This window comes from Hyperoodon ampullatus (genome assembly GCF_949752795.1).
Source record: "Hyperoodon ampullatus genome assembly, chromosome: 8".
Classification (NCBI taxonomy): domain Eukaryota; kingdom Metazoa; phylum Chordata; class Mammalia; order Artiodactyla; family Ziphiidae; genus Hyperoodon; species Hyperoodon ampullatus.
Window position 1 is genome coordinate 226,175 of NC_136921.1, and position 143,315 is coordinate 369,489.

The 143,315-nt window shown below is 51.9% G+C and overlaps 1 protein-coding gene, 1 long non-coding RNA gene and 2 pseudogenes across 5 annotated transcripts in view; 2 read left to right on the forward strand and 2 right to left on the reverse strand.

The window, feature by feature from the left end:
• Positions 1-5,782: 5,782 nt before the first annotated feature.
• On the reverse strand, positions 5,783-7,425 carry LOC307056955 (putative ATP-dependent RNA helicase DDX28; annotated as a pseudogene). Its single transcript has one exon. The product of its transcript is annotated as a putative ATP-dependent RNA helicase DDX28 (transcript).
• A 48-nt stretch (positions 7,426-7,473) lies between these two features.
• LOC307057389 lies at positions 7,474-11,415 on the forward strand. Of its 2 annotated transcripts, none has more exons than XR_013811057.1 (4): positions 7,474-7,573; positions 9,446-9,522; positions 9,932-10,175; positions 10,899-11,415. It is a non-coding gene; the product is annotated as an uncharacterized lncRNA (long non-coding RNA). The 2 variants fall into 2 exon arrangements; XR_013811058.1 differs by lacking the exon at positions 7,474-7,573 and adding an exon at positions 7,800-7,847.
• A 15,469-nt stretch (positions 11,416-26,884) lies between these two features.
• LOC307056956 (phosphoethanolamine/phosphocholine phosphatase-like) lies at positions 26,885-107,349 on the reverse strand (annotated as a pseudogene). Its single transcript has 3 exons — positions 107,331-107,349; positions 27,708-28,450; positions 26,885-26,902 (listed from the first exon to the last, which is right to left on the reverse strand). The product of its transcript is annotated as a phosphoethanolamine/phosphocholine phosphatase-like (transcript).
• Positions 107,350-139,299: 31,950 nt separating this feature from the next.
• PDCD1 (programmed cell death 1) overlaps positions 139,300-143,315 on the forward strand; it is a gene marked incomplete at both ends in the record, with an annotated part of 8,487 nt that continues 4,471 nt past the window's right edge. Inside the window, one exon of the mRNA XM_079710594.1 lies at positions 139,300-139,375. Coding sequence (XP_079566720.1) covers positions 139,300-139,375 — 76 coding nt within the window. The remainder of the gene's footprint in view (positions 139,376-143,315) is intronic.

The window sequence follows — 143,315 nt, forward strand, 5'->3', positions numbered from 1 at the left end:
ACCATTCTCTGGGGACTTGAACCAGCACCTGGGCACTATCAGGAGCCTCCCCCACTTCTGTCAGCCAGCCTCAGGAGAGCGCCCTCAGGAGTTGCTACACCTCCCCAGGGCCTGAATAGAGGGACTTTTGGGATGTGAACTGAACAACCTTCTGGGGAGAGTCAACGACCCTTTTACTCAACAGAGCAGGAACCCAGTCAGGCTATTTGTGTGGAAGGAAATGAAGTCGCTTCCATGGCAGAAGAGCCCCCGCCGCAGCAACCTTCGTCCCAAAGCTGCTGGCTGACCTTCTGGCCAGGATCCCTCCTACCTCAGCGTGGAAGGCCCGGCCTCGTGGAGAAGTGTAGGTTCTGAAGAAAGACCTGGCACCTGGGTTCTGCTGCTACACTTGCCTTATCTCGTGGCCCTTGTGGCTCTAGCTTTCCCAGAAACCTCAAGGGCTAAGTGCCTGTGCTTGCTCAGAGGCCGCACGCCATTCCCCATTTCTAGCCTCAGGCCCTCCCGCTAGCTGCCTCCTCTAGGGACCCCCTCCCCCCAACACACACACACACACACACACACACACACACACACGCACACTGGGGATGTGCCTTCTCACAGCAGCTCAACCACTGAGATGATTTAGGGACTGTGCCCAAACTCCTGCATCTCCAGCCTCTCAAGTTTTTGCTCTGATCCCTGGCACCCCCTGGAGCTGTTCCACCTTTGGAATCTTTCCCAGGTGGCAGGAGTGCCTAGCACAGGGGTAGTGACCTAAGTCTGCGCACTGGCGACCCTAGAAATCTGTTACAGAAAAGCATTTCATTGAGCAGTAAGGGACGCCACTGGGGACGGAAAGGGCTGGCAATAAAGGAGCATGTGAACCTCGGGGCGGGGTGCGTGCTGCTTGACTCTCCATCCTGTTCTTGCTTCAGGGAGCAGGGCTTCCTGGGCCTCTCTCTCCTGCCTCCTGAGACCCCAGGCAGGAGGCTCTTTAGGAAGCCACAGATTGCTGCTTTCAGTTTCAAAAAGCCCAGCTCCCCACTGGTTTGTGGTGGTGGCCGCTGACAATGGCTCAGGGCAGGAGCCCATGTGGTAGACTGCTAAGGCTTCTCTGCACCCTGTCTCTGCTCCTGCATCCTCCTCGGCTCGCAGAGTGCAGACTTCACTTTCTCCAGCTCACAAAGGGGCCCGTGAGGATTGAGCAGAGGAATGCCAGGTTTTCTTCCAGGCCAGCTTCCGCCCTGGGATGTTCAGGGCAGACTCTCATTTCAAACCTCACTTTCTGAGGCTCCTGGCTTATGGCCATTGAGTGTGCAGGGAGGCTCCTGGCTGAGGAAGCCTCAGACAGAACGACGCAGGTTCTAATCTGTGGCAGTGGGCAGTGGGGGGGAGGGGGGCGGGAGGGGTCACTGCAGGAAGAGGCATTCGCTGTCTTAGGCAGTTAAACCATTGCCCTGTCTTCAGAATGGTTCAGCCAGCAAGATTCTGTGGAGCCCGCCTCCTGGCACCATGCTACAATCGCCGGATTTTGGGTCTGGAGCAACCGAGATCTTCGTCCGACTCTTCTGGAGCGTGCTATCTCTCGGGAGCACATCTGGGGACTGGCTTCTCGGCTTCCGCCTTTGCTGGCGTGGCCAAAGGAGCACCCCCGTAGGCCCGGTAGCCACCAACCAGGCAGTATGTCTCCCCATGCCGGCCCAACTGCGTTTCTCCACACCCTTGGTTGAGGACATGGTAGTGACCAGGTTTAGGAGGAGAAATGGGAGCCACAGCTGCTGCAAAGAAAATCAGAACTGATCAGTCACTTCTGCTGTACACAGTCTCCTGCCAGAATTTCCCTCTCTCATGTCTCTCCCAGTTTCTGGCTGAAGACCTTTAATCTACTTGACATCCGAAACACAGACTTGGCCCATCACCTCTATGAGTCCCTAGAAAAGGGACACTGGCTGCAAAAGCAATTCCTAGAGCCTACGGCTGCATCAGGTGAGGTAGTCTCTTCACCGTTGCCAGGGAAAACAGTAGAATCCGAAAGAAATTGCAATCATGATCCTCTCCATCTCTGCCTTCCACAACAGAGAAAACATTTCTTGCAGTGTGTCACTTCTGAGGCTTTAATGGAAACGTCTTTCAAGTTTTGGAAAAAGATAATCTAATATAAATTGGTTAAGGACCCCTCCCACTTTGGCAACCCCTCTTGGGCCCCATTTATAATGCCTGTTACAACCACACTGAACTCTAGCCCTCTGATACTTTTATCTAGATTAGAACAAGGCCAAATACTGAGGCAGAGTGATCAGGAGACTCAGAACCGGGTTCTGGGTACCAAGTGTAGGCTTACATCCACCCAGCCTCCTGGGACACCATCTGCTCAGCCCTCCAGTCTCACTAGCACTTCATCACCCCCCTTGGTTCTTCTGGTATTCCCATGAATATGGCACCACCCTCTCCCCTAGTACTCAGCAGCTCAGTATGGGATGTGTCTGAGGGGACCGATATAGATGTGTACATGACAGCTCAGAGGTGCCTGGGTTTGAAGGTGCGGTTCAAGAGTGGCCCTCTTCCTCAAACTGCTCCGTTTACCATCTGCCAACAAAAATGCACTTGCCTTTTGCTAAGAGGCCAATCAGGAAAGGGTCTGAATGGAAGCATCCTGTAGCCCAAAGCAGAAGGCAACATTTATAAAGATCAGAAGCTTCCTGAACACTAGTTCAGGGATGACCTTTCACTTGTCCTCAGCAGTGAGCACTGTGGGACCCTGAAGGTGTCCCAGGTCACTGGTATTACTTACAGCTGGGAAAGTGCTGAGGTTTACGTAGTGGGCAAGCCCCACAGGAACATGTGGCAGCCAGGTGAGGCTGTGTGTACACCATGCCTCTTCTACAGATGCCCAGTCTCGGTGTACCTGCTGCACTGCCCAGCCAGGGAACAGAGCACAGGTTTGAGTAAATATAGACGATCCGGTCAGACATTCTCTCTCAGACAACCAAAGAGGTTGGTATCTGGTGGAGAACTGGTACGGAAGTTTCTCTGAGGGCAGCACATTTCCATAGTTACGCTGCCATGGAAACTGTGAGAAAGCCTGTGAGGTCATCACTACCCAGTGACGTCATAATAAGGACCCTGTGGCTTGCGGGTCAGGCTTCAGGAGGAGGGGCAGTTTTGTGGAGGAGAGCAGGGTGGAGGCAGAGGTACTCTGCCTGGCCCCTCACACCTGGGCTTCCCCACCCATGCCCTAGTCTAGTAGACACCCCACGTGGGGCGTGCAGGTGGGCTGGTACAGCCCCAGGGGCCCCAGGAGGGCAAGAGACACCCACATTCTGAAATTGGCTTGAGAGGCAAGATTAACGTTAAGAGACAGCTAGGTTGTATGGCACTGACCCTAAGAGGCAGAGAATTGTGTGGACTGGGGAATCGGGGAAGGCTCCTTGGCAGTGGGCCTGAAGGACAAGTGAGATTTGGACCCATGGGGAAGAGAGGGAAGACATTCCAGTTTGGAAGAATATAAGCAAAGACACACTCTTCTCGACCTTGTCCTGCCCCAAATATAAATTCATAGAACCCTCACATTTTTACACCTGAGGGCTTAGAAAAACCAAGATGTTAAGGAGCCTACCCAGTGTTACACAGCTAGTGGAGAGGGGTTCTGCTCAATGGTTACGTTCATGTCGGGGCTCCGGATTTACAGCTGATAGGAATGTGAGGACAAGCTCATGCCGTTTCAAACATTTCCAAGTGATACTGAGAGAGATGTTAAAGGTGCAAAATGAGGGTGCTGAATGACCTCACAAAGTGGGAATGGTGGGCCCATTTTCATATGAAATTCAAAACAAATTCATGACAAAAGGACACAATACAAAATGACAACGTAATCATTCCACTCCCCTCTCCCCTAGAAGTAAAAATCATTACAATCCTCTTTCTCTCCACCATGAAAGGATAAGATAAAGGCTCAGCAGCAGCCCCCGTGAAAATCATGGTCAACACTGTGAAGAGGGGTTAGTAAGACAACTTGGTCCGACTCAGAGAAGGAAAGAGACAACTCTGCCCTTAGGCTGATCAGGCCCACAGGAAGGAACCACATTTGGGGCAGCTTTTGATAGTGTGGCAATGAGAGAGAACCTTCTTTAGGAGGGGACTCCCTGTTGCCGACCTTGAAAAAGCAAAGATGGGACCTTCGTTTACTGGGGCTGTTGCAGAGGGGATGTGCCCATGAGATGTAGAGACTGCTTGGACTACCCTTTTAGAGGTTGGGCCACCCTGGTTGAGAACCACAGCACCTTCTATCCCTAAACTGCTTGAATCTGGGTGCCCGTTAGGACAGACGAAGTCAGGCCTCATTGGAGCAGACTGCCTTTGGGAGTGGTAGAAGGTAAATGTGAAGGGGAATGCTCTGGCGGAGGTTTGTCACGGCAGGTGGGCCAGCATGAGACCATTCAGAATCTCCAAGGCTCCAGAGATTACCTGGCTGGGAGCATCCCTCTGATGTGGTGTGGGGACTCCTACCTTAACAGGACCTGGCTGGGCATCCGGGGGAGGCAGAATAAACGGTTTATGAACTTAAGAGAGCGAGCGAATCACCTGGGGGGCTCCTCCAAACCACTTAAAAGGCCTTGCACCTGGAGTCTTGAGCCAACCCTCAGAAAACTTATCTAGACCTGGAGTAGGGCTCAGGAAGCTGCACTTTTCATAAGCTTCCTGGGCAGTCCCACCACAGTGGTCCATGGATAGAGAGACCAAATTATTGTGTATTCTCGGTTGCTTTTGGGAGTCAAAGTGGGCAATATTAAAAACTGCAGCAGGCATATGTATAAACGGGATATTCAAGGCAAGCAGAGGTGTATAGTTATTCTATGCATGAATCAGATTTGAGAAAAGCTAGCCTGGTGGTTAAAGAACACAACCCTGAAGACAGACAAACCAGATTCTTTCCTACTGACTTGTGTGATTTTGACCAAGTTCTTTTATCCTTCTGACTGTTTCTTCATATGGAATAGAGCTATGACTGTACATTTAGCACAATATTCTCTTTCGGCAAAGGTTGCTCTGGGTCCATCTGTGTTCTCTGCAACTTAACCCTTTCCAGTGCGCAAGCATTTTTAAGTTGTTTGGTGAAGTATTACATTTGACTTTCAACAGTTCATTACTTTGGGCAAAGCTTATATAATGCTGCAGAGACTAGAACTTATGCAGAGATAGTGAGAGGATGTTATAAGCTTATTCTGCTGGTTTATAAAAAAGTTTAACCTTTTCTTCTCTTCCTCCACCTGCCACCAAGAGATGAGAAAGAAGGCAGAGCCTGGAAATGCACACCAAGCAATATTTCTGTGTCAGTTTGCCTTTTATTCCTCTGCCAGTACTTCCCAGAGAGATTTCACCAAAAGTGCCTAAGCTTGCCATGGCCATTGTTGTGAAGAAAATTTCTCTTTATTGCGAAACAAAATTTAAACTAAAACATCAATTGAAAGAGCCTTCGTCCTAAGTGTGGTAGTTTGGAGTGTGAATCTTCTCAGGGTCTACTGAATTCTGCCCCAGTGGACACTGTTATTAAGGGGCACCCATAGAAACATGGCTTATTGTTAGAAACCATGACATAATACAGAGCCAAGATCGACATTATTCTTTACATGAAAGACTACAGAGAACCAAGCTCAGTAGTTCACCCTCAAGTGTTGGCCAGCAACTTACCTTTTGAAGCCAGACAGCAGCCCGGGTCTTCAGAAGGTGACTAGGCAGCCCAGAGCACCCTACTGACAAGTGTGCTCACCCATCCAGCACAGAGGGAAAGGTCCCTGTTATGGCATCATATATAAGCCTGCTGCAATAAGGTTTGCTGGTGCAAAGGCTCTCTCACTGAGGACCCCAGTCCTGGAAGGCTTCTCCTCTGGCGAGCTGCCAGTTCAATCTTCTGAGCCAGGCTCATGTCCCAGGGATGGGTCACAAAGCTGATGACAGTGCCTGGCACCTCGATCCCCACCCGGCCCACCCTCCCTGCTCTGTGGATGTAGTCTTGCAGGGTGAGAGGGAAATCATAATTGATGACTAGCTCCACCTGGGTGCTGTCCAGGCCCTGAGAGGCGATGTCTGTGCAGAGAAGAATGTCTCCGGAGCCCTTCTGGAAGGACTGGAAGATGCCTGCTCTCATTGAGGCTGGGATTTGTCCCTGCAGTCTTAAGTGTTGGATTTTGTGGTCATCCAGAATATATACCCCAGCCAGTTCACAGTGCTGTAGCAATTACAGAACACCAGAACAGTTCCTGCGGCGCCAGTCCTATATGCTCTGTCATGCTGCCTAAGGATCTGTACCAACCCAGTCACCTTCTCTGTTCCCTTCGGCCTCATGAATGTCTGTCTGACATGAGGCATGATGCAGTGGAGCTTGTCACTGGTAACGGGGGTTAGAGAGTCTAAGCTGGCAACTTTACTCAGCAGCTGGCCTACACCTTCGGGAAATGTGGCACCCACCAGCACTAACTGAGCTTTGGGATTGAAGGGGTCTTTTAAGTCAGCTGGGCCTTCTGCTATATGGCTCCCCTCCAAGATGTAATCCACCAGTTCCAGGAAGATTTCATTCAACAGCGTGTCTGCATCATCCAACACCAAGAAAGAGAGCTGCTCCAGGCTGATCAGTTGAGTTTTCAGGGTCTTCCACAGAGCCCCCGGAGTGGCCACCAGAATATCTGCTGGAGGTTGTTTGGACAGTTGCAGCCTGATCCTCCTCATGCCATGGCCTCCCCCTAACTCCCGCACCTGGAGGTCCAAGGAGCTGCCCAAGGCCTGGGCCACGGCACGCACCAGTTCGGCTAATTCTAGAGAAGGCACAAGAACCAGGCCTCGAGGAGCAGGGATACGACAGGGGTCCAGGCTTGGCTGGCCCAACAGCCGCTGAAGGAGAGGTAGCATGTAGCTGAGAGTTTTGCCACTGCCGGTTTCTGCGGCGCAGAGAATGTGGCGGCCGCGAAGTGGGGGAATGGTACTCGACTGCACGTTTGTGGGCTGAACAACTTCGGGAGCAGCCTCTTGTAGTGCGCTCAGAACGGGGAGCTCCAGACACACTTCAGTGCAGCTGCCCTTGGGCGAAAGGTTCCGAGGCGCTGGAGCCTCATGTTGCGTGCACTCGATGGAGAAATGGTCCGCGTGGGTGCGCCGATTCCTCCAGCCGCGCAAAGAGAGTGGCGCGGGTTCCAAGAGCCCAGCGTGAGGTGAGCCGGCTGGTTCAACTCGGGTCGCCGCGCTGACATCAGCGGCAGCCCAGGACGCGCCAGCATCGGCCGCGGGGGGGGTACGCCGGCCGCTATGCCGCTCTTCCTGACGCCGCTGTAGAGCCCGTGGGATGCGCACCACGGGCAGCGGCTCGTTGGGACCGCGGACCGTCAGGTCCCGGCGAGACGCCAGAAGCAACCGAGCCGCGAGCGACAACAACCGCAGCCGCCGTGCGAGAGCCATACACCCCTTGTTGCGGGAGAGGCGCACGACAGTGACGTCACAGGCGCGCCAAGGCCTCGCGGACGGTGGCTGGCGCGGCTCAGTAAGGCCCGCGGAATCGGCGAACTGTGTGGAAGGAGCGGGATCTGTAGAGCTCAGCAGCGGCGAGGTCTGTAGGTCCAAACCGGGGATGGTGACTCCAGACCCCGGCCAACCTTGGGGAAGGGTGCGCGACGGAGGCAGGACCGGGGTCCGGCGATACGCGGCGATGGGGCCCTGGCATTACGAACCAGGAGGGCGGAGGGCTTCTGGCGACCCGATGTCCGATCCCTGCCGTGCTCTTTTGTCGCCCTCACAGCTCCTGTCATGGCTTGGCCAGTTCGGGTCTCCCCCTGTGACTTATGATGAGGGTGCGGCGATGTTTTCCCAGATATGGTCCCCGTGTAAGGTCTTTGAATACAAGTATTTATTGAGAGTCTGAGTGAATGGTCAGGCCTGGGGGCCGAGACCAGGAGTCCGGAGTCGTAGGTCCAGGCTCACCCTTCCCTTAGAGCTCCCCAGAGAGCTGAGGGCCCCGAGGGCAAGCTGATGGCTTTCAGCGTATCTTCTCTTCAGTCAAGAGAACTCATCTCTTGGTACTTTTCCCCTTTCTTTTCAGCTGAGGTTCATTCTCCCCTCCCTTGTCACCCTTTCCAAATTCTCATCCTGAACCCACTGCTTTTTTGGGTAGTTCACCTCCAACGGCTTTCCAGTCAGATACCTCAATTCCGTAAATAGCAGAGAGGAGGGTCCTGCTACAGGTTTCTGTCTTGTCTCACAAAGCCAAGGTCAGGCAGAATATTTTACTTTAATTCAGTTGATCAGGTTGCCAAAAAGCCTTAGACAACAGGTCTTCCTGAACGATTCCCGAAAATGGGTGTCCGATCATTTCTAATTTCCAGTGTCTTGGGTAGGAGATAAGGTAAACATGGATTAATCACCTGGGAGGTTCTTAACATCTGGTGAAAGGGTTTTACTTTCATCAGATACCGTTATAGAGATAAATACTATCAAATTTCAAATAGCATTTTGATACACGATAGACGTTCTGGAGAGTTGAATGCTAAGCCAGCAGAGGAGAGGGTTTTGAGTCCTCATGGGTGAACAGAGTCATTGGATAGAGCAGTGGCTCCTGAGTGAGGGTGATTTTGCCCTCACCCGTCCTCCAGAACGTTTGACAATGGCTGGAGACATTTTTCTTTGTCACATCCGGGGTGTGGGGGGGCGGTGCTGCAGACATCTAGTGGGTAGTGGCCAGGATGCTACTACATACTGTACAAGGCATAGGACAGCCCTCCCCACCACCCCAAAAGAATTATCTGGCCCAAAATGTCAATAGTGTGCTATGGAGAAACCTTGGATAGAGGCTGAGGACTGAAGAGAGGCTGAGGTTGGCACATGTACCCTCACTTCAGGTTGTCAGTCACATTTGCCAGACCCTTGTGTGGCCCTGCCCCTTTCCCAGAATCTGTAGCAGGCACACTGATGCCATTGCTTGTCATGGCCTTGGGATGAGAAAACCTTGGGGGCTCCTCAAAGTCATAAACACAGGAAGGAAGGAGTGATTTAGGAGGGTGACGTGGGAGAAGAGAGCTTTAGGCAGAACAAAATTGTCCTCATGTGTTTGGGAAATGTGCCAGATGGAAAAGAGATGAGGTGTGCCATGGGGTGTACCATTGCAGAAGGCAGACTGGGACTGATGCGTGACAGGGAGTCAGATTCTGAATTTGATATAGACTGCTGTAGCAACTGGAAGTGCCTAGATCTGTCTAGAGAGTGCTGGGTTTTCTGTCACTGCAAAGTTCATGTATAGGCTGATGACCACTGATTGGTGATATGATAGAGGGGAGTTGATATAAAGGATGCTCTAAGATATTGTGATTCTACACTACTTTTATGATTCTTTCCCAGAACTCGGAGCTCCTCGTTCGATAGCTGAAGTGCTCGTTGGATGTCTGCTCTGACATGTTTCATCCATTTACATGTGCCACTCATTTTTCAGGTACAAAACAAAGAATCGCTTTGCACAAAGCCAGAAGGGCTACACTGAAAGAATGATCAGAAAAGAATAATACATAGGTATGTATTTGCATTGACTTTCTCCAAATATTTGAGACAGGGTAGCTGGTTAGTGGCTGCTTTCTCGTGCTCGAGCTCTTACAACGTGATCTCCTCAGAATGTCATAGTGATAGGAGCCTGACTGAGCCTGTCTCTGCCCGTGGACCCTAGTTTCTTCTTGTCATTGCTTTAGGTACTGTGTAAGGCCCCTCTGTTTTCCTCCCACTCACAGCAGACACTGAGTAACCTCTAGTTGTGACTGAGATGCATATTTCACAGTATAGTAGTTTAGAAATGAGAAAGGTTTACTTATTGTGGAAACAAATGTAGGCTCCTGGGAGTGTTAGTGTCACTTGGTAATGTTTTTCCCAGGGCTGCCATGGTAACTGACTTTGCCTGGTTACTCCCTACGTTTTCCATTCGATGCAGCAGGCCCACCGCTAGCCCTCTCACCTGAGAAGTCCAGAATCGGGAAGACACAGGCTGTATCAGTTGCACCTACGGCCTTATTCACAATAGCCAAGATGGTGAAGCAACCAAAATGTCCATCAACAGGTGAATGGATAAAGAAGAAGAGGTCCATGTACACAATGGAATATTCACCATGGAGAACAATGAATTACTGCACTTTGAGGCACCACTGATGAGCCTAGAGATAATCATGGAACATGAGGTAAGTTGGAAATCAAAAGACCTATATCCTATGATATTACTTATAGGCGTTATCTAATAACTGACCCACAGGAAAATATTTCCACAGAGAAAGACACTCACAGATGTAGGAAAAAACTATACTTATCTAAAAGGAAAGGTGGGAGGAATGGATAAATTAAGATCAGTGTTACATATACCAACACATATTATATATATGTGTCACAAAGACCGACCATATAGCAAGGGAGGTCTACAGAACACTGTGTAATATTTTGCATGGTAAGAGGATCTGTATATGAATAGACATATATAATGTACAAATGAGCCAGATTGTTTACAGCTAGGGCAAACAATATTCTAATCATTACACCGATTAGAAAAATTAAGACAACCAACAAGAAGTAATGAGACATAAACGTATGGGGGTTTCTCCTGGCACATTCCATTCTAATTTACAACTTAGGAACACGACTTCCAGAAAGGCTCTCCTGCCCTAGTACCCAGATTGGGGAATGGAGAAATGCTGCCTCCTTGTGACCGTTTCACACAACAGCAGCTTTAAACCCACTGCTAATGGTCACTAACTATTCACCAAATGTGCAGTTCTGTAATGGCACCTGTCCACCAAAAAATTCCTGGGGTCGAAAACCGAATAAGAAATTCAAAAGAGGGCAACCTTCCAGGAAGACAATTTCAAGAGGTGTATCGTATGCACACTTTTTTCTCCTTTTTTTTAAAACAGAAACAAAAACGGCTTGGAAAAATGCTGAATTTTAGGTATTTGTAAAGACACGCAAACCCAAATTACAAAAACCTATCAGCTAAAAAAAAAAAAAAAAAAAAAAAAAAAACCTATCAGCTCACAGCAGTCAGAATGGCCATTAGCAAAAATGCTGCAAGCAATAAATGCTGAAGCGATTGTGGAGAAGTGTGTACCCTCCGTTCTAAGGGGGACGTGGTAAGGGCCACTAATGAAAACACAATGGAGGTGCTTTGAAAAGGGAAACATTGCGCTACCAGGCAATCAGTCATACCCACTGCTGGACCTGTCACCTGAGAAAATGAGAATCAAAACCTCACAGACTGGCAATTCTGCACTCCAGCAATACTTACCATAGCCAACACTTGGAAGCAACGAAAATGTCCATCAACAGAGGAGTGCACCAAGAAGCAGTGGTCCATGTACACAATGGAATATTACTCCAATAAAAAGTATAAATTAAATTTAAAAACAAACATAAGTAAGGAGACGTAAGCATTTGGGGGTTTATCTGGGCACATTCCTCTCTAATTTATAACCGAGGAACACCACTGGCAGGAAGGTCTGTTTCCCTAGTACCAGCGTGGGGAACTTAGAAAGGCTGCCACCCTCTGGCCGTTACCTGCAAAAGCAGCTTTAAAGCCTGTGCTAATGGTCACTTCATGTGAACAAGTACTGCAGGGCTGTAAATGAAACCTGCCCTCAAAATGTCTTGAGGGAGGTAATGGCCAAAAAATTTCAAAATGTGACACATACTTTAAGAAAACACTTTGAAGAGCTAAGCTGTAATCACAGTTTGAAAAATAAGAAGGACATGCCTTAAAGCTTAATGCCAAGGGATTATGAGACACGCGGAAATTCAACCACAAAGAGGTATCAGTTCACACCCCTCAGAATAACCTTCAGCACGAAACCCATAATCAATAAATGCTGGGGCTTCCCTGGTGGTGCAGTGGTTGAGAGTCCACCTGCGATGCAGGGGACGTGGGTTCGTACTCCGTTTTGGGAAGATCCCACATGCTGCGGGTGCCTGTGCTCCGCAACGGGAGAGGCCACAACAGTGAGAGGCCCGCGTACTGCAAAACAAACAAACAAAAATAAACAAACAAATAAATAAATGCTGAAGGTGTTGTGGAGAAATGCATACCCTCAACTTTCAGTGGGATGTACCCTGGAAAGAGCCACTAATGAGAACAGAATGGAGATACCTTTAAAAGGTAAACATTGAGCTACAATATAAACCAGCAGGCCCATTCCTGGACCTATAAGCAAAGAAGACAGAATTGGAAAGGCACAGGAAGGCAAATGTGCACTGCACAGTATTACAATAGCCAAGATATGGAAGTAACCAAAAAGTCCGGCAACAGATGGGTGGACAAAGAAGAACTGCTACATGTAGAGATGGAATATTAGCTGGGGAAACAATGCCACTTGCAGCACCATCGATGAGTCTAGAAGTAATCACCCGAGTTGTGGTAAGTGAGAAAGCAAAAGACACATATCCTATCATATCACTTATAGGTGTGAGCTAAAAGTTGATACCAATGAAGATATTTCCACAGAGAAAGGCAATTACAGATTCATTAAACCAACTTAGGGTCCACCATAAGGAAAGGTGTTGAGGATTGGATACATTACATTATTGGGGTTAACAGAGATATACAAACGCATGTGAAATATATAATCACCAAAGACCTATGGCATACCAAGAGAAGACTACTCAACATTGTGTCATAACCTACATGGGAAAAGGATCTGAAGAAGACTACATATATGTATATGTGCAAAACATCCCCATCTTGCACACCTAGAACAAAGAAAACATTGTAATCAAATTGGCTGTGATCAAAAATAATAATTAAATTAAAAAACGAACAGGATGGAATGAGACGTAATCTTAAGGGGATTTTCCTGGCACTTTCCGTTCTAATTTACAACCTACAGCACAACTTCCATTATGGCTGTCTTGCCCTAGTAACCAGATTTGGTATGGAGAAATGCTTCTGTCTTCTGGCCGTTTCACACAGCAGCAGCTTTGAACCCAGCGCTAGTGGTCACTTAATATTCAAAATAATTGCAGGCCTGTAATAGACACCTACCATCAAAGAAAAAAATCCTGGGGTCGTAAATCGACCAGAAAATTCAAAAGACGTCAACATTTCAAAAACAGAATCAAGAGGCATATTTTAAGCACATTTTGTGTTTTCTTGCTTTTTTTTTTTTCTTTAAAAAAGGAATGGGAATGCTCAACGTCAGCAATTAATAAAGACTGCAAATCCAATCTACAGAAACATTTACCACACAGCCATCAGAATGATCACCAGGAGAATAGTGTACAAAGGTATAAATGCTGAAAAGGTTTTAGAGAACTATGTACCCTCTAGCCGCTGCGGGTAGATAAACTGGTAAGAGACAGTAGGGAGAAGCGAGTGGCGGTGCGTTTAAAGGTAAAAATTGAGCTGCCATGTGATCTGGTAGGTCCTTTCATGCGCCTACCACCTGAGCAGACCAGAATGAAAATGATACCGGCTGGCAATCCTGCACTGCAGGAATGTTTACCATCGCCAAGACTTGGAAGGACCCAAAATGTCCATCAACAGAAAAATGTACAAGGAAGAAGTGGTCCATGTACATAATGGAATATTAGCCATGGAATAGAATAAAAGTGTGCCGTGTGCACCACCATAGAAGGACCTAATAAAGATCATCACCCAACTTGAAGTATGAAAAAAAATGGAAAGACAGACATCCTATGACATCACTTATAGGTGTTAGCTAAAAATTGATACCCACGAACTTATTTCCAAGAGAAGGAAAAGCATGGATTAAGAAAATAAAAGTACGTTTAACCTGATGGAAAGTTGTAAGGAATGGATGAATTAGGATATGGGGGTTAAGAGACATGTACTAATACATATGAAATATTTAATCACAAAATACCTATGGAATACCAAGAAAGGTCTACTCAACACTCTGTAATAACCTACACAGGAAGGGCTCCAAAGATGAGTAGACAGATACATTGATATAATGAACCAGATTCTGTACACCTAGGAGAAACGAAATATTTTTTATCGAATTTGCTCTGATAATTAATAAAAACTGAATTTAAAAACAATCAAGAAGAAAGGAGATATAAGCTCTTGGGGGTTTTCCCTGGCACATTCTACTCTAATCTGCAGCCTACTAACACGATTTCCTGGAAGGCTGTACTGCCCAAAAACAGAGTGGGAAATGTACAAATGCTGCCGGCTTGTGGACGTTTCCCACAAGCGCGGCTTTAAGCCCACAGCTAATGGTCACTTAACATTCACAAGGACTCAGCGCTGTAAAGGACACCTGCCCTAAAAAAATTGTGCTGCGGAAGGGAATGGACAAAAAATTTCAGAACAGGCAAATGTTTCAAGAATATATTAAGACGTAAGTTTGACTCACTCTCTTTTAAAAAAAAAAAAGGAAAATGAATAAAAGCTCAACCTCAGGAATTATTAGATTCACGCAACTCTAATCTACAAAAAGTTTACAACTCACACCTGTCCACTGACGATCAGCAAAAAGTCTACAAACAGTAAACACTGAAGGAGTTTTAGAGAACTGTGTACCCTCTAGCTGCTGGTGAGATGTAAAGTGGTAACAGCCAATAATGAGAACAGAAAGGAGCTGCGTTAGCAAAGTAAAAATTGAGGTACCATTCGACGCAGCAGGCCCACCTGAGAAGTCCAGAATCGGGAAGACACAGGCTGCAACAGCTGCACTGCGGCCTTATTCACAATAGCCAAGATGGTGAAGCAACCAAAATGTCCATCAACAGGTGAATGGATAATGAAGTAGAGGTCCATGTACACAATGGATCGTTCCCCATTTAAAAGAATGAAACACTGCTCTTTGAGGCACCACAAATGAGCTTAGAGATAATCATGGAACATGAGGTAATTTGCAAAGCAAAAGACCTATATCCTATGATATTACTTATAGGTGTTATCTAATAGCTGACCCAAATATACATATTTCCACAGAGAAAGACAATAACAAATGTAGGAAAAAAATATACTTATCTAAAAGGAAAGGTGGGAGGAATGGATAAATGAAGATCAGTGTTATGTATACCAATACATATTATATACCTGTGTCAAAAAGACCGACCATATAGCAAGGAAGGTCTACAGAACACTGTGTAATATTTTGCATGGGAAGAGGATCTGTATATGAATAGACATATAAAATGTACAAATGAACCAGATTGTGTACACCTAGGACAAACAATATTCTAATCATTACACCGATTACAAAAATTAAGACAACCAACAAGAAGTAATGAGACATAAATTATGGGGGTTTCTCCTGGCACATTCCATTCTAATTTACAACCTAGGAACACGACTTCCAGAAAGGCTCTGCTGCCCTACTACCCAGATTGGGGAATGGAGAAATGCTGCCTCCTAGTGGCCGTTTCACACAACAGCAGCTTTAAACCCACTGCTAATGGTCACTAACTATTCACCAATCTTGCAGTTCTGTAATGACACCTGTCCACCAAAATAATCCTGGGGTCGAAAATTGAATAAGAAATTGAAAAGAGGGCAACCTTCCAAGAGGACAATTTGAAAAGGTTTACTGTATGCATACTTTTTTCTCCTTTTTTTAAAAACACAAAAAAAGCTTGGAAAAATTATGAGTTTTAGGAATTTATAAAGACATGCAAACCCAAATTACAAAAACCTATCAGCTCACAGCAGTCAGAATGGCCATTAGCAAAAATGCTGCAAGCAATAAATGCTGAAGCGATTGTGGAGAAGTGCGTACCCTCCATTCTAAAGGGGACGTGGTAAGAGCCACTAATGAAAACACAATGGAGGTGCTTTGAAAAGGGAAACATTGCGCTACCAGGCAATCAGTCATACCCACTGCTGGACCTGTCACCTGAGAAAATGAGAATCAAAACCTCACAGACTGGCAATTCTGCACTCCAGCAATACTTACCATAGCCAACATTTGGAAGCAACGAAAATGTCCATCAACAGAGGAGTGCACCAAGAAGCAGTGGTCCATGTACACAATAGAATATTACTCCAATAAAAAGTATAATTTAAATTTAAAATGAAATATAAGTAAGGAGACAGAAGCATTTGGGGGTTTATCTGGGCACATTCCTCTCTAATTTATAACCGAGGAACACCAGTGGCAGGAAAGTCTGTTTCCCTAGTACCAGCATGGGGAACGTAGAAAGGCTGCCACACTCTGGCCGTTACCTGCAAAAGCAGCTTAAAACCTGTGCTAATGGTCACTTCATGTGAACAAGTACTGCATGGCTGTAAATGAGACCTGCCCACAAAATGCCTTGAGGGAGGTAATGGCCAATAAATTTCAAAATGTGACACATACTTTAAGAAAACACTTTGAAGAGCTAAGCTGTAATCACAGTTTGAAAAATAAAATGGACATGCCTTAAAGCTTAATTTCAACGGATTATGAGACACACGCAAATTCAGCTACAAAGAGGTTTCAGCTGGTACACCTCAGAATAACCATCAGCAAGAAACCTATAAACAATAAATGCTGAAGTGTTTGTGGCGAAATGCATAACCTCAACTTTCAGTTGGACGTACCCTTGAAAGATCCACTAATGAGAACAGAATGGAGGTGCCTTTATAAGGTAAACATTTTGCTACCATATGATTCAGCAGGCCCACCCCTGGGCCTATAACCTAAGAAGACAGAATTGGAAAGACACAGGCAGGCATATGTGCATTGCTGCAGCATTACAATAGCCAAGGCATGGAAGCAACCAAAAAGTCCATCAACAGATGAGTGGAAAAAGACTAACTGGTACATGTACAGACGGAATATTAGCCAAGGAAAAAAAGGACACTGCCATTTGCAGCACCGTAGATGAGTCTAGAGGTAATCACACAACATGAAGTAAATCAGAAAGGGAAATACACATATCGTATGATATCACTTATAGGTGTTACCTATAAATTGATACCAGTGAAGATATCTCCACAGAGTAGGGCAATCACAGATTCATTAAACAAACTTACGTTTCACCAATGGAAATTTGTGTGGATTGGATACATTAGGATATTGGGGTTAACAGACGTATACAAACACAGGTGAAATATATAATCACCAAAGACCTACAGAATACCAAGAGAAGACTACTCAACATTCTGTCGTAACGTACATGGGAAACGATCCCAGGAAGAATACACATATGTTTATGTGTACAAGAACGACATCTTGCACACCTAGAACAAGCCAAATATTGAAATCAAACTTGCTGTGATAAAAAATAAAAATTATATTTAAAAAACGAACAAGAAGTTGTGAGTCAAACTTAAGGAGCTTTCTCCTGGGATATTCCATTCTAAATTACAACCTGGAACACGACTTCCATTGAGGCTCTGTTGCCCTAGTAACCGGATTTTGTAAAGGAGAGCTGCTGCCACCTTGTGGCCGTTTCACACAACAGCAGCTTTAATCCCAGCGCTAATGGTCTTCAAAATAAGTGCAGGCCTGTAAATCGCACCTGCCCTGAAAACAAATCCTGGGGTCGTATATCGAACAAAAAATTCAAAAGACGTCCACATTTCAAAACGACAGTTTCAAGAGGCATATTTTACGCACATTTGTGTTCTGTTTCTTTTTCTTTCTTTGTTAAAAAAACAGGAATGGAAAAAGGCTGAACATCAGGAATTAATAAAGCCATGCAAATCCAGTGTACAAAAACTTTCACCTCACAGCCTTCAGGATGATCATCAGCAAAAAAAAAGTCTACAAAGAATAAATGCTGAAGGGGTTTTAGAGAACTGTGTACCCTTTAGCTGCTGGTGGGATGTAACCTGGTAACAGCCAGTAGTGAGAACAGAATGGAGGTCCGTTTAAGGGTAAAAATGGAGCTACCATGTGATCTGGTAGGCCCACTAATGGGCCTATCACATGAGTAGACCAGAATCAAAAAGACACAGGCTGGCAATCCTGCACTGCAGCAACATGTACCATAGCCAAGACCTGGAAGAAACCAAAATGTCCATCAACAGAAAAATGCACCAAGAAGAAGTCATCCATGTACACAATGGAATATTAGCCATGAAAAAGCATGGAACAGTGCCGTTGGCACCACCATAGAAGGATCTACAGATAATCACCCAACTTGAAGTAAGAAAGAAACTGAAAGACAGACATCCTATGACATCACTTATAGGTGTTACCTAAAAATTGATACCCATGAAATAATTTCCAAGAGAAGGACACACATAGATTCAGAAAACCAAATTATGTTTAACCAAATGGAAGGGTGTAAGGAATGTATGAATTAGGATATGGGGGTTAACAGACATGTACTAATACATATGAAGTATATAATCACACAATACCTATGGAATACGAAGAGAGGTCTACTCAACACTCTATAATATACACGGGAAAGGATCCAAAGAGGAATAGACAGATACGTTGATAGGATGAATCAGAAACTGTACACCTTGGAGAATCTACATTTTTATCAAATTTGCTCTGATAATTAATAAAAATTAAATTTAAAAAGCAAACAATTTAGGATATATATGCTCTTGGGGCTTTGCGCTGGCACATTCCACTCTAATTTGCTGCTTACTAACACAATTTCCAGGAAAGCTCTGTTGCCCAAAAACCCAGAGTTGGAAATGTAGAAATGCTGCCGCCTTGTGGCCGTTTCCCACAAGAGCGGCTTTAAACCCACAGCTAATGGTCACTTAACATTCAGAAGGACTCAGGGCTGTAAAGGACACCTGCCCTAAACAACTGTGCGGAGGTAGGGAATGGCCAAAAAAATTCAAAACTGCAAATTTTTCAAGAAAATAATATGAAGAGGTTAATTTGGCTCACTCTCTTTTAAAAAAAGGAAAATGGATAAAAGCTCAACCTCGGTAATTATTAGACTCATACAAATCTAATCTACAAAAAGGTTTCAACTCACACCAGTCAACTGGCCATCAGCAAAAAGACTACAAACAATAAATATTGAAGGGGTTTTGGTTTTAGAGAACATTGTACCCTCTAGCTTCTGGTGAGATGTAAAGTGGTAACAGCCAATAATGAGAACAGAAGGGAGCTGCAATTAAAATAAAAATTGAGGTACCATTCAATCCAGCAGTCACACCAGTGGGCCTCTCACCTGAGACCTGAATCGAGAAGACCCGGGCTGCAAAATCTGCACTGCAGCCTTATTCACAATAGCCAAGACAGTGAAGCAACCAAAAGGTCCATCAACAGATGAACAGATAAAGAAGAAGTGGTCTATTTATACAACAGAATATTAGCCATGGAAAACAATGAAACACTGCTATTTGAGGCACCATAGATGAGCTTGGAGATAATCACAGAACATGAGGTAAGTCAGAAAGCAAAAACCTATATCCTATGATATCACTTATAGGTGTTAACTAATAACTAACACAAATGAACATATTTCCACAGAGAAAGACACTCACAGACTTAGAAGTATGCTTATCTAAAAGGATAGGTGGGGTGAATGGAAAAATTAAGATTAGGGTTACCATACGTGTACAAATACCTATTAAATACATAAATCAAAAGACCGACCATATAGCAAGTGAGGTCTATGGAACTGTGGAGACGTCCCAATCACCTGACTGCCCTCCGACCTGCCGTGAATTGGAGACTGAGAACAGGCACGCCTCTCTCCTTCTCCATTCACTCAGGGACAGACTGGGGGTCATGGGAACCTCAGAATCGAAGCCAGATTCTAAGACACCCCTGGGGTGTCTCCTAGCCAATTTTACAGCCCTCGGTTTCTCCCAAGTTCTCCGTTGCCGACGGCTTATTTTCTATTCCACTGCGGCCAGGCCACAATATCCTCTAGACAATCAATCCAAATGGCCTCCTGAAGGGACTTTCAATTTTAACATCCTCCGTGATCTAGATAATTACTGCCGCAGGATGGGCAAATGATCCGAGGTCCCCTAGGTTCAGGCCTTCTGGTATTTATGCTCCCGCCCCTCCCTCTACGTCGATTGTTCCACTTCCCAGATCTTTCTTGCCAAACAGACATCTCCTACATCCAAGCCCCTAATTTCCTTTGATGATGACTCCTCTCCACTAGGCGACCCACCCGAATCTTTCGCCTCTCCCCCCTCCAGAGCTCCTCTCCAGCCTCCACCCAACCCTGAAGCGGTCCCTCCTCATCCCGCAGCCGCTCTGGCCCATCCAACCGCTCCCCCGCCTCCCTCAACGGTTTCTCCTCCCTCGCCCCTTGCTTTGCCAATTAGTGCACATACACGCTCTCATGACTCCCAAGATCCAAATCTCCTCTGCCCTCTGAGGGAGATAGAAGGAGCGGAAGGATTAGTTAGAGTTCATGTTCCCTTTTCCCTCCAAGTTCTCTCTCAAATAGAAATGCGATTAGGCTCCTTTTCGGCCGACTCTTCCCGCTACATCAAATAATTTCGCTACCTCTCTCAAGCTTACGATCTAACCTGGTATGATATCTCTGTGATCCTATCTTCTACTCTGACCCCTGATGAGAGGGAAAGAATTCAAACTGCTGCCCGAAACCATGCAGATCAGGTTCACCTTACCGACAACTCCATGCCTGTCGGAGTGACTGCTGGACTTATCAGGATGGCCAAGATGGCCGTCATAAACACAAACTCATGATCCAGTGCCTCCTGGCTGGCATGCAGGCTGCTGCTCATAAGGCAGTCAATTTTGAAAAACTAAAAGAGATAATCCAAGAACCTAACGAAAATCCAGCTATCTTTCTCAATCGCCTTACAGCGGCCTTAACTTTCTACACCCAGCTGGATCCCGACACCCCGGCAGGGGCAGCGGTCCTAGCCACCCATTTTATCACCCAGTCAGCCCCGGACATCCGAAAGAAATTAAAACGGGCAGAAGCTGGCCCTCAAACCCCTATTCGAGATCTGGTAAAGATGGCCTTTAAAGTCTACAATGGCCGTGAGGATTTGGCAGGATCCAGCTGACAGGCTCGGATGCACCAGAAGGTGGCCCTCCAAACCCAAGCACTTGTAGCCACCCTAAGGCCGGCCATCTCCCGTGTATCACAGCATCCATGGGGTCCGCAAAAGGCAACCCCGCTGGGGGCCTGCTTCAAATGCAGAAAAGAAGGCCACTGGGCTCGCCAATGTCCCAATCCCCGACCTCCTTCTAAGCCCTGTCCCAGCTGCGGGTTAACGGGCCACTGGAAAAGTGACTGCCTTACGACTGGCCCTCCCTCAGCGTCTCCACGTGGGGGGCAGGCCGACCCAATGGCATTACCACTCGAACTGCTGGGATTGGCTGACGACTGACGGCACCCGGACTCGAAGACCCCCATCACCCTCACCGAGCCCAGGGTAACGCTACAGGTAGCGGGTAAGTCCATTTCATTTCTGGTGGACACGGGGGCTGCCTATTCGGTCCTGCCTACTTATTCCGAGCCAGTTTCTCCTTCCCAGATCTCGGTCATGGGTATTGATGGCAAACCATCCTTCCCACTCCAGACCGGTCCGCTCCCATGTCATATCGAAGGACTCCCTTTTACTCATTCCTTCTTAGTCATACCATCCTGCCCAGTCCCCTTGCTAGGCCGAGATGTCCTTTTCCACTTAGGGGCCTCCCTCGAGCTGGTTAGACTTGACCCTAAGGTCCCCTCCTCCCAACTCCTGCTTCCTCTTCTCGGCCTGTCTCTAGAATCCTCCCCCTCCAATCCCCCTCTTCCAATCACACTGAACCCAATCAATCCCCACGTCTGGGATACTTCTAAGCCCATAATAGCAACACACCATTCCCCCGTCCTCATCCGCCTAAAGGACCCCTCCAAATTTCCATCAAGGCCCCAATTTCCCATCTCTGAGACTCACCTTAGGGGCCTACGACCTATTATCACCAGACTCCTAAACCAGGGACTCCTTATTCTCACTGACTCTCCCTGAAACACCCCCATCCTGCCTATCTGCAAGGCCTCTGGGGATTATCGCCTAGTCCAGGACCTCCTACTAATCAATGAAGCCATAATTCCTCTCCACCCAGTAGTATCAAACCCATACACCTTGCTCTCCCATATCCCCCCATCCACAACCCACTATATGGTTCTGGATCTCAAAGATGCCTTTTTCACGATCCCCCTACATCCCGACTCCTATTTCCTCTTCACCTTTACCTGGAGGGATCCGGATACTCATACTTCCAGTCAGCTCACCTGGACAGTTCTTCCCCAGGGCTTCCGCGAGAGCCCTCACCTCTTCGGTCAGGCGCTGGCACGGGACCTCACTTCCTGCTCCCTTACCCCCAGCACACTCCTTCAATATGTACATGACCTCCTCCTTTGTAGCCCATCTCTCAGCCTCTCAAGACAACATACTGCAGACCTCCTCAATTACCTTGGCTCTCGCGGTTATCGGGTCTCCCCAGCCAAGGCTCAGTTATCTGTGTCTTCTGTAACCTACCTGGGGCTCCACCTTACCCCTACCACAAAGGGTCTAACAGCCGATCGCACCCGGATTATCCGTGAACTCCAGCCTCCGGAAACAGCGGAACAAATTCTCTCCTTTTTGGGCCTCACAGGATTTTTCCGACACTGGATCCCTAACTTTGCTCTCCTCGCTAAACCCTTATATCTAGACGCTAAGGAAACCCCTCAAGGACCCCTCACCTCTCCTTCCGCCGTTCAACAGGCCTTTCTCACCCTCCGTAACGCTCTGATATCTTCTCCTCCCCTTTCTCTGCCCAACCCAAACCGACCTTTTCACCTTTTTGTGGATGAACGGGCCGGAATAGCCACTAGACTCCTTGCCCAGCCTGTAGGGCCTTCCTACCGCCCCGTGGCTTACCTCTCCAAACAGCTAGACCCAACCATTCGGGGATGGCAACCATGCCTTCGGGCCCTAGCAGCAGCAGCCGAACTGACCAAACACTACAGATACTCAACCACACAGGAATAGGTAACATCTCCGACTGCTTTCTATGTGCCTCGCTTGGCCGTCCACCCTTGGCTGCTGTCCCACTCGACCAGCCCTTCAATTCTACTTCGTACACATCCCCAAACCCACCTTTTTCCCCGTTAAAAGTCCCCATATTCCTTGATTCAAAAAAATCTCACTATCTGTTACGGCAGCCGCCCAAATCTAGCTGATACTGGGTTTCTTTGCAACACATCCCTCACGGTAAACACATCAATTGAAGCACCACCAGGCATGTTTTTGTGGTGCAATGGTTCCCTCACAAAAGAGATCAATTCTTCCTCCCCCTTCCCATGTATCCCCGTTACTCTCGTCCCACAACTCACACTGTATAGCCAAGACGAATTTTCCTCGCTAATCACGCCGCCCTTTACCCGACAAAAAAGAGCTATCTTTCTTTCTCTGGTCGCAGGCATCTCTCTCGCCTCCTCCCTGGTCGCTGCAGGCCTCGGGGGGCGGGGGGGAGCTCTCACACATAGTGTTTCAACATCCCGCGACTTAGAACATAAACTCCAGCTAGCCATTGAAGGCTCCACCGCCTCCATCTCCCCTCTGCAGTGCCAAATCACCTCCATAGCCCGAGTCGCTCTCCAGAATCTACGAGCCCTGGATCTCCTGACGGTCGACAAAGGAGGTACCTGCCTCTTCCTACAGGAGGAATGCTGCTGTAAACACCCTCCATCGCTTAAGAGAAGAACTCCAACGCAAACACCAACAGTCCGCCTCCCCAATTCCCGATTGGTGGCGATCCACCCTCTATACCTGGCTAACACCAATCTGAGGCCCCTTAATTCTCATCTGTATCTTGCTCATGTTTGCCCCGTTTTCTTAGGTTCCTTCGCCGGCACATGGAGGAAGTCTCTCGGGTGGCCACAAACCAAATAAATGTTCCTCGGTCCTTACACCTTGCTTCCTACAGAAACCCCCACTGGTCTCTCCTAAGCCTCGGACCTCTGGTCGCCCGACTCCCCTTTCGACGCCCCCATGCAGCATGAAGTAGCCAGAGATCGGAACGCCGCCCCATTACACCAAAGATGTCGGGATGTAAGGCCAACTGGCCCGAGGCAGGGGAACGCAATCAGATTCACAGGTTGCATCAGACCGAAACTCTCCGGACCACCCAGTTGCAGAAACTGACCTGGAGACATTCCGGACCACCCAGTTCCAGGAACTGACCTGGGGGCTTTCCACCCGGCCCAGCCTTCCCGCCTTTCGAGGGACGGGACTAGCGGTCCCAAGACTGATGTAACCAGCACTAGATAGTGCCAGGACACCGGAAGAGACCACCAGATAAGGAATTCCCTGCGCCCTCCCAGATTCACCACACCCCTTTCCCTTCTTCACCTATAAAATCTTGCCCAGCCCTCGCCCGGGGGCGACTTCTCTGGCCCCTTTCTCTCGGACCAGTGAACCTCGCCCGGGAGCGCCCCCTAATAAAGCTCACTTGAAGCTTTCCTCTGTTTCGCGATGCCGTTTGTTAAGATCCGACCTTACACTTACACATCAAGGATGGCTCTGAGCTGAATTTCTGCAAAACAAGACTATCCCGTGCAAAGAACAACCCAGCAGAGCTTTGTATCCCATCAGCTACAGAAGAGAATGGTTGCCGGCTACTGAAAGCCAGCAGCATTTACAACTTAACTCCCATGGCCTCTGCAGTGGTACGTCTGAGTTTTCTGTTTCTGCCCCTGTACCAAACAGCTCTGGAGTAATTCCTCGTTCCTTTCTCCACCCACCCCCACCAACCCCTGTCCCCTTACCTGCCGTCCGCAGCCCTCCGCTCCGCGCTCGGATGCCGCTGGGGTGCCAGGGACCCACGGGACGGGTCGTTCCCAGCCGCCGGGCGCTGGCTCCCTAGATCCGCACCAGGTGCGCTCTGGCCGGGACGCCCACTTCCAGGACACTCTCTTCCGGGAGAGGCGCGCAGACCGCCGCCGCGCTCAGGTGACCCTCAGCCAATGCCGAGCAAGACCCGCCCCGCCGGCGCCGCGTCTGCTCGGCGCAGCACGATCTCGGCGATCCAGGCACAGGCTCCGGGGGGCGGGCGTCTCCTCTCCTGAGAGGCAGCTAGCGATGCCCCGGGGCGCGGGCCCCTGCGGCGCGGAGACCGCTCCAGGCTGGACTCACCGACACCAACGCCGCCAGGAGGAGCGCTTGGCGGGACTCGGCAAACAACCCAATATTTGAAATGGAAAAAGGACTTCAAAAGACCCTTCTCCAGATAAGACATACAAATGGTCAGCAAGCACATGAAGAGATGTTAATCGTCATTAGTCATGATGAAATGCAAGTTAACACCACAACGCCGACCCCTCCACACACTAGAACGCCTACAATCAAGAAAGCTAAAAATAACAAATGTTGGCAAAAATTCAGAGAAACTGATACACAATTTTCCATAGGGAAAATGAGTAAGTTCCGGAGGTGGATGCTGAGAATATTTGTACAACAACGTGAATGTAGTTAATGCCATCAACTGTATGCTCAAAATGATTTAAATGGTAAATGTTATGTGGGGGGGGTTAACATAATTTAGCCCCTGCTTTATACCAGACCCCAGAGTCAAAGCTTCTCATCCATTTTCTCACTTTTACTTAACCTCCTACGATCTTCACACTCCCATTTAACAGACGAAGCTGAGCCTGAGAGGTTAAACTAAGTGACTTGCCCAAGGCTCACTTGACCAAGTCTACACTATTCAATGTTACTGTATTTACTGAACACCTACTAGAGCATCTACTGAGCAATACCTCCAGCACCTGCCAGAGACACTGTGGAAAGACCAGAATGAACGGGGGCTGAAAGCAGATTACAAAACATGGGTAGATCCTGGGGCCCTGCTCTCAAACACTGAAGTTTCTTGGAGTGGAGGGGATGGCTTGTGTCATACTTGTGGAGCCTTTTATTCCACCCCACCGCACCCCCACAGAGGAGGGAAGCAGCTGGCCTGATACTGAATATTAGCTGGGGAGGAGTCCTGGGGCTTTGAAGAAGGCATCTCCTGCCCCACTCCCCACATTGCCCCCTAGAGTCCAGTATGTGGGCACAAGCATCCCTGTGGCAGGCCAGGAGACACGTCTCATGGCACCCCTCTCCTCCCGCCCTGCAGTAATGACACTGTACCCATACACCCGCCAGAAGGACAATGAACTCTCCTTCTCTGAGGGCACCATCATCTGCATCACCTGCCACTACTCCGATGGCTGCTGTGAGGGCACCGGCTCAGAGGGGTCTGGATTCTTCCCCGGGAACTATGTGCAGCCCAGCTGCTGACAACCTGGGATCTCTGGGATGCTGACCCAAGCACCACCTTGAGTGAGCCTCTTGAGTCCCACACCAAAGCCTGCTCCAGTCAACACTGGACCAGACCAGTACGCCTCCTGGGCTGTGAGCTGTGTCTCTTCCTTCCCCCCACTGAAGTGGGAAGGCGTTCTGGTAAAGACAGAGGAGGCACCCAGAGGCCTGCTGGAGACAGGAAAGAACTGGAAGCCAAGGAGTTTGTTTATCTTACCCACAGGGGACCCTTACGCCATGCAAGACAGGGTCTCCAGCTGCAAGTGCCAACTTTGAATAAAATTCTGATGACCTCCTGATGATTGCCCTGCAGGGCTAGCGGGCCGAGGGACCGAAAGGCAACCCACCTGTAAGGCTCCCGCTCATTGAGCCTCCTCTGCCTGCCCTAAGCAGCAGTATCTCAAATCTCCTCGGTGCTCACTGAGCCCTCCACACTAGACCCCTGTGCCCCTCTGCGAAGGTGGGCCGCACCCTGCTCTTTTGCCTGTTGCCTGCTTTGTTATGTATTCAGTCTTGGTTCCCCAGGCTGGGCACTCCTCCAAGAGTGGGGACCAGCTCCCTCACTTAGGTGGGGCTCTCAGAGCAAAGATCACCTCGCCCTCATCCCCCAGACAGCAGCGTGAGACATCTCGCTCACCTCCGCCCCTTCACCTCCTTTACAGCTCTGAAACTCCACAAGAGGGAGGTGGGCCTTGGGTTTCCACTGGCTCTGCTTTACAGCATCATGGCTTTCTGTTCCATAGGGGAGGAGAGGGACTCAAAAGGCCCAGTCAGTGGGGCGACTTTGGTTAAGTCCCTGGTTTCTTGCTGCATACATAGACGAGGCTGGGGTGCAAGGAGACATCGTCGGGCTCTGAGGTCCCTGGCTGGCCAGACCCGAGCCCCGGGACAGTGTGCTACCTCTTTCCACCAACAGGAGGTGACTGGAATCCCTCTAGCTTTTTATCCTGTGGGGATGCTGACAGGGTGGGGGAAGGGAGGCAAGGAGTGTAGTGTAGGGTCACAGTAGGTAAAGCAAGATCTAGGCCTCAGACCTTCGGCAGGGAGCGCCACCTCTCTCTGTGGGGAGTCCAGTGCGGGGGAGGTGGGGGGGAAACATTTCGGGGCCTGGGTCCTCTGGACAGAAGACTGGAGGAGGGAGGCCACGCAGCCCAAGGCAACGGTTAACCACAACGCGGCGGGACATGTTCCTTCTCTACCCTGACAGGGAACCCCGTCCTCCCAACTGAGAGGACAAGGTTTGTGGAAACACTGCTGCCTGCTCAGATATGCGTGCCACGCTGCTGCGGCCAGACTCCAGAATTCGCTTGCAGTGGAACTGGGGGAGGCAGCCGAGCTGGGTTAACTGCACAGATGGGGACAGCTCCCAACTCCCTCCTCCAGTCCCCAAATGGACCAACCTCGGATTCCGGGAAATCCCGGAGGGATATACCGAAACGAAAGGGAAAGGGAATAAAAACTAGCTTTCTCTTTCCCGACACCCACCGCCCCACCCCCTCCCCGCCCGGGTGGCCCCTGCAGGCCACGTCCTCAGCACCTGATGCAGGTGTAGGCGCACTTCGGTGGAGGTTTCCCAGGGCACCACCCTGGCGCGGAAGGAGCTGGGCTCGGCCTTCTGCGCCTCCTGCATAAGGCGGTGCATGGGGTAGTGGCGGCGCGGGAAGGCCACGTCGCCGCCTGCCAGCAGCCCCGTGGGGCAGAAGTCGTTGGCACCGTCGCTCACGTAGAAAAGGCTCGAAGGGCACGCCGTCGTGGGCCCGCTCGAGCAGGTAGTCGCTGAGCACCTTGTGCTGGCACATGTTGGCGGGGCAGTGAGCGCAGCTGTGCGCGTGGAAGGGCTGCATGGCCAGCAGCCCCCAAGGGTCGGGCCCCGACGGGTTGCTGAAGATGTGGCGGAACAGGCCGTGGTGGCCGGCGGCGCGCAGCGCACTCTCCACGCCAAAGGTGTTGGCGTCTGAGATGAGAATAACCTCAAAGCAGGCGCCCTGCTTGGCCACAAACTGCAGCAGCTCGCCCGTGCCGGGCGACAGGGGGATGGCCTCATAGTTGGCGCGCAGGTCCCGCGGCCGCACGCCCTGCTCGCCCAGGTACTGGAAGACGCGCTGCATGTATTCGTTGTAGAAGCCCTCGCGCTAGGTGGCACACAGGCTCTCAGGCAGGCGCTGGCCCGCCGCGGCGCGCGCACGACGGAGTCGTCGCTGTTTTCGTCCACGATAGTCTTGTCCAAGTCGAAGGTCAGGAGGAAGCGCGGCGCACCGGGCGCAGCCATCCCGCTGTCCTCTACCAGCTTTGCCCGGAGCGACCAAATCCTTCTGTGGTCACCAAAAAGAGTCCCTCAGAGGAAAGGGGGACAGGACCTCTGAGCTTCTCCTGCAGGGTGGGGAGCGGAGGCTGCAGAGGTCTGTCCCGGCTGAGTCTGGAGTGTCAAGAGTGGGGAGAGGGCCTAGCTGAGGTATTTGGGCGCAGGATGGAGCAAGGGGTGCTCACGGGAATTGGAGGGGACGCTGCGTCTTATCCATCCCCGGATTTCTGGGCTCCGGCTCTCACGAGTCCCTCCAGTCCAGAGGGTCCGTGAATGCTGTGCATCTGGGACATTCCCTCCACTTGCCCCCCATCCCCATGTTATGTATTTTTAACCACAATAAAAAAAAATGAATGAAGCACTCATAACACATGTTACAACATGGATAAACATTGAAAACATTCTAAGTCGAAGTCATACTGAAAAGGCCACTCATATCACAACCATCGTGGGTGCTTTAAATCCATAGCAGTTTTGAAAGTGAGGGGGAAGGGACTTTCCTGGTGGTCCAGTGGTTAAGACTCTGCGCTCCCAATGTAGGGGGCACAGGTTCGATCCTTGGTCGGGGAACTAAAATCCCGTGTGCACAGCATGGCCAAAAATTAAAATAAACGTCATTGGCCTGGTTTTGGGTCATAGCATCATCCTTGAATCCATCAGAGCACCCACAGGATGGAACATGGGATTGGCTAAATGTGGATCATATGCCCATCTTCAAGGTGGGTGGAATGTAGCATCAGCCCTCTGGAACTGTTTGGACTGGAAACAGGTAAGAAGTTCCCAAAGGAAAGCTGAGGTTCTGGACTTTGGCCTGAGAACAGATGCTGGCGTGGGGAAAGCGGCAGATTCCACATCACTGACGGCCCACTGCACAGCTGTGGGATCTGAAGGCCAAGGAAGGAAGGGGCTGATTTAGGGTCAGGGGCTGCAGCCACCCATCCAGTGCTCTTGCTGTCCGTCCACAACAGCAAGAACCTCTTCCTCTTGCAAAAGGCACAGCTCTCCTTGATGTCTCTGGTGGCGGGAGCCCAGGAGTCACACCTGCCCCCTGGCCACATGACTCACCCATCCCCCCAAGAACAATACTGCTCATTTATCCAGTCTCCTCCCTCCTTTACAAAGAGCAGAGACTAAATGCTATGGTGGTTAGGAAATTCTTGCTCAATGAAGCAGTGGGAGGCTCAAGGATTATGCCATATCATGGAATCCATCATTGGCAGCTTTCAGAGACCACATGGGTGCACGTGGCTCTCCAAGACCATGCAGCCTCAGTGTGAAACTGTCCACTGGGTGGCCCAGTTGCTCCCGTATCTTTGACTCTTAATGAGTATGAATATCATAAGTTTGTTACAGCTGGAAGCCCGAAGGATTGCAAGGCCACGGTCTGCTGTATGGTTGTTGTGTCAGGGACACACTCAAATGTTTAGACGGTTATTACCTCGCTTGGCAGGTTATGGGCCTGTGAGGGGGAGGCCCTTTTCTCAACCACAAGGATGTTAGTAACTGAAACATCCCAAGGGCTGTCTGTGCTACCCAGGTAGCTGTTCAATTGCCAGCAGCAAGGTCAGCTCAGTAATTGGCCACAGAGACTTGACAGGGACCTCCAGCTTGAGCTGGAGGACCACAGATGACTGCCTGGATGGTCAAAGTTCAAGGGCTGTCCTGAGACTTGATGTCTATTGATGCCCACTCAGATGGGACAAAGGATGCCTGCAGTCCCAGGAGGGCCCCACCAGCCCTCAGGAGGCAGCACCTGGGGGCTGGTAGGTCGCTGCACCAAGTTCTGTATAAATTCATAACATGACCATGGAGTGAGCTCAGTCAGGCCTGTGCTGAACCCGGGCTGTCCAGGCCAAGTGGGGCCAGCACTACTTCTCTAGTTCAGATGGTAGGAGGAAACCACGTGGGCTTCTGAGGCCCTAACAGCCGTTGACTGAGGTTGAGTTGGATTTGAAACAGTCAGTGACCAGAGCAGACATTTCATTCTTCCGCCATCAGGTTCCAGGACGGGGGTAGATAACCAGCGGTCCAGGTGAACCCCCACTCGTGAGTGACCCCGGGCAAGTCCTGTCCACCCTACAGGACTCAGAGGTGTGGTGTTAGGGGGGCCGTGGGTCAGCTGTGCTCAACACTAACCCACTAACCCTAACGCCCAAACCTCTACTGTTCACTCCCTAACCCTAACCTCCTCATCTCTAATCCTAAACCCTAAGGCTCCTAACCCCTAGCCCCTAGATACTCGACCTTGACCTGTAAACTCCCAACCGTTACCCTGACCCTGACTCAGACGGTCTAACCTGATCCTCTAACCCTGACCCTCTAGCCTGCATCCTTTAACTCTAATCCCTCAAAACCTGGGCTCAGCTGAGTGGCTCCATCCAGAGGTGAAGCAAGACCTGTCTTTGAGCCCCCACTGCCTCTGCCCTCTCCTCCCCCCAGGAACCAGAAAGCCCTGGGTTGTTGGACTCTCCTGACCAGATGGGCAGCTGCTCCTGGTCTACCTGTGCCCACACCCCCCTCCTCTGGGGCCCTTGGCCTCTGGACTGTCTGACCTTCAGTCCACCTTCAACAGCCCGGAGACAAATCCAGGTGAGGCGCCTGCTTCATTGGCACAGGTGGGACCTGGTCCCCATCCTCACAGCCTGGCCAGAAAACTTTGTGTGCACTGTCTCATGAGGCTGCCTGTCCCTAACCAGCTGGAGGGGTCGGGAGTCAGATGCGGAACCGAAGTGTCCTTGAGGTTGGAGTGCGGGCAGGAGACAGCAGGAGAGGTGAGAGGTGAGGTGTCATCATTCCCAAACCAGGCAGGGAGTGTGTGCTGTGTTTGCATTTCAGGCAGGGAAGAGTATGTCAGATGGAAGCTCTGAAGTAGCACACCTTGCAGGCCAACCTACTAGGGCAGTTCTTCCCTAAGCCAACGGGTGGCGCAAGACAACGCAAGAAACTGTACATATATACTTACAATGAACCTGGCAACTGGAAAGGAAACGTTACAGGTCAAGGCAACCGAGGCACGAGGAGCCCGTCCCGCCCGCCCAGGCTTGCGCAGTCTGGAGGTGGAGCCAGGGTAGGCTGGACAGGCAGCTCCCGGCTGGGGCCTGGGCCGGAGAGCCCCAGAAGGCGTGGCAACCCGCAGACAATTTCCAGAGCCCGCAGACAATTTCCAGAGCCCACTGCAGCCAGGAGACGTTCCCTACAGAAGAGCCTCTGGCCCTGTGTGTCCACCCTGCACACAGCACGACCATTTGTCCGTCGACCCCTGGGCCTAGTTCACGGCTGTCTGGCCGTCCCTCCCCTCACTTCCTGAGTGTCTGAGCCCCCAGGGCCCCCTTCGCCAAGCCTTCTCTGCACACCTGGCTTTCCTGACTATCCCTGCCTCTCTGAGCACACCGTGTCCTTCCCCTGGGTCTGCGGGTCTGGCTAAGGGTCCCCCTTGTCCCCGGGTGGGCACCCCAGCCAACGCTGACACTTGCGTTTCCTGAAAGATGGCCCCCTCAGTCTCACCAACTCCAAACTGTGTTGCGTTTACTTCTGGGAAAGAGGGAATGAAGAGGAAGCCCCATTCTGGCCTCACGCAAGGTGCGTGCTAACCTTGTGGACCCAAGGGACCACAAAAAAGAGGCTGGAAGCCTGGCGGAGGCACAGCCCCCACCGTCACCCCTGTTCCTCGGCCCATCTCCTCTCTTCTGCCATCAAACCCCTCAGCCGCCACCAGAGGAAAAGTGTGGGCCTGATCCTGTCACTCTGGTTCCAAAACTGTTCTGTCTATAAAACGAAGTCAAAGCTAGCTGTCTGGCCACTCTTGCAGCCCCTCTGCGATGCGTCCTCCCCGCAAGCCAGGCACCCAGCCCCTTCCCCTGCCCCCTGCCCCCACCCTCCTCTAGAGCGAGCTCCATCCATCCCGCTCCTTCAGTTCAGCTCAGCTGCCACCTCCGCTGACCCACCAGCCAGAGGTAACCTCTCCCTCCGCAGACACACTTGGCCTGCAGCTTCTCTGCCCCGTGCCCGGCTGGGCTGAGCAGAGCTGAGGGCATGCGCCTGCTTCACTGTGGACCCCAGGCCCCAGCACATGGCACAGGCTCAGGGGTGTTTACTGGACAGATGGATGACCATGAGGATGAGCAGGCATATCACTCACGGTAGCGGGGAGTGGTCCTCCTTTTGAGTCTCTACACTTCACCACAAAGTGCTGAGGCAACAGAAAAAGGGAGGGGAGGGGAAGGCGGCACCAGAAAGCAACAACTCCGTGCCTTCCTCATCCCCGCACAGTATGCATGTGTACACACACGTGCACGTACACGCCCAAGCATACCTGCATTCACACACATGTACACACACACATGCAAAGATGGACTGCAGTCACACACAGGCACACAATCACACGTGCTGCACATGCAAAAACACGTGCATACAAACCTATGTGCCTGCCTGCACATAAACACACTCACATACACTCGGGTGTACACAGACCTGTGCACAGCACACACATGCACATGCTTGTGCACACTCACGTAATACACACACATACATACAAAAGCTCAGGAAATTTCATAAAGTTTGTTTTTGTTTCACCCTCCCCAAGAACGAGGAGACAGCAGATGGTCCCTGGGAAATAAAGATGGTCACGGCCCTGCATCTGTCACAGAGGCTAGTTGAAGGCTCAAGCACGCTCTGCCCTGCCCAGTCGTGGGGTACAGACCCAGCCTACTCAGCTGCCTCAGGCGAGCCTTCCGCTGCCCGAGCCACTCGTGGGAGAAGCAAGTCTGAGTGTCAGTTGCAGGTCATGTCTGTGCTACTTCCGGACTGGGGGTCTTGTGTTATCTTGCATGGTATCTTGCTGTGGGCTGAGGCTTACATTTTGCTATCTACTCTTCCGTAAGCACTTCACCATATTCCTGAATGCCTATGCCCTCCAGAGGCCCCAGTTCTAGAACCCTGGAGTTGGGAAACAGTCAGCCGTCTCTGTGCACAATCACAAAGCTGCAGTCTGACCCAAGTCCACTTCTTCTATGTCTTAATGCTGCTCCACCTAGGGCTGATTGCAGAGGTGCTGGGTCTACAGTCCATGAAGATCTGGGAGACATGATCCCCCTCTCGCAGGCCTGCACGGACTTGCCTTTGCCTGTTAGTCCAAGTCATGCTCTATACAACATCTCTGTTTTTCTCCTCTAGAAAAAAATATTCCCAGAAGCAGCAGCATCTCTTTAGACCACAGTCAGGATGACCCTCCTGGAATGAGCCTCAATCCTACCTCAACTGGACTATCTTCTGCCCTCTGCCTGACAAGGACCAGGCCTTGGGTGTGGTCAGTCTCCCCTCCAGTCTGACTGGGCCTTCCTGACCAGAGAACCCAGGAATACCCCCTGAGCCTGTGGACTCAAGCACGAGCTGTGGGAAAATGTGCTGATGCATTAAAAAAATGATAGTACTCTCCAAGACCATGAAAAATCACACACAACACGAACCATAAATAACAGCCAGGCTTGTTCTACACTGTGTGAAAACTCAATTTTTCACTACACTGGAACACACTCAGAGATGCTCTGGGCCTGGAAGAGCCCCAGGGCCCTGGTCCTGCCCAGACTGGAAAGGGCCTCACATAGCACCTTCTGGATCCTCACTGTGGTGGGATGGGGGATCCAGGGAGACTGCATAAGAAGTGGGTATGGGAGCCCAGCCAAGCTCCCAGGCTTTTGGGGCCTGGAGGGTCAGAAAGTTCCAGAGTATTCCCCTTGCTGAACTTGGATTCAGAGTCCCAGGTACTCTGTGGGCAGCAGGATCCTCCCGTGAGGACACTGACCATCTCCTCCAGGCCTCTACCACACAAAGGGTGACTAAACACAGAGCTGTGCCACAGGGATGCGGGCAGGGCAGGGAGCCTGAGGGAGATGAGGCGGGAAGTGGCGGCACCCCAGTTCCATGGTCTTCTCGTCCCCCTGGAGCCCCTGCCCTGGTGCACAGGTCACTGCCGGGCTCACCATGAGTGACGTGCTGAGCAGGCCTTAGTCTTACCGATGGGCAGATGTCTCGGGCCCTCTGCATCCTGTGTTTTGCTGCAGACAGTACACCCTTAGTAACTGCTCAAGTCACGGATCGAGAGGGTGAATGAATGAATGAGCAAGGGAATGAGTGAGCAATGAAGGAACAGAGAAATGGGCAAATGGTGGATCCGCACTGCCATGCTGACCCCGAGAACGAAATGTCACAGGTGTGCAAGACTCTCCCATGAAACAGTCTCCACCGCCTCCTGACCCCAAGCCACTCCCTTCAGGACACCCTTGCTCCACACCCTAAACTGTACCCTAGCCCTAGCCCGTACCCTAACCCATACCCTAACCTGTACCCTAACCCATACCTAACCGTAACACATAGCCATACCCTAACCCATACACGAATCCTAAAACTAAGGCATACCATACCCTAAACCATACCCTAACCCTAAACCGTATGCTAACACTAAACCATAACCTAACCCATACCCAAACCCATACACTAACCCTAACCTAACCCTAACCCTGAACCTGACCCTGACCCTGACCCCTAACCCTAAACCTAACCCAAAACTAACCCTAACCCCGTAACCCTAACCCTAAACCTTACCCTAACCCTAAACCTAACCTTAACACTACCCTAACCCTAACCCTAACACTAACCCTCACCTTTACCAACAACCTTACCCGTTTGCTAACCCTAACCTAATCCTAAACACTAAACCTTAATCCCTAACCCTAAACCTAACCCTACGCCAGCCCTAACCTTAACTAACCCTACCCATAACTAACACTAATGCTAACCCTAACCCTAACACCTAACCCTAACCCTAAACCTCTAACCCAAAACCTCTATCCATAACCCTAACCCTAACCCTAACCCTAACCTAACAAAAGCACCGATGCTACTCCTATCTCAGGCCCTGACACTGTCCCTATATAAAGACTTGCTGCTGTCAATATCTATATCCTGACACAATTCTGAGCTTATATCCTGACCCATCTCTTACTGAAGTCCTGAAACTCTCCCTAAGTGAACCTTGACGCTGTCCCTAAGTGAGACCCCGAGGCTGTCCATAAAAGACACCCCGATAATATCTTTAACCAACACCCTGATGCTGATCCTTCAGAGGCACTTGTGGTGCTACTAAGCCTTTCCCAGACACTGTCCCTAGATAAGGCCCTGACGCTGCTTCTAAATAAGGCCCTGATGCTCTGAGTAACTAAAGCCCTCAAACTATCCCTTGCTCATTTACTGACACTATCCCTAGCCCTTAACCTGACTCGATCCATACCTAATGTCCTGCCTCTGATCCTACCTGAAGCCCTAATGCTGTCCCTAACTAAGGCCCTGACTAGTCCTAACTCAGGCCCTGACACGATACCTAACAAAGGCTCTGATGCTATGCCTAACTAAGGCCCTGACACTCTCCGTAACTAAGGCCCTGAACCTACTCCTAACTCAGGACCTGAACATGTCTTTAACTAAGACCCTAATACTGATCCTACAAAGGCCCTGATGCTGAAGTCATGACCTGACAGTGTCCCCAGCTAAGGGCCTGACGCTAGGCCTCACTCAGGCCCTGTCACTCTCCCTAAGTCAGGCTCTCACGCTGTCCCTACCTGAAGCCCTGACATTGGTTCTAAAAATGGCCCTGGTACTCTCAGTAACTAACGTCATGACACGATCCCTATATGTTAACCTGACCCTGTCACTAGCTAATGTCCTCCCTCTGATGATAATTAAAGCCCTGATGCTGCGCCTAACTCAGGCCCTGAATTTAGTCCCAAGTCCGTGACACTGTCCTTAATTAAGGCCTAGATGCTTCTTCTAGGTCAGGGCTTGATACTCTTCCTAACTAAGGCCCTAACACTATTCCTAACTCAGGTTTTGACACTGTACGTAACAGAAGGCCCTGACGCTAGTCCTAAGGCCCTGACACTACTCCTAACTCAGGCTCTGACACTAGTCCTAACTAAGGCCCTGACACTGTCCCTAACTAACGCCCTGACACTACACCTAACTCAGGCCCTGACACTGGCCCTAACTAAAGCACTGACACTACTCCTAACACAGGCCCTCACACGATTCCTTTGAAGGCTCTGATGCTAGTCCTAAGGCCCTGACACTGACCCTAACTAAGGCCCTGCTGCCGTCAATATCTAAAGTCCTGACACTATCCTGAGAATATACTCTAACAAATGTCTTAATAACGTCCTAGAACTCTCCTGATGTAAGCCTTGACGCTGTCCCTAAGTGAGGCCTTGAGGCTGTCCCTAACACAGGCCCTGAGAATGTCTTTAACAAAGACCCTGATGCTCATCCTACAGAGGCAATTGTGCTGCTCCTAAGCCTGGCCTGACACTTTCCCTAGATAAGGCCCTGACGCTGGTCCTAAATAAGGCCCTGATGCTCTGAATAACTAAGGCCTTCAAACTATCCCTCGCTCATTTCCTAACATTTTCCCTAGCCCATAACCTGACTCGATCTGTAGATAATGTCCTGCCTCTTATCCTACCTGAAGCCCTAATGCTGTCCCTAACTAAGTCACTGACTACTCCTAACTCAGGCCCTGACACTGGCCCTAACTAAAGCCTTCAAACTACCCCTAACTCAGGTCAGACACTGTCCCTAACAAAGACCCTGACACTACACATAACACAAGCCCTGACATGATGCCTAACAAAGGCTCTCATGCTAGTCTTAACTAAGGCCCTGACACTCTCCCTACCTAAGGCCCTGAACCTACTCCTAACTCAGGCCCTGATCATGTCTTTAACAAAGACCCTAATGCTCATCCTACAAAGGCCCTAATGCTGCTCCTAAGTCATGCCCTGAGAGTGTCCCTAGCTAAGGGCCTGATGCTAGGCCTCACTCAGGCAGTCGCTCTCCTTACGTCAGGCTCTGACGCTGTCCCTACCTGAAGCCCTAACACTGGTTCTAAACAAGGCCCCTGGTACTCTCAGTAACTATGGTATTGACACTATCCCCAGGTCATTTCCTGACATTATACCTAGATATTAACCTAACTCTATCTTTAGCTAAAGTCGAGCCTCTTATGCTGACTAAAGCCCTGATGCTGTGCCTAAATCAGGCCGTGAATTTAGCCCCAAGGCCATGACACTGTCCCTAACTAAGGCCTAGATGCTGGTCCAACATCAGGGCCTGATACTGTCCCTAACAAAGGCCCTAACACTATTCCTAACTCAGGCCCTGACACTATACCTAACGGAAGGCTCTGATGCTACTCCTAACCAAGGCCCTGACACTGTCCCAAACTAAGGCTTAGATGCTGGTCCAAAGTCAGGACCTGATACTGTCCCCATCTAAGGACCTAGCACTATGGCTAACTCAGTCCCTGACACTACCTAACAGAAGGCCCTGACCCCAGTCCTAACTAAGACCCTGACACTGTCCCTAACAAAGGTTCTGATGCTAGTCCTAACCAAGGCAATGACACTGTCCCTAAGTAAGGCCTGAGATTACTAATAACTCAGGCCATGACACGATACCTAAAAAAGGCTCTGATGCTGTTCCTAACTAAGGCACTGACACTGTCCCTAACTAAGGCCCTGACATTACTCCTAACTCAGGCCCTCAAACGATTCCTAACAAAGGCTCTGATGCTAGTCCTAAGGCCCTGACACTGTTCCTAAGAAAGGCACTGATGCCACTCCTAACTCAGGCCCTAACACTGTCCCCAATGAAGGGCCTTGTGGGACTCCTAATTCAGGCCCTAACACGATACCTAACAAAGGCTCTGATGCTAATCGTACCTAAGGCTCTGACACTGTCCTTAACTAAGGCCTGGACACTACCACTAACTCAGGCCCTGATACTGTCTCTACCTAAGGCCCTGACACTACACCTACCTCAGGCCATGACAGTGTCCCTAACTAAGGCCCTGACACTACTCCTAACTCTGCCCTGATATTATAACTAACAAAGGCTCTGACGCTAGTTCTAACCAAGGCCCTGACACTGTCCGAAACAAAGGCGCTGACACTACTCCTAACTCAGGCCCTGACATGGTACCTAACGAAAGCTCTGATGCTAATCCTAACTAAGGCCCTGACACTAACCCTAACTAAGCCCTTGACACTACTCCTAACTAAGGCCCTGATGCTACACATAACTCAGGCCCTGACACTGTCCTTAACGAAGGCCTTGACACTACTAATGACTCAGGCCCTGACACTGTCCCTGAGGCCCTGACACTACTATTAACTCAGGCCCTGACACGATACCTAACGAAGGCACTGATGGTAACCCTAACTAAGGCCTTGACACTATTCCTAACTAAGGCCCTGATGCTACACTTAACTCAGGCCCTGACACTGTCCCTAAATAAGGCCCTGATACTACACCTAAAACAGGCCCTGACACTGTTCCTAACAGAGGCACTGATGCTAGTCCTAAATCAGGCCCTGACACTGTCCCTAATAAAGGTCCTGCTGCTGTCAATATCGAAAGTCCTGACACTATCCTAAGCTTATATCCTGACCAATCTCTTACTAAGTTCCTGAAACTGTCCCTAAGTGAGGCCTTGATGCTGTCCCTAAGAGAGGCCCTGAGGCTGTCCCTAACAGAGGTCCTGATAATGTCTTTAACAAAGACCCTGATGCTGATCTTACAGAAGTACTGGTGCTACTCCTAAGCCTTGCGTGGACACTGCCCCTAGATAAGGCCCTGACGCAGGTCCTAAATAAGGCCCTGATGATCTGAATAACTAAGGCCTTCAAACTATCCCTCGCTCATTTCCTGACGTCATGCCTAGCCTGTAACCTGACTCAGTCCGTAGCTAATGTCCTGCCTCTTATCCTACCTGAAGCCCTAATGCTGTCCCTAACTAAGGCCCTGACTACTGCTACATCAGGCCCTGACACTGGCCCTAACTAAAACCTTCACACTACTCCTATCTCAGGTCCTGACACTGTCCCTAACTAAGGCCCTGACACTACTCATAACTCAGGCCCTGACACAATACCTAACAAAGGCTCTGATGCTAGTCTTAACTAAGGCACTGACACTCTCCCTACATAAGGCCCTGAATGTACTCCTAACTCAGGCCCTGATCATGTCTTTAACTAAGACCCTACTGCTCATCCTACAAAGGCCCCAATGCTGCTCCTAAGTCATGCCCTGAGAGTGTCCCTAGCTAAGGGCCTGATGCTAGGCCTCACTCAGGCCCTGTCTCTCTCCCTAAGACAGGCTCCCAGGCGATCCCTACATGAACCCCTGACACTGGTTCTAAACAAGGACCTGATACTCCCAGTAACTATGGTATTCACACTATCCCCAGGTCATTTCCTGACACTATACCTATACCTTAACGTAACCCTGTCTTTAGCTAAAGTCGAGCCTCTTATGCCAACTAAAGGCCTGATGCTGTGTGTAACTCAGGCCCTGACTTAGTCCCAAGGCTTTGACACTGTCACTAACTAAGGCCTAGATGCTGGTCAAACATCAGGGCCTGATACTGTCCCTAACAAAGGCCCTAACACTAATCCTAACTCAGGCCCTGACAGTGTACCTAACAGAAGGTCCTGACGTTAGTCCTAACTAAGACCCTGACACTGTCCCTAACAAAGGCTCAGATGCTAGTCCTAACCAAGGCCCTCACACTGTCCCTAAGACCCTGACAGTACTCCTAACTTAGGCCCTGACCCGATATCTAACAAAGCTTACTTATTAAGTAAGTAATAATTAGCCTACCTGAAGCCCTAACTCTGTCCCTAACTAAGGACCTGAATAGTCCTAATTAAGGCCCTGACACTGTCCTCACCAAGGCCTTCACCGTACTCCTAACTCAGCCCCTGACACTGTACCTAACTAAGGCCCTGACAGTACTCTTAACTTAGGCCCTGACATGATACCTAACAAAGGTTCTGATGCTATTCCTAACTAAGGTGCTGAAACAGGACCTAACTAAGGCCCTTGACTTAGGAGTAGTGTCAAGGCTTTAGTTAGGGACAGTGTTGGGCCTTAGTTCAGACTAGCATCACAGCCTTTGTTAGGTATCATGTCAAGGCCTGAGTTAGGAGTAGAGTCAGGGTCTCAACTGGGGACAGTGTCAGGTCCTTACTTAGGACTAGCAACAGAGCCTTTGTTAGTAATCGTGTGAGGGCCTGAGTTAGGAGCAATGTCAAGGCCTTAGATAGGGACAGTGTGTGTCAGGGCCTTGGTTAGGACTAGCATCAGAGTCTTTGTTAGGTATCACATCAGGGCCTGAGTTAAGAGTAGTATCAGAGCCTTAGTTAGGAACAATGTCATGGCCTGAGTTAGGAGTAGTATCAGGGCGTTATTTAGGGACACCGTCAGGGCCTGAGTTAGCAGTAGTGTCAAGGACTTTGTTAGGGATTGTGTCAGGGCCTCAGTTAGGAATAGTGTCAGGGCCCTAGGTAGGGACAGTATGAGGCCCTGACTTAGGATGAGTATCTAGGCCTTAGTTAGGGACAGTGTCACGGCCTTGGGATTAAATTCAGGGCCTCAGTTAGGCACAGCATCAGGGCTTTAGTTGGCATAAGAAGCTCAACTTTAGCTAAAGAAACGGTTAGGTTAAAGTCTAGGTATAGTATCAGGAAATAACCTACGGATAGTGTCAAACTTTAGTTACTGAGAGGATCAGGGCCTTGTTCAGAACGAGTGTCAGGGCTTCAGGTAGGGACAGCATCAGAGCCTGACAGAGAGACGGTCAGAGCATGACTGAGGCCTAGCGTCAGGCCCTTAGCTAGGGACACTGTCAGGGCATGACTCAGGAGCAGCATCAGGGCCTCTGTAGAATCAGCATTACGGTCTTAAGACATGATCAGAGACTGAGTTAGGGAGAGTGTCAGGGTCTGTTGTAGGTGTAGTATCAGGGCCTTATTTAGGGACAGTGTCAGGGCCTGAGTTAAGTGTAGCTTCAGGGCCTAGTTAGGAATAGTGTCAAGGCCTTAGTCAGGGTCACTGTCACGGCCTTAGTTAGGGTTAGCATCAGAGCCTTCATTGGGTGTAATGTCATGGCCTGAGTTACGAGCAGTGTCAGGGCCTTAGTTAGGGACAGTCTCAGGGCCTTGGATAGGACTAGCATCAGAGCGTTACATATAATGTCAGGGCCAGAGTTAGGAGGAGAGTCAGGCCCTTAGTTAGGGACACTGTCAGGGACTTAGTTAGGGACAGTATCACGGCCTGAGTTAGTAGTGGTGTAAAGGCCTTAGCTAAGGACAGTGTCAGGGTAGGCCTAGGAGGAGCATAAGGGCCTCTGTAGGAGCTGGGGCCGGAGCTGGGGCTTGGGCTGGGGCTGGGGCTGGGGCTGGGGCAGGGCCTGGGGCTAGGGCTAGAGCCTTACTTAGGAATAGTGTCAAGGCCTTAGTTAGGGTCACTGCCAGGGCCTTAGTTAGGGTTAGCATCAGATCCTTCGTTAGGTAAAATCTCAGGGCCTGAGTTAGAAGTTGTATCAAGGCCTTAGTAAGGGACAGTGTCAAGGCCATGCATAGGACGAGCGTCAGAGCCTTTATTATGTATAATTGCAGGGCCAGAGCTAGGAGGAGAGAAAGACCCTTAGTTAGGGACACTGTCAGGGCCTTAGTTAGGGACAGTATCAGGGCCTGAGTTAGTAGTAGTGTCAAGGCCTTAGTTAAGGACAGTGTCAGGGCAAGGCCTAGGAGGAGCATAAGGGCCTCTGTAGGATCAGCATCAGGGGAAGAGGCAGGGGCAGGGGCCGGGGCTAGGGCTAGGATTAGGGCTAGGGCCTCAGTTACGAATAGTGTCAAGGCCTTAGTTAGGGTCACTGTCAGGGTCTTAGTTAGGGTTAGCATCAGAGCCTTCATTAGCTATAATGTCAGGGCCTGAGGTAGAAGTCCTGTCAGGGCCTTAGTGAGGGACAGTGTCAGGGCCTTGGTTAGGATGAGCGTCACAGCCTTTGTTCTGTATAATGGCAGAGCCAGAGTTAGGAGGAGAGTCAGGCTCTTAGTTAAGGACACTCTCAGGGACTTAGTTAGGGACAGTATCACGGCCTGAGTTAGTAGTAGTGTCAAGGCCTTAGTTAAGGACAGGGTCAAGTCAAGGCCTAGGAGGAGAATAAGGGCCTCAATAGGATCAGGGGCTGAGCCTGGGGTTGGAGCTCGGTCTGGGGCTAGGGCTATGGCTAGGTCTAGGGCCTTAGTTAGGAATAGTGTCAAGGCCTTAGTTAGGGTCACTGTCAGGGCGTTAGATAGGATTAGCATCAGAGCCTTCGTTAGCTATAATGTCAGGGCCTGAGGTAGGAGTAGTGTCAGAGCCTTAGTTAGGGACCGTGTCAGGGCCTCAGTTAGGACTAGCATCAGAGCCTTGGTTAGCTATCGTGTCACGACCTGAGTTAGCGGAAGTCTCAGGCCCTACTTAGGGACAGTGCCAGGGCCTTGGTTAAGACTACCATCAGAGCCTTTGTTAGGGACAGTGTCAGGGTCTTCGTTAGGACTGGCGTCAGGGACTGAGTCAGGCATAGTGTTAGGGACCTTGTTAGGGACAGTACCACGGCATCAGAGCCTGACGTAGGGAGAGTAACAGGGCCCGAGTGACGACTAGTATCAGGCCCTTAGCTGTGGACACTGTCAGGTCATGACTCAGAAGCAGCAACAGGGCCTCCGTAGGATGAGCATTACGGTCTTAGTCAAAGACATGATCAGGGCCTGAGTTAGGAGGAGCGTCAAGGTCTCAGGTAGGGATAGCTTCAGGGCCTGTGTTAGGGACAGCCTCAGGGCTTTATTTAGGGCCAGCATCAGGACTCACTCAGGGATAGTGTCAGAACCTTGGTTTGAGATGGGTCAGTATATTAGCTCAGGATAGTGTCAGGCCTTTAGTTATTGCCAGCAGCAGGGCCTGAATTAGGGACAGCTTCCGGGCCTTACTTAAAAACAGTGTGAAGGCCTTAGTGATGACTAGTCAGGGCCTTAGTTACGGACAGCATTAGGGTTTCAAGTAGGGTAAGAGGCAGGACAATAACTACGGACTAGGGATAAAGTGAGGAACGGAGCGAGGGACACTTTGAAGGTCTTAGTTATCGAGAGCACCTGGGCCTTCTTTAGGACCACCGTTACAGCCTTCGGTAGGGACAGTGTCAGGGCAAGGCCTGGGAGGAGCATAGGGCCTCTTCAGCATCGGCATCAGGGTCTTGGCTGGGGCTGGGGCTAGAGTTGGGGCTGGGGCTGGGAATAGAGCTAGGGTTGGGCTGGGGCTAGGGCTAGGGTTAAGGCCTTAGTTAGGAACAGTGTCAAGGCCTTAGTTAGGGTCACTGTCAGGGCCTTAGTTGGGGTTAGCATCAGAGCATTACTTAGGTGTGATGTCAGGGCCTGAGGCAGAAGTCGTGTCAGGGCCTTAGTGAGGGACAGTGTCAGGGCCTTGGTTAGGACGAGCGTCAGAGCCTTTGTTATGTATAATGGCAGGCCCAGAGTTAGGAGGAGAGTCAGGCCGTTAGTTAGGGACACTGTCAGGGCCTTAGTTAGGGACAGTATCACGGCCTGAGTTAGTAGTAGTGTCAAGGCCTTAGTTAAGGACAGTGTCGGGGCCTCACTTACAACTAGCATCAGAGCTTTTGTTCGGTATCGTGTCAGGGCCTGATTTAGGAGTAGTGTCAAGGGCTTAGTTAGGGTCAGGGTCAGGGGCTTAGTTACGAGTACTGTAAAGGCCTTACTTAGGATTAGTGTCAGAGACTTAGATAGGATTAGCATCAGAGCCTTCATTAGGTATCGTTTAAGGGCCTGATCTAGGAGTAGTGTCAGGGTCTTAGTTAGCGACAGTGTCAGGGCCTGAGTTAGGAGTGGAATTAGTGCCTCTCTTAGGAACAGTGTCAGGGTCTGTGTTAGGTGTACTATCAGGGCATAAGTTAGGACAGTGTCAGGGCCTTAGTTAGGACGAGCATCAGAGCCTTGGTTAGGTATCGGGACATGGCCTGACTTAGCCGGAGTCTCAGGCCCTCTTAGGGACAGTGTCAGGGCTTTGGTTAGGACTACCATCAGAGCCTTTGTTAGGGACAGTGCCAGGGTCTTGGTTAGGACTGGCGTCAGGGACTTCTGTTAGGTACACTGTCAGGCATAGTGTTAGAGACTTTGTTAGGGACAGTATCAGGAACTGACATTGGAACAGAAACTAGGCCTTAGTTAGCAACAGTGTCACGGCCTTGGGGCTAAATTCAGGGCCTCAGTTAGGCACAGCATCAGGGCTTTAGTTGCTGTAAGAGGCTCGTATTTAGCTAAAGACAGGGTTAAATTATGGTGTAGGTATAGTGTCAGGAAATGACCCAGGTATAGTGTCAACACCTTAGTTACTGAGAGTATCGCGGCCTTGTTTAGAACCAGTGTCAGGGCTTCAGATAGGGACAGCGTCACAGTCTGACGTAGGGAGAGCGACAGGGCCTGAGTGAGGACTAGCATTAGGCCCTTAGATGGGGACACTGTCCGATCATGACTCAGGAACAGCATCAGGGCCTCCGTAGATGAGCATTGCGGTCTTAGTTAAAGACGTGGTCAGGGCCTGAGATAGGCGGAGCGTCAAGGCCTCAGTTAGGGATAGCTTCAGGGCCTATGTTAGGGACAGCCTCAGGGCTTTATTTAGGGACAGCATCAGGGCTGACTTAGAGATAGTGTCAGGACCTTGGTTAGAGATGGGTCAGTATATTGGCTCATAATACTGTCAGGCCTTTACTTATTGCCGGCAGCAGGGCCTGCATTAGGGACAGCTTCCGGGCCTTACTTACAAACAGTGTCAGGGCCTTAGTGATGACTAGTCAGGGCCTTAGTTAGGGACAGCATTAGGGCTTCAGGTAGGGTAAGAGGCAGGACATTAACTACAGACTAGGGATAAAGTCAGGAACGGAGCGAGGGACACTTTGAAGGCCTTAGTTATCGAGAGCACCTGGGCCTTCTTTAGGACCAGTATCACGGCCGTTAGTAGGAACAGTGTCAGAGCAAGGCCTAGGAGGAGCATAAGGGCCTCTGTAGGATCAGGGGATGGGGCTGGGGCTAGGGCCTTAGTTAGGGTCACTGTCAGGGCCTTAGTTAGGATGAGCATCAGAGCCTTCCTTAGGTAAAATGTCAGGGCCTGAGTCAGAAGTAGTGTCAGGGCCTTAGTGAGGAACAGTGTCAGGGCCTTGGTTAGGACGAGCGTCAGAGCCTTTGTTATGTATAATAGCAGTGCCAGAGTTAGGAGGAGAGTCAGGCCTCTAGTTAGGGACACAGTCAGGGCCTTAGTTACGGACAGTATCACGGCCTGAGTTAGTACTAGTGTCAAGGCCTTAGTTAAGGACACTGTCACGGCAAGACCTAGGAGGAGCATAAGGGCCTCTGTAGGATAGGCATCAGGGCTGGATCTCGGGCTGGGGCTGGCGCTAGGGCTGGGGAGGGGGCTAGGGCTATGGTTAGGGCTAAGGCCTTAGTTAGGAAAAGTGTCAAGGCCTTAGTTACGGTCACTGTCAGGGCCTTAGTTAGGGTTAGCATCACAGACTTTGTTAGGTATAATGTCAGGGCCTGAGTTAGAAGTAGTGTCAGGGCCTTAGTGAGGGACAGTGTCAGGGCCTTGGTTAGGATGAGCGTCAGAGCCTGTTTTATGTATAATGGCAGGGCCAGCGTTGGGCGGATAGTCAGGCCCTTAGTTAGGGACACTGTCAGGGCCTTAGTTAGGGACAGTATCACGGCCTGAGTTAGTACTAGTGTCAAGGCCTTAGTTAAGGACACTGTCACGGCAAGACCTAGGAGGAGCATAAGGGCCTCTGTAGGATAGGCATCAGGGGCTGGATCTCGGGCTGGGGCTGGCGCTAGGGCTGGGGAGGGGGCTAGGGCTATGGTTAGGGCTAAGGCCTTAGTTAGGAAAAGTGTCAAGGCCTTAGTTACGGTCACTGTCAGGGCCTTAGTTAGGGTTAGCATCACAGACTTCGTTAGGTATAATGTCAGGGCCTGAGTTAGAAGTAGTGTCAGGGCCTTAGTGAGGGACAGTGTCAGGGCCTTGGTTAGGACGAGCGTCAGAGCCTTTTTTATGTATAATGGCAGGGCCAGAGTTGGGCGGATAGTCAGGCCCTTAGTTAGGGACACTGTCAGGGCCTTAGTTAGGGACAGTATCACGGCCTGAGTTAGTAGTAGTGTCAAGGCCTTAGTTAAGGATAGTGTCAGGGCCTTACTTACACCTAGCATCAGAGCCTTTATTTGGTATCGTGTCAGGGCCTGATTTAGGAGTACTGTCAAGGCCTTAGTTAAGGACAGTGTCAGGGCAAGGCCTAGGAGGAGCATAAGGGCTTCTGTAGGATCACCATCAAGGGCTGGGGATGGGGCTGGGGATAGGGATGGGGATGGGGTAGGGGAGGGCTAGGGCTAGGTTTAGGGCTAGGGCCTTAGTTAGGAATAGTATCAAGGCCTTAGTTAGGGTCACTGTCAGGGCCTTAGTTAGGGTTAGCATCAGAGCCTTCATTATGTATAATGTCAGGGACTGACTTAGAAGTAGAGTCAGAGCCTTAGTGAGGGACAGTGTCAGGGCCTTGGTTAGGATGAGCATCAGAGCCTTTGTTATGTATAATGGCAGGGCCAGATTTAGGAGGAGAGTCAGGCCCATAGTTAGGGACACTGTCAGGGCCTTAGTTAGGGACAGTATCACTGCCTGAGTTAGTAGTAGTGTCAAGGACTTAGTTAAGGACAGTGTCAAGGCCTTACTTACAACTAGCATCACAGCCTTTGTTCGGTATCGTGTCAGGGCCTGATTTAGGAGTAGTGTCAAGGCCTTAGTTAGGGTCAGTGTAAGGGGATTAGTTAGCAGTACTGTCAAGGCCTTACTTAGGATTACTGTCAGAGACTTAGTTAGGATTAGCATCAGAGCCTTCATTAGGAATCGTGTCAGGGCGCGAGCTAGGAGTAGTGTCAGGGCCTTAGTTAGGGACAGTGTCAGGGCCTGAGTTAGGAGTGGAATCAGTGTCTCTCTTAGGAACAGGTTCAGGGTCTGTGTTAGGTGTAGTGTCTGGGCGTAATTTAGGACAGTGTCAGGGCCTTACGTAGGACTAGCATCAGAGCCTTTGTTAGGGACAGTGTCAGGGTCTTGGTTACGACTGGCGTCAGGGCCTTCTGTTTTGTACACTGTCAGGGCCTGACTCAGGCATAGTGTTAGGGACTTTATTAGGGACAGTATCACGCCCTGATGTTGGACCAGCATCTAGGCCTTAGTTAGGGACAGTGTCACGGACTTGGGGCTAAATTCAGGGCATGAGGTAAGTACAGCATCAGGGCTTTAGTTGCCATAAGAGGCTCGACTTTAGCTAAAGAAAGGGTTAAATTATGATCTAGGTATACTGTCAGGAAATGACCCAGGTATGGTGTCAACATCTTAGTTACTGAGAGTATCGGGGCCTTGTTTACAACCAGTGTCAGGGCTTCAGGTAGGGACAGCATCAGAGCCTGACGTAGGGAGAGTGACAGGGCCCGAGTGACGCCTAGTGTCAGGCCCTTAGCTGTGGACACTGTCAGGTCATGACACAGAAGCAGCAACAGGGCCTCCGTAGGATGAGCATTATGGTCTTAGTTAAAGACATGATCAGGGCCTGAGTTAGACAGAGTGTCAAGGCCTCACTTAGGGATACATTCAGGACCTGTGACAGGGACAGCATCAGAGCTTTATTTAGGGCCAGAATAAGGGCTGACTTAGGGATAGTGTCAGGAACTTGGTTTGAGATGGGTCAGTATATTAGCTCAGGATAGTGTCAGGCCTTTAGTTATTGCCAGCAGCAGGGCCTACATTAGGGACAGCTTCCGGGCCTTACGTACAAACAAAGTCAGGGCCTTAGTGATGACTAGTCAGGGCCTTGGTTAGGTACAACATTAGGGCTTCAAGCAGGGTAAGGGGCAGGACATTAACTACGGACTAGGGATAAAGTCAGGAACGGAGCGAGGGACACTTTGAAGGTCTTAGTTATCGAGAGCACCTGGGCCTTCTTTAGGACCAGTGTGAAGGCCTTCGGTAGGGACAGTGTCAGGGCAAGGCCTAGGAGGAGGATAAGGGCCTCTGTAGGATCAGGGGCTGGGGCTAGTGTCAAGGACTTAGTTAGGGTCACTGTCAAGGCCTTAGTTAGAGAGAGTATAACGGCCGGAGTTAGTAGTAGTCTCAAGGCGTTAGTTAGGGTCACCGTCAGGGCCTTAGTTACGGTTAGCATCAGAGACTTCATTAGGTATAATGTCAGGGCCTGAGTCAAAAGTAGTGTCAAGCATTAGTGAGGGACAGTGTCAGGGCCTTGGTTAGGACGAGCGTCAGAGCCTTTGTTATATATAATGGCAGGGCCAGAGTTAGGAGGAGAGTCAGGTCCTTAGTTAGGGAAAATGTCACGGCCTTAGTTAGGGACAGTAACACGGCCTGAGTCATGATTAGTGTCAAGGCCTTAGTTAAGGACAGTGTCAGGATAAGGCCTAGGAGGAGCAAAAGGTCCTCTGTAGGATCAGCATCAGGGGCAGAGGCAGGGGTAGGGGCAGGGGCCACGGTGGGGCCAGGGCTAGGGCTACAGTTAGGGCTGGGGCTTTAGTTAGGAATAGTGTCAAGGCCTTAGTTAGGGTCACTGTCAGGGCCTTACTTAGGGTTAGCATCAGAGCCATCGTTAGGTATAAGGTCAGGGCCTGAGGTAGAAGTCGTGTCAGGGCCTTCGTTAGGACGAACGTCACAGCCTTTGTTCTATATAATGGCAGGGCCAGAGTTAGGAGGAGATTCAGGCCCTTAGTTAGGGACACTGTCAGGGCCTTAGATAGGGACAGTATCACGGCCTGAGTTACTAGTAGTGTCAAGGCCTTAGTTAAGGACAGTGTCAGGGCAAGGCCTAGGATGAGCATAAGGGCCTCTGTAGGATCAGCATCAGGGTCTGGGTCTGGGTCTGGGTCTGGGTCTGGGTCTGGGGCTAGGGCTAGGGCTGCGGCTGGGTTTGGGCCTGGGGCTGGGGCTGGGGCTGGGGCTCGGGTTGGGGCTGGGGCTGAGGCTAGGCCCTTAGTTAGGAATAGTCTCAAAGCCTTACTTAGGGTCACTGTCAGGGCCTTAGTTAGGGTTAGCATCAGAGCCTTCGTTAGGTATAATGGCAGGGCCTGAGTTAGAAGTAGTGTCAGGGCCTTAGTGTAAGACACTGTGAGGGTCTTGGTTAGGATGAGCGTCAGAACCTCTTTTATGTGAAATGGCAGAGCCAGAGTTAGGAGGAGAGTCAAACCCTTAGTTATGGACACTGTCAGAGCCTTAGTTAGGTACAATATTACGGCCTGAGTTAGTAGTAGTGTCAAGGCCTTAGTTAAGGACAGTGACATGGCAAGGCCTAGGAGGAGCATAAGGGCCTCTGTAGGATCAGCATCAGAGGCTGGGGCTGGGGCTGGGGCTGGACTGGGGCTGGGGCTAAGGCTATGCCCTTACTTAAGAATAGTATCAAGCCCTTAGTTAGGATCACTGTCAGGGCCTTAATTATGGTTAGCTTCAGAGCCTACGTTAGGTATAATGTCAGGGCCTGAGTTAGAAGTAGTGTCAGGGCCTTAGTGAGGGACAGTGTCAGGGCCTTGGTTAGGACGAGCGTCAGAGCCTTTTTTATGTATAATGGCAGGGCCAGAGTTGGGAGGATAGTCAGGCCCTTAGTTACGTACACTGTCAGAGCCTCAGTTAGGGACAGTATCACGGCCTAAATTAGTAGTACTGTCAAGGCATTAGTTAAAGACACTGTCATGGCAATGTTTAGGAGGAGCATAAGGGCCTCTGTAGGATCAGCATAAGGGGCTGGGGCTGGGTCTCAGGCTGGGGCTGGGGCTCGGGCTGGGGCTGGGGCTGGGGCTGGGGCTAGTGCTGGGGCTAGTGCTGGGGCTAGGACTAGGGCTAGGACTAGGCCCTTAGTTAGAAATAGTGTCAAGGCCTTAGTTAGGGTCACTTTCAGGGCGTTAATTAGGGTTAGCATCAGAGCTTTCATTAGGTATAATGTCAGGGCCTGAGTTAGAAGTAGTGTCAGGGCCTTGGTGAGGATCAGTGTGAGGGCCTTGTTAGGATGAGCGTCAGAGCCTTTTTTATGTAAAATGGCAGAGCCACAGTTAGGAGGAGAGTCAGGCCCTTAGTTAGGGACACTGTCAGGGCCTTAGTTAGGGTCAATATTACAGCCTGAGTTAGTAGTAGTGTCAAGGCCTTAGTTAAGGACAGTGTCAGGGCAAGGCCTAGGAGGAGCATAAGGGCCTCTGTAGGATCAGCATCAGGGTCTGGGACTGGGGCTAGGGCAGGGGCTGGGGCTAGGGCTGTGGCTGGGACTGGGGCTGGGGCTAAGGCTAGACCCTTACGTAGGAATAGTATCAAGCCCTTAGTTAGGGTCACTGTCAGGGTCTTAATTATGGTTAGCTTCAGAGCCTACGTTAGGTATAATGTCAGGGCCTGAGTCAGAAGTAGTGTCAGGGCCTTAGTGAGAGACAGTGTCAGGGCCTTGGTTAGGACGAGAGTCAGAGCCTTTTTTATGTATAATGGCAGGGCCAGAGTTGGGAGGTTAGTCAGGCCCTTAGTTAGGTACACTCTCAGGGCCTCAGCTAGGGACAGTATCACGGCCTAAATTAGTATTACTGTCAAGGCCTTAGTTAAAGGCACTGTCATGGCAATGTTTAGGAGGAGCATAAGGGCCTCTGTAGGATCAGCATAAGGGGCTGGGGCTGGGGCTGGGGCTGGGGCTGGGGCTGGGGCTGGGGCAACGGCTGGGGCTGGGGCTACGGCTGGGGCTGGGGCTGAGTCTGGGGCTGGGGCTGGGGCTGGGGCTAGGAATAGGGCCTTAGTTAGAATAGTCTCAAGGCCTTACTTAGGGTCACTGTCAGGCCCTTAGTTAGGGACAGTATCACACCCTGACTTAGTAGTAATGTCAAGGCCTTATTAAGGACAGTGTCAGGGCAAGGCCTAGGAGGAGCATAAGGGCCCTTGTAGGATCAGGGGCTAGGGCTGGGGCTGGGGCTAGGGCTAGGGCTACGGCCTTAGTTAGGAATAGTGTCAAGGCCTTAGTTAAGGACAGTGTCAGCACAAGACCTAGGAGGAGCATAAAGGCCTCTGTAGGATCAGCATCAGGGCCTGGGGCTGGGCCTGGGGCAGGGCCTGAGGCTAGGCCTGGGGCTGGGGCTGGGGCTAGGAATAGGGCCTTAGTTAGAAATAGTGTCAAGGCCTTACTTAGGGTCACTGTCAGGGCCTTAGTTAGGGTTCGCATCAGAGCCTTCGTTAGGTGTAATGGCAGGGCCAGAGTTGGGAGGATAGTCAGGCCCTTAGTTAGGTACACTCTCAGGGCCTTAGTTAGGGACAGTATCACGGCCTAAATTAGTAGTACTGTCAAGGCCTTAGTTAAAGACACTGTCAGGGCAAGGCCTAGGAGGAACATAAGGGCCTCTGTAGGACCAGTATTAGGGGCTTGGGCTGGGGCTGGGGCTGGGGCTGGGGCAGGGTCTGCAGCTGGGGCTGGGGCTGGGGCTGGGGCTAGTGCTGGGGCTAGGACTAGGCCGTTAGTTAGGCATAGTGTCAAGGCCTTAGTTAGGGTCACTTTCAGGGCATTAATTAGGGTTAGCATCAGAGCCTTCGTTAGGTATAATGTCAGGGCCTGAGTTAGAAGTAGTGTCAGGGCCTTGGTGAGGGACAGTGTGAGGGCCTTGTTAGGATGAGCGTCAGAGCCTTTTTTATGAAAAATGGCAGAGCCACAGTTAGGAGGAGAGACAGGCCCTTAGTTAGGGACACTGTCAGGGCCTTAGTTAGGGTCAATATTACGGCCTGAGTTAGTAGTAGTGTCAAGGCCTTAGTTAAGGACAGTGTCAGGGCAAGGCATAGGAGGAGCATAAGGGCCTCTGTAGGATCAGAATCAGGGGCTGGGGCTGGGGCTGGGGCTGGGGATGGGGCTGGGGCTGGGGCTGGGGCTGCGGCTAGGGCCGGGGCTGGTGCTGGGGCTAGGGCTAGGGCTACGACTAGGGCTAGGACTAGGCCCTTAGGAATAGTGTCAAGGCCTTAGTTAGTGTGTCAGGGCCTTAATTAGGGTTAGCATCACAGCCTTCGTTAGGTATAATGTCACGGCCTGAGTTAGTAGTAGTATCAAGGCCTTAGTTAAAAACACTGTCAGGGCAAGGCCTAGGAGGAGCAAAAGGGCCTCTGTAGGATCAGCATCAGGGGCTGGGGCTGGGGCCGGGGCCGGGGCCGGGGCTGGGGCTGGGGCTCAGGCTGGGGCTGGAGATGGGGCTCGGGTTGGGTCAGGGGCTGGGGCTTGGGTTGCGGCTAGAGCTAGGGCTGGGGCTGGGGCTAGGGCCTTAGTTAGGAATAGTGTCAAGGCCTTATTAAGAGTCACTGTCAGAGCCTTAGTTAGGGTTAGCATCAGAGCCTTCGTTAGGTATAATGTCAGGGCCTGAGTTAGAAGTAGTGTCAGGGCCTTAGTGACGGACAGTGTCAGGGCCTTGGTTAGGACGAGTACCAGAGCCTTTTTTATGTATAATGGCAGGGCCAGAGTTAGGAGGACAGGCAGGCCCTTAGTTAGGGACACTGTCAGGGCCTTAGTTAGGGACAATATCACAGCCTGACTTAGTAGTAATGTCAAGGCCTTACTTAAGGACAGTGCCAGGGCCTTAGTTAGGGACAGTATCACAGCCTGACTTAGTAGTAATGTCAAGGCCTTACTTAAGGACAGTGTCAGGGCAAGGCCTAGGAGGAGCATAAGGGCCTCTGTAGGATCAGGGGCTGGGGCTGGGGCTAGGGCTACGGCCTTAGTTAGGAATAGTGTCAAGGCCTTAGTTAAGGACAGTGTCAGGGCAAGACCTAGGAGGAGCATAAAGGCCTCTGTAGGATCAGCATCAGGGCCTTCGGCTGGGGCTCGGGCAGGGGCTGAGGCTACGGCTGGGGCTAGGGCTGGGGCTGGGGCTGGGGCTCGGGTTGGGGCTGGGGCTGAGGCTAGGCCCTTAGTTAGGAATAGTCTCAAAGCCTTACTTAGGGTCACTGTCAGGGCCTTAGTTAGGGTTAGCATCAGAGCCTTCGTTAGGTATAATGTCAGGGCCTGAGTTAGAAGTAGTGTCAGGGCCTTAGTGTAAGACACTGTGAGGGTCTTGGTTAGGATGAGCGTCAGAACCTCTTTTATGTGAAATGGCAGAGCCAGAGTTAGGAGGAGAGTCAAACCCTTAGTTATGGACACAGTCAGAGCCTTAGTTAGGTACAATATTACGGCCTGAGTTAGTAGTAGTGTCAAGGCCTTAGTTAAGGACAGTGACATGGCAAGGCCTAGGAGGAGCATAAGGGCCTCTGTAGGATCAGCATCAGAGGCTGGGGCTGGGGCTGGACTGGGGCTGGGGCTGGGGCTGGACTGGGGCTGGGGCTATGGCTGGGGCTGGGGCTGAGTCTGGGGCTGGGGCTGGGGCTAGTGCTGGGGCTAGGACTAGGGCTAGGACTAGGTCCTTAGTTAGAATAGTGTCAAGGCCTTAGTTAGGGTCACTGTCAGGCCCTTAGTTAGGGACAGTATCACACCCTGACTTAGTAGTAATGTCAAGGCCTTATTAAGGACAGTGTCAGGCCAAGGCCTAGGAGGAGCATAAGGGCCCTTGTAGGATCAGGGGCTAGGCCTGGGGCTGGGGCTAGGGCTAGGGCTACGGCCTTAGTTAGGAATAGTGTCAAGGCCTTAGTTAAGGACAGTGTCAGCACAAGACCTAGGAGGAGCATAAAGGCCTCTGTAGGATCAGCATCAGGGCCTGGGGCAGGGCCTGGGGCTGGGCCTGGGGCAGGGCCTGAGGCTAGGCCTGGGGCTGGGGCTAGGAATAGGGCCTTAGTTAGAAATAGTGTCAAGGCCTTAGTTAGGGTCACTTTCAGGGCGTTAATTAGGGTTAGCATCAGAGCTTTCATTAGGTATAATGTCAGGGCCTGAGTTAGAAGTAGTGTCAGGGCCTTGGTGAGGGTCAATGTGAGGGCCTTGTTAGGATGAGCATCAGAGCCTTTTTTATGTAAAATGGCAGAGCCACAGTTAGGAGGAGAGTCAGGCCCTTAGTTAGGGACACTGTCAGGGCCTTAGTTAGGGACAATATTATGGCCTGAGTTATTAGTAGTGTCAAGGCCTTAGTTAAGAACAGTGTCAGGGTAAGGCCTAGGAGGAGCATAAGGGCCTCTGTAGGATCAGCATGAGAGCCTGGGGCTGGGGCTGGGACTGGGGCTGGGGCTGGGGCTGGGGCTGGGGCTTGGACTAGGGCTGGCACTGGTCCTGGGGCTGGCTCTGTGGCTAATCCTGGGCCTGGGGCTGGGGCTGGCACTGGGCCTGGGGCTGGGGCCAGGACTAGGGCTAGGACTAGGCCCTTAGGAATAGTGTCAAGGCCTTAGTTAGTGTCAGTGTCAGGGCCTTAATTAGGGTTAGCATCACAGTCTTCGTTAGGTATAATGTCACGGCCTGAGTTAGTAGTAGTATCAAGGCCTTAAAGACACTGTCAGGGCAAGGCCTAGGAGGAGCAAAAGGGCCTCTGTAGGATCAGCATCAGGGGCTGGGGATAGGGCTGGGGCTGGGTTGGGTCTGGGGCTACGGCTGGGGCTGGGGCTGCGGCTAGGGCTGGGGCTGGACTGGGGCTGGACTGGGGCTGGGGCTAGGTCTAGTCCCTTAGTTATGAATAGTATCAAGCCCTTAGTTAGGGTCACTGTCAGGGCCTTAGTTAGAATTAGCATCACAGCCTACGTTAGGTATAATGTCAGGGCCTGAGTTAGAAGTAGGGTCAGGGCCTTAGTGAGGGACAGTTTCAGGGCCTTGGTTAGGACGAGCGTCACAGCCTTTTTTATGTGAAATGGCAGGGCCAGAGTTGGGAGAATAGTCAAGCCCTTAGTTAGGTACACTGTCAGGGCCTTAGTTAGGGACAGTATCACGGCCTGACTTAGTAGTAGTATCAAGGCCTTAGTTAAAGACACTGTCAGGGCAAGGCCTAGGAGGAGCAAAAGGGCCTCTGTAGTGTCAGCATCAGGGGCTGGGGCTGGGGCTAGGGCTAGGCCCATAGTTAGGAATGGGGTCAAGGCCTTACTTAAGGACAGTGTCAGGGCAAGGCCTAGGAGGAGCATAATGGCCTCTATAGGATCAGCATCAGGGGCTGGGACTGCGGCTGGGGCTGGACCTGGGGCCTTAGTTAGAAATAGTGTCAAGGCCTTAGTTACCACATTTTCAGGGGAAGGCCTAGGAGGATCATAAGGGCCTCTATAGGATCAGCATCAGGGGCTAGGGCTGGGGCTGGGGCTGGGGTTGGGGCTAGGGCTGGGACTGGGGCTGCGGCTGGGGCTAGGGCTAGGGCTGGGGCTTGGGCTCGGGCTGGAGCTGGGGCTAGGGGTCGGGCTAGGGCTGGGGCCTTAGTTAGGAATAGTATCAAGGCCTTAGTTAGTGTCACTGTCAGGGCCTTAGTCAGGTTTAGCATCAGAGCTTTCGTTAGGTATAATGACAGGGCCTGAGTTAGTAGTAGTGTCAAGGCCTGAGTTAAGGACAGTGTCAGGGCAAGGCCTAGGAGCAGCATAAGGGCCTCTGTAGGATCAGCATCAGGGGCTGGGTTTGGGCATGGGGCTGGGGCTAGGGCTGTGACTACGGCTGGGGCTGGGGCTGAAGCTGGGACTGACGCTAAGGCTTGGGCTGGGGCTAGGGCTGGGGCTGGGGCTGGGACTGGGGCTAGAGCTGGGGCTGGGGCTGGGGCTGGGGCTGGGGCTGGGGCTAGGTTTAGGGCTAGGCCCTTAGTTAGGAATAGGGTCAAGGCCTTACTTAAGGACAGTGTCAGGGCAAGGCCTAGGAGCAGCATAAGGGCCTCTGTAGAATCAGCATGAGGGGCTGGGGTTGGGCCTGGGGCTGGGGCTGCGGCTAGGGCTAGGGCTACGCCCTTAGTTAGGAATACTGTGAAGGCCTTAGTTAGGGTCACTGTCAGGGCCTTAGTTAGGGTTAGCATCAGAGCCTTCGTTAGGTATAATATCAGGGCCCGAATTAGAAGTAGTGTCAGTGCCTTAGTCAAGGAGAGTGTCAAGGCCTCAGTTAGTAAGGGAGTCAGATCCTTTGTTATGTATAATTGCAGGGCCAGAGTTGGGACGAGAGTCAGGCCCTTACTTAGGGACACTGTCAGAGCCTTAGTTAGGGACAGTATCACAGCCTGAGTTAGTAGTAGTGTCAAGGCCTTAGTTACGGACAGTGTCAGGACCTTACTTTCAACGAGCATCAGAGCCTTTCTTCGTTATCGTGTCAGGGCCTGATTTAGGAGTAGTGTCAAGGCCTTAGTTAGGTTCAGTGTCAGGGGCTTAGTTAGGAGTACTGTCAAGGCCTTATTTAGGATTAATGTCAGAGACTTAGTTAGGATTAGCATCAGAGCCTTAATTAGGTATCGTGTCAGGGCCTGAGCTTGTAGTAGTGTCAGGGACTGAGTTACGAATAGAATCATTGCCTCTCTTAGGAAGTGTCAGGGTCTGTGCTCAGTGTAGTGTCAGGGCATAAATTAGGACAGTGTCACGGCCTTAGTAGGGACTAGCATCAGAGCCTTGGTTAGGATTAGCATCAGAGCCTTCATTAGGTATCGTGTCAGGGCCTGAGCTTGGAGTAGTGTCAGGGCCTTAGTTAGGGACAGTGTCAGGACCTGAGTTAGGACTAGAATCAGAGCCTTGGTAAGGTATCGTGTCATGGCCTGAGTTAGCCATAGTCTCAGGCCCTACTTAGGGACTGTGTCAGAGCCTTGGTTAGCACTACCATCAGAGCCTTTGTTAGGCACAGTGTCAGGGTCTCGGTTAGGACTGGCGTCCGGGCCTTCCGTTAGGTACACTGTCAGGGCCTGAGTCACGCTTAGGGACTTTGTTAGGGACAGTATCAGGCCCTGATGCTGTCCCTTATAGTCTAAGCTGTCACTAAATAATGCCCTGATCCTGTCCATAACTAAAGCCCTGAATATGTCCCTAAGTGCATCTCTGACGATGTCCTTAACAGCCTGAACTCTCTTCAAGTTATCGCTGAGGCTCTGACACTGGCCCTTCCTAAGGCCTCACCCCGGGGTTGTCACAGGCTGCTGGGCAGTTTTCTCTTGTCCGCATCTCTGGCCAGCTGCCTGCCATTGGCCACTCTAAGATTCTGCGATGCAGTGGTCCCACGTGGGATGTGCCTGTGTACGCTCACCTGTGGGAGGAGAGTCATGGCCACTCCGCCCTCCAGGGGACTGCGGCTCAGGGTAGGAATCTCTCAGCCAGTGTCTGCAGAATGGGTTCTGTGTCCTTGTTTGTTGTAAATCCCTTGGAGTTACCTCTAACATTTTTTAAATGGATATCCCCCTCAGGATAATTTGATAATAATTTGATTATATCAATAATCAAATTACTGATAAATAATATAAATTATTTACCACATAAAAATTCAGGAATGACATTATTAGAATGAGCAGGAAAACACTGGATGCCCCCCACCCCCAATGATCTATTACTTGCAGGATTTCAAATTCTAATGAGAAAACACTCACTCTCCTCACCCTCTTGGGCGTCAGCACAAGGCGGGAATCAGCTGCATCCTTTATTTACCCCTCTGATTTTCCAGAACCTTTCCTTCAAGGAGAAATCTCTGGGCTCTGCGGGAGCTGTGAGTGGTGACCATCAGGTAAATCTGAGACTGAAAAGCAAGAGGAAAAGAGATAGAGGAGGAGATGAGAATCGGTGATGGGGAGAAGCAGGGGCATCCCCGTTCAATCGCAGGCCGAGAGTCTGGGTTAATCTCCAACGAAGCTAAGGACCACCAGGATCTGGCCCCACTGGCCTCGTCACCTGGTGTGGGGACTGGGGACAGCCAAACCACCATGGCCACTCTCAGAGAAATAAAGAAGGTGGGAGGGCACCCCGAGAGCCAGATTGAAAATGGTCATGCTGTGAGATAGTAAGATGCCCTTTTCAGAAAAGTGAAGGCTGTTCTCTTGGCTCTCAAAGACTTGCAAATACTCTGTGTCCTTCTGGAGGCATGCTGAAGGCTTCAGCCTTTGAGGGCAGTAATGGGAGTGCATCGGGGCTCAAAACCATCCAGCACTCACTCACTCCTTGAGGGTGCCGAGGATGACCAGTGACCACCCCTCGGGGGCCGTGGGGCCTGAAATTCCCTGATCACCGAGGACGGCAGGGGCCGCACAGACACTCCACTGGACCACCGGGGGCTTGGCCGGGGGGGCTACATACAGTCCTTTATCAGATACATGGTTTGCAAACATCCTGTGCCATTTTGGATGGTGGGTTATCTTATTCCTTGCTCCTTTTATACACAACTCTTTTTCATTTTGAGGAAGTCTAATTCATCTATTTTGTCTTTTGCTGCTTGTGCTTTTGGTAGATCTAAGATATCATGACCAAATCCAAGGTCATGAGGATTTACTCTCATGTTTTCTTCTACGAGTTTTATAATTTTGGTTCTTGCACCTAGGCCTTTGGTCCATTCTGTGTTGATTTTGTATGTGGGGTGCGGGGAGGTAAGGGTCCAACTTTACTCTTCGGCATGTGGGTATCCAGTTGTTCCACTACCTGTGCTAACAGTTTGGGAGAAAATACCTGCAAATGATGCGACCAACAAGGTCTTAATTCTAAAATATACAAATGGCTCATACAGCTCAAAAAAGAAAAAAAATCAAAAAATAAGCAGAAGGTCTAAACAGACATTCTCCAAAGACATACAGATAGCCAATAGGCACATGAAAAGATGCTCCACATCGCTAATTATTAGAGAACGCAAATCAAAACTACAGTGAGTTATCACCTCATAGTGGTCAGAATGCCAATCATTAAAACGTCTAGAAAGAAATGCTGGAAGGGGTGTGGAGAAAAGGGAACCCTACTACACTACTGGTGGGAATGTAAATTGATGCAGCCACTGTGGAAAACAGTATGGAGGGTCCTCAAAAACTAAAACTAGAATTACCATATGACCCAGCAATCCCACTCCTGGGCACATATCCAGACAGAACTATAATTCAAAAAGATACATGCACCCCAGCATTCACAGCAGCACTATTCACAATAGCCAAGACATGGAAGCAACCTGAATGTCCCTCAGCAGATGAATGGATATAGAAGATGTGGTACATATATACAACGGAATATTACCCAGCCGTAAAGCAGAATGAAATAATGCCATTTGCAGCTACATGGATGGACCTAGAGATTATCATACAAAGTGAAGTAAGTCAGACAGAGGACCACAAATACCATATGATATCACTTATATGTGGATTATAAAATGAGACCCAAATGAACCTATCTACAGAACAAAAACAGACTCACAAATAGAGAAAACAGACTTGTGGTTGTCAAGGGGAAGACAGGGGAGAGGGATGGATTGCGAGTTTGGTATTAGTAGATGCACATTATTATATATAGGATGGATACATAAGGTCTTCCTGTACAGCACAGGGAACTGTATATACAATACCCTGTCATTAACCATAATGGAAAAGAATATGAAAAATATGTATATATGTATGTACGTATATATGAATCACTTTGCTGTGCAGCAGAAATTAACACAACATTGTAGGTTAACTATACTTCAGTATCAATTAGTTTGAAGGCACTTTTATAAATTAGGTCTTAGTTCTCTTGTCCTTTCATCCTGGGACAAATGTATAACAGAAACTAACCTGGATTACTCCCGGATGAACTCATATCACACAGAACTTTAATTGTTGAACAAACCATGAATACCAGTTACACCATGGGATGTCCTGACCCAATATGAAATTTGTAAACCTTGTAACAAGCCTGCAGAATCCACTAAATTTGGAAATTCAAACTGAAATGAAGCCACCTATCCCGTGACTTCTCCACAACTAGTTATACAACATCAACTGGAAACCATATACAATCAAATGAATGTAGACAGAAGCAACTATACCCTTCCTTTTTTTCCCTTTTAGATGAATACGGTATTTAAGGTGATGTCTTGGGCCGTTTCAGGGTGTTACTCAACTTCCTGGGTATCTGCCATGCACACAGGAGGTACACATGTTAGTTAACTTGTTTGTGCAACTAAATGAAGGTAGTTAATACCACAAAACTGTATACATAAAGTGAATTAAATGCTAAAGTCGTGGTTTGTATTTTTAATGACAATGAAAAAAAAAGTGTAGCGCTGATATTTGTTACAAAAATGAACGTTAAAAACATTCTTAGTGAAAAAAGCCATACAGAAAAGGCCCCCTAGATCCCATGCTCATCTTGTCTGCTGCAAATCCATCAAGGTTGTCCAAATGAGGGAGAAACTCAGTCATGGGTCCAGAAAAAGAAAACTGGATCAGGATGGAAAAAGACATTTTCATACCGTTCGGACAGTAGGTGAAGGTTGAAGTGGGGCTGAGTATTAAATTATAATGTGGACATCAGGATTTCTTCATTTAGGGGTTATGTGCTGGTGCCTTGGGCAAAACACACTGAGCATTTTGTGTCAAGTGGCAAATGTGAGTACTTTTTGCCATTATTGCAACTTTTCTGTACATTTTAAATTACCGGAAAGTAAATTACTTTTCTAGACAACCATGTCAGTATCATGCCAGAAAATCAGAGAAGACAGACATCAAATTTTTCTTATAGAGGCCAAGACTTACCCAGACCACGTTCAACCAAAGTTGTGATACTTATTTCCCTTGTAGGAGTCCGCATGGTATTAAGAGGCACCGTGGGAAGAGTATAGTAGTAGCTACCATGTCGTGGGTCCTGTGGATCACCTGGGGGGCAGTAGAAACGGTGAGATTTTAGTATTGCAATTTTTCACATTACTTCAAAAAATATGTTAAAAAATAAATTCAGTAAAGTTGCAAAATATGCAGTCAATATACACAAATCAGTTTCGTTTCTATACACTAATCATGAACCACCAGCAAGAAACATTAAGAAAACAATCCCATTTACAATTCCATCCAAAAGAACGAACTATTTAGCAATAAATTTAACCAAGGACACGAAAGACCTATACTCAGAAAACTATAAAGCACTGGTAAAGAAACTGAAGACACAATAGAAAACAATATTCCATGCTCATGCCTCAGAAAAATTACTATTATTAAAATATTTGGGAGAGCGGGAAGACGGCGGAAGAGTACGACACGCACATCACCTTCCTCTCCACAGATACATCAGAAATACAGCTACACGGGGAACCACCCCTACAGAACACCTACTGAACGCTGGCAGAAGACCTCAGACCTCCCAAAAGGCAAGAAACTCCCCACGGGGCTTCCCTGGTGGCGCAGTGGTTGAGAGTCCGCCTGCCGATGCAGGGGACACGGGTTCGTGCCCCGGTCCGGGAAGATCCCACATGCCGCTGAGCGGCTAGGCCCGTGAGCCATGGCCGCTGAGCCTGCGCGTCCGGAGCCTGTGCTCCGCAACGGGAGAGGCCACAACAGTGAGAGGCCCGTGTACCGAAAAAAAAAAAAAAAAAAGAAAAGAAACTCCCCACGTACCTGGGTAGGGCAAAAGAAAACAGAATAAACAGAGACAAAAGGATAGGGCCGGGACCTGCACCAGGGGGAGGGAGCCGTGAAGGAGAAACGGTTTCCACACACTAGGAGCCCCTTCGCGGGCGGAGACTGCGGGTGGCCTAGGGGGAAAGCTTCGGAGCCGCGGAGGAGACCGCAGCCACAGGGGTACGGAGGGCAAAGCAGAGAGATTCCCACACAGAAGAGCGGTGCCGACCACCACTCACCAGCCCGAGAGGCTTGTCTCCTCACCCGCCGGGGCGGGCGGGGCTGGGAGCTGAGACTCGGGCTTCAGTCAGAGCGCGCTGGCGGCGTGAACACAGCCTGAAGGGAGTTAGTGCGCCACGGCCGGCCGGGAGGGAGTCCGGGGAAAAGTGTGGAGCTGCCGAAGAGGCAAGACTTTTCCTTCCCTCTTTGTTTCCTGGTGCGTGAGGAGAGGGGATTCAGAGCGCTGCTTAAAGGAGCTCCAGAGACGGGCGCGAGGCGCGGCTCAAAGCGCGGACCCCAGAGACGGGCGTGGGACGCTGGGGCTGCTGCTGCCGCCACCAAGAAGCCTGTGTGCGAGCGCAGGTCACTCTCCACACCTCCCCTCCCGGGAGCCTGTGCTGCCCGCCACTGCCACGGTCCCGGGCTCCACAGACAACATCCCCGGGAGAACGCACGGGCGCGCCTCGTGCTGACGCAATGTCACGCCGGCCTCCGCCGACGCACGCTCGCCCCGCCTCCATGCCGCACCCTCCCTCCCCCGCGGCCTGAGGGAGCCAGAGCCCCCGAATCAGCGGCTCCTTTAACCCCGTCCTGTCTGAGCGAAGAACAGACGTCCTCCGGCAACCTACACGCAGAGGCGGGGCCGAATCCAAAGCTGAGCCCCGGGAGCTGTGCGAACAAAGAAGAGAAAGGGGAATCTCTCCCAGCAGTCTCAGAAGCAGCGGATTAAAGCTCCGCAATCAACTTGATGTACCCTGCGTCTGTGGAATACCTGAATAGACAACGAATCATCCCAAATTGAGGAGGTGGACTTTGAGAGCAAGACTTATGATTTTTTTTCCCCTTTTCCTCTTTTTGTGAGTGTGTACGTGTATGCTTCTGTGTGAGATTTTGTCTGTATACCTTTGCTTTCACCATTTGTCCTAGGGTTCTATCCGTCCATTGTTTTTTTTTTTTTTTTTTTGGTTTTGGTTTTTTTTACTTAAAAAATTTTTTTCTTAATAATTCTTTATTTTAATAACTTTATTTTATTTGACCTTACTTTATTTTCTTTTATCCTTTCTTTCTTTCTTTCTTTCTTTCTTTCTCCTTTTTCTCCCTTTTATTCTGAGCCGTGTGGATGAAAGGCTCTTGGTGCTGCAGCCAGGAGTCAGTGCTGTGCCTCTGAGGTGGGAGAGCCAACTTCAGGACACTGGTCCAAAAGAGACCTCCGAGCTCCACGTAATATGCAACGGCGAAAATCTCCCAGAGATCTCCATCTCAACACCAACACCCAGCTTATCTCAATGACCAGCAAGCTACAGTGCTGGATTCCCTATGCCAAACAACTAGCAAGACAGGAACACAACCCCACCCATTAGCAGAGAGGCTGCCTAAAATCATAATAGGTCCACAGACACTCCCAAAACACACTACCAGACGTGGACCTGCCCACCAGAAAGACAAGATCCAGCCTCATCCACCAGAACACAGGCACCCTCCACCAGGAAGCCTACACAACCCACTGAACCAACTTTAGCCACTGGGGACAGACACCAAAAACGACGGGAACTACGAACCTGCAGCCTGCAAAAAGGAGACCCCCAAACACAGTAAGATAAGCAAAATGAGGAGACAGAAAAACAGACAGCAGATGAAGGAGCAAGATGAAAACCCACCAGACCTAACAAATGAAGAGGAAATAGGCAGTCTCCCTGAAAAAGAATTCAGAATAATGATAGTAAAGATGATCCAAAATCTTGGAAATAGAATAGAGAAAATGCAAGATACGTTTAACAAGGACCCAGAAGAACTAAAGACGAAACAAGCAACGATGGACAACACAATAAATGAAATTAAAAATACTCTAGAAGGGATCAATAGCAGAATAACTGAGGCAGAAGAACGGATAAGTGACCTGGAAGATAAAATAGTGGAAATAACTACTGCAGAGCAGAATAGAGAGAAAAGAATGAAAAGAACTGAGGACAGTCTCAGAGACCTCTGGGACAACATTAAACTCACCAACATTCGAATTATAGGGGTTCCAGGAGAAGAAGAGAAAAAGAAAGGGACTGAGAAAATATTTGAAGAGATTATAGTTGAAAACTTCCCTAATATGGGAAAGGAAATAGTTAATCAAGTCCAGGAAGCACAGAGAGTACCATACAGGATAAATCCAAGGAGAAACATGCCAAGACACATATTAATCAAACTGTCAAAAATTAAATGCAAAGAAAACATATTAAAAGCAGCAAGGGAAAAACAACAAATAACACACAAGGGAATCCCCATAAGGTTAACAGCTGATCTTTCAGCAGAAACTCTGCAAGCCAGAAGGGACTGGCAGGACATATTTAAAGTGATGAAGGAGAACAACCTACAACCAAGATTACTCTACCCAGCAAGGATCTCATTCAGATTGGATGGAGAAATTAAAACCTTCACAGACAAGCAAAAGCTGAGAGAGTTCAGCACCACCAAACCAGCTTTACAACAAATGCTAAAGGATCTTCTCTAGGCAAGAAACACAAGAGAAGGAAAAGACCTATAATAACAAACCCACGCTCATATGGTCACCTTATCTTTGATAAAGTGGCAGGAATGTACAGTGGAGAAAGGACAGCCTCTTCGGTAAGTGGTGCTGGGAAAACTGGACAGGTACATGTAAAAGTAGGAGATTAGATCACTCCCTAACACCATACACAAAAATAACCTCAAAATGGACTAAAGACCTAAATGTAAGGCCAGAAACTATCAAACTCTTAGGGGAAAAACATAGGCAGAACACTCTATGACATAAATCACATCAAGATCCTTTCTGACCCACCGCCTAGAGAAATGGAAATAAAAACAAAAACAAACAAATGGGACCTAATGAAACTTCAAAGCTTTTGCACAGCAAAGGAAACCATAAACAAGATGAAAAGACAGCCCTCAGAATGGGAGAAAATATTTGCAAATGAAGCAACTGACAAAGGATTAATCTCCAAAATTTACAAGCAGCTCATGCAGCTCAATAACAAAAAAACAAACAACCCAATCCAAAAATGGGCAGAAGACCTAAATAGACATTTCTCCAAAGAAGATATACAGATTGCCAACAAACACATGAAACAATGCTCAACATCATTAATGATTAGAGAAATGCAAATCAAAACTTCAATGAGATATCACCTCACACCAGTCAGAATGGCCATCATCAAAAAATCTAGAAACAGTAAATGCTGCAGAGGACGTGGAGAAAAGGGAACACTCTTGCACTGCTGGTGGGAATGTGAATTGGCACAGCCACTATGGCGAACAGTATGGAGGTTCCTTAAAAAACTACAAATAGAACTACCATATGACCCAGCAATCCAACTACTGGGCATAGACCCTGAGAAAACCATAATTCAAAAAGAGTCATGTACCAAAATATTCATTGCAGCTCTATTCACAATAGCCAGGAGATGGAAACAACCTAAGCGTCCATCATCAGATGAATGGATAAAGAAGACGTGACACATATATACAATGGAATATTACTCAGCCACAAAAAGAAACGAAGTTGAGCTATTTGTAATGAGGTGGATGGAGCTAGAGTCTGTCATACAGAGTGAAGTAAGTCAGAAAGGGAAAGACAAATACCATATGCTGACACATATATATGGAATTTAAGGGAAAAAAAATGTCATGAAGAACCTAGGGTTAAGACAGGAATAAAGACACAGACCTACTAGAGAATGGACTTGAGGATATGGGGAGTGGGAAGGGTAAGCTGTGACAAAGTGAGAGAGTGGCTTGGACATATATACACTACCAAACGTAAAAGAGATAGCTAGTGGGAAGCAGCCGCGTAGCACAGGGAGATCAGCTTGGTGCTTTGTGACCACCTAGAGGGGTGGGATAGGGAGGGTGGGAGGGAGGGAGACGCAAGAGGGAAGAGATATGGGGACATATGTATATGTATAACTGATTCACTTTGTTATAAAGCAGAAACTAACACACCATTGTAAAGCAATTAGACTCCAATAAAGATGTAAAAAAAAATGTTTATTCTACCTAAAGCCATCAACAAACAGTGCCAGGAAAACTATACACCAGACTCCAAAGAACGACAGTGGTCACCATCTACACTGCATATAAAGCTAACTAAAAGCACACAGTATTCCACATTAAACTCTTTCTCTCCCGAGTCCCCTGAAGATGGACCCTACCCATCCAGCACTCAGCTGCACAGGAAGATTCTCCACACTTGCTCATTTTTTCCCCTTGCGGAGTCTCCTCACCAGTGGTTCCTAAGAAAACCCAGCTCCTGTCAGTGTGGACAATGCCTCATGGTCCAGAAACCTAAGCCCTGACAGGAGACAAAGCTCCTGTCTGCTTGTCACAGAGCAAAGTCTGTGGGCAGGGTGCACCTGTGACCCCAGGGTCAGACAGGTGGGTTCGGCGCCCCCTGTGGGACGTGAGAAAAGAGCCGGGAGTGCCGCACTCACAAACCCAGAGGCCTCATCCGGAAGGCAGTTCTGCTGTATATACTAAGTTTGGAAATCCAAACTGAAATGGAGCCAAGTATCTCACTGTATCTTCTCAAAACATGGTTAAGGAACAATTAATCAGAAACCATATGTAATGAAGTGAATGTAGACACAAACTTCACAACTTAAACCAAAATTCACTCAAAATTTCCCACAGACAAATTTAAATTACCAAACTATAAAAATCCTAGGAAAAAAAAGATAATCTACATGACTTTGGGCCTGGTGACCTTATTCAGAAAACCGGAAGACAAAACACAAACTGCAAGAAACTATTTCCAAAACACATATCTGATAAAGGATTTGTACTCAAATTATGCCAACAACGCCATTAAAATTTGGTAAAGATTGAAACACACACCTGGCCCAAGAAGATAAACAGGCAGCAAATAAGCATATAAGAATGTACTCAAGATGCTGGTGGAATGCATGTACAACCAACTTTGGAAGACAGTTTGGCAGTTTTTTCCAAATCTAAAAAGTCTCACCTTAAGATCCAAGAAATGTACCTCTTGTATTTAGACAACTGCTTTGAAACACTGTGTTCAAACCAAAACTAGCATCAAGTAATGCACAGCAGCTCTATTCATAATGGTTAAAAACTTAAAGATATCAGGATGTCCTTCTGTAGATGAATTCATAAGCAAATTAGGGCACATACATGTCAAGGGGAGAAGCATACACCACCCCAAAATATGCCCATTTGACAAAAGGATTATTTTGGACTGATTAATTTAAGAAACAGCAGACCCAGGAGAATCTTTCAAAACCAAGTAGAGGGCTTCCCTGGTGGCGCAGTGTTTGAGAGTCCGCCTGCCGATGCAGGGGACACTGGTTCGTGCCCCAGTCTGGGAAGATCCCACATGCCGTGGAGCGGCTGGGCCCGTGAGCCATGGCCGCTTAGAGTGTGTGTCCGGAGACTGTGCTCCACAATGGGAGAGGCCACAGCAGTGAGAGGCCCGCGTAGTGCAAAAAAAAAAAAAAAAAAAAACAAGTAGAAAATGCCCTTTTAGGAGGTAAATTTACATTTATTAAGGATATCTCTCCATTTGTAAGGGTATGTCCCTCTCTGGACCAGGAATTGAATGATGACTAAATATCAAGAAAAGCTTATTGGGACTTCCCTGCTGGTCCAGTGGTTAAGACTCCACGCTCCCAATGCAGGGGACCAGGGTTCAATCCCTGGTCAGGGAACTAGATCCCTCATGCTGCAATTAAGAGCCCGCATGCTGCAACTAAAGATTCCGCAGGCCACAACTAAGACCTGGCACAGCCAAATAAATAAATGTTTAAAAAAAAAAAAAAACGCTTGTCAATGAAATAGGCCTGGATGTAAATCTGTGTAACAACCATACCCTTGTTTACTGGGCTTTGACTAATAACATCCCTTAAATGGCTTCCTCCATTCCCTAACATCTTTCTTTTGTTCTCAGCAGAAGATAGCATTTAAGGTAACGGCTTGGGCCATTTCAGGGAGTGACTCAGATTTCCTGGGTATCTTTCAAGTATACAGGAGTTACGCATGGTATATATTAAACTTCTGATTGTTTTCTCCAGCTCGTCTCTGTTTCATTACAAGGGAGATGTCAATAAAGAACATAGAAGTGTAGAGGGAAAATTATTTTTCCTCTCATATGCATGCAATGCAATAGTATTCAGAGATATAAAGGAATGGATCATCAACCCGTGCAAAAAAAAATGTATATATAGATGCATCTAACACTTACATTGCTAAGTGAAAGAATCCAGTCTGAAGTGCTACGCACTGTATGACCTCATTTATATGACATTCTAGAAAAGGCAAAACTGACAATGGTAAACAGTTTACGGAATATGTGGTTGAAATAGTCCATATGATACTTTAGTGGTGAACACCTGTCACTATGCATTTGTCTACACCCACAGATTTTTACAACACAACAAGTAATTTACAATCTATTCAAACTTAGCTACTTAGGATATGAGAGTGTCAAAGACTGGAATACAGAATGTAACTAACTAATGTAACTAAGAATCTAACTGATTCAGAAATGTATGAAAAAACTCACTGTTGGTAGTGGGACAAATGGGCTGACCTAAGTTAACTTTGGAAATGTACAGAATCTGTAGGCCAAAGACAAAACGTGCCATACATACACAGTGGACTCTAAGTTCTTTCCCATGAGGGGTAGTAGCTAACAGTACTGAAACTACTATATCAGTAATCGAATGGAACAAGCACTGAATTTAATAAATGACAAATGGTGGAAGCCAGGTTTCTTACCACTGGAGTGGGATGTTACAGTCAAAGGGAGAAGGTTACGATATCCATGTCATAACAGATCCGGTTGGAGACATCGGTATAAACTATCTTTAGCCTACACATAGTTCCACATGGAAATCTTTATAATTATGTGTATATGCATAGGCTGGGATACATGCATGTATTTCTATGTACTGTCAGCTGAGTATATTTAGCTCCCACATGTAAGTTTTTAATACCATTCTCTAATAAAAAGAACAAGGGCTCTTTGAAGAAAGGGCTGATGCTAGGCCTGAGACAGTAAATATATGAAGCAGGATAATCTTAAAATATCAGAAAGTAAAGAAGTACCAAAAATTTTAAAAACCCACAAAAGAAAAATTATGTAAAATGAAAACATGAGCAAATGGAAAAAACTCTCAACAGCCAAAGCAAGAATTAACTGAGCAGTCTAATAATGTAGTGTAGGATTATAACCAAAAGTTTACAATAATTATTCACGTGTTCAAACTGGTAAAAATAAATTACATAGTTTTTGATGAATGGTGTTAAATAGAAATCTCCTATGCAGAAAGCTTCTAAACAATGTATATAGCCACTCAGCTGTCCATCAAGGACATGAAGCTAACCCCTCTCTCCTCAAGTGTGGGTTCTGCATTATGACTTCCTCCTACGTAAGACACACAGGATGGACATGGGAAAAAAATTAACCTCACTGTGGGAAAACTTGACAAACACTACTTCAGCTAGGTGACCAAAGTTAAGAATATAAGTGAGAAGTTTCCTTAAGAGCCTGTCCTCTTGATATATAGCGAAGAGGAAGCACTTCACCTCTGTGATCTGCTTTTTCAAAGCCAAGTCTAACCATGACAAAACCACCAAGCAAATCCCAGTGCCCAGCAGTCTATAAAATACCTGACCAGTCCTCCTCCACACTGTCAAGGTCATGGAAACAAGGAGAGTCTGAGCAACTGTCAAAACCCAGAAGAGACTAAACAGGCATGTTGACCCCATGTCCTTTGAGACCCTGGAACAAGGAAAGGTATAACAAAGGGAACATGAACAGGGACTTCAGTTAATAGTAAAGTATCAGTATTTGTTCATTATTTGTCATGATTCTGTAGAAAATTAGACAGGAAAAATTAAACATCAAATAAGAGAAACCTACTGTAACAAACTGGAAATCTAGAGGAAAAGGGGGATTTCTTTGTAAAAACACATTACCAAAATGGACCCTAAATTAAGGAAAACACAAAAAGGCCAATTAATCACCAAGGAACCTCTTCCTCTACTGGTTATCCTATCACTCTTCCAGGGTTTCCCTCTCCCGGGACAGGGAAAGAGCAGGGACAGAGATGTCTGGCAGCTCCCCTAGTACATGACCCCACCGAGTGTCTTCACCTCCCCCAGCCACGCCTACCCAGTGAGGACACCTGAGGAAGGGTCAGGGATTATTGACTCAGATGTATCAACCAGGACTTTTTCTTTTCCCAGCGACTGGACACACTTACGAAAGTAAAATAAATTAGTATTTATTGTAAGGGTAGAAATACATTAATACTTGCAAGTGTCAAGTTGAAGAATGGGTTTGGACCTGGCAGGTACAGCGGCTCACACTGTCTCAGTGTGACCTTGCTTCTCTCCAAACCTTTGTCCTGCTCAGTGCCTTTGGGGGACCCCATTCACAGGCACAGGCTCTCTCACTGCCCTTGGGCCAACAGCTATTCTAGGCTGACAACCACTCACCATCCATTTTCCGAGAAAGAGTTTCTCCTTTTCTTGGATTCCAAGAAAGTCATGGTTTTAAATGCCTTTGATCTTGCTTGGGTTGCATTCTCATCCTTGACCCAACACCAGAAGGTAGAAAATGGGACTGGCTAGATGTGGGTTGTAAACCCTTCTTCGAGCTGGGTGGAACATGGGGTCATCCTTCTGCAACTGTTTGGACTGGAAGCAGGTGAGATGTAATTCCCAAAGGAAAACTGAGGCACTCGGGCCTGAGAACAGATGTTGGCTGGGAGAAAGCCACAGATTCTAAGTCAATGACAGCTCACTGCACAGCACAGAATCTGACACAAAAGGAAGAAAGGGGTTCACGTAGGGTCAGGGGCTGCAGCTACTCATCCAGTGCTCTTACTGTCCCTCCCAAGACTGCAAGAAGTTCTTTCACTTGCTGAAAAGTCAGGATCATTGGTGGTGGTAAACTCAAGTCTCTCTCCTTGGGCATCAGGCCCTCACATCTCAGAGGCTGGCCCAGAACAGCCCATGTGCCCTCAGAAGACCCACAGACCTCAGTCCTGCCCCTGAGAGGTGGGAGCCCGTGAGTTATGCCATCTCCCTGGCCATATTAACTACCCATCCCTGAAAAACAATACTGCTCCTTTTCCAGTTTCTTCTCTCTCCTTTTCTAAGGGAAGAAACCAAATGCCAGGGTGGTAAGGAAACTCTTGTGCAATGAAGTAACGGGAGGCTCAAGAATTATTCCATGCCATGGAACCCATAATTGGCAGGCTTCCAGAGGCCACATGGATGCATATGGCTCTCCAAGACAATGACAGTGTCAGTGTAAACCTCCCACTGGGAGGTCCAGGTGCTCCCATATCTTTGATTCTTAATGAATATGCATGTCAAAAGTTTCTAACAACTGAAAGGACAAAGGATTGCAGGGCCATGGTCTGCTGTATGGGTGTTGTGTCAGGGACACACTCCAATGTTTAGAGGATTATTACTTCTCTTGGCAGCCTATGAGGCTGTGAGCGGGAGGCCTTTTTCTCAGCCACATGTATGTCGGTAGTTGAAACTTCTCAAAGGAATGTCTACACTGCCCAGGTAGCTCTTGAATTGCTCGGCATCATGGTCAGCTCCGTAACTGTACATGAGGGCCTGACAATGCCCAGGCTGGACTGAGCTAGAGGACCACAGATGCCTGCCTGGATAGTCAGAGGTCAAAGGCTGTCCTGCCTGAGACTTGATCATCTATTCATGCCCACTCAGATGGAACAAAGGATGCTCCAGTGCCAGGAGGGCCCCACCAGCCCTTAAGAAGGCAGCATCTGGGGGCTGGCAGGTCACTGCACCCAGTCCTGTATAAGTCCCCACATGTCCACTGAGTGTCCTCCTGTCTTGGCTGTGCTGGAACCTGGGGCTGCCCAGACAGAGTAGGGCCAGCATCACCCTTCCCAGGTAGGAGGGCAGAAGGAAACCATGCATGACTTCTGACACCCTCCCCAATCCTTGACAGAGGTTGAGTTGGATAAGAAACAGTCCGAGACAAGAACAGACATTTCATTCTTCTCTCAGAGCCCAGGACTGGGGTAAGGGAGGCCAGAAAACCAGTTATTGACCTCAGCTCCCTGACTCCTGTTTGACCCTCGGCAAGTCCTATCCATTCTGCAGGCTTCAGAGAGAAAGAGAGGAGAGGGCAATGAGGGCCAATTGTGCTTAAACCTAACTCTAACCTTCACCCTAAGAACCCTAACCTCTAACCATAACCCCCTAACAACCCTAGCCCCAGACCCCTAGACCCTCGCCCCTGACCCCTAAACTCCAACCCCCGACCCTTTAACCACGACCCTCTACCAGGACTCTCCAACAATGACCCATAACCCTAAACCATGACCCCTGAACCCTCACACTGACTCAACCCCAGGCCTAAAGCCTGGCCTAGTGAGTACCGAGGGATGACTGTATGAACTCTCAAATAAACCAAGGAATTAAATCTTCCTGACCATGAATTTAGCAATGGTTTCTTAGATTTGACAGTAAAGCATAAGAAATGAAAGAAAAAAATAGATAAATTGGATTTCCTCAAAATTACAAACCTTTGTGCATCAAAAGAGGCTATCTAGAAAGTAAAAAGACAGCCCACAGAATGGAAGACAATATTGGCACATTCTATATCTGATAAGACTCTTTACCTAGAATATACCCAGGACTTTTACAACTCATCAACAAAAAGACAAACAATAAAATTTTTGAAACAGACAAACGGCTGCATGGACTGCTCTCCAAGCAAGACATACAAACGGTCAACAAGAACATGGAAAGATGTCCAACGTCAGTAGTCATGATGAAAACGCAAATGAAAGCCACAGTGTGATGCCTCTTCACACACACTAGAATAAAAATAAATTTTAAAATCAATTTTAAAATATATAAATAAAAATAACAAAGGTTGGCAACAACGCAGAGAAATTGGAACCCTTAAAAGTTACTTGTGGAGATGTACAATGGTGCAGTCTACATGTACAAACCTTTACCATTTACTCAAAGATATAAAATATAATTACCATGTGGTTCAACAACTCCACTCCTAGATATATACCAAAAAAATGGAAAACAGGCGTTCAAACAAAAACTTGTACACCAATTATTCATAGCAGTACTGTTCACAATAGCCCAGGGTAGAAAAGATTTAAATGTCCATCAGCAGGTAAATGGATAAGCAAAATAAGGTAGATCCATAAGCTACATTATTCTGTCATATAAAGGAATAAAGTAAAATTATACAGCCGCTGTGGAAAACTGTATGGTGGCTCCTCAAAAACATGGAAAATGTGTGATCCCTTGATTCCACTCCAGGGTGTACACCCAGAATATTAGAAAGCAAGGACTGGAACAGACATCTGTACCCCATATTCATAGCAACATTATTCACAATAGCCAAAGGGTGGAAGCAACACAACACATCCTTCAACAGATGAATGGATAAGTACAGTGTAGTATATACACAATAGAATATGAGTCAACCTTTAAAACTAAGGTAATTCTCACACATGCTACAATGTGGATGAACCTTGAAGTCATTATGCTAAGTGAAACCAGCCAGACACAAAAAAGACAAACGTTCTATGATTCCACTAGTATGAGGTATCCAGATAAGTCAAACTCAAAGACAAAGTAGAATACGGTTGCCAGGGGTTGAGGTGAGTTAGTGTTTAATGGCTATGGTTTCACACGGGGAAAATAAAGTTCTGGAGGTGGATGGTGAGGGTCTTTTTACAACAATGTGAATGCAGTTAATGCCACAGAACTGTGTACTTACAAATGGTTTAAATGGGGCTTCCCTCGTGGCACAGTGGTTAAGAATCCACCTGCCAATGCAGGGGACACGGGTTCAAGCGCTGGTCCTGGAAGATCCCTCATGCCACAGAGCAACTAAGCCCGTGAGCCACAGCTACTGAGCCCTCGTGCCACAACCACTGAAACCCGTGAGCCTAGAGCCCATGCTCCGCAACAAGAGAAGTCACCGCAATGAGAAGCCTGCACACGGCAACAAAGAGTAGTCCCGCTCGCCGCAACTAGAGAAAGCCTGCGTGCAGCAACAAAGACCCAACACAGCCAAAAAATAGAAAATAAAATAATTTTTTAAAAGCTTTTAAAAAATGGTTTAAATGGTAAATGTTATGTGTTTTTAATCACAATGGAAAAAATGAATGAAATAATGATCAATGTTACAATGTGGATAAACACTGAAAACATCCTAAGTGAAAGAAGCCATACAGAAAAACCACCCAGATCATGCTCATCTTGTACACTTTAAACCCAGCAAGGTTTGTTAAGTGAGGAAAAGCCCCAGTGATGGTTCCAAGAAAAGAAAACTGGATTCGAATAGAAAAATACATTTCCACAAAGCTGGGGCAGCTGGTGAAAGTTGAAGCAGGTCTGTGGATAGGATTATAATGTGGAAACCATAATTATTCCTCATTATGGGGTTATGTGCTGGTTCCCTGGGAGAGTGGCCCTCCTACTCTCACAGGGTAAAACAAACTGGAGTATTTTGTGAATGTGGAAGACTTTATACTGCTATTTAAAGTTTTTTATACACTTGAAATTTACTAGAAAATAAAGTACTTATCAAAACAACCATGTCATACCACACCAGAAATACAGACATCAAACTCTGTTATAGAGGCCAAGCCCTACCCAGATCCATTTCACCCACAATGGTGATGCTAATCACCCTTGTAGGAGTCCACATACTACAAGAAGCACCATAGGAAGATTATATTGGGAGCCACTATGTCTTGGGTGTTGTGGATGACCTAGATGTAGATGAAACAGTGGGATTTCTGAATTCTAGTTTTCCACATTCAACCACCAAAAAACTGTTACAACTAAAAAATGAATTCAGTAAAGCTGCAGGATACAAAAAAAAAAAAGAAAATCAATGCACAAAAATCATTTGTGATTCTATACACTGATAATGAACCATCAGAAAAAGGATTTTTTAAAAAAATCCCACTTACAACTGCATCCAAAAAGATAACTAGGAGTAAATTTAACCAAGGACGTGAAGGACCTGCGGACTGAAAACTGGAAGACACTGATAAAGGATACTGAATGGACAAAAATAAATGGAAAGATACCCCGTGCTCATGGGTAAAAACAATATTGTAAAAATATGCATTCTAAGGTGGGACTTCACTGGCTGTCCAGGGGTTGGGACTCTGCGCTCCCACTGCAGGGGGTGCGGGTTCGACCCCTGGTTGGGGAACTAGGATCGTGCATCCTGCATGCCCCATGGTGTGGCCCACAATTTTTTTTAATTAAAAAATAAGCATTCTAGCCAAATTAATGTACACATTCGACGCAATCCCTACCAAACGTCCAATGACATTTTCCATAGAAACAGAACAATCTTAAGTTGTGTGTGGAACCACAAAGGACCCAGAAGAGCCAAAGAGACCCTGAGGAAGGAGAATGGGCTGGAGGCATCTCCCTCCCTGACTTCACACTTCATTACGAAGCTACGGTCCCAAAAAAGTGTGGAATTGGCACAAAAACAGGCACACAGACCAGAGGAACAGAGCAGAGAACCCAGGAATCAACCTACAGGTATGTGGTTGGTGGTTGAATGTGGAAAACTAGAATTCAGAAATCCCACTGTTTCAACTACATCCAGGTCATCCACAGCACCCCAGACATAGTGGCTCCCAATATAATCTTCCCATGGTGCCTCTTGTACTATGTGGACTCCTACAAGGGTGATTAGCATCACCACTGTGGGTGAACCAACAGATGTGCATAGCCCAAGGGGCCAATCATAATCTATTCAAATTTAGTTATTTAGGATGTAGGAGTGTTGCAGGATGGAATACATAATGTCACAGAGCCTAACTGTGTTAGAAATATATGGAAACAACTCACTGTAGGGGATGGGGTAAAAGCTGCTGACCTAAGTTACTTTTGGAGATGAATGGAAACTGCAGACTAAAGGCAAAATGGTCCATATATAAACAGTGGGCTTTATTCTATGAAGTTCCTTCCAGGGTGCAGTAGCTAACAATTCTGAAACCTCTGCACATGTAACCTGGAAAGGAGCAATGCACAGATAAATGGCAGATGGTGGGAGCCAGGCTCCTTGCTGTGGGTGTGGGAAGTTACAGATAAGCAAGGGGAGAGCCTCTGCCCTCGTAATCCTGGATCTGGGCTTCCTGGGAGGATGCTGACTGGCTGGGGGAAACACACACATCTTCACGCTGGGAAGACCCTGCAGACATAGGAACTTCACACCCCATCTTTCCACCCATACCTGCTGGAAACACTCAGCCCTCCATAATCAGGCAATTGCAGCGTTTAAGACATTCTCACCCCCAGGCAGATAAAGGAGCATGAGGGTCTTGCTTACCCCTAAGCTGTCCCAGAACCCAGGCCCTGGGGATGGAGTCAGGATGGGGGTTCCTGGGCCTCTGAATCCAGGCCCTGGGGGTGGAGCCAGGTTGGGGGTTCCTGGGCCTCTGAATCCAGGCCCTAGGGGTGGAGCCAGGTTGGGGGTTCCTGAGCCTCTGACCAGCAGGTGAGAGGAAGGAGGAAGACCGGTCCTGAGGACAGAGGTTCCCTCAAGTCTGTGAGCCCAGGAGCCCCGATGGGGTTCATTCCCAGTGAGGACATGGGCGGGGCCTGCAGTGGTCCTGTGTTCCCCCTGGGCCCTTTGATGAAGCCATGGCAGCACTGGGCCCAGACGTCTCCTGGCGGTGTCTCAAACTCTGACACAGCGGTTTTACAAAGGAACAAGAGAATGGAGCTGAGCCCCTGACGGCCACTCCTTTCTGGCTCTGAGTTGCTTCCAACAGGACCGCAGTCACCTGCACGTAGTCTGCTGTGACCCATCTGCCCCCACTTTGCCTTCCCTCTTCCTCCCTGCGATGATTCCAGTGACATTTCCAGCCTGGACCCCTCCCCCAGGCCAGACACCTCTGTCCAGCCACTGCACCCCCATCTCACTTTGGGGGCTAACAGGGCCCTCAGAGGACTGGAATCCCGCAGCTCCCCACACCCAGGAGTAGCCCCACCTTCCCAGGTTGCTGAGCCCAGGCACTGGGTGTAACCGAGCAGGACCCTATGGGGCCTTCCCAGGACAGAGCCCTCCCCCACGTCCTCTGCTGTAGGTCCTCTCTGAAGTACCTGGATAACAGTGTCTGATGCACACTTCCTCTACCACCAAATGGAAGAAATTAACTACTTGATGATCATGAACAGGTAGCCCCGGAGCTTCTGGTGCCTAAGAATTTATAATGTTAACCGCCTGTTACCTCACCATCAGCCAGAGAATTGTGCACCAGCTGATCACATACCCTGCGACCCTCCTCCTTCACCTGGCCTTTAAAATTGCTTTGCTGAAATCCTTCAGGGAGTTTGGGGTTTTAGAGCACAGGCCACCTGGCCTCCTTGTATTGGCACTTGTACAATTAGAGCTGCACTTTCCTTCACCACACTCGGTGTCAGTAGACTGGCTTTACTGCACTCGGGCAAGCGGACCCACGTTTTGCTCGGTAACACTGGGGTCTCCCAGGATCCCACCCTCCTTGTGCCCCACTGACTGTCATCTGCTCCTCCAGAGTCTTGTTGCAGCAAAAATAGAAATGAAGTTTTCCCTCCCCTGAGAACAAGGAAAACAAAGGGAACAGCGAACAGGCTAGGGAAGAAACATAACCTGGCCTGAAAGAGCTCATCACTCCTTGTTTGACTTTGTCACTCATTTGTAGTAACTAGGTTTGTACTTTACAAAGCTAACCTCACTCCCTGACGCTATGTAATTTACATTCGGCACCCATCACCCATGACTCTGGGTGAGTTACATCCCCTGCCTCTCACTCCCTCACCTTATTATGTCCAGCACTTACATTCTATACGCCCCTCATAACAAATCACCCCCTATAGTTTTTCATTTCAGAAACAAGGTCACCGGCCGATAAACCAGAGACAAACATACGCAATTACCAGACTGCTGGACCCCAATTACCGGGCAGCCTGACGCCAACTATGACTGTTTTGAAATAATGCAAAGGAAAGGAGGAATGCAAGACCTTCACTACTTTGATCCTCATCCCTCCCCAGCTGTCACAGAAAGTCAGGCTTAATCTCATCACACTTTTCTCAAACCCCAGCTCACGCTGAGACCACCTCTCAGGTGATGGCGCTTCAGAGCAGCCCCTTTAAAAGATGCCTGGATTTCAGCTCTCCCAGCCCTACCTTCAGTTTAAGGGAGAAGTTTCCTTGACAACCTTGACAAACCTGCTCAGTTTCCTTGACAGCCAAGCTTCGCAATCTCCCAAACTCTTCTCCTTCAAACATTCCTATTCTAGGCTTGATGAGCCTAAAGTGACAGTGCTGTCATCATGTGCCAGAGAGTGACTCCTCCAAGCCCATAGTTATTGGTTACATGATGCTGTTGATGATGAAATCCCAGAAGAGCCAGCTTTGCAATATAACCACTTCTGGACTCAGCACTGGGTCCCTTTCCACGGACAGAGTGGAGTGTCTGTTTCCACGGGCCCCGTGGTGGAAGAGCTCACCTAATGCAGCCAGGACTTCATCCTTTCCAGGTGATTCCAGGGTCCTCACTCTGCCCAGACCCCACCCACATGGCTGCTGTCTGTGTCAGTCTATACGGGACCTTGGTAATCTCCTAAAATGAGGGTTATTTTATACACAGGTAATGGGTTGAATGCTGGCCCCAAAAGCCCCCCCAGAACACGTGAACAGGACCATATCTAGGAAAAGGGTCTTTGTATATGTAGTTAAGGATCTCGAGGTGAGGTCATCTGGGGTTAGGGTGACCCTCAATCCAATTGAGAGAGTCCTTATGAGAGACAAAAGAGGAGAGACACAGACATAGAGGAGAAGCCACGTGAAGACAGAGGCAGAGACAGGAGGGATGCAGCCGCAAGCCTGGGGACGCCTGGAGCCCCCAGAAGCTGGAAAAGGCAGGAAGAACCCTATCCTAGAGCCTTTGGAGAGACTTCCATCCTGCAACACCTTGATCTCAGATGTCTGGTCTCCAGGTCTGGGGGAGGATGAATTCCTGTTGTTTTAAACCACCCAGCTTATGGTCATTTGTTACAGAAGCCACAGAACGGTCACACAGACCCTACTGTGTAGGATCCTGGAAGTGCGGGTCTCACTAAAGGCCAATAGAGGCTGGATTGCAGAACCCTTAGAGTCAGCACTGAGCCCCAGAAATCCTAAAGCAGAGGCTGGGCACCAGAGTGTTGAGGGGTCAGTCGGAAGCCCATCCCTAAGGGTGCCGGCTGCACACAGCCTCCCCAGGTTTTTACGCCTGTACATGTTGGGGATAAGGATTTCCATCCTGATTCAGGACCTCTGATGTCACCGTTCACATTGCTAATTAAGAACCCCCTAGTTACACAGATGAAAACCCTATCAGGGCACTTGCTCCAGTGGTAAACAATTCTGAAGTTGGTCAGAGGTGGGGAATCGTCTCCCATGCAGCCAGCAGCACCCCCGCAAGGAGCGTCCTCATTGCAAAGCTGGGGGACCATGCCGAGACATCTGTGAGTAAACGTGAGCTGAGCCCCAGGCCAGCTGCTGCTGAACTGTTCCCACCCTTCCCAGGTAAAACACCTGAATATGTACACAGACTTTAAAGCCTAGAGGAAAGGGCTTGGAGTCACACCAGCGACAGCACGCAGGCCGACTTGGTGCCTGCAGGTCAGGCAGGATGGTCCTGGCCCTGGGCGCTCTTCTGGAAGCTTTCCACTTCGCTGCCTGAGGTACCCCTCCCATCCTGACCCCCACTGCTGTTTTCCTTCCTCACCTCTGCCCGGGGAGAAATTCCAGCGGCAGGTATGGGTGACACATCCTCTTCTTTAGCAGGTGGCAGCCTGGCAACTCCTGCAGAAAGTCCAGCAGAGCCCTACTCACACTGGGCCACCCACAAAGCCACGGCCCCTCACTCCCTCCCACCAGCCCAGCCCCGCCACTGCTGACGGGGCAGAGAATATGGCATCAGGCACAGCTTCAGGGGCTCTTGCTGCCTGGAGCGGTGTTTATATTGACCTCAATCCAGGCACACCTGGGGTGGGCTGGCAGGCAGGGTCAGGCTGCCCAGGTCAGCCAATCCTTGCCCATCAGGGGCTCAGAGTTGCAGAAAATGGGCCTTGCTGCACTGGCCAGGTCCAAGGAACAGGTGTGGGGTCCTGAGGGTCAGGATAGACACGGGGCTGCAGCTCTGCTTGTTTTCTAATCATTTTCTCTGGTCCATGAGTGGGAAACAACTTTAAGAAGACCCTCTCCTAATGAGAGGAACCCAGGAGTCAGGGAGAGGAGGGGTGGTGGGTGAAGACAGAGGCCTGGTACCCCAGCTACAGTGGAAGCCTCTGGAAGACCCGGTGGAAGGAGGTCGCACAGAGTGAAGCCCAGGGTCACAGACCTATCCAGGAGCTGCTGTTTGTTAGTTCAGGTCCTGCTCTGAGGTGCTCAGGGTCAGCTCTGACCAACAGGAGGGCTGGGGGTGCTCTGCAATGAGGGCTACGTGCACGGTTCCTGGGTGCCCAGGCTTGCTGGGTGCCTGCCCAGATGAGCTCCATGCCTGGGGAGGGGCCTGACCATGAGAGCCCCGGGGGCTGCTGGGTACCTGCTCAGGTGAGCTCCATATCCTGGGAGGGGCCTGACCACGAGAACCCCGGGAGCTGCTGGGTACCTGCTCAGGTGAGCTCCATATCCTGGGATGGGCCTGATCACGAGGGCCCCAGGGACTGCTGGGTGCCGGCCCAGGTGAGCTCCATATCCTGGGAGGGGCCTGACCACGAGGGCCCCAGGGACTGCTGGGTGCCAGCCCAGGTGAGCTCCATATCCTGGGAGTGGGCCTGATCACGAGGGCCCCAGGGACTGCTGGGTGCCGGCCCAGGTGAGCCCCATATCCTGGGATGGGCCTGACCACAAGAACCCCGGGGGCTGCTGGGTACCTGCTCAGGTGAGCTCCATATCCTGGGATGGGCCTGACCACGAGGGCCCCAGGGGCTGCTGGGTACCTGCCCAGGTGAGCTCCATACCCGGGGAGGGGCCTGACCACGAGAGCCCCGTGGGCTGCTGGGTACCTGTCCAGGTGAGCTCCATATCCTGGGAGGTTGCCTGGCCATGAGAGTCCCGTGTGCTGGGAGGGGGGCGTGTATGAGCGTCCTCTCTGTACAGCCGGCACAGAGTTGCTTAGCAACTTCCCTGTGGGCAGTGCTGGGATGAAATGAGAAACAGAAGATGCCACGGACTCCCTGAACCCCTGTCCATCTAGAGTGATGAGGTCAGTAGGTGGGTGCTGGCCACTGTGCTGCATAAGGGAGGCCCCACGGGTACCTCTTATGTCTTCCACCTGACACCATGGAGGCCTCCCCAGGACAAAGCAGACAGCCTGCCTGGGGCAGGTGGGAGATCCTGGTGACCCTGCAGGGGACATGAGAAGAATGGATCAGGCAGGAGGGGTTGGAGCCCAGGCAGAGCCATGGGGCTCAGGGCCGAGGGGGCCTTTCTGGGTCTGAGGTGAGAGTGGACGTGCAGGTGGTGAGTGTGATCCAGGAAAGCTGCCCTGGTGACGTGAGGCTGAATGTGCTTCAGTGACAAGCCTTCCGGATGATCCCAAAACAGGATAGTGAGACGGATCCTGTTAGAAGAAGGTAAGTGAATCCCCCCAAGAGGATGCTCTGTGAGTTGGTCCCAGGAGGGGGGGTGAAGGGAACAGGTGTGGAACCTGCGGGGAGTGGGCAGTCCTCCTGGGCGGGCGGCGGGTGCAGACCCCACTCCGTGGTCCCACATCTGTGCTTCCGGCTGGATTACCTGACTTCTCGGAGCCTCAGCTTCCTGGTCTGCTCATGGGGTGATGGTAGCATGGACTGACTAGTGATTTGCTCAGAACAGGGTAGGAAGGGGTCTAGTGGAAATTCCACGGAACACCATCAGTATAGGAATCGCAGGTCCTGTTTCCCGCAGGTCTACCTTCAGGATCAGGAGAGCAGATCCAAGCAGACTCGCAGCAGAGCCTGGGGACGGGCTCCGTGTGGTGGGTCCCCCTGCTTCCTGAGTCTCGGAAGGAGCAGCTCCAGCGGGCAGTGGCAGCTTCATCCCACACCTGGAAGCATCCAGACCTCAAGGCCCAGCAGCCCCCAAGCCCTGTGTCTGGGCCCCCGGGAGGCAGACGGGACAGGCCGACGTCCTCCTCGGCCCTCTTCCTGCCCAGAACATTCGGGGTCCAGGCCGTCATTAGGGAGAAGCAGGGATGCGGGTGTCCCATGTGGGAAGAGGACACGGAGCAGCTTGTGCACGTGGACGTCCACACCGGGAACGTGGGTCGGTGGGACGCGGGCACCAGGAGGGGCAGACGGTGGGCCTGAGGAAGCAGGGCTGGGCCGGGGGTCCTGGGGGGGGGCGGGTGCGAGCTTTGCCTGTGCCGGGTCTGAGACTCCACAGGGCTTCCCTCCCCTGGTCACTGGGGAGGAGGGGCTGAGCAGCGCTGGTGGAGGGACCCCTCGCGTCCCCAGGCCCTGGCAGCCTCAGCCCTTCAGGCTCTGGGTCGGGGAGCCTGAGGAACGCAGGCCCAGCTGTGCCCACAGGGAGGCCTGGAGGGGTCGGGCGGGTGGTCTCGCCTGTGTGGAAGCCTCCAAGCCAGTGTCCAGTGGGAGCTCTCACCTCGCACGTGGGTTTCAAGTCCACAGCTCAGATCACCTTCTAGCTGCTTGGTTTGTTTTCTAGACACAAAGTCCTAATATCTCCTATGTCCCCTGCCCGTGAAAAGGCATGTCTGATCTGGCACCAGGTGCTGCCTCTGGTCCCCCCTGACTGGACGCCCAGCAGCCAGTGTCACCGTGTCACGACTGTCAGGGGGTGTCAGGCGTGGGGGGACGAGAGCACACGGTCCAGGCCGACGAGGGGCCGTGCCGTCCACGGAGCCGGTGTTGTGGCTGTAGGTGTTCCCTGCCCCCACCCCACGGGCAGAGACCACCGCCCCCTTACAGACTGTTACCAAGTGAAGTCACGTGGACCCTGCTCGGGCCCCAGCCTGGCGAGGCGCTCTGCCTCCGCGGGGAAGGTTTCCTTTTTCCACGTGGGTTCAAGTAGGCAAATAACAAAACCAAAGCCCAGACCATCACAGCACAGGCTCTATTCGGTGGCCTAAGAATGGAGAAGCGGGAATTAAGTTCACAGATCAACTTCTCGCCCTCCTGGAGAGAGTGGCTTAATTTTAAAGAATGAAGACAAAGGGAGGAGGAGCGAGGCTAGTGATGGGATGAAGAGGCCTTCCGGGAAAGGGGCGGGGCTTTTCCCAAGGGGGCGGGGTACCACCTCCTTTTACCCATTTTTGGTCGTTCCTGTCCAGTCATGGCCACCAATGGGTGTGTCACTTAATATGCTGATATAGTAAATTCAACATGTGATGAGACTCAGGGTCTGTTGGAGGTCACATTCGTTGCCATCTTTGTCCCAGCTGGTTCCATCTGTTTGTTTGTTTGTAGCTTCCTTTCTTATCTCTGGACCCCTTAACTTAAATACTTAGGTGAACTCCTGCTGAAGGTGGGGTTGGAGGACAGCCCTGTGAAAGGTGGGTCCACGGGTTTTGAGCAGGGCCTGTAGCAGCTCTGACAACAAGAGGAGGAGGCTGAGACTGGCGGTCAGTCTGATGCCCGCACTGGGGCCTGTGGTCGGCATGCGGAGGTGGTCAGCCTGGGGTACGTGTCAGGGAAGGTTCTCGGTGTTTACACAGAAGATGTGAACGTGGGCCCAGAAGCAGAGCTGCCTGTGGACGCTGCTACAGAAACACCTGATTCTTTTCTGAGAAAACTGGCTGGGGGCATTCAGGCAACAGGGCAAACTGCTTGCTCTGGATATTCTTGTGGGGAAGTGGGTGCATAGCAACAGGGGCTCAGCCTGCATAACCCCAGAAGCCCTCCCAGGACAGCCCCAGAACCGCTTCTGGAATGGCAAGCAGAAGTGGGTCTTCCACCTACTAGACGTGGAGGAGAGGGCTGGGGTCTGCAGGGCCGCCCTCACCTTCAGGGACTGGCTGGGAGGCTCACAGGACCCAGCACATGCTCGTGGCTTGTGTCCTCACAGCTGAGATGGGTCACAGCATGCAGTAGGGATGCCCGGGCAGGAGGGCCCCTGCTCCGGTCACCTCATGACCCGTCATGCCCCCTCCTTCCCTCGAGGGTCTCTAGGGTGTCTCTTCCCCCAGCGACGAAGGGCAGAGCCATGACAGTTACCCGCACCCCCGTCCCCCGAGGGAAGCTCACTAGAGGCTTGGCACCCGGCAGGGGCTGGTCACGTGGTGTGCTCTGCCCTCACCCTCCAAAATGCCGGTGCCCAGAAGGGGAGCCGGGGTCCAGCATGAACCACAGGGTTTGTGCAAACAGCACAGGAGCAGGGGGCTGCCCCTAACGGGAGGAGGGAGGGTTTAGATCAGGCCCGGGAGCTGCTCACCAACTGCATTGGCTTCCTGGGGCAGCTGTGATGAACGACCACAAATGGAGGCTCAGAACAACGGAAACCTGTCCTCTCTCAGTCCTGGAGACCAGACGTCTGAGGTCAAGGTGTCCCAGGACTGCGCTCCCTCCGGAGGCTCCAGGGGAGGGTCCTTCCTGCCTCTTCCAGCTTCTGGGGGCTCCAGGTGTCCCTGGGCTTGTGGCCGCATCCCTCCCATCTCTACCTCCGTCTTCACGTGGTGTCTCCTGTGTGTCTGTGTCTCTGCGCTTGTCTCTTAGAAGGACACTGTCACTGATTCAGGGCCACCCGGATCCAGGATGACGTCATCTCCAGATCCGTAACTAATTATACCTGCAGAGACCCTACTTCCAGATAAGGCTCCATCCTCAGATTCTGGGGGGCATGACGTGGACATAACTTCTGGGGGGAACCCCCCATTCAACGCACTAGAGCACCCAGTTCCCAGATGCCAGCCGACCTTCCTCAGAACAGCATCAGGCTGGTGATGTTCTGTGTTTCCTCACGGAGTTGTCTCTTGTTTCCTGTGGTAACAGTGAGGTTGGGTGGGGAGTGCTGCCGAATGACCTCCCGGTCATTCCAGGGACCATGCTGACATGTCCTCCCCGGGAGGGTGCGAGCACGGCCAGGACTCCCCGGGAATACTCCACACAGACCGCTCGGTGGTCAGACACCTGCATGGGCTGGACTGCTCCCCGGAACCTTCTACCACATCCACAGGCTGGTGGACTCTGTGCGGGCCTATGACCAGGAGGTGTGGACCGGCAGACTCGATGCAAGCACTCCTGCCTGCCACCTGGCCTCCAGCCCACCACAGACCCTCCAGTCCTGCCATGGACACCCCCATCGCATTAACCCACAATAGGGCTTCTGGGAGGGGTGAGAACTTGGCCATGAAGAAGACAGGGCAGGCCCTAACTGCAGCAGGTGAAGGCGAGGACTGGGGGTGCTTGGCTATTTGTCCCCCAAAGACCCCGAATGTGGGCTCTGACTTGATGGGTCCACCTCCACCTGAGCCCACCTGGGGGGTCGCTGCAGGGACAGTGTGTCCTTGGGTGACTTTCCAAGTCTCCCCACATCAGCCTCACCCTCTGGGCCCCCCTCCCCCATTAATAGTCTTTAAATAGCGTCTCTCACGCATCAGGCCTGAGTGGGAAATTTTAATATCGTGTGGGAGTCCAGCAACCAGCACCCATGTTTCCTGTGTGTCTTGGGAGGGGAGGGAGCCTCGCTCTCACGTTCCTGCCCCAGTGCACCTGGGGTCGGGGGCAGCAGACCTAGGCTTTGCTCTGGCAGAAGCTCCCTTTCTGTGAACAAGTCTTCCTACACTCCGTTATCCTCACTGGAGGCTCAGGAGGCCACAGCATCGGGGCACCTCCAGCACCAGGACTCCACCTTAAGGAATTTCTCAAGAGCAGGGACCAGGCCTGGAGGCGGAGGAGAGGAGGGAGCCGGCCACTTTGGGATCCCCAGGGCTAGGAAGCCTCCTACGCAGGAGGGCCTTGGACTCAGCTTAACTACCGCCCAGGGTCTCCTACCCCGCCCCTGGTAGAGGGGCCCTTCAGATTCCAGGGCCCCAAGATCCTCCCCACCGACTTCTGACCCCAACTGCAGAGTCGGGGATCCAGAGACCCCTCTCCGGCTTCTTTTTTCTTGGAGGCTCCCAGAATTCCCTGAAGCTGTTATACCCAGGGTTTATTATGGTGAAAGATGCAAGTTAAAATCAGCGAGGACATGGGGGATGAGCAGAGTCCAGCCTCCTCGGCTGTGGCAGCCCAGGGAAGCCCACCTGAGTCCTGAAGTGCAGGGTTTATTGGGGTCTGTCACGTCAATGTGGGGACAGCCATGTGCCTGACCTTGGCCTCCAGCCCCTGGGGGACTCAGAAAGCCCCACCGTGTATCACGCCGTCAGCACAGACCAGCCTGGAGCGAGGCCCACGGAGCACAGACACTCCCGTCAGACTCAAGGTGACCTCTGGAGCCAGGACAGAGGCCCGGCCTCTCTGTGGGCAGGTGAACCCACACCACACGGGCCCTGGTGCAGTGCCCGTTCCGCGTGGTCAGCGTGGGTGCACGCGGGTCAGCCAGTGTCTGTGTGTCTCAGCCTGTGACCACAGACCACACTGTCCTGCTCTGCTCACAAGAGCGAGGCCAATGGAGGGACGACGGGGGTGGGAACAAAGCCGGGTCCTGGTCAGGCTGGGTGAGAAAGGGTCCAAGGAGCGAGAACCTGGCTGCCCTTGCCTGGTGAGCCGAGAGCGGACGTCTGCCCTGTGGGCAGCCCCTCTCCCCACGTCCCGAGGTAAGGCTGCCTTTCCTGCACCCTGGGGCAGGGTCATGCCTGTGTATACAGCAGAACGCACAGCAGTGCATGCAGCAGGCCCGATGTCTGCCCTTGCCATGTACTTTGGGGCTTGGTGAAGGTGGAACATCCCGACAGGACATGGGCCGACCCCGCAGAGGAGGTAGGGGTGAAGCCTTTGGGAGCCTCTGGAGGGGATCCTCACCTGCCTGCACAGGTGGACTGAGGACACAGACCGAAGGTGGGCAGGCGGGGAGCCCAGTCCTGGGTCATCCCTGAGGCTAGACGAGGGGTGTGGAGCTGGGCGTGATGGCGGTGGGGACGAGGGGCTGATCACAGGACAGTGCGGAGAGGGACCGTCCGAGGCAGCGGGGAAGGTGAAGACTGTGCCCGACGGGGGGACGGAGAGACCAGCAGGCAGCGCTGCAGGCGCGGGTAGCAGGGCTGCTCCCTGCAGGGCGGTGCCAGAGCCCTGCATCGCTGGAAACCTCGCAGTGTCCGGACAGAACCCCAGAGGATGGGGGGCCGGATGGGCGGGAAGAGTTCGGAAAAGTCACCTTATCTCCACATGTCCTGGGGGATGGGTTCCCACTCCAGCCTCGTTCTTTAGAGTCTCCCCACCTGGGGAGTCAGCACACTCAACAGCCGGTCGTGCGCGGCTTGCAATTTGTCCGAAGGATGAAGGGGAAGGGGGGGAAGGAATGAGAGACAAGCTCTTCGTGCTTGGACAGCACATGCCACTCTAATTTCCCATCCGGAAGAGGAATTTCCCAAAGGTTCAGGCTGCCCCTGCAACCAGAATGGGGCTTGAAGCAATCCTGCCACCTTGTGGCCGGTTCCAGAAACAAGTTGAAGACAGTTGCTCAGGGGCACCGCAATCCACAACGCCTGCAGGGTTGTAAATGACAACTATGGTGGAAAAATGTCTTAGGGTAAGTAACTGAAAAGGACTTGAAAACAAAGCAGAATTGCAGGAACCGGATTGCAAGAGGTAGATTGGACTCGCCTTTAAAGCACATGAAAGCTGCTCAACATTGCCTATGATTCAGTTGGCCAAAAAGGGCGTACAGGGCTTCCCTGGTGGTGCAATGGTTGAGAGTCTGCCTGCCAATGCAGGGGACACGGGCTCGAGCCCTGGTCTGGGAAGATCCCGCATGCCGCGGAGCGACTAGCCCCGTGAGCCACAATTACTGAGCCTGCACGTCTGGAGCCTGTGCTCCGCAACGGGAGAGGCCGCGATAGTGAGAGGCCCGCGCACCGCGATGAGGAGTGGCCCCTCCACTTGCCGCAACTAGAGAAAGCCCTCGCAGAGAAATGAAGACCCAATTCAGCCATAAATAAATAAATAAAAATTAAAAAAAAGGAAAAGAGTTTCAAATAAAGGACTGCGGTCCTTTATATAGCTTATAAAAAAAAAGGGCATACAGGTGTAAATCCATATGCCCTTGTGCCAACCAAACATGCAGGAAATACAAATCAACACTACAAAGATGTGTCACTTTGCCCCAGTCAGAATGGCCATCCTCACAAAGTGTGAAAACAAGAAATGGAGGAGAACACTTGGAGAAAAGGGAACCCTGCTACGCTGATGGTGGGAATGTCAATTGCTAACAGCCACGCTGGAGAAGGGTATGATGGTTCCTAAAAATTCTAAAAAATAGAGCTATAGGGACTTCCCTGGTGGCGCAGTGGCTAAGAATCCAACTGTCAATGCAGAGGACACAAGTTCGAGCCCTGGTGTGGAAAGATAACACATGCCACAGAGCAACTAAACCCACGCACCACAACTACTGAGCCTGTGCTCTAGAGCCCGTGAGCCACAACTACTGAGCCCATGTGCCACAATTACTGAAGCCTGACTCCTAGAGCCTGTGCTCCGCAAGAAGAGAAGCCACTGCAATGAGAAGCCCACGCACTTCAACGAAGAGTAGCCCCAACTTGCTGCAACTAGAGAAACCCCGTGCGCAATAACAAAGACCCAACACAATCAAAAAAAATTAACTAATTAATTTTTAAAAATAGAGCTACAGAGCATACGGCACTTCCACTCCTGGGTATATATCTCGGGATAACCATAAATCCATAGGACACAGGCACTTCAACTATTAGTGCAGCCCTTTTACAGGAGCCTCGACTTGGAAACAATATAAATGTCCTTGGAAGGAAAAAATGAATAAAGAAGATATGGTACTTCTGTACAATGGAATATTACTCAGCCATGAAATCAATGAAATAAGGCCAGTTGCAGCAACTCAGGTGGACTTAGGTACGACCACTGTAAGTGACATAAGTCAGACAGAAAAAGACACTTAGCATAAGATATCACTTATAGTTGGAATCTAAAAATGGCTACACATGAACAGAAACAGAGTCACACATTTAGAAAACACATTTATGGCTGCTAAAGGGGAAAGGTGGGGTGGGGTGAGGCATAAACCAGAGGGTTGAAATTAGCACAGATACCGTTCCAAAGACCAAATAGGTAATCGACAAGACCTACTCTATAGCTCAAAGAACTGGACTCAGCACACTCTAGTCACCAGAAAAGAATATATATGACTGGTAGGAATCCGAAAAAGAATTTATGGATGTCTCTCTGCAAGTGAATCAAGTGGGTGTACAGCAGCAAGAAAGACAGCATGGTAAATCAGATATACCCCATTACAAAAATAAATTTAAAAAAAAACACAGAGAGAAACTGTTACAAAATTCGTTCAGCGGCTGTGATGCACCCTGGATTGACCACATCTAGACCCACAGCTGGATGGGCCCTAAGGCGGGACACTCGTGGGGCTGAGAGGCTTGGTGAGGATGAGTCAGCAAATGCAGCCCCTTTAGAGTAATACTGCCTGGTCCTGATTCCATGGGTCACAAATCTCCAGAGGCAGGCAACCCTTCATACAGCTAAAACATACATGGGACACCCAGAGGATCGTACACCATCGGATCGGGAAGAGTTTGGGAAAGGCACCTCATCTCATCTCCTGGGGCTCAGGTTCCCCCTCTGCAGCCTCTTTCCTAACAATCTCCCCACTTGGGGAAGTTAGCACCTTCAACATCCTGTTTCACAGTTTGGAATTTGTCCAGAGGATGAAGCGGAAGGGGGGGAAACAATGAGAGACAAGCCCTAGGTGTTTGGACAGGCACATGTCACTCTAATTTCCAATTAGGAAGAGGAATTGACCAAATGCCCACCTTGCCCCCGGAACCAGAATAGGGCTTGAAGCAATCCTGCTGTTTTGTGGACAGATCCCAAAGAAACAAGTTGAAAAATGGAGCTCAGGGGCACTGCAATTCACAAACCTGCAGGGTTGGAAAAGATTCCTAACCTCAAAAAATGCCTTGAGGGGCTTCCCTGGTGGCGCAGTGGTTGAGAGTCTGCCTGCTGATGCAGGGGACGCGGGTTCGTGCCCCGGTCCGGGAGGATCCCACATGCCGTGGAGCGGCTGGGCCCGTGAGCCATGGCCGCTAAGCCTGTGCGTCCGGAGCCTGTGCTCCACAACGGGAGAGGCCACAACAGTGAGAGGCCTGCGTACCACAAAAAAAAAAAAAAAAAAAAAAAAAAAAAAAAAAATGCCTTGAGGTAAGTCATGAAACGGGACTTGAAAGCAAGGCAGAATTGTAGGAAAGGGATTTAAAGAGGTAGATAGGGGCTTCCCTGGTGGCGCAGTGGTTGACAGTCCGCCTACCGATGCAGGGGACACGGGTTCGTGCCCTGGTCTGGGAAGATCCCACATGCCGCGGAGCAGCTGGGCCCGTGAGCCATGGTCTCTGAGCCTGCGCGTCCAGAGCCTGTGCTCTGCAACGCGAGAGGCCACAACAGTGAGAGGCCCACGTATCGCAAAACAAACAAACAAACAAACAAAAAAAGAGGTAGATAGGACTCGCCATTAAAGCACATGAAAAGGGGCTGAACTTTGCCAACGATGCAGTTGGCCAAAAAGGGCGTATGCGTTTTTCCAGAATATATTCAGGAAAAACGCATACGCCCTTCTTGGCCAACCAAACAGGCACACAGTGAAAATCAACAATGCAAAGAAGTATCACTTCGTATCAATCAGAAGGGCCGTCCTCACAAAGTGTAAAAACAAGAAATGAAGGATATAGGACTTGGAGAAAAGGGAGACCTGTTACGCTGATTGTGGGAATGTAAATTGCCAAGGGCACTCTAGAGAAGTGTATTGTGTTTCCTAAAACATCTAAAAAACAGAGCTACAGAGCCTAGGGCACTCTAGAGAAGTGTATTGTGTTTCCTAAAACATCTAAAAAACAGAGCTACAGAGCCTAGGGCACTCCACTCATGGGGGTATATTTGGGAAAACCAAAATTCGATGAGACACAGGCAACCCAACGTTTAATGCTGTTCTGTTTACAAGAGCCTCGACTTGGGTACAACCTAAATGTCCTTAAAAGGAAAAAATGGATAAATAAGATATGGTACTATGTACAATGGAATATTACTCAGCCATGAAATCAATTAAATAAGGCCAGTTGCAGGAATTCGGGTGGACGTACGTACGATCATTCTAAGTGACATAAGTCAGACAGAAAAAGAGACTTACCATATCACTTATAGGTGAAATCTAAAAATGACTACACATGAACGAAATGACAAAGCAGAGTCACACATTTAGAAAACACACTTATAACTGCTAAAGTGGAAAGGTCGGGTGAGGTGAGGCATAAAACAGGAGGTTGAAATGAGCACAGACCGTTCCATAGACCAAATAGGGAATCAATAAGACATACTCTAAAACTCAATGAACTGGACTAAGCACACTCTAGACACCGGAAAAGAATATATACAACTGGTAAGAATCTGAAAAAGAATTTATTAATGTCCTTCTGTAACTGAATCAAGTTGATGTAGAGCAGCAAGAAACACAGCATTGAAAATCACCTATACCTCATTATAGAAATAAATTCCAGGGCTTCCCTGGTGGCGCAGTGGTTGAGAGTCCGCCTGCCGATGCAGGGGACACGGGTTCGTGCCCCGGTCCGGGAAGATCCCACATGCTGTGGAGCGGCTGGGCCCGTGAGCCATGGCCGCTGAGCCTGCGCGTCCGGAGCCTGTGCTCCGCAATGGGAGAGGCCACGACAGTGAGAGGCCTGCGTACCGCAATAAATAAATAAAATTCCAAAAACAGAGAGACATAGAGAAGTTATTACAAAATTCGTTCAGGGGCTGTGATGCAACCTGGATTGACCCCATCTAGATCCACAGATAGATGAGACCTAAGGCTGGACACTCGTTGGGCTCAGAGGCTTAGAGAGGATGAGTCAGCAAATGCAGCCCCTTTAGAGTAATACTGCCTGGTCCCCATTCCATGGGTCCCAAACCACCAGGTGCATGGGACCCTTCCTACAGCTAAAACATGCATGGGACACACAGAGGATGGTACACCATCGGTTCGGGAAGAGTTTGGAAAAGGCACCTCATCTCCTCCTCTCCTGGTGCTCGGGTTCCCACCTCCAGCCTCTTTCCTAACCATCTCCCCACTTGGTGGATCAGCACCTTCAATATCCTGTTTCGAACAGTTTGAATTTGTCCGGTGGACGAAGAGGAAGGGGGGGAACCAATGAGAGACCAGTCCTAGGTGTTGGCACAGGCACATGTCGCTCTAGTTTCTAATCAGGAGGACAAACTGACCAAAGGCTCAGCCTGCCCCCGGAACCAGAATAGGGCTTGAAGCAATCCTGCTGTTTTGTGGGCAGTTCCCAAGAAAGCAAGTTAAAAAATGGAGCTCAGGGGCACTGCAATTCACAAACCTGCAGGGTTGTAAATGATACCTACTGTCGAAAAATATCTTGAGGTAAGTCAACGAAAAGTATTTGAAAGCAAGGCAGAATTGCAGGAAAGGGATTTCAACAGGTAGATTGGCCTCACCCTTTAAGCACATGAAAAGCGGCTGAACTTCACCAAGGATGCAGTTGGCCAAATAGGGCATATGCATTTTTCCTGAATATATTCAGGAAACAAGTATATATACGCCGTTTTTGGCCAAAAAAAAAAAAAACAAAAACGGACAATGCAAATCAACACTACAAAGAGGTATCACTTCGCAGCCGTGAGAAAGGCCATCCTCACAAAGGGTAAAACCCACAAATGCAGGACAGGGCATGGAGAAAAGAGAGCCCTGTTATGCTGAAGGGGGAATGTAAATTGCCAAGGGCACTCTGGAGAAGTGTATTGTGTTTCCTAAAACATCTAAAAAACAGAGCTACAGAGCATAGGGCACTTCCATTCATGGACGTATATCTTGGAAAAAACAAAAATCACAGGACGCAGGCACCCCAACGTTTACTGCTGCTATGTTTACAAATGCCTCAGCTTGGGCACAACTTAAATGTCCTTGGAAGGAAAAAATGGATAAAGAAGATTTGGTACTTATGTACAGCGGAATATTACTCAGCCATGAAAACAGGCCAATTGAAGCAACTCGGGGGACTTAGGTACGGTCCTTGATAGTGAAATAAGTCAGACACAAAAAGAAACTTATCATGAGATATCACTTATAGGGGGAATCTAAAAATCGCTACACATGAGCTGAATTACAAACAGAACACGGTCACACATTTACAAAACACACTTATGGCTGCTTAAGGGGAAAGGTGTGGTGTGATGATGCATAAACCAGGAGGTTGAAATTGGCAGAGATACTGTTCCATAAACCAATAATGTAATCGCCAAGACCTACTCATTGTTCAAGGAACTGGACTCAGCACACTCTATTCACAGAAAAAAAATATATCTGACTACCAGAAACTAGAAAAGAATTTATTGATGTCTCTCTGTAAGTGAAACAAGTGGATGTACAGCACCAAGAAACACAGCATTGAAAATCAGCTACACCCCATTATAAAAATAAATTACAAAAAAAAAAAAAGACAGTGAGAGAGAGAGGAATTCTTACAAAATTCGATCAGGAGCTGTGATGCAACTGGACTGACCACATCTACACCCACAGCTGGATGGGACGTAAAGCTGGACACACTAACTCTAAACCCTAAACCGTAACCCTAACCCTAACCCCCTAACCCTAACCACCAACACCACAAAGCCTCAGCCCAGGCAGGAGAACTCCGAGATCGAGGTGCCAGCCTACTTCAGGACCATCAACTTCCCACTGGGTCCTCACGTGGGGGAAGGGGGAGGGAGCTGCCTGGGGTCTCTGTTATAAGGGCTCTAATCCCATTCAGGAGGCCTCACCCCACAGGTGAGTCCAGCTCCTGGTGACTTTTAGCCACAAACTCGTGGTAATCAGGGTGACCCTCAGAGACACGGGATGAACCTGCCCCAAAGTGAACAGGTTTCAACCTCGCCAGCAACTCCTGGTGTCTAGGGATGCCTCACACACTGGATTAGACTATTCTTGCCTCGGATTTTAAATGTACCGTGTGTATCTGTCAGGAAAAAGAGTCTATTTGTATTGCATCTCTCCTTGCAATCTTGCCTAACAGGGAGAATTGTCCCCCTTGCATGGAGGGCTCCCTCCATGGCTGATATTGACGGCCGAACAGCAGGCTTCAAAAGTCCAGCAAAGGAGAAAATCTCTGAAGAATAGCCTGTGCCATTCAGAACAGGCAGACAACAGCACCTGTTAGAGGCAAGTGCCAGTTTTAGAAGGAAAACTGTTGTTACTTGAGAAATCATCATGGTTTCTGATACCCACAAGATTGTGGGGAGGTTGGCGTTTACAGCATCTTTTGCCAACTTATCAATTTCTGATTAATGAGTCTGCAAACAGCTTTTTATGTGGCTCAGAAACTTATATATAAGAGAGTTGATTTCTGTTTTGAAATGGCCCTGTTTGTAGGTAGAAAATGGCTGAAATCAGCAATGTCACATGGTTCAAATTAATATAGAGAAAGTGAGCTTTTCTAGAGGTTGGTGGAGGTGTCGTGTACGTACAGAATAGTGTCTGCGTCCCAGGCGAGCTGCTCTGCGCACCATCAGAGCTGAGGGCCGTGCTAACTGTACCCGGGTCACCCTCATCCCTCTAAGCACCCGCCCCCTCCCCAAACGCACAGACCCCACCGAACCTGCAAGCCCCTGCCCCTGTGGTTGGACTTTATATAAATGGGGGCTTATATAAAGAGCATCTGTTCTTTCGTGCCTGGCTTCCTTCATTTCACGTTGGTGAGAGGCGTGGTTTTGTGGCGTGTCAGTCCATTAACTTTCATCACTGGGTAGCAATCAGTTGTCTGAATATAACTCAATTATCCATTCTGCTGTTGCCGGGCATTTGGGCACTTGGGGCTGTTACATATAACGCTGCTGTGGCTGCTCTGGACAGGTACCTGGGGTGTGCGTGGGGATGCCCTCTGTCCATCACATCCTACAAGTGGGATGGACGGGTTGTACGCTGTGTGTGGGTAAGGTTTTAGCATGTCATGCATCAGGCTGTTTTCCAAAGTGCTGACACCAACTCCTGTGACCACCAGCAGTGGTCGGGGGCCTGCTACTGCAGCCTCACCAACACCTGCCCTACCTACCCGGCATCGCTCTCCTTGAGGCCAGCGTTTCATCCTGTCTCCGTCGGCCCTTTCTGACGTGTTTGGGACGATCTCGCGCCTGTGCATGGATGCACTGTGTGCGATTTCTGGCTGACTTGCACATAACCTTTGTTCTGAGGCTGACAAGCTGCAACAGTCTTCTCCCATCCCGTGCCTGCCTCTCGTTTCCTTTGTCTTTACTTTGGATGATTGTCTCATCTTAGTTTTAATACAGTTCCTCTTTAGGACTCCCCTGGCAGTCCAGTGGGTAGGACACCGCGCTTCCACTGCAGGGGGCACCGGGGTGGTCGGGGGAACTAAGATCCCACAAGCCAAGCGGCGTGGCCAAACAAAATTTAAAAACATACTTCCTCTTTACAGTCTTTTCCTCTACGGTTAGTGTTTTTGCATTTGGGAGTTTGTCCTTTAAAAAATATGTGGTGCCTCATGGTCGTCAGACGTGGCAGAGCGAGGTCGGCATCCAGCCGCCCCACACACCTGGGGAGAGCCTGCTCGAGGAGACGGGCGCTTAGGAGGCTGAGGCAGCGGAGGGGTCAGTATTTCTGTGCTTCGAGGGCGGCCCCTGGATCTGCCTTGAGAACAACATGACATCATCTGGCATTGTGGAAGTTTACATTTTTCCCTAATATCCCCCAAGTATGGATAAACAGTATTTCTATTTCTTCCCTTAGAAAGCAGTTGATTTATTTACCTACAGCAATTAATTTCATTTAAGGGGGCTGATAGAAATACTTACTCTGTATCAGGATGAAAAGTTAATGGATGAAAAAATCAGAGTAGGGCTTCCCTGGTGGCCCAGTGGTTAAGAATCCGCCTGCCAATGCAGGAGACACGGGTTCGAGCCCTGGTCCGGGAAGATTCCCACATGCCGCGGAGCAACTAAGCCCGTGAGCCACAACTTCTGAGCCTGCGCTCTAGAGCCCACAAGCCACAACTACTGAGCCTGCATGCCTAGAGCCCGTGCTCTGCAACAAGAGAAGCCACCGCAATGAGAAACCCGTGAAACACAGAGAAGAGTAGCCCCTGCTCACTGCAACTAGAGAAAGCCCACGCACAGCAACAAAGACCCAACGCAGCCAAAAATAAAATAAATAAAATAAATAAATTTGTTTTTAAGAAAATCAGGGCCAAAGGAAAATAAAGGCAGATCAGTTTGGAGAAGATGGCAGTCTGATTTGATTCGTGGATGAAATTCAGATTATTTAGAATGACGGTAATGGTCAGATTACTCCCAATAACGTTTTCGAAGCACATGCCTCAGGGTGTTGACAGGGTTTCTAAAAAATAGAGGAGGGTCCTGTTATCAAATACATTTGAGAAATGTAGAGTCAGACAGAAAAACAGGGGCCACCTGCCCCAGAGCCCTTTTTCAGAGGATTCTCACACCCTTCATTCAGTCTTCCCGACTAATGAGCATATTAAAACAATTAAAGCAACAAGATCCAGCATCACCACATGCAGAGCCCCTGTTCATGTGCCATTCATACGTTCACTCAGACCCCTTTGTGCCCATTGCACAGGTGGGAAACTGAGGCCAGAAACCCCTTCCCAGCCCCGGGTTCCAGGAACTCGTCCTTGGTCCGAATTGGCCAGGAGAGTGTCAGCCACACCTTCTGACAAGAGCCCTGAGTGAGGGGTCTGTGCTCCTTTGTGGGGGGCAGCCCCCCTCAGAGTCAGCCCAGTGAGGCTGGGGCCAGGCCCTTTATCTCAAGAGGGGTTCCCAGAGTCCACTTCCCATCACGGCTGAGGTTGTGCACGTCAGACCCACCGGCCCCCTGCATCCTCCGGGCAGACAAGCAGCTAACCAGCAGAACACACCGGCAGGCTGGGCAGACTGAGGAGTCGGTACGTGGAGGGGAAGATGTGCGTGCGTTTCCCTTATCAGGGCCTTTTGCCTGAGGGAAGTTGGCCCTATTCAGGTGGGCGAAACCTCGGGAGGAAAACCCATGTCCACTGGTGTGAAGACCCAGAGATGGCTGGGTGACCACAGCAGCTGGAGACCAAGGGGGAATCCCAGAAAGGGGAGATCTCACCCCAAATCTCCCACTGACCCCAACACATGTGCAAGACTCCAAGTGGCCGTGAGAAAACCTGTCAGAGATGACAGGGAGACAGAACTTGGGGTTTACCTGATTGACCTGATTAAACAAAAATCCAGACACTCATGGGGAGAGGCAGGATCTCCACAACGCATTGTCTGAGACGTGCAGGATGCAATCCAAACTTACTGGACATACAAAGAGAGGGAAAACTGTGGCCTATCATCTGAACAGACCTCCAGCCCCAGGTGACCCAGGTGACCCAGGTGATGAAGACAGCAGGCACGGACTTTAAGGGAGCCATTCAACGTGTGCTCAGGTAAAACGTGAAAGAATATGCTCACATTGCATGAAAAAAAGGAAATGTCAGTAGTAATAAAAATAAAACTGTAGAATGTAATCAAATAGAAACTCTAGAGCCAAGAAATACAGTATTCAAAATAAAAAATTTACTGTGCACAGCGGCAGATTGGAGATGATAGAAGACAGAGCCAATGAACTACAGAACAAATCAGCAGAATTTATCCAACCTGAAGAAGAGAGAAAAGGAAAAGAAGTGAGCAGAAGCCCACTGACCTGCAGGCCAGGAACCAAAGATCCCGCCTGTGTAATCGGAGTCCCGGAGGTGAGGAGAGAGGGGCTTGGGGGGGAAGCACTTAGAATAAACAGCAGCTGCATTTCCCGTTTTGGCGAGTTACATGTGTTTGCTGAGGCGCACAAAGAGTGGACAGAGCATCAGGGGACCTGGCTGCTCAGGGGTCCCAGAGGAGGGGCCCAGAGGGGTTGGACCCTGATTCCCCTGGGCTCGGAGCAGCACTACCTGCCAGAGTCAGCCGGGCTCTGCCGGAGGTTAGCAAATGTTCCAAGTGGGCCTCCCAGGACAAAATGCATCTGGACATGCCTCCTGCACCATTTCCGTCTCAAGGTACCCTGCTGTCCGGGACCTATGAAGAGCATCCAGCCCAAGCTTCGAGGTGAGCCACTGTCCCCGGGGCCTGGCCGTCCACCCTCAGGGTTTCCCTGCTGGCCTTTCCTCTGTGAGGGGCACAAGCCTCCCCCCAGGAGCCAGGAGCCGAGCCCGAATCTGGGCCCGGCCCCGGCCCAGGAACTCTTGTCCCACCTCCCTCCCAGTCACTGCAGTGTCCACCTGGGGGTCCCCCTCCCGCCCTTCCCTGCCTCCTGCCCTGCAAACACCACCCCAGGAGGCACCTTATTTCCCTAGTGAAGGGCTCCTGGGGCCAATGTATATGACCACATGCAATATAAATTTCCCACGATGAGCTAAGAAATAAGAAAAATGTTACTTATGGCTGAGTAATAGTCCACTGTATATATGTGCCACATCCATGCCTCTGTGGATGGATATCTAGGTTGCTTCCATGTCCTGACTATGTACATAGTACTGCTGTGAACATTGGGTTGCACGTTTCTTTTCGAATTATGTTTTTCTCCGGATGTACGCCCAAGAGTGGGATTGCAGGATCATATGGCAGCCCTATTTTTAGTTTTTTAAGGAACCTCCATACCGTTCTCCACAGTTCACATTCCCACCAACAGTGTAGGAAGGTTCCCATTTTCTCTACACACTCTCCAGCATTTGTTATTTGTAGACTTTTTGATGATGGCCACTCTGACCGATGTGAGGTGACACCTCATGGTAGTTTTGATCTGCGCTTCTCTAATAATTAGTGATGCTGCACATCTTTTCACGTGCCTGTGGACCATGTGTACATCTTCTTTGGAGAAATTTCTATTTAGGTCCTCCGCCCATTTTTTGATTGGCTTGTTTGGTTTTTTGGTATTGAGCCACATGAGCTGTTTGTATATTTTGGAGACTAATCCCTTGTGAGTCGCATCTTTGCAAATATTTTCACCATTCTGTGGATGGTGTTTTCATTTAGTTTATGGTTTCCTTTACTGTGCAAAAGCTTTTAAGTTTAATTGGTCCCATTTGTTTATTTTTGTTTCATTTTCATTACTCTAGGAGGTGAATCCAAAAAGAATGAAATAATGCCGTTTGCAGCAACATGGATGGACCTAGAGATTATCATACTAAATGAAGTAAGTCAAAGACAAACATCATATAATATCACTTATATGTAGAATCTTAAAAAATGATACAAATGAACTTATTTACAAAACAGAAACAGACTCACAGACATAGAGGACAGACTTGTGGTTACCAAAGGGGTAGGGGGGGAGGGATAAATTAGGAGTTTAGGATGAACAGATACACACGACTGTATATAAACTAGATAACCAACAAGGACCTACTGTATAGCACAGGGAACTCTACTCGATACTCTGTAATAATCTATAATGGAAAAGAAACTGAAAAACAATATATACATATGTATATATATAAAACTGAATCACTTTGCTGTACACCTGAAACTAACACAATATTGTAAATCAACTGTACTCCAGTATAAAAGAAAAATTTTAAAATAACGCTATTTACGATATGGCTGCCTTACTATGAGCATAATCATGTATTGTTTGGAGGCCTTCCTCTCATACATCTTAAGATAAAGGGGGTTTGATGCCAGCCGTTTTTTTTTTTAACCTCAGCCTACAAGGCGTCTCAGGAGCAGCCCATCCGGAAGAGACGGCGGTGATTTTGGTAACACTATCTTGCCAGGAGCCAGCAAGCAGGGAAGACTCCCCGGGCTGCCCTCCAGTTTCTGGCCAAGCAGCAGAGGGACGCGTGCCTGCCAGGGCCTGCGGCGGGAGCCCATCGTGTCTCCAGGGGCCGCCAGACTGAAGGCAGCTCGTCTTTCCGGCCTCTGACCGGATGCCAGGCACTGTGTCACCAAGCCCGTATAAAAGCGAGGGGCAGACACAGTCCAGGCGCGCTGGGGACACGGGAGGACACCTGCCTAAAGGAGCTGCACCGACCGGCCTGGAGAGACCTCAGAGTAAGCCTGGGTGATGCGACCACGGGGCTGGGCCTTCCATGGGATGTGGGAGCCAGGGCCGCACACTTGCGTCTTCCCGGGATTTAACTTTGTTAGCAGCTTCTGCCATTCAGCCTTCCGGTGACAAAGCCCGGGATGGAGACCGAGCTTCCGGCCCCCTCCCCCTTCCTCCCACCCCGGGGCCCACTGCGGGGACTGTTTCCACTGTCCGCTGCTGGCTTTCTGGTGCCCCTTGTCTGGCTGTCTGGCTGGCTGTCTGTTGTTTCTGCTCCATGAGGGTTTGAAGGGCTGCACTGCAGGGCTAGTCTTCCCGAGAGTAAAAGCTCTGATACCCCGTGTCTCTGGGAAGCCCCGCAAGGAGAACAGCCAACCTCACCTTAAAATGTCAACTTTTCCCTCGGTCAGAGTGAGTCCAGCGCCAACCCCTGGTCCCTCCCGGAGGCAAAACCCTTGAGCGGATGCACCCCAGGCCCACACACAGTAGCCCACGCTTTCACTCTTTTAGTTCACCGGCAGCATTGCCAGCAAGGATTCGGCCCCTGGGGGATAAACTGTGGCGTTTCTAAGTCCTCTGGTCTACGGGGGCCCCCTGGGGGGACAGGAGGCTCTCCAAGATCAGCAAGGGGTCTGACCCCGGCTCCTTCAAATTACTGCCTCTGCCCTGGGTCTTGGAGTGTGTGAGATTTTGCCTTTAAGAGCAGAGTCTATTACCCACAGCCCTCTGGCTCTCTTGAAAATAAGCCCCACTGGCCTTCAAAGCCAGACATTCTGGGGGTTCATCTTCCTGGTGCAGGACCCCCAAGCTGGGGAGCTAACTGTGGGGCTCAGACCCCTTGCTCCTTGGGGAGAGCCTCTATGGTTGTGAAATGCCCCCCATCTGTGGGTTGCAGACCCAAGGGTGTGGGTCTTGACTATACTGTGTCTCCACCCCTCCTACCTGGCTGGTGGTGGTTCCTTCCGTATATCCTCAGTTGTGGAAGGTCCTGCCAGTCTTCTGGTCACTCTCACTGACAGCTGCCCTGTGAGTAGTTAGAATTTGGATGCGCTCACAGGAGGAGGTGAGTTCAGGGTCTTCTCCACCATCTTGGCTCCTTCCCCATCACTGCTAATTTTGGAGTTGTTAACAGCCTCCTTTCATGGAGTTCACTCATTCCTTTATTTGCTCTGCAAATACACGTGTGTATCCTGGTGCCACAGGGGGCCTGTGGTCACCTGGAGACACACCGAGGCCCATGAGACCCAGAGGAGGGGCCTTCCTGATGGTCAGGGGAGGCTGGGGTCCTCGGAGTGTGGACATGACAGCGGAGCAGGGCTCATCCCTGGAGGCTGGGGAGGAGCTACATTCCAGGACGAGGGACAGACGGCCACGCAGAGTCACACAGAGTGAGGAGGGGTCTCCCCTCACACCCATGGCATTCTGCAATTTCACTGTCACAGTAGACCCTGTCCCCAGCTGGGCTGCACTTGCTCCCAGATCCAACCTGTCCCCACCTCCTTGGTGAGAACATGGTAAAGACAGCCCAGCCCCACGTGCCAGGGTGAGGACCAAAATAAACGATGGCCCTAAAGATGGGTGCGGGGCAGGCTGTCCCATCCCGCGGGCTCCTGACATGGAGGGCAGTGACCAGGAGGAGGGCAGCTCGCCCCGCGGCTCGGACAAGGCAGCCCTCCCCGCCGTTTCCCCGCCTCCCCCGCCCTCCTGCCCAGACCCTCCCTGCCAGCTTCACCCTCCACCCTTGATGCCTGCAAGTGTCTTTTTTGTTTCTCCTTCAGAATCCACAGCAGGTGCAGGCTTGGCGCTTTGGGGTTAGTCACGCAGCCGCGTAAACTCCGACCCAAAAAACCAGCAGCCTCGGAGATTTAAAGTTGTTTTAAGGGATCTGCTGCCAGTCTCCAGGCTCTGTGGTTTCTTCTTTAGTTTTTGTAAGCACCCCGCGCCTCAGTGAGGAGGACTGGCCTCCCCGAGATGCTTTTAGACTGCGAAGCGGGCGGCTCATCATTCTCCCTCTCTTCACCCGGGTTCCTGCGCCAGCACCATCTCCTTCTCCCACACTGCGCCCTGGGTCCAGCTCTGGCCACAGATGCAAGCAGCTGTCCCTATGGCCAGCCCTCTGTCCCGAGGGTCAACCAGTGTCCAGAGCACAGAAGTTGCTCCCCAGTACTCACGCCCATGCACACAGGCACACGTGCACACGTGCACACACGCGCAGTGTGTGTTGACAGGCTGGCACTGGGCCCCTTCTTCACTAGAAGCCGTGCACTAGCCTCTTGGACTAGACACCGTGCAGGTGGAGCAACGGAGGAGCCAGCACTGTGGGGCTGAGGGCTGGGCCTCCCCACCCCCTGCTGCCCCGCCCCCGCTCCCCCCCTGCCAACAGGGAGCAGCCTGAGGTTTTAACAGCAGCCAACTCTACGTGAAAAACAAAAGCTCATTCTGTCCCCAGAAACTTACCTTGATCTCAATTTCTAATTAAGCCGGAGGTGCCTTTCCAATGATCTCGGCTGGTTTCAGGGGTCCACTGGGGTCCTGGAATCTCCCACCGGCCTTCTCCTGACCCAGTGTCCACCTGTGTGTTCTGAAACATGGGGTCTTAATAGAACTCGTGGGGTGCAGTCACTCATGGTCCCCAGAGGAGGGGGCACGCCCCACCCTGCATGGCCTCCCGGGGAGCGGCAGGGTCGGCTCGGGGGCAGGGAGAGAGGGGGCTGTGATTTCCATGGGAAGGCCCAGGTGAGGCAGGGCAAGCTGAGTAATTCCAGTGGACCGGGGTTCAGGGCTGTCCCTGGCTTTCTGGTACCTGGTCCTGGGTGATGAGGGCAAGTGGATCGTGGCCCAGAGTGTGGCGGCCCGGAGTGTGGCAGCCCACAGAGGGAGCCTCTGGATTGGTTGGGGTATGTTTGAAAAGGCACCCAGGAGGCAAGAAGCCCAGGCACGGCACTGGGACGTCCAGAAGAAGGCGTGTCGGGGTCGTGTGTGCAGGGTAGACACTAGGGCCCCAAGCTTACAGAAGCTGGAAACCTGGTTACACACTGAGGTGCTGGAAGGTACCACAGGTTGAAGCAACAGGCATTGAAGGTCTCTATCCTGGAGGCTGGACTCCAAGAGCCAGGCGTGGGCAGCGGGGTCCCCTGAGGCCTCGCTCCTTGCCATGTGGACGGCCGCCTTCTCTCCGGGTCTTCACAGGGTGCCCCTCTGTGCATGTCTGTGCCCTGACCGCCTCTTCCTATAAGGACCCCAGCTCTACTGGGTCAGGGCCACCATAGTGACCTTTTCTAGCCTTAATTACCTCCATCACGTTCTGCAGTCCTGGGGGTTGGGACCACCTAGGCCTGGAGGACACGGTTCAGTGACAGCTCAGGGGCTAAGGAAGGGACACCTGCCACGTACAGCCGTCCTCACCCGAGGTCACCCGCATGAAACATCCAAAGACCCAAAATGGGATTTGCCATCAGCTGCTACTTCCTCTAATATAGGAAACTGTTCCAGAAGGTGGCAGGGCCTCTGGTCTTAGACAGGCCGTGAGGGGCTGACAGTCCAACTCCCCAAAAAGGTGTACAGGGTGCCTGGGAGATGTCTGGGTCCAAGCCAACTTCTTTATTGTTAACAAGCTGGTTTCATGTGCTTTCTGACCAACACAGCATAAAGTGACTGAGGTCCTGTAATTCTCCTTTATCCAGAAAATGAGTAAAAGCTACACCTTGAAGAATCCGGGAAGGGTGTCCTACGATGCTGGGGTGATAAAGATGTTTTGGGAGAAAAAAATCGAGCTTCACACTAAACAGCTGCAGAACGAGGACATGAGGATCCGCAGGAGTGCCCTGGACAGGTGAGCGCAGTGCCAGCGACCTGGGGGCACAGAAACACACCTGCACCAGGGCTGCTCAGCCCTCAGGATGCAGGCGTCCACAGACCCCAGCACCACCACCCGCTTCCTCTCCCCAGGTCAGTGTCACAGGAGAAATGGGTACGAAACACTGAACATCAGCCACGTTAACTCAGCTTCAGAATCACATCATTGAATCACTAGTGGGAGAGAGGAACACCCCATCCCTCCATCATCCCTTCCCACCATCACCCCATCCCTCCCTCCCCCCATCCCTCCATCATCCCTTCCCACCATCACCCCGTCCCTCCCTCCCCCCATCCCTCCATCATCCCTTCCCACCATCACCCCGTCCCTCCCTCCCCCCATCCCTCCATCATCCCTTCCCACCATCACCCCGTCCCTCCCTCCCCCCATCCCTCCATCATCCCTTCCCACCATCACCCCGTCCCTCCCTCCCCCCATCCCTCCATCATCCCTTCCCACCATCACCCCGTCCCTCCCTCCCCCATCCCTCCTTCACCCCCTCCCTCCTCACCCCATCTCTGCATCACCCCCTCCGTTCATCCCACTCTCCTGAGGGTCTTGTAGGAAGTTGTCTCCCAGGGTTAGTCTGGCTTTGTCTGTTTTCTGGCAGTCGTTCCCACTGAGTTCAGGATAAAACAACGTGTCTCTTCTACTCCTTCCCACACATTTGCTTGACTTGCAGGTTCAAAGCCCCCCCTTTTTTACTGGGTGGACTCCAGGGGCCTGTGAGTGCTGAGGGCGTCTCCCTGAGCTCAGGTGGCCCTGAGCAGACCCAGGAGTAACCGCTCGTGGACAGCTAAGAGGGCATATTAGCACATAATTTGCACCTAGACAAGGATTCAAATGGCCAGAAACTTCCAAAGTGGGCGCAGCCTTAGTCCCCAGATAGTACCAGCAGCTGCTGCCCTGGGAGCTGGGCTGGAAAGGAGGATTCTCGGGGGCCGCGGCGGGACCAGGCTTGCACTGACCTTGTGAGCAGCCAGAGGCCTGGTTGGCACGCTGGCTGCCCCCCACCTGTCATCCAAGGCTTCTGGCCATTCGGCACAGGCATGGGGGCCATGACGTCTCCTGTCCTCACGGTGCAGCCCCCAGAGCTGGTCACTGCACACACCTGGCCTCCGGGGGCAGGGGTCCTGCATGGAACCCTCACACGAATGGCTCCCCCCAACCCCAGGCTCCCTCCTGGGTCTCCATGGCCTTGTCCCTGTCTTTCATGTGTCATCAGGCCCTGGGATGTTCTGGGTCTTTGGCCCATGGGGGCAGGTCCCATGAGTGGCCCACGGGTCAGCACCGGCCCGGTTAGTCACCGAGGTCCTGGACTGCTAGGGGCCAGACTGGGGAAGGGGGTGACATCTTCGCCTCTCTGGAGAGAAGTGGCTGTTATGGGGCCTCGGACCCCCGCCAGCCCACACCTTACCCCTGGCCGGCAGCAGCTCCGGGCCATGTCCCCAGGGCCACCCACAGCCTGGTAAAGGGCAGGAGAGTGGCCGAGGAGCGGGGCCTGGCTGTCCCAGCCTCTCCACCGGCTGCTGGGAGGCGCCCTCCTCACCTAGGTCCCTGGGCACTGGGACAGGCGTCTGCAGGGATGCTCGTTACCGGCCTGCCCGCCAGCCTTGGAGATCAGTCCGGGCCAGACGCCCCCCAACCTGCCTCCCTCCAAACCAAACCACTTGCTCACATGTGGCCCACAGGCAGGTGTGACCCTTTGGCCAGGCCGTTCCCACCTGGGGGCACCCCGTGTGTTGTGTTGTGGTCACCGCAATAGGCCACCTTCCCAGGAAGGGACCGCCCAAGGGGCCAGCGTGAGGGCGCATCCAGGCCTTGGGAGCACAGGTGCCTGCAGTGATGGGCGCATCCCCAGGTGCAAGTTCAGGACGCAGCTGGATCCCCGCTTTCCCTTCCGGGAGGAGCTCGAGTGACACCCTCCGTGGCAGGCGAGGCCTGAAGCGCAGGCACCAGCTGGCAGGGAGGGGGCAGCTTAGCTCGCACGCGGCCAAGGTGCCAACAGACGGGCCCAGCTGACCCCAGCCCTCCCTGAGCCCAAACGGTCACCCGCCCCAGGCTCCGCAGCGAGTGGGCTCGGAAGCTGGAGAGGAGGAACCAGATGATGCTGAGCAGCCAGGAGGTGCCCCCGGGCCCGCCTCAGCCGGCACCCCCAACCAGCCCGCAGCCTGAGGCCCGACCTGCTTCCCCCAACGGCCCCGCCGTGGCCCCCGCGCCAGCAGAACCGCTTTGCAGTTTTGCTTCTCTAGCGTGATGCAAGCGCCCAGTAAAATCTAAGATAAGTGGATGTTTTGTGCACATATTTCTCGTATCTGTAAAATGTACACAGATTAAAAGTGACAGTGATGCTACTAACTTACAACAAGCCACAGAGAGAAGCCACTGGGCTGCAGGGACTCGTGCAAATTTAAACACAGTTTCATTCACCTTTGATCAGAATGTGTGCAAAAGCTCAGCTTCAGGATAATGCCTGACGTGAAGGTGTGTAAAGCATGTGCTTTCCCAAAATTCCTTTACACTCTTTACTCATTACCTGGAACACCTCAGGAAGCTAAGCAGTCTGTCTTGTCCTCACAGTCAGAAATTTCACTCAGGTTTGGAGGCCCAAATTTCCTGAGTCCACAGAGGCCATTCGAGCCGGGATTCGGTGCTTCGGGCTCAGTCGTGTCCCCCCGAGCCCCCCAGTGGGGGCTGTGACCACCTCAAATGGGTAGGAGGGCTGAGCATGCAGCAGAGGCCGGGCCGCAGCAGGAGGACCTGGTCTGTCTCATCTCCTGATAAGGCCCAGACACCAGCCGGTGCCTGACCCCTACTCCACCAGCCTGCCTGTGTGCGCCCAGCGGTGGCCACTGCGGCCCCTCGTTGGCAGTGCAGGACTGCCGGTATGGGGCTGGGGTCTAGCTCACTTCATCTCTCCAGATTGAGTAACAGGGAAGGACAAATCTGACTCCATATTGGGTCTGTTTCTTTAACTTTTGTACCTTATTGCTTTTGCTACAAGTTAATCACTAAAAGAGTGTTGCCTATAACCTGAAATATACAGGGTAGCCCATTCTTAAGGCTCTGACCTTTAAGGGTACAACACTTTTCATTCATATACAGAGAAAAATTTGCAGGACAGAGAATACCACTTGTCTTGTTGGAGGTTTACAGGAACATCGTGACCTGACCTAGGTGGACTGCTGCAAGAACAAAAGACGCCGACACCAAGAAGTCTGCAACAACCAGCCACGCCCCTCCCCTTCTGGTATAAAAGAAGGCTGAATTCTGACTTGGGTGAGACAGTTCTCTGGGACATGCATCTGCCATCTTCTTGGTCTGCCAGCTTTCCTAATAAAGTCCCTATTCCCTGCCCCAGCACCTGGTCTCTCAATTTACTGGCCTGTCGTGTGGCCAGCAGTACAAGCTCGGACTCGGTAACAATTGGGTTTGGATTCTGTTTTGTTCTGGCCCTCTGGTCCAGTTAGCAAGCAAAGGGGAAGGAGCATGGCTTCACCAGTTTGGGGAGCCTCTCCAGAGACTTAACCAGACAAAAAACGTTGACACCAATGGCCACGTGACATCCTGTGATGGCCACGTGACATCCTGTGCCATCCACGTGACATCCTGTGCTGAACACAGATGCCTTGTAGGGCATTTCCAGAGCTGAGCACACAGACTGGACAGGCAAGCGAAAGTCCAGCAGGAAAGGCCCGGAACCTGACACAAAGCGTGGATGCTTAGCTCCCCAAATGGCCCAGTGGAGAGAACCTAGCAAAGGTCCCTTACGACACCAACTTGCAAACATGTGTTCCTTGGGTCACCTCTCGGGCTGTCCGTCATCGCTCGTGACTCAGGAGATTCCATTGATAAACATGCTGGGAACATGGTGATTAATTGACCTAAAAATAGTTGGAGAACAGAAGTCCGTCACTAAGACTCACAAAGCCCCAGGCTGCTGGAAGGTAATTTCATCTGATGATGTGCTTAGAGCTCCGTGCTGTCAACACTGATAAACAAGAGGCATCAGCGTGGACCGTTTGGGGTGGAAGGGCGTGTGGGTGCAGCAGCCCTAGTTGTGAGGCTGTGCACAATCTCTGTCCTCACTGCCTGTCATGCTGTGGTCACTCTGCAGTGACCCAGTGACCTTCCCTTCGTGGCAAAAGCCAAAATGGCATGGAGACAAGGCTCTTCACCAACCGCATCTACTCTCTTTATCGTTGATCTTGGCCTCAGGCGAAGCCAAGCTAGACTCTGAGGTCGGAAGGCATTCGGTGAGGGCGGGCAGGACCCCAGCCCCAGGGGCCCACGTGGGGGCTCAGGACCGAGCCCTCCTCACACCTGGCTCTTTTGTAATTTTCCACGTGTGCAGAGCATGTTTAGGGGCTGAATTCCAACAGAATATCCACTCTTTCCTCTTCTGGAGGAGAACCTGAGACACAGAGAAGTGGGGATGGGGCCCCAGCCACGCAGTCTGGAGAAGAGAACGAAGAGGGCCTTTCTCTTCTCTCCACAAGCCTTCGCCCTTTCCCGGCATCAGGAGTAACTGAGGGAAGGGCCGTGACGGCGGAGGGTGTGGGGTCACCCGGGCTGCCTGATGTGAGAGGCACCCCTGAGCCCGGGGCACTCCCGCCCTCAGGTTGGGCACAGACACCTGCTCCCAGCGGGTCTGTGCTGGCACCTGCCGCTCTCGGGCCTCCACGGGGCACCTGGGGTCCGTCCACTGTGCCCATCAGCTCTTCCCCAAAACAGCATCGCCCCTCAGGTCTGATGTTCATCCTAACACAGCAGGATAACTCCCAGTGGCTAGTTGGGGTTTTTCCTGCTATATCATGGAAGGGTTTCCGTAACTCACACCGCATTTTGCCGAACTCAGTAAGGCTGAACAGAGCTGCGCGCTCTGAAGAGTAACCGTAACCCTGAGTCCACAGCTGCCTGTCCTCCAGAACCGAGTTGGGGTCGGGCAGTTAGGTGACAGTCCGGCAGAGCCTCGTAGGGCTGCCCGGCACCCCCCACCCCGGCTTGCTGTGCTGTTTCTCATCCGTGAGTCCCTTGCTCAGCCTGCGTGGGACTCAGTCCCAGTTCTGGCAGGAACCACAGTCCACAGCCCAGAAATTCCTGACACCTGTGGTCAAGCATCTTAATGTTTCTGCCGGGAAAACACAGGGAAGTTTCCTCTCAGTGTGATATGAGAGGGTCTGGCTGACAAGTGAGCTACAAAGAAAGCTTCTACTTTTCAGAGCTATTTGGACCTGGGCACTGCAGACAAGGGACTGAGGGGTTGTCATCGTGGGAAGTAAAGCCGCCCACGCAGGGCTGGCCTCTGAATTGGAGACCCCGTGTTTCGAGACCCCGTGGGCGGCACCCGCGGAGGCTCCCTGGAGGAGGGTCCTCCCTGCAGAGCAGTGATGCTGGGACTTGCCAAACCAAGAACAGGGCTCATTAAACGAGGAAGTTAGTCATCCTTAGAGGTGGCTGGCCCTGTACCACTTCTTTTTCCTTCAGCACACGTCTTTTAAGAATAAGAGCATTTCTCAGCCTAGCCAAAATTAAGTTACTATACTTAACAAAAAGGTATAAAGATTCCTTAACACCAGTTAATGTTGAATCCTTTTTCGAATGTGCCCGGTTACCCCCAAATTCCTGTGACAGCAGGTTTGTGTGAACAAGACTCGCATCAAACAGGTGACTACTTCCGAGGGGAGACCAGCATCCTGGGGACCATCCCCCAACCCTGTCCTGAGGGGCCCCTTCCTCACGGTGTCATTTGTCTGCTTCTCTGTCCTCTTAAAGATGGAAATTCCCTCCAAGGGCTCAAGGGGTTCGAGCTAAACATCAGGGCTGCATCACCTCCCTCCCAAAGACCGGCACCTGGGCGCCCTCTGCGTGAGGCTGAGTCTGAGTCTGCATCCGGGAGACACATGCCCCTCCTCTCTCTGACGCCAGATAAGCCCAGGTCCTCAGCAGACACTCCTGATGATGTGACCACAAATCCCCACCTTGTCCAACCGGTCATTTCTAAAAAGCTGACAAGGGGGACTTGCTCATCTGTCACCGCTTTTATGTTCATTAGACAACATCCCTTTTTCAAGTGGGTTCTTCCTTGTGACGGGCGTGGTTTGGTTAGACTGCCTCTCGTGAGTGCAGAAAGCAGGATAATGTTTCATTTTCCCTTTGCCACCAATATTCAAAATGAAAAGTTGGCTTAATATCTACCTTGGATCTATTTCTCAGGCTTTCTATTGAGTATCACCGTGGATTCATGGATTTACATAGACTGGATGCAGTCAGTCAACTCTGAGCATCACTTTCAATGCTTGAATTGTCACAGATTTGACCAGTGGGACCTTTTCAAAGGATTTTCCACTCATCTTGAAAGTTCCCTTGCTTTCTGAAACAACAAAAGGTCCTAAGCTTGTGTGTACCGCAGCTGCCCTGGAACAGAAAATGAATAAACAAATTGTGGTACATTCAATAGTAAAATAATAGGAATAAAAAGTAACAAACTGCTGATACGTGCACCAATGCGGCACGTGTGGTGAAAGGAGGTTGCGGTGTGATAAAAACATGCCCATCCTGCAGGTGACATCCCAGAAGGGGCAGAGAGAGTCATGGTGAAAGCGGGACCTCAGTCCCCTCCAGGCAGGGACTCATCTCCAAGCAGCTCAGGGGCCGAGTGGCGGTGGAGGTTACATGACACACAATCCTCATGGCACATGGAGCTGACCCTTGGATCGTGCACTTTATTGCATGTGAATTTCAGCCCAGTAGAAAAGGTTTACAGTGAAGGCACAGGTGCACCCCACCTCTGCTGCTGACCGGTGGCGGGGGGGCACCTCCCATCTGAAGGGACGCGTTGCCCCCACGGAGAGGCCACTCCACCCCCAGGGAGAGCAAGTGCTGGGCCCTGATGGGGGCAGGGGTGCTTATCCCACCCAGGGATCTCGGGTCCCCAGTCTCATGCGTTGCCCACCAGGATCCACTGTCCCTCTCCTCCCAGTCGGACCCTGACCTGGGCAGGTGCACCTGGGACCGCTGAATGGTCCTTGGGCTCAGGATGGGGGAGGGGAGGGTCCTCCTGGCTTCACATGCGGCCTTTGACTGAAGGTGCCTCGTCCAGCCTCGTTCTGTCCCTCTCCAGCCATCACTGTCCCCACACCATCCACCAGCCTTATTGTCCCTCCCTCGCCTGGTCTGTGCCTGCCAGCACTCACTTCCTGGACCCCAGCCCATAGCAAGCACTTGTGGGGCCCCCTGGTCCTGGAATGGAAATGCCACAAGGGGTGGGTCCTCACTGCCAGTCCCAGGGGCCTGCACTGTGGGATCCCAGGGGCAGACAGGGGCCCCATCAGAGCAGGGTGCAGGCTGTTGCCAGCGGGCCCTGGAAGATGGGAGATCGGCAGGGCTGTGCAGGGGAGACATGGGGCCGTGGCCAGTCCCTGAGGGGCTCTGCAGACGTGTCCAGGTGAGCAAGGGGCCGGGCCTTACACTCGTGCAAAGGGCAAGGTCCAGACCAGGGCAGCAGTCGGAGATGGACGATGGGGGAGGGGCAGCCCTGCACAGGCCCCACCCAGGGAGCAGTGCTTGACAGGGCTGGGGGTGCAGCCCAGTGGCTGGAGAGAAGGCCGGTGTGAGCATGATGAATATAAACCCAGTCTAGAACCAAACCAAGGGCTATAAATAGACTTTTCCCAACCTAGGGAAGACAGAGACTTTGTGCAGAGTGCAGTGTTTTGTGAGCAGCTAACTGTTCAGGGCCATCTGATTTGGGCTGTTGTCGGCAGGACAGTGCTGCCCCCGATATCCACGTCCAAATCCCCAGAACCTGTGCGTTATGTGACCTTCCTACAAAGCGACATCTCAGATGTAATTAAGTTAGGGGTCTTGAGATGGGGGATTATCCTGGGTTATCCAGATGGACCAATGTCATCACATGGGTCCTTATAAAAGGGAAGCAGCTCACTATCTCAGAGGGATGTCTGCACCCTGTGTTCATTGCAGTATTATTTACAATAATGGAAATAATCGAAGTGTCTGTAGACAGATGAATGGATATAGAAGATGGGGTATAAATGTATATATACGATTATTCAGCTATGAGAAGGAAATCCTGCCATTTGTGACCTTGAGGACACTACACTAAGTGAGATAAGCCTGACAGAGAAAAACAAGTAACATATGATCTCAGTTACATGTGGAAGAGAGGAAAAACATGGCAGAAACAGAGAGTAGAACAGTGATAACCAGGCACTGTGGGGAGGGGAAATGGGGAAATATTGATACAAACTTCTAGTTCTAAGATTAACAGGCTCTGGGATCTAATGCACAGCAGTGGTGACTCTAGCTAACAGGACTGTACTGTATCCGTGAAAGTGGTTAAGAGAGTAGATCTTAAATGTTATCACCACAAAAAAACAACAACAAAAAAAAACATGGTACCCATGTGAGGTGATGGAGGTGTTAGCTAACCTTATTTTGGAATCATTTTGCAACACATACACGTATCAAATGATCACCTTAAACTTACACAATGTTATATGTCAATTACATCTCAATAAAGCTGGAAAAAAAGGAGGGAGGCAAAAAGGTCAGAATCAAAGAAGATTAGAGGGTCCACGGGAGAGGGACACAGTGGCCTCTGGGATCTGGAAAAGGAAGATTCTCCCTGGAGCCTCCAGAAGGAACCGGCCCTGAGTACACCTTGATTTTAGCCCCATGAGACCCCCTCTGCACTGTACAACGTGAGTCCCACTCCAGGGCTGTAAGAAAATTAATTTGAGCTGTTTTAAGCCAGTAAGTTTGTGGTGATTTGTTACAGAAACTACATCATACCAACTAGTGCGCTTCACCTATACCCCCTCAGGTGGGGAAACTGGTTACATCGCATGGGGTGGAGAAGACCAGGAGAGAATTTCAATCCTGCAGTAACGAGAGACGCCTTGAGGAACAGTGGAGGTGGAATCACAGGCCCGCATGTGACGCAGGGCGGGGGTCGTGGAAGGGGTCGCCCACCTAGAAGGTCGTCTGAGCAGGGGGGCCGAGGGGCCGTCCCCGCAGGTCTGGAAGCCGAGGACGTGAGGGGAGGGGGTGGTGCTGGCCTGATTCCGGCTCCTGGATGCATCTCTCCCTGGAGGTGCATCTGTGGGCCACGCATGGGCGCAGCTCATCCTTCAGGGGTAATCGACTTAGAAACACGTTTCAGAAAATCCATAAACAAAAGCAGTTATTCCTGGGCACAGAGGGGAGAAAATACAATGGGCCTTTTTCCCAGCTCTGCACAGAGACCCTCCGGGTGGGTGGCCAAGCCTCCAGCGCACCCGCCCTTCAGATTCAGCCCAACCCCCTTCGCAGCACAAGCTCAAGGGACTCCTCACCACCCTACGCAGACGCTTCCGCTCCTGTCCCGAGGACCTACCCACCCCCCAACGCCCCCAGAGATCCAACAGAGCCATTTACCGTGAGACCTGAGGGACAGGTGATGTGGAAGAACACGGAAGCTTGAACTTTATCAGGATGAAGTGACAACACAGGGCTTGGGGCTCCGAAAACCAGGCTTGAGGGTGTCTGTGAAAAGCCATAGCGACCTCCCTGCTTGCATTGCAGGCCCCAGAACAGAGATCTGCCCTCCCCGCCAGGATCCTTCTTGGGTTAATCCTGATTCAGGTGAGAGGACCCGACTTCTAGTTCACACGCTGGTAGGGGTGCTACCTGGGAAGGACCTCGAGGGAGCCTCTGAGCGTAGGAGCTCCCGCCCAGGACAGCCCCATCTGTCGATGAGAAGGCAGAGCATGGAGTGGCCGGGCCAGGGGACAGTGGCCCTGGGTCAAGACCGCCGGTGGTCACTGGGTGGACGGCCACCTGGGAAGGTTTGACTCCTCTTATCTCCCCGCGTGTGGGTTTATCGCCCTCTCCAAGGGTCTAGCCACCCAACACCAGCCCATGCGATTCACCCCCGACCACAGCCCTGCATGAACGCCCCGAGTGCCCCCACCTGCAGCCCTGATCTTCTCGAATCCTTTGAAGCCCAGGTGCATGATTTCCTGCCCAGCACCCAGGCTGGGCAGCTCATGGCTGCAGCTTTGAAAGACACGCTCAGAACGATGCCTAAGAAAGCGGGGCATCGCCAGAGAGACCCCCATGAAAGGCGCTGAGCCGACCCAGGGTCTCCCGAGGCCGAGGGTGCTGTCAGAGGGCACCCACCGAGGGTGGTCTGTGTGCCTCCCCTGGGGGCTCCGTAAGCAGCCCTAAGTGGGCAGCGGCACGCCCACTGGAAGACCTTGTCCTCACGGGAGGGGCGGACCCAGCCCTGTGCCCCCAGCAGACACCACTTCTGCCAAGGTTACAGCAATTCCAAGTTTGACTCTGCCATCAGCGCCCTGAGAGCTGCCGTTGTGACCGTCCAACGCTTTGGGCAGGCGTGTTCACTCTGCCCTGTCGCTGACCTGGGTGCCCTTGGGTTGCTAGGTTGGCAGGAAACTTACACCTCTGGCCTTGGCAGACTGACTGGTGCTGACTTGCCCTGCTGCCACCATGGCTGTAAAACTGGACAAATACAGGGCAGCAGGCAGAGCCGACCGTGAGCCACAGGTCCGTCACGGCTCTCTGCCTGGGGATGCTGCTCCTCCCCTGGGAGGTGGAGCCCAGAGGAGCCGTGACCTCACTGAGACCAACACCAGCGTCCAGGGCTGCAGACACTCCTGGTAGCCGCAGCACAGGGCACGAACAAGAACCGCCATGCCTTGGAGCAAGGGCCACAAGGGGACGAAAATGGAACTAAAATGGACCCGACAAGCAGCAGACCAGCCTCCTCACCAGTCAGGGCAAAACTCAAGCCCTGAAGGAAGGAAGTCGATTCTCGGCACCAAACCTGGCCGCCATCAGCAGGACCCCAGGACGGGTCGCCAAGCAAACAGTGCCATGTCTGAAACAAAAACTTCACTGACAGGCTTAACTGCAGGAAAAAGGCAAGTGAGCCAGAAGGCAGAGGAATAGGAATTATCCCACCAGCAAAGAGAAAACAAGAAAATAAAAGAGCAACGCCCTAACCCCCCTGGGTACAGCCTGGGGGAATATACAGGAGCCCCAAAGGGGAAAGGGAGGAAGCAGGTGGGCAGAGGAAAAACTGCCTGAAGAACTCGTGGCTTTGGAGTAAGGTGGTGCCTTTCCGAGGCGGACCCACCCGGTCCCACCACCTCTCTTCCCTTTCCAGGTGTGTCTCCAATAAAACATGTGCCCCCCCTCAAACTCCTTCCCAGCATCTGCTTCCCAGACAGCCCCACCTGTGACACTTAATTTCTTTTTTTGTTTGTTTGTTTTTCACTGATCTTTTTTTTTTTAGGATTGACATGCAGACATACATTCACTTAGTTTCTTAAAGTAAGAGCTGCCTCGTGTTGCAGAGTTTATAGTGTAGAAGTTACACACACGACAACGACAGCACAAGGATGGGGTTAATGGAATTACACTGTTGCTAGGCTCCTAGGTTTTTGCGAAGTAGCAACAGACTGTGATAGTTAAGGATGCATATTGTAACCCCTGGAATAACTACCAAAAAAGTAATACAGCAAGGCACAGCCAAAAGACCAACAGAGGGATTGGAAGGCGAGGAGGCCCAGCGACCGCTGGAGGGGCGGATGCAGGGCTGGGGGAAGCGCCTTCCTGTCCGACCCGGAGTGACTCCTGCCTCTTCACTACGTGGCTGTGTTTCAAACGCAGCTCAAGAAAGAAAATGAAACAGCTTCCCTTGGTTAAGCTGCGTCGTGTTTTGGCTGGACCAGGCTCCTTTCAAATCTAAATAAAACTTGGCAGAAATAAAGTGCCTTGGGCCGCCCACACCCCGGGAAGTTCTGGCAGCCACTCTGAGTGATTCCCAGGGAGAGAGGAGGGTAGGACTGGGGTCCAGGGCAGGAAGCAGGAAAGAGGGCATCGACCCTCAGAGTCCAGGGCCAGGTGGGGAGAGGTTCCGGCCATTCCCACCCGAGGCCCAGAGTCGCGGCCCAGCCTCCCCTGCAGACCCCCAGACCCTCGGGTGAGCCCAGAGGTGGTCAGTGTCCCTCACCAAGCAGCGGCCCCGGCCTCTCAGGAGTGGAAGCCGCCCTCCTCGTGCCCAGGGGTGAGAGCTGTGCGTCCCAGGGTCAGGCAGCCTGAAGAGGACGGAGACCCGGCAGCAGCTCTGCCTGCCGCCCCAGGGACACACCAAGCCAGGGGGATGACTTCAGATGATTTCAGGTGTGCACCTCCGTCCCGCCCACCAGCCTGAAAACAGGAAATCACACGTGGGCCGAGGGCTCCACCTGGTGGCCCCCTGACCCGGCAGACAGTCCCACACGCAGAGTCAGCGCTGGAGCAGCGGGGCCTCCCCTCCCTAGACTCCACACGCCAGAAGCATCAGCATCGTCTCCTGATCCTCAGGGACTCAGCCAGGGCCACCCTCTGACACTCCACCCTTCTGCACCGAGCAGGGCCCTGCAGCCGGCACTGCTGGGGCCGAGGTCAGGGCTGCTGGGGCAGGACACGTGCTGGGGGTGGGACATGGGACATCAGGGCCACGACACAGGCGCTACACATGAGACCCTGGAAGTGGGAGGGACGGGGTGCACCTTGGGCAACAGCGGCCAGAGTGGAGAGAACACAGGGTCCCCGTGACCTCCGCTGCAGGTGCGGGTCACACCTGTGCCATGCCAGTGGCTCTCCAGCTCCAGCCGGCCTGCTCTGCCACCAGGCCTGTCCTCGGCCTCCCAGGCCCCCTCCGGGGCAGAACTCAGCTGCGGCCTTGGGCTGGGTTGGCTGCCCCTCCACCTGGACCCGGGGTGGAGACAGTGGTGGGTCCCGGTGCTGACCGGGGCCACTCAGCCTGTCTGCCAAGGCGCCTGGGGACCCTGCTACCACCTGTGGTCATGTGCCGAGCTCCAGCTGGGCCCAAGGGCCCCTGTTCCCCCCACAGGGAGCCTGACACTGGGAAGAGTCCCTGGGGAGCCGGACCCCTGAGTCCCGCGTGGAGGGCAGCGCCCACCCTCCACACCTAGGAAGGAAATGAGCCCCACCCTTCATAGCCACCAGGCCCACGGCCGCCTGCAGGCGCACAGGCATCAGCCACCCCACCCCTGGGCTAACACCCCTCCGGGGCCCAGGCAGGCTCCTCGGGAGGGTTGCCTGCTCCCCCCGGGCGTGTCACCGAGGCCGCACACAAGAGAAGCAACGGGAGGGCGTGCCTGGGCCACGGCAGGACCGCGGGGTCATCGCTCTCATTTCCTCCTCCATCTTCTTCTCTGTTTTCCTCCTTCTCTGGAATAAGCACATGTCCTGTTCACAGTTTTCTTGTGTTTGAAGGAAACACATGCCATCCTTCTGTGTGTCCCCTGCAGCTGCGGGGCCTGCACTGTGATAGGAGGTGAAAACCCAAGCAGGGCCGGGTGGGCCAGGCTGTTTGGTGAATGGAGGTGTCCTGTCGGGAATTACAGACAGACTTCGTTTCACTGTGCTTCACAGATGTGGCACTTTTTACAAAGTGAGGGTCTGTGGGGACCCTGCATCCGGCAAGTCTGTTGGGGCCATTTTTCCAACAGCGTCTGCTCATTTCATGTCTCTGTGTCACATTTTGGTAATTCTCGCAATACTTCGATCTGCTTCATTCTTATATTTGTGTGGTGGTCTGTGACCATGATCTTTGATATTACTCTTTTAACTGTTTCAAATAGCAACAATTATAATAGTAACATAATTTAGTCACAAACCACACCCATATAAGAGGCGAACTTAATCCATAAATGTGGTGTGTTCTGACTGCCCCACTGACCAGCTGGTCCCCCATCTCTCTCTCTCCTCAGACCCCCTATTCCCTGAACCAAAACAATATTGAAATTAGGCCAATTAATCACCCTACAGTGACCTCCAAGTGCTCAAATGAAAGGAAGAGTCGCATGTCTCTCACTTTAAATCAAAACCTAGAAATGATGAAGCTCAGTGAGGAAAGCAGGTCCAAAGCTGAGAGATGGTGAAAGCCAGGCCTCTTGCACCAAACAGTTAGCCAAGTTGTGGATGCAAAGGAAAAGTCCTTGAAGGAAATTAAAAGTACCACTTCAGTTAACACATGAATGATATAAAGTGAAACTGCCTTATTGCTGGTATGGAAAAAGTTTGAGTCGTCTGGATATAAGATCAAACCAGCCACAATATTCCCTTAATCAAAGCCTAATCCACAGCAAGGCCCTAACTCTCTTCAGTTCTATGAAGGCTGAGATTGGTGAGGAAGCTGCAGAAGAAAAGTTTTAAGTTGGCAGAGGTTGGTCCATGAGGTTGATGGAAAGACGCCGTTTCCATAACATCAAAGTGCAAAGTGAAGCAGCAAGTGCTGATGTAGAAGACGCAGCAAGTTATCCAGAAGATCCAACTAAGGAAATTCATGAAGGTGGCTACTCTAAACAACAGATTTTCAGTGTAGACAAAACAGCCTTCTATTGGAACCGGATGCCATCTAGGACTTTCATAACTAGAGAGGAAAAGTCAGTGCCTGGCTTTGAAGCTTCAAAGGGGCTAATGCACCTGGTGACTCAAGTTGAAGCCAATGCTCATATACCATCTGAAAATCTAGGGCCCCTAAGGATTATGATAAATCTACTGTGTTTGGTCTATAAATGGACTAACAAAGCTTGGATGACAGCACATCTGTTGACAACATGGTTTACTGAACATTTTAAACCATATACTGCTCAGAAAAAAAAGATTCCTTTCAAAATATTACTGTTCATTGGCAATGGACCTGGTGACCCAAAAGCTCTGATGAACAATGAGATGAATGTTGTTTTCATACCTGCTAACACAACATCCATTCTGCAGCCCATGGATCAAGGAGTCATTTCAACTTTCAAGTCTTATTTTTTAAGAAATACACTTCACAAGGCTATAGCTGCCATAAGACAGCAATTCCTCTGATGGATCTGGGTAGAGTCAACTGAAAACCTTCTGCAAAGGACTCACCATTCTAGATGCCATTAGGAACACTCATGATTCATGGGAAGAGGTCCAAATACCTACATTAACAGGGGTTGGAAGAAGCTGATTCCAGCCCTCATGGATGACTTTGAGGGGTTTAAGACCTCAGTGAAGGAAGGAACTGCAGATGTGGTGGAAATAGCAAGAGAACTAGAATTAGAAGTGGAGCCTGAAGATGTGACTAAATTGCTGCAGTCTCAGGGTAAAACTTTAAGCAATGAGGAGTTGCTTCTATGGGTGAGCAAAGAAAGTGGTTCCTTGAGATGGAGTCTACTCCTGGTGAAGATGCTGTGAAGACTGTTGAAATGACAACAAAGGATTTAGAAAGTTAAATAAACTTCGTTGATAAAGCAGCAGCAGGGTTTGAGAAGATTGACTCCAATTTTGGAAGAAGTTCTACTCTGGGTAAAAGACTACAAACAGCATTGCATGCTACAGAGAAATCTTTCATGAAAAGAAAAGTCGATCAATGAGGCAAACTTCATTGTCATCTGATTTTAAGAAATTGCCGCCCCAAACTTCAGTAACCCCCACCCTGATCAGTCAGCGGCCACCACATCGAGGCAAAGCCCTCTGCCCGCAAAAAGATTAGGCTCAGACATTGGTTAGCATTTTTTAGCAATAAAGTATTTTTTAATTAAGGCATGTACATTGTATTTTAGACACAATGCTACTGCACACTTACTAGACTACAGTATGGTATATACATACCTTTCATATGCATCAGGAAACCAAAAAATTCATATGACTCACTTTATTGCAGTGTCTGGAACTGAACCCCATTATCGCTGACATATGTCAGTATTTTGACTGTTAAAGACTACACCCCAAATCCCATTTTGTATTATCTAGAGAGAACTGCTGGATACTGCTGGATAACGCGGAGAAGAAACTTGAGGAAAAAAACTGCAGACGTCCCAGGAAGCAGTTCTTAACCTTCTGTCTCTGGGAGCTAGAATTTTTTGTTTACTTTCATAATGAAAATGGACCGAGTGGTTCAAATCACAAATACTAAGTGTGCAGTTCTTGCGAGGCCCCCGGAGCAGCAGCTCCTCCCAGAAGAAAACCCACACCCCGTGTCTAGAGTCACATTTCCTGGGAAAGGAAGCAACATGGCCCTCTGTCCCATGCACTCCACTCAAGGCCACGTGGGGGTCAGGGCACACTCACCAGCCCCTTTCTGACTAGAGCTGTATAGCTTTCTAGAAGGGAATGCCAGACTGCCCTAGCGGGTGAGAACATCTGGACTACAAAACAGATGTGTTTCCTAATTGTCAGCGAAAATTAATCAATAGTCAATTCAAGAAAGAAATAGAAACTTTTACTCTAGTCAACCTCAGGATTATAACTGCAGAGAGTCTTTCAGAAAGCTCTGGGGAGTACTCTGCCCATTAGAAGTCAAAGCCCATTGCACCGCGATGAAGAGTGGCTCCCGCTCGCTGCAACTAGAGAAAGCCCTCGAAGACCCAACACAGCCAAAAATAACTAAATAAATAAATTAAAAAAAAAAAAAAAAAACTTAGTATTTAAAAAAAAAAAAGCCCATTTACATAAGGTCTTGAGACAGAGTTATGCATCAAATGACGTATTATTGACAGTTTACATAATCCAGATCTGCACGTACAGAGTGAGTAGTGGGGCACGGGTCCTTGTGGGCCCCACAGGATTAGGAAGGAAGGTTCCCTCCTAAGACGCACAGCACACACTAAAGGGGAGGGAGGAGGCCCAAACGGGCAAGGGAACGTTTTTGTTTAAAATTTTTCTCATCTTGCTATAAAATATGAATTTTATTTCATCATAATGAGAGTCAATAGTCTGCCGTCTAATCTTTCAACTAAGAGAACAGGTGATGAAAAGATGGGGCAGCTCACACCCAGTGCAGCCCAGCCGCCCCCATCCTCGGGAGGGGCACCAGCTAGTCAGGTTCGGCCAGATCAAGCCCCCTGCCTTGCGTGTGGTCCCGTGAACCTGCTCTGGAAACAGGCTGAGGAGAGGAGGGGTTTGTGTCCCCGGCCGTGACCCTATGGCCTCCCCCTAGAGGGCAAGAAATCAGGAAATCGTTCACACTTTAAGTACCCCATCTTTGCTTGAACTAATAGCAATTACATTTGAAACGTGTCTGCCGTTAGTCCTCCTAGGCCCAACGTGGTCACTCAGGCTGCACAGGGGCTGGGGCGCCGGCTGCCCTGGATTTGAGCCCCAGGCTCGCCCTCGGCGTTTTATCCAGTGTCCGCGAGCCTGAACTTCCCTTGACCGCGCACTCAAATATCCTGCACGTCTGAATGTTGGGGGGTGGGGGTGGCATGGGGGGCGCACAGGTCAAGTGTGGGTATTGCTCTCGCTTTCATCGTATTCCTGAATCTTAATTCTGAATGAATTAATTATTAAGTAATTAAATGAGTTTTAATTATTTATGAAAACGTGTGCTAGTGATGCTGACGATGGGTGGAGTTTGCTGGGTTTTAAGGAACCTTCTGATTAAACAGTAAACAGTTAAAGAGCGGCAGAGCCTTCCCGCCTTCCCCATCGCAGGGCTGCGCTTCCCGCTAGCGGCCACTCGGGGGCGCCGCAGGACAACGCGGGCGGCCGGGCGGGGGCTGGAGGAGGGGCCGGAGCTGGGGGCGGGGCCCTGGGGCGGCAGGGGACAGAGGGGCTGGGGAAGGGTGGGAGGGATGGGGAGGGATGGGGCGGGACTGGGAGTTGGGGAGGCGGCTGCGAGTGCCTACTGAGGACCCCCGGACCCGGAGGCGCTGCACCAGCCCCCCTATTATGCCATCCGTGATGCCTCCCTCTCCCCACTCCCTGTTTGGAGGACCCTAGCGCTCCCCACACTTTCTGCTTCCGGCTGGTGTGGACCTTACTGAGGTCCCCGTGTGCTCACACCTAAGGGGACACCGCTCTTCGCAGGTTCCTAGAGCGAGGGGTGCTGAAGACCCAGAGGGGCCATACGGGAGCCCGACCCTCCCTCTCCCTGCACGTGCGCAGGCCGGTGGGCGATGGGAGGGACAGAGATGAGGTCAAGGTGTGTGGCCAGCAGGGCCCGCGGAAGCACAGACCGTTACTGTGAGTCCAAAAGGCCCAGGACTGCCCACCGCACAGCGCTGGCCGGTGATGTTGGGGGAGGGGCAGGTTACTGTCCCCCCGGGGTGGCCCAGCTGACCACCTGGAGGTCCCAGAAGCCAGGAGCTGGTGCAGAGCCCACCCACACGGGAGGGAGGGGGTTGGGTGGTGGTGCTGGGGTCAGATTCCCCAAACCTACCCCAGGACCGGGGGTGACTCCGCCCTCTGAGCCGGTGTGGTCAGACTCCTGGACTGAACACCTGTTCCGCACCCACAGGAAGAGTGGCCAGCACTGAAATTCTCAGCTGTCACGGCATCCAGTTTAAGCCACTCAGGCAAGCTTTGCATCTGGGAAATAATTTTAGTTTATCTACAAGTTGGAAACCATGGAGGTGACGCTGCAGTTCAGCCAAGGCTGGGGAGGGAGAGACCTGCGCCAGCAGAGGTCACAGTGGAACCAGGAACAGAGGTGACGCCTCTATGGACAGCACAGCCTCCACGCAGCCATTTCCGGGCAAAGCCAGAGAGCCAGAGGCAGGGGGACCCTGACAGGTGGGGGCAGAGGGAGCCTGCCCACTGTCCATGCTGACCCCAGTGCGGGAACTGCAATCAGACCCCCCTTTCAATCAGAACCCCCGATTCAGCAAAAGTGCTTTATGCACACTTAGCATATTATCAGTTAGAGAGGGGCAGGACTGAACCTCTGGGAAAACAGACCTCAGAACTCGGAGGGCTCTCAGAGCCATGGGGGTTGGGCCTCTCAATGTAGAGCCAGCAATTCGGCCCTGGGCTCTGTGAATGGTTAATGAGCCCAGGGATTCCAGTTATTAGAGTAATGTTTTTCTGTTTTGGCGAGGGGGGAGGGGTGTTTGTTTTTGGTCTTGGTGTGTTTTTTTTGGCTGTGTTGGGTCTTTGTCGCTGTGTGCAGGTTTCTCTAGTTGCGGCGAGCGGGGGCTACTCTTCGTTGCGGTGCGCGGGCTTCTCATTGCAGTGGCTTCTCTTTGTCGCGGAGCACAGGCTCTAGGTGTGCAGGCTTCAGTAGTTGCAGCACGTGGGTTCAGTAGTTGTGTCTCACGGGCTCTGGAGCGCAGACTCGATAGTTGTGGCGCACGGGCTTTGTTGCTCCGCGGAATGTGGGATCTTCCCAGACCAGGGCTCGAACCCGTGTCCCCTGCATTGGCAGGCAGATTCTTAACCACTGTGCCACCGGGGAAGTCCTTAGAGTAATGTTCTACCTCTGGTGTCAGGTTGGCTAGCCATGGAGGACTTTAATTTGGCCATGAAATGGCCATGGTTTTACCAAGGAGGTGATCCAGAGCTGTAGGTTAACAACCTAATCTGTGGTTTCCTCTGCTGTATCTTCAGGACACACCATATCTCCTGGGGGTGGATTGAGCTAGGCAGCCCAAAGCAGTGTACAGGAAGGACCTAATTCTTGGGAAACAGGTAGACAAGATTATGGGTAAGAAGACAATGCTGAAAATCTAGTCTAAAAGACAAGGCAAGGTTGAAAGTGGAAAGTGAACAATGGAGGCCGAAGTCAGGATAGGGGAGAACAGACAGAAGGAGGAAGCAACTGAAACATAACTTTGTGCAGAAGCTGAAGAAATAAAAGCCTCCATCGGCGCAAGAGTTCAAGGAGACCATCGCCTCCTTGTGGTGCTGAGTATGTGACATGGGGCTTAAAGACAGCTCCCTGAAGGAATGGTGCAGGGCTGAAGAGGACAGCTAGGCGGGGGGGGGGGGGGGGGGAAGACTACCTGAAGCTAAAAGAAAACAGAATCAGAAAAGGTGGCCCTGGGAAGGGAGCTAACAGTCAGGTGGTAATTGCAAGCAGAGACCGATGGATCCTGTGTTGCTTCGGATGTGCGTGTTCTCCCCCGTCTCTGTCTCTCCTCTGCCCTTTGCAGTGAACTACTGGAAAGAATAACGCTGCCTCCTCTTACTCATTCTCAGCCCTTTGCACTCAGATTTCATCCCCCGCACTCCACTCATCATTGTAAAGGTGGTTTCCTAACTGAAGTGGCTTCCTAACTGAAAAATCCTATAGATTTACTTATTTTAATCCTCATTTTGCTACTTTTATTTCCATCAAGCCTCTTCTCAAAAGTCTCCTAATCAAAAGCCTCTCAAAAGAGAGGCCTTTCCTGATTCCCCCAAATAAAACAGTGCTTATGTCATAAAAAAATAAAAGTAAATTAGAACCCCAACCACCACAGACACCACCCGGCTAGGTCGTCACACCACAGTGTAGACGGGAAAACCAAGGTGGGAGGCTCAGTCCTGCTCTCAGGTGAGGGTTTCACCCAGTGTAGACAGACCACTAATAGTGGGAGGGTGGATCCTGCACAAAGGGTGAGGATCTCACCCAGTGCAGACAGACCACTGAGGGTGGGAGGGTGGGTCCTGCACTTAGGGGGAGAGTCTCACCCAGTGTAGACACACCACTGAGGGTGGAGTATGGATCCTGCCCAAATAGTGAGGGTCTCACCCAGTGTAGACACACCACTGAGGGTGGAGGGTGGATCCTGCCCAAATAGTGAGGGTCTCACCCAGTGTAGACACACCACTGAGGGTGGAGGGTGGATCCTGCCCAAATAGTGAGGGTCTCACTCAGTGTAGACACACCACTGAGGGTGGAGGGTGGATCCTGCCCAAATAGTGAGGGTCTCACCCAGTGTAGACACACCACTGAGGGTGGAGGGTGGGTCTTGCACTAAGGGTGAGGTTAGCGCATAGGGCACCTGGTGACCTGGCCTCGTGCTGTCTGGTGAGGCTCTGCTCAGGCTGGCTGAGGTGTCCAGGCTCACGTCCCGTGCAGGTTTGGCCTTCCGTGTAGGGTGGAAACTTCCGTGGTTCTGGTGTCACGTGGGGTCTCTGTGAGCAGGCATGGGGCTGGCACATGCCAACCTGGTGCTGATGTAAAGCCCCCTCCTCCCCTGCCACCTCAGGCAGCCCTGTGTGTGCCCGTGGGAGCCCCGCCCTGCCTTCCCCACTCACCCCGAGGGCAGGCCTGAGGGCAGAACCTTCAGCACCGCTGGATTCTGTCCACTCACCCCTCCCCACAGAGCAGGCCTTCCGAAACTCTCATCCAGCCAGGGGATGCAAGTCTCAGACCTCAGGGCTCTGCAGACAACGCCCCCACCAGGGTCCTGGGGCCGGCTCTGCATGGAGGGCTACAGGGTGACCTGACCCAGCTGCCCGCTGTCACGGCCCCAGCTGCCTGGGACCCACATGGCCCAACACCCCTGCCCCTTAGAACCGGACCTACGGCCTTTAAGATGGAAATCCAGGGTGTGAATACAAGTGACAGGACAGTTTTCTGACCTACAGCACAGATGGCGTTTCTTAAACCAAAACAGCGCTGTGGATGTAAGTGCTCCAGGGGAACCATGAACAGAATCCAGTTAAAGCGCTGGCTGGCCTCCTGCCCCTCCCATGGGGAAGGGACCTCCTCAGCTACTGGGACCCTGGTGTTGGGGGGGGCGGTGGGGGGGAGGATGAGGCTTGCCAACCACACCTCAAGGGGCTTTCATCTTCGCAGAGTGGGTGGTGTAGGACCTCCTCCCCCCCAACCGCCCACCCCGCCCTGACAGCCTGTGCTGAACAGGTCCGAGCGTCCCGTCCAGGGATCCAGAAGACATCGAGGGAAGGAGACCCTGCAGGGACTGGGACCCAGGAGTCGGCCCTCACACCTTCAGCTCAGCCCGAGTGCCGTGTGGCTGCTGCTTCTTAACTTTTATTTTATCGGAGTGTAACACACGTACAGAAAAGCGCCTGGAACACACACGGTCAGCTTGGGGGACGATCATGGCGTGAGCTTCCACGACACCACAACTCACAGCAGGAGACAGAACATGGAAGCAGGGGGCGGCCAAGGCGTCCGGGGGCTTGCTGGGGGGACAGGAGGGTCACTTGGCTCGCTGGCTGCCCAGGCGGCCCTGCTCGGGGGTGAAGCGGGGACCAACGAGAGGCACCACACTTCACACTCGTGGGGAGTGGTCAGGGCTGAACTTGTACAGGTACATTATCCAGAGGATGCAGACGGTCATGGAGACCCAGATCCAGACTTCTTCGTAGGGGTCGAAGCAGAAGCCTTCGGCCCAGCAGAAGTCCTCCTCCCAGTAGGACCCAGGGCCGGACTTGCCCGCCCTGGGCCCCGGCTGCCTCTGCTTCTTGGAAAAACCATGTGTGGCAAGGCCATTGCTTTGAGGGCCACTGGCATCGTTGCCAGAGCCCTTGCTCTGAATGATACTGAGGACAGAGAAGGGGATAGTGACGGAGCCCTCGCTGATGGGGACGGGGCCACTGGCATTGGTCCCTGGAAGGGGCTCGTGGCCAGCAGTGGCAGGGCCACTGCCGCCATCCTCCTTCCCTTTGCCTTCAGTGACGCCAGCAGAGGAAGCCCCGCCTTTGCCCTTGTCGGCGAAGATGAAAGGGAAGGTGAGGGAGCCGTAGATGAGGTCAAAGGGGTCCTCGCCTTCAAGGACCACATTGGTCAAGGAAGAGGGGAAGGTGACGGAGCCCTCCCCGTTGTTCATGAGGCCGATGATGTAGGTCATTGGCCGCGGGCCGTTTCCACCAGTGACTTCAATGATGGGACCACTGCTGCCGAACGTGGGGCCCCAGCCATCGTCTGCATCTTCATCTTCATTTTCATCTTCATCAGGGTCGGAGACGCAGCCGTGGCCTTTGTAGACGAAGCCTGTCATCTCCTTGGTGCCGCTGAGGAGGAGGCCTTTGCCGTGGAAGACGGGGGTTTTAATGTTCACTGGGAAGCGTCTGCCTTTGGACGTGGCCTTGGAGCTGGTGGGCAGGTAGAGGGAGCCCCTGCCAATGGTGAGCGGCCCGGTGGGGTCGGTCATGGGCCCCTTGTCCTCACGCACAAGGGAGAAGGGGACAGTGACGATCTCCTCATCGTCGCCGAAGAAGTCCCTGCCCTCGGAGAGGGGGTTCTTGATGAAGTCGGCCACGGAGAGGGGGACCGTGATGGAGTTGGGGGTGTAGCCCCTGGAGCAGTCCACCACAAGCCCGCAGCCAAGCATGCGCAGCTGTTGGCTGGCAGTGGGGGTGTCCACGTTGCTGCCACCATACAGGGTGAACCTGCCCTTGATGGTGCTGGGGCTCTTGACCTCGGGCCCCCAGGCGGGGTCTGGGGGCTTCTGGAAGAAGCAGACCCCCAGGTCGCAGGCCTCGCAGTGCTCGCCGAAGCAGATCTCGGGGCACTGGTCGGAGCCTGGGCCCTCCCCGTAGCACTTCTGCACGATGAACTGCACCAGCTTGTTGAGGAACAGCCGCACGTTGAGCAGGCTGACCTGGCAGGTGGCCCCGCCCGGCGGGCACAGCCGGCACCGCTGGGCCCAGATGCGCATCTTCGCCAGCCCCTGCCGGGCATCCTCGTCCCACCACAGGTGGAAGAGGATGTGCACATGGGCCGAGGACCAGCCCCACTGGCAGCGGCCACACTGGAGCCTGGGGAGGAGAGAGGGGGTGAGCGGAGGCGGGGTGGCCCTCCCCCAGGCCCAGCGGATTCATGACCCCAGCCCGTGTGTGCACATCCCTCGCTGCACCCATAACCTGAAAAGCCGAAGCAAACGCCTTTCATCCATTTGGCACCAAGACGCCCTCAGCGGCAAAGCCCAGACTGCCACGTGCAGGGCCACCTCTGCGCTTGCTGCTGCTGGTCTGTCGCCTGCTGACCTGGGTCTCAACTGCCCGAGGAGACATCACCAAGACAGTGAGGGAAGGAAGAGCATCTGTGATGCCCAGTGCGGGGGCGGGGGGCTGCAGAAAGGACCTGGGGAGCCCATCCCACGGGAGAGAGGCAATGGGGAGGCTGGGGGCGGGCAGAGAAGCGTGAGGAGAGCGATGAGGGACTGGGACCCCAGGATGCCGGGGTGGCCCTGCGCTCGCTTGCAGGCACCACTCCCTGGGCGGCGGGTTTGGCCCTCACACGGTGAGGGTGCTGCTCCGGAGGCTGAAGGCCCTGTGTCCTTCTGTTTCCAAACTGTCAGGTCACAGGCGAGTGACCCTCTGACCCATCCACCGGAACTTCCCCTGATGGTGGGCTTGTCCCCACTGCGCCCCTGCATGCAGCCTCCAGCCACACGTGGCCGGGGAGCACCTAGACACAGATGGTGCCCTAGGGACTGAACTTCCTCCTTTATCTGTTAATTAATGAACGCGTCATGGCTGCACGTAGCCAGTGGCTGCACGTGGAGAGGTGAGTCTGCCCTAGTGACCATCCCACCAGCTGGCATTTCTGTCCGTGAGAACAGAAAACCAATGTGTGCTCAGGGTCCTCGTCCCACCTGTGTAGAGCGGCTCCTCCATGGGGCTGTGGGAACAGTACCGGGTTGGAAGGGGCCCCTCAGATGCACCGAAGGCTGTTACTTCCTGACACCTGGGAAAGCCAGCATCCCACCGCATACCGGACTCCAGGGATTTCAGACGCTGGGGAACTGGGGCGTCCGTGCCAAAGGGTAGCTGCCTGCAGGGTCCACACGGTGACTGGTCTGCGAGGCCCCCTCTTCCCCCAGCCCCCTCCCAGCTGGCCCCTGGGGGACCAGGCTGCCTGGCTGGGCAGAGCCCCTGCAGGTCTGGCCCGTCCTGGCTGCTCTGACGGCAGCTGTCATCACGAGGAAGAGCGAGGCTCACGTGGTGACCCGTGGTCCCCGGGGCTCGTGACTCGGCCCCCACTCGGCCACAGCCCAGGCCGGGGACATCCTCCTTCCTCTGGGGCCTGTGCCCCCTTCTTCCATCCCCTGAGACCTCTCTGCAGTGCAGGGCCGGGCGGTGACCGGGTGCCTGCCCACCCCCTGCTCCCTCTGTCAGTGCTGCCCCGGAAACGAGGAGATGCTGCAGTGAACAAGCAAAGTCCTCCACGCAGGGGCAGCATTACCACGCCAGCCGCCCCTTGGCAGGGCCCCAACTGGCCTGGCGGTGCCAGCACTGCCAGGCAGGGCCTCAGCTCACCTGTGCTGAAAGGCAATGAACAGACTGCTCCCCCAACACCCCCACTTCCCGGAAGGGAGGAACAACACTCGGCCCACCCACCCACCTGTTGGGTGCCAAGGCCAGGCAGACACATGGCTCCCCAGCCCGCCTTCCTCACCGGCCAGGCCACACCCAGCCTAGCCAGTGGTTAAGTAGCCTCGGCCCCTCCCTCCCAGGATCCCACAGGAGACACCCCCCCTCAGCCGCACCTCGAGAGCCCCCGCAGCCGGTACTGGAAACCGCTGCTGTCCAGGTGCCCTGAGGCCAGGTTCTCCTCGGGGACCAGCTCCCAGGTGTCCTGGGGCTTCCTCTTGGCCATCAGCTGGGCCAAGGTGCTGGCCCACACATCCACGCCCTCCATGCTGGCGCTGGGCTCCGCAGTGCTGTCTGAGGGCTGCGCTGGCTCTGGTTCCTAGCGAGCGCCCACCCGCCTCCGGCACCGACCAATTGCCGCCTTGACAACCTTCTCGTCTCCATGGCAACTGGATTTGTCTCAGAGAAATGAGAAATAGGCCTTTTTTTCTGATCCTTTTTGCGTATTTTTTATTACGCAAGCAGTGGATTTTCATTTTAGGAAAAATCAGAAACAGATAAATAAAAAGGACAAACTACAATACGATAAAAATCGCCCATAGTCATCATTGTGGTGCTGACATCCACGTGTTTTTCAGTGCCTATGCACATATACATTTCCATAATTATTTTTCACAAATAGGAAATCTTACTAAACATATTATCCTAAGGCCTGTTTCTTTTACCCACAGTGTAGCATGGACGGTGATACCCATTCTTCTAAATATCTGATATTTTCCAGTCTGTGGCTGGGGCATAATAATCTACCTGCCCGGCCTCTGTCCTTGAACACGGTGCTAAGTCTTTGCCATTGCAAACAAAGCTTGAGGAACTTTATTGAACATGTATCGTTGCGAATTTTCCCATGACTTTTCTTTCTTTCTTTTTTTTTTTTTTTTTTTGGTGTTTGTTTGTTCAGCTGCGCCACGCAGCTTAAGGCATCTTAGTTCCCCAAGCAGGGATGGAACCCGCGTCCCCTGCAGTGGAAGTGCGGAGTCGTAACCACTGGAGCGCCAGGGAAGACCCTCCCAAGACTTTTCCTTTCTTCACACTTTTTATTGGCTAGAAACGTACATTTATGTAAAAATGCCTTAAAGGTAACGCACAACTTCACAAATTACTCTAAAGTCTTAGCTCAGGACCTGAAGGAGCCAGGCCCCCAAAGCTGTCTGCGTGCCCCGTACCCGCCACCAGCACTCCCCTCCCCGCAGAGGCACCAGCGCTGGGAGCCCTGGCAGCTCCACCTGAGATGCAGCCTGTTTGGGGGCTTTGCACCTCCCCTGAGAGGAGGCCCCGCCCCCCCCCCCCCCCCCGCATCCTATGCGCATGCGTCTGGCTCCTCTGCTGTCTGTGGGCAAGCTCCACCCACCGCGTGTCCAGTACTTGGTAACGGTGCGACGGCGACGTGGCTCGAGGAAAGAACCAGCCGAGGGTCGAGGGTCCAGCAGAGCCGGGAGGGGCCTAAGCCCGGGGCGGTGGGGGGAGGGCTCAAGCGAGCTCCCAGGGGAGGCCGCCCTCGGTGACCATGGGGAGGCGGCGCCCAGCGCCCTGTCCACTGGGCAGCATTGCTCCGAGACCCTGCCAAGGAAATGGCCGGTCCAGTGCCAAGGAAGCGGGTTTCTCCGTGGGCCCAAGGCTGTGAAACGGCGGCTCATGTTGACGAGAGGAAAAGACTCTGACCAAGTGAAACAGGGACATCGACTGGGAGGGACAGTGCTCAGCGGCCAGCATGTCCCACAGCGCCCGCGGGTGGTGGGAAAGGATGCTCCCCCCAGGCTGTTTGGGAGCTCCCAGAACAGAGCGGGCCTCATCCGGAGCACCTCCCAGAATGAGGGTCGTGGACTCTGCCCCTGGGCCACTGGGCCCCCACCCTCGCCCTGGACAGGCGGCAGTGCCCACAGCAGCGAGTTGCCTGCTTTGTGTCCCCTGCCGAGGGCTATGGCACCTGCCGGGCAGCCGGCTCCAGGTTCGAGAATTGCTGCATCTGCCCCTGCTGGGAGCAGGCCTTGCGGGCCTTTCCTGCAGCCTATTCACGCCCAGAGCCACCTAGAAATTCCAAGGCGCAAACTTAGCATAGCCTTCGCCCCCAGTGAATGCTCTGCCCACGGCCTGTTCACCTCCTTGTGGGCCTCCTCCCTATATCCACCTGTCTCATGACTCTGCCTCTGTTCCCTGCATGCTGAGCAGTTTCTTCTCATTTTTCTCCCAGTTCCTTGATTTTCTCCTCGTCTGTGTCCAGACTACAGCTGATCCTGTCAAGTGGCTTGTTCATTTCTCAAACTTCCTTTTGGCTCTCTTTCAACTGGGTGACATCTTTCTTCCTTGCAGCTAAGTGTGACAATGAGATAGAACTGGAAATTATTGGATGTGCTTTGGGGAAGGTTCTGTAATATGGGACCAGGTAACCAGGGAAAGTCCTACTTTTCCCATTCCACTTTCACCTTCTCTGTTCATCAGTGCAGAGGTGATGGCTGGCACTCCTGCAGCCACCTTAGACCACGAGGTGAACTTGCAGATGGAAACCACATGCTGAGACCCTGAATCCTTGATGGCAGTTGGAGTCACAATACCACTTCAGGGTCGCCTATCTCTGGATTTCTTCTTCAAGAGAGAAATAAACTTCTAGCAGCCATTTTCTGGGAGTTTTTTGGTTATCACCCAGCCAATCATAGCAATTCTAAGGTCCTGAATTTTGCTGGTCAGTCCAGGGCCATTGTCTGTATGTGGGCACCCATGCTGTCCTGTCACGTGCCCGTGCAGGGGGCTGAGGGGATGGCTGTAACCCTGGCCCAAGGAGCCCCCACCGAGCTCTCCCTCTCTGGTAGCCCTCCAGGCACAGTGGCCCCGGCTGTGCCTGCACCATGCTGGGTGTGGGCACCCTCGCTCTGCCCAGACCGGACCACAGCCCTGTACACCAGGCTACCCTGCAGGCCCCTCCACTCCGAGACCACCAACTGTCTCTGACTCTGGAGGAGAGTCTTGGAATCATGACTCGCCACCCCCCACCCTGGAAAATAACCTTCGGGTGATGAGACGAACCCTTTCAAAATGGAAGGAGCCTGTCGCCTCCAACCCTTCTCAGGACCTCCTCCGTCTCTCCCAGAGCCTGTTCCAAAGGCCCAGGTGCAGACCCCAGAGAAGTCAGCCTCCACGTACCTCTATCCGTCTGCCCATTTATCTGCTCCCCAAACCCACGAGCCAAGCCCCCTGCAAAAACTACTTACAGGGTCAGCTAACAACTTCTTCAGGCATAATTATCCCCTCCTTTTGACCAGAGAAACGACGGGTGAAGCAAAACGCACGCACCACTCCGTACGTGATTCCTGGGTTGTGCGGCGTGTCCTGGAACCACGGGTCCGGCTGTGTGACTGTGCAGCCCGTAGGTGGGGTGGGAGAAGCCCTTCCTCAGAGCAGGTGCGAGGATGCTGGCACCGCTAAGGACAGGCTCTAAGAACAAGGCTCGTAGCCACGCCCTCTACCCCTATGCTGCCCTCCGCCCTCTGCCCTCCACCTTCTGATCTATGACAGCCTCCCTGGGGCACTGATGACCCCAGTCCAGGGTTGGGTGTGGGTGGAGAGCAGTGTCAGGAAACCAGGTACCATTTCTACCCGATCGCCCCCCTGAGGGAGACGCCAAGGCCCCTCTCCCCATGGACACTCTCTGGCCTCCTCCCTCACGCTCACCGCCCTGATTGGAGGGCAGGGGCAGCCCTCACACTGGGGGCCTCCAGGTGGAGCATGTGAAAGTAGACCTTCCGCAGCCCAGGTGAGACACGAGGACAGTCTCCTGCAGGAGTGTCTGTCACCCTCTTGGCCTGGCTGGTTCCCCTGAAGCCCCTCACTACGACACTGGACTAGGGAACTGCCCCATTTGGGCCAGGGGTGGGGAGGGGGAGGGTGGCAGAGGCAGGACCGCATAGCAGGGAGGCATCAAAGCTGGCAGCCAGGTCAGGGTCAAGGGGTCACAGGGTCCAGCACGAGGCCAGCCGGCTGACTGGCTTTGCTCTGTCAACAGGGCCCCACCTTTTGTGTCTGGGCAGGAGAGGTTGAGACAGACAGGCAGACAGACAGACAAGAAGAGAGACTTGGGCAGAAACGTGGTGCTCAGCCGGTGCTGGGCTCACCTCAGCCCCCCAGACCTCAGCAGAGGGTGTGCAGCTCCAGGAACATGGGCCACTCCCGGAACACCAGGCCGTGTGGCCCCCCGGGAGGCCCGAGCCCAAGCACGCCGCCGAGGTGTGTGTCCGGGGCCTGCAGGCAGCAGGAGGGGGTCCTGGCCTGCAGCTGGGGCAGCAGCCCCCATCCAGCCGGTTCTGTTCCTAAAGGCGCTTCCCGCCATCCCAAGTTCCAGCATCCAACCCAGCTGCTGCCAAGCGAGGGGCCGGCACCTCCACCAGATCCCGGAAGGAGCCGCGACATCGGGCAATGGAGGGGAAGGACAACGGACGCAGGCACCTTCTGAGTGAGCCGGCACAGGCTAGGCAGAGGGGACCCGGCCCTCCACGCTGAGGACAGCCTGCCCAGAGGGCAGCGGTTCTTGCACGTCCACGGGGGCGGCTGCACGTCCACCCAGGTCAGTCTGGCACCGGAGCCCGCGGGGCAGCACCTCAGATGCCTGGGCGACCAGCCAGCAAGGAGCATGAATGATGCCCAGTGGGAGAGGCCAGGGAAGTGTTCACACACGTGCACTACACACACGAACACACACCCATAAACACACAACACACACATACCTACACACTATGCACACACACACCACACACATATATACACATATACAAATAGCAACCCATGTATGAGCACATGCACACATGTGAACAGGTACCGGTGAACACACACCACACACAAAGCACATAAACATATGAACACCTATGCAGGCATGAACACACACCATACACATACCTGCACATGAATACACACACATGCCTACACACACACATACACATGAACACATACACCCAAACACACACTTTTGGAAATTTAAAATATAAATTTGCATTTAAACTCCCAACAGCATTCTAGAAAGTTTAGAAATGAGGGGCTAAGAAATCTTCCGGGAACCCACCACCTTAACAAACAAGCCAACCATTATTCTTGTGTACAATAAATGGTGAAAATATTTTGTCCCTATTTTTTAATTTGATTCTTAAATTGGGCAGATAAATTAGGCGCTCTTTTTTAACTTCTGGGAAATGCTTCAGAAACAGGATAGAGCAGAAAGTTTGTATTTGCAAACACTATTAACCATTTCCTGTTCCAACCTCAGACTAGCTGTGAATCCACCGCCCTCCAGGGCTGTGGGGCATCATTTCCACCGTGCGCCTCCCAGTCGGGGTCAGAGGTCACTGACACCACCGCCCTCCAGCCCCTCGGAAGCAGTTTCAGGATGATCCTCCTGCTTGCTGTGTCTCTCCTGTGAATGCAGACGTCCCTCCGGCTCTGGTGGTGCCTCAGGAGCACGGGAGCCCCCTCTCCCCGACTCTCCCTCCGCTCCTGTCCAGCTGTGCGTGTCACCTCGGCCAGCACACCTGGACACTCTCGGGCCCCTCTTCTCAAGGTAGAAGGGTGGGTGGCCCGAGTAGGGAAACTTCCCCAGGCTCCTAAGAGCCAGACCCTGTGTCCTCAGTGCCCGCTTTGCTGAGAACCTTCTGGGCCGTTGGCTTCCTTCACTGCTGGTCCCTGGGCTTCTGCAGTTGGTCGGGCAGGAAGCAGCCGGCAGCCTGATGGACTGGGTAGAGGTGCGGTGCCCCGCAGACACAGAACACACACCCCGCGGCACCTTGCACCCAGCCACCCACGGATCCCAGGACCAAAGCCGCTGCTCACCCAGGCCCTGCACATGGGATCCTCCCAGCGGGACCACCCCAAACTGGACCTGCCCGGTGGACCACAGCAGAGAAGAGCCAAGTGTGCCACCTGCCACGGAGCACATGCAGGCACAGCAACGATCCCAGTGGAGACAAACGCATGCATGGACCACTGTCCATGGGATCGTGCAGCATGAAAGACCACCCCGTGGGCCGCTGCCAGGCCATCCCACTGTGTACTTTGTGGAGACAAAAGCATATGCTGGAGGATGGACCAGTGGATGCAGGGTGAGAGTGGAAGGGAGATGGGTGCAGCTCAAAGAGGCACAGGGTGTCCTGTGGTGACGGACCTTAGTGTCATCTCAGAGGGCTGGATGCCAGGGCTGTGACGTGGCTACATCGTACAGCACTAAACACACACAAGTGAGTGAACTAAAACAAGGCCCGCTGCACTCCTTTGCTGGGCCGTACCCATGGCAGCATCCTGGTTGTAATAGCAGATGGCAGTTGTGCAAAATGTTATCACTGAGAGAGACTCGGCCCCGTGTGCAGAGCCAGCTCTGTTACCCTCACAACTGGGAGCACACCTGCAATCACCTCAATGACACTAACACACAGCTCTCGTCACTGGAAAGCCCGCTGAACTGGGGGTCCCCTGTTGCCTCTGATGAACCCAGTCCAGCACCTGGTCACGGGAGAGGGTAATATGTGGGACCAGGGGAACGGAGACCCTGGCTGGGACCCTGGCTGGAATCTCCCAAACCTGAAGGGGTGAAATAAGGACGCAGGACAGAGAGGACAGGGCCAAACATCAGGGGACACAGAAAGGAGACAGATGGAGCCCTGACCTTCCCTTTTCCCTCCATCCAGGGAGTCTATTCTGTCCCTAATGAAGGATGGTGAGGGAGGGGGACAGGTGGGCACAGTGTGAGGGGGACGGTGTGTGTGGTGGGGACGGTGTGTGTGGTGGGCACAGCGTGTGGGGTGGGGACGGTGTGTGTGGTGGGCACGGTGTGTGGGGTGGGCACGGTGTGTGTGGGGGACGGTGTGTGTGGTGGGGACGGTGCGTGTGTGGTGGGGATGGTGTGTGTGGTGGGGACGGTGTGTGTGGTGGGGACGGTGTGTGTGGTGGGCACGGTGTGTGGGGTGGGAACGGTGTGTGGGGGATGGTGTGTGTGGTGGGGACGGTGTGTGTGGGGGACGGTGTGTGTGTGGTGGGGACGGTGTGTGTGGGGGACGGTGTGTGTGGTGGGCACAGTGTGTGGGGTGGGCACGGTGTGTGTGGGGGACAGTGTGTGTGTGGTGGGGACGGTGTGTGTGGGGGACGGTGTGTGTGGGGGACGGTGTGTGTGGTGGGGACGGTGCATGTGTGGTGGGGACGGTGTGTGTGTGGGACGGTGCGTGTGGTGGGGACGGTGCGTGTGTGGTGGGGACGGTGCGTGTGGCGGGGACGGTGCGTGTGTGGCGGGGACGGTGCGTGTGTGGCGGGGGCGGTGCGTGTGTGGCGGGGACGGTGCGTGTGTGGCGGGGACGGTGCGTGTGTGGCGGGGACGCTGTGTGTGGCGGGGGCGGTGCGTGTGTGGCGGAGACGGTGCGTGTGGCGGGGACGGTGCGTGTGTGGTGGGGACGGTGCGTGTGTGTGTGGTGGGGACGGTGCGTGTGGTGGGGACGGTGCGTGTGTGGTGGGGACGGTGCGTGTGGTGGGGACGGTGCGTGTGTGGTGGGGACGGTGCGTGTGGTGGGGACGGTGCGTGTGTGGTGGGGACGGTGCGTGTGTGGTGGGGACGGTGCGTGTGGTGGGGACGGTGCGTGTGTGGTGGGGACGGTGCGTGTGTGGTGGGGGACGGTGCGTGTGTGGTGGGGGCGGTGCGTGCGTGGTGGAGACGGCGTGTGTGGTGGGGACGGTGCGTGTGTGGTGGGGACGGTGCGTGTGGTGGGGACGGTGCGTGTGTGGTGGGGACGCTGTGTGTGGTGGGGGCGGTGCGTGTGTGGTGGAGACGGTGTGTGTGGCGGGGACGGTGCGTGTGTGGCGGGGACGGTGCGTGTGTGGCGGGGACGGCGTGTGGTGTGACAGCATGTGTGTGGTGACAGTTTGTGTGTTTGGGGGGGACAGTGTGAGGTGGGGACCGCATGTGTTTGGATGGGGGTGTTTGGGGGACACTGAGCTGATAAGCACGGGGGAGCTGACTTTGGGGGGACAGCACCCCAGAGGCTCTGGGACTCCTACCCCTTCCCTCACCTGCTTGCACCCCTCCCTGGCTCTGACCCAGTTGCCCTGCTGGTCCTGCCGACCCCAGGCCATGTGCACCCCCTCCCCACCTCCACAGTCTCTGAGCCCCTTTCAGCCTCCTGAGTCTGGGTCCCCCACCCAGCCCACAGCCCCAAGGGTGTCAGCGGGGCAGGGCTAAGAGGCCAGAGGGAGGGGAAAATCAGGAGGGGAGAGGAAGGGAATGGGGGGTGGGGAGAGGAAGGGAAGGGCGGGAGAGGGAAAGAGGAAGTGGAGGGGGAGAAGGGGGAGGGAGGGAGGTGGGTGGGAGAGGAAGGGCCCTGCATCTCCCTTTGTGGACACAGTCTGAGCTCTCGCAGACAGAATTGAGGTGAGGGGTGGTGAGGAGAACCCCCCCCCAGGGTCGGACAACACCTCCCAGCCCAGAGCACACCCCCACCCTCCAGCCCAGCCTCTTCCAGCCCTGGTCCTCAGAGGACAGCTGAGTCCCCCAGCACAGAGCCTCAGGTCCCCAGTGTGAGTGCCATGTGCCTCACGGGGACAGGGGTCAGCAGCAAGGAGAGTGCTGGGTGCCTGGCGGCCCGGGGATGACAGGAACCCCTCCAGGGCTCCAGCCCCCCCGAGGGGAGGCCACGGGGGAGGGTTTGCCAGGAGATGCCTGTCTGCATGGGGTGTCACACGGGTCAGCTGCAGGCCACACTCTCCCAGACCAGCCACCTGAGCCGTCTGGCCAGCTTCCCCCACGCTCGGCGCGCACCTGGCCGGCAGGGACCCCTCCTACGCTCCAGGCCGTGCCGTGCTGGGGCCTCAGCAGCTGAGGCTTGGGGAGTGGCCCTCTGTTTGCCGCTGAAGCCTCCTCCGCCCAGCGCCTCGCCTGAGACATCATCTTTGATGCTCTTTTTCCACCGTTTCAGCTTTCTTTAATGTTTTCCCTTCACAGCGAACCCTGAGTGTCTCAGAGCCGGAGCTGAACACCAGCTGTCAGGCGGTTTCAGTCTCTGTCATCTTAGCTGATGAGACCTACACATTGCGCCACTAATATCAGCAGTTTCATTTTTCCTGTTTTCCATTCATTAGAACAAAACGCTTAATGCGGTGAATAATCCAATCACTTCACAAATGTTCCGGCTGTGCTGGGGGGGGCCCCCGGACCCCAGGACCTCCCCCAGCCTGAGGCAAAGTCAGTCCTGGAAGGTGAGGTCTGCATTACCGGTCAAGCCCCAGCACTGGAGGGGGTCAGGAAGCTGCTGATAGTGGAAAGATCTGGAAACGCTGCCACCCCCAGCCTGGGGCTTCCTGAAAGCTGGCCCCGGAAGCCCCTGAAGGCTTCCTGAAGGGGGTTGGTGCTGGGCCCCGACGCCCCTCAGCACAGGGCTAGCAGGACCACCATGGGGGCAGGGAGGGGCCCAGGGCCCTGGGTAGGGCAAGAGGGAAAGGGTCTCAGGTGGGCCTGGAGGAAAGGCCCCAGATCCTCACTGCCCACTGGGGGCAGCAGTGTGACCACTGCCCACAGCCCGCCGGGTGGCGGGGGCAGGCAGCAGAGGCCTGGCCCAGCAGTGGCAGAGTGTGGTGCTTCAAACACTGTGGCTCCAGGGACCTAAGCCCAGAGAGGGCAGAGGGACGGCTGGGGAAGGGGAGCAGAGAAGACCCTGCACCCCCTCCCAGCGGACCCACAGCCTCCGGAAGAGTCAACAACAAATAAAGAGACAAGAAGTGCCCAGGATGGAGGCACCCTCCCCCGCAGCGGGAGGAAGGGGGCCAAACCCACCTCCCCCTCCCCCTGCCTCCGTCTCTCTGTTTCTCTCTCCCTCTCTCTCACCTCTGTCTCTGTGCAGAGCATCTCTCTCCCTCCCACCAACTCCCTGCCCAAGGGGAGGAGGAGGAAGAGGGGGCAGGGGCTTGGGGCGTGGCCCTCCGACCTGACCCGGGACATGTTCCTTTCCTCCTGCACTTCTGCAAGCAGTGGAGGAGACAGCATGCCGGGCGGGCTGGCGCTCCGGGCATGGGGACCCCGTGGGCACTGTGGCCACTCGTCTGGGCCGTGCTGCAGCTGGGCTGGCGGCCAGGATGGCTCCTAGGTATGTGGGTCGGGGCTGGGTGGCGAGGGGTCGGGCTGGGCAAAGACCTCCGGTTCTCAGTCTCTGGTGGGGGGGTGGGGGGGAACCAGGCCCCTGAGGCCCAGCACGGCCCCTGGCAGGGCGCTGTGTGGCTTTGGGCAGGTGAAGGGCCCTTCTGGGCTCCGGCTCCTCACCCACTCCCCTCACCTGGTGGTGAGTCCCCTCCTTGCTCATAAGCAGGCAGGAGTATCCCAGCTCTTCCTGGGAGTCCCGAGGGACGGGCAAGTTCACGGCCCTCTGTAGGATGAAAGGGCCCCAAACCTCGGCCCCACTTGTGTTTTCCTCGGGGGAAGGGACTGACTGGTTCCATGAGGGCACAGGCTGGGTGGCCTGGAGATGTTTCTCCAATTATGTCAAAAGTGTAACAGTTCCATCGTGGGCCTGGGATGAGCCCCACCTAGGCCTCTGGACGAGATGCCCTGGAGCACAGCACCTGGGCACATCCAGGAGCGTCCACAGCAGGTTCTGGAGAGGGGCCCTGGCCCTAAGCCCCTCAGTACGGGCTGTCCCCTAGGCAGGCTCTGCAGGCCCATGGCCAAAACAGTGGTCAGGGAGAGGCCCCTCCTGGCTGCCCTGCCCTCAGCCACTGCGCCCAGTGCTGGCCTGATGGGAAGGGGTCCCCAGCCAGACCCAGGGCCTGTCCTCTAGACCTCGCTGGGCTCAGGGGTCAAGGGCCCTAAAAGGGCCAAGCCGAGGCGAGGCTGCCCTGACCCCCACTGGCTGCCAGTCTTGGATTCTGTGCCCAGAGGCCCTCAGTTGTCTCTGCCCAGCCGGGCCTGCTCAGCACCTGCTCAGCGCCCAGGTCGCCCTGCTTTTTCCCCAAACCTGGCCTCGCTCTCAGGATGGACGGAGGAAACTCACGGCTGCAGTCAGTGGTCCAAGAGCCTGTGGCCAAAAGGTGCCCCGTGGGGAGGCTTGGGGACCCCAGGCACGGCATGCGGGTGGAGGCGGGGTGCGTGTCATCCCAGGAGGAAGAACCAAGGCTCGGGGGTTGGGGGGGGCTGTAACTTACCCTAGGCCGCCCACTCCCCACCAGGGCCCCTTCCCAAAGCAGGGGAAGATCAAAATGTGAAAGGTGCCGGCCTTGAGTTCCAAATGAAGCCGACACTGGTGAGCTTTGTGCCCTCAGGCAGGTCCCTTAACCTCTCTGAGCTGCGGTTTTCCCACCTGCAGTTTGGTGATAATAATGCCTGCTTTATAGCATCATGAGAATTTGATCTTATAAGAACTGTCTGGCCCAGCCTATGACACATTTTTTTAAGTCAGATATGTGTTATTTTTTTCAACGTACAAACTTGAAAAATATTTGAAAGATACAGAAAAGTTACCAAAACACAGCAGTGAACACCCTCACCCAGAGTCTTCAGTTTGGTAACCCTGGCACATTGGCAGTCTGTGTTAGTTTGCTGGGGCTGCCGTAGCAAACTCCCACACCGGGCGGGCGGCTGGAACCACAGAAGCTTATGGGCCGGCGGTTCTGGAGGCTGGAAGTCGGACCTCGGTGTCGCGGGGTCCCTTCCTCCTGAGGCTGCAAGGGAGATGTGGTTCCAGGCCTCTCCCAGCTGCAGGCGGTGGTGGCAATGCTTGGTGTCCCTTGGCCTGTGGACACGTCACCCCAGCTCTGCTCCGTGTCACACAGCGTCCTCCCGTGTGCAGGGCTGTCCACGTGTCCCCTTTTCCTCAGTAAGGACACGGTCGTGTCGGGTTAGGGGGCGCCAACCCCACACCTCATCTCAAAGGATCACATCAGCAAAGACCCTGTTCCCAATAAGGTCACATTCCGGGGTGCCACTGAACGCGGGGATTTGGGGGCCAGTGCAGCCCACAGCCCTCTCCATCCGCGCACCGCTGGTCACCTAAGCATTAGTCACAGACTCTCCTAACGCCCAGGACGGTGGCTGACGCAGTCCCATAGATCAGATGCCCTTGCATCCTGAGCCTGCCCTCCGGCTGGACACTTTCCCTGATGGAGCCGAGTCCAGAACCTCAGCTGCATCTGGATGCCACTGTCCTGAGCTTCCTCTGACGTACAGCAGGCATTTTTGTTTGTTTGTTTGTTTTTAAACAAATCTCAATTTTATATTAGATATGGAAATCCTTAGAATTAGGGTTTTTTGAGGTGTAATCGGCATAGCATTATATTAGTTTCAGGCATATGGTGTATTTGTATTTGTATATATTCCAAAATGACCACCACGACAAGCCCAGCTAACATCATCACCATATACAGTTACCAGAGTTTTTTCTTGTGAAAATAACTATCAAGATCCACTTTCCTAGCTACTTTCAAATACGCAACACAGAATTATTCACTCTAGTCACCAAGCCACACGTCACACCCCAAGGACTTACTTATTTTATGCCTGGAAGTTTGTACCTTTTGACCACCTTCACCCATTTCCCCAGCCCCTACCTCTGGAAACTGCCGATCTGTTCTCTATATCCATGAGCTCAGTTTTTGTCTTGTTTTGTTTTGGGTTTTTTTTTTTTTAGATTCCACATATAAGTGAAATCATACGGTATTTGCCTTTCTCTGCCTGACTTACTTCACTAAGTATAATATTCTCTAGGTCCATCCAAGCTGTCTCAAGTGGCAAGATTTCATTCTCTTTTATGGCTGAGTAATATTCCATTGTATACACACCACATTTTCTTTATCCATTCCTCTGTCGATGGGCACTGAGGTTGCTTCCATATCTCGGCAATTGTAAATAGTGCTGCAGTGAACATTGGGGTGTATATATCTTTTAAATTAGTGTTTTCATTTTCTTCAGATAACTACTAAGAAGTGAAATTGCTGGATCACATGGTAGTTCTGTGTTTAGTTTTTAAGGAACCTCCGTACTGTTCCAACTGCAGCTGGGCCAGTTTCCATTCCCTTTTCTCCATGTCCTCTTCACCACTTGTTATCTCTAGACTTCTTGACGAGGCCATTGTGATGGGTGTGAGGTGATACCTCATTGTGGTTTTTACTTGCATTTCCCTGATGATCAGTGACACTGAGCATCTATCTTTTCGTGTGTCTGTTGGCCATCAGCATGTCTTCTTTGGAAAAATGTCTCTTCGGGTCCTCTGCCCACTTTTTAATCAGATTGTTTGTTTTTTTGCTATTAAGTTGTAAGAGTTTTTTATATACTTTGGATGTCAACCCCTTATCAGATATATGATTTGCAAGTATTTTCTCCCATTCACTATGCTGCCTTTTCATTTTTTGATGGTGTCCTTTGCTGTGCAGAAGCTGTTTAGCTTGATGTAGCCCCACCTGTCTGTTTCTGCTTTTGTTGCCGCTGCTGGCATTCCTGAAGTAGCCAGCCCAGGTGTGCAAGCACCTGCCACCTGGGTGTGTCTGTTGTTTGTTTGTGGGAGGTCATAGACATGATGGTCCTTCTTGGGGCACCCATCGGAGACCCGTCGTACGGGGTCGCCCCCTCTGGGTCCACTGCAAAGCACGGGGGGAAGGTGCCCTTCTCCCTTCGGGATGAATCAGAGACCTGAGGTAGGGACCCAGCAGTCCGCTGGGCAATGCTTTCAGCACCCACTGATGGGTGTTGCTTAAATCAGGTGTTAGATGGTAGCTGTGAAATGTGGCCTCTGAGGCCGCCCTGAGCCCGTGCCAGGCCGCCCTCCACGGAAGCCGGGCCGGTGCCACCGTGGTGCTCACAGTGTGTCCCACACCCAGGCACTCCCCAGGGTCTCTCCCTCCTGACCCTGCTGGGGCTCAGTGGCTCTCTCCTCAACCCACTCCCCAAACAGAAAAACAGGCCTGGGGACCCCTCACTGACATTCCATTATTACATAAATAGACAACATTTAAATTTTCAATTACTCAAACAACATAAGAAAAGATGCATAGACATTCATCCTGCAGGGATAAAGTGAGACCCCAGGACTCTGGAGGAAG